This window comes from Protomyctophum parallelum (assembly GCF_964188405.1).
Source record: "Protomyctophum parallelum genome assembly, chromosome: 1".
NCBI classification, from domain to species: domain Eukaryota; kingdom Metazoa; phylum Chordata; class Actinopteri; order Myctophiformes; family Myctophidae; genus Protomyctophum; species Protomyctophum parallelum.
Window position 1 is genome coordinate 30,914,290 of NC_139697.1, and position 144,179 is coordinate 31,058,468.

General features: G+C 42.6%; 3 protein-coding genes across 6 annotated transcripts; 1 reads left to right on the forward strand and 2 right to left on the reverse strand.

The window, feature by feature from the left end:
* The first annotated feature begins 6,618 nt into the window (after nt 1-6,618).
* On the forward strand, nt 6,619-16,895 carry LOC310863645 (homocysteine-responsive endoplasmic reticulum-resident ubiquitin-like domain member 2 protein). The gene is made up of 9 exons (XM_083772129.1): nt 6,619-6,737; nt 9,932-10,300; nt 12,166-12,243; nt 13,205-13,321; nt 13,483-13,616; nt 14,092-14,217; nt 14,388-14,681; nt 14,892-14,979; nt 15,524-16,895. Exons 2-9 carry the CDS (start codon nt 10,154-10,156, stop codon nt 15,689-15,691), a joined length of 1,152 nt encoding a protein of 383 aa, XP_083628255.1. The 5' UTR covers nt 6,619-6,737; nt 9,932-10,153; the 3' UTR covers nt 15,692-16,895.
* Nucleotides 16,896-24,930: 8,035 nt separating this feature from the next.
* Nucleotides 24,931-99,453, reverse strand: LOC310865681 (sodium bicarbonate cotransporter 3-like). 4 transcript variants are annotated; one of them, XM_083774892.1, is made up of 26 exons: nt 99,336-99,453; nt 75,890-75,971; nt 68,393-68,542; nt 63,580-63,718; nt 62,525-62,685; nt 60,538-60,687; nt 58,792-59,154; nt 54,101-54,213; nt 52,101-52,258; nt 50,628-50,715; nt 49,868-50,014; nt 46,131-46,237; nt 42,632-42,806; nt 38,819-38,952; nt 37,623-37,868; nt 37,262-37,367; nt 36,255-36,416; nt 34,506-34,619; nt 34,200-34,361; nt 33,162-33,413; nt 32,793-32,861; nt 30,552-30,725; nt 29,351-29,494; nt 28,572-28,675; nt 27,522-27,579; nt 24,931-26,418 (listed from the first exon to the last, which is right to left on the reverse strand). In XM_083774892.1, the coding sequence occupies exons 1-26, from the start codon at nt 99,384-99,386 to the stop codon at nt 26,395-26,397; spliced, it is 3,633 nt and encodes a 1,210-aa protein (XP_083631018.1). In that variant the 5' UTR covers nt 99,387-99,453; the 3' UTR covers nt 24,931-26,394. The 4 variants fall into 4 exon arrangements, with proteins under 4 accessions (XP_083631018.1, XP_083631017.1, XP_083631016.1 ...); XM_083774891.1 differs by having other exon boundaries at nt 60,499-60,687; XM_083774890.1 differs by lacking the exon at nt 27,522-27,579 and adding an exon at nt 60,134-60,157 and having other exon boundaries at nt 29,357-29,494; nt 60,499-60,687.
* Nucleotides 99,454-123,226: 23,773 nt separating this feature from the next.
* eomesa (eomesodermin homolog a) lies at nt 123,227-128,290 on the reverse strand (the record flags this gene model as incomplete). The annotated part of the gene is made up of 6 exons (XM_083773339.1): nt 123,227-123,995; nt 124,996-125,057; nt 125,416-125,574; nt 126,225-126,346; nt 126,933-127,087; nt 127,545-128,290. The coding sequence occupies 6 exons, from the start codon at nt 128,288-128,290 to the stop codon at nt 123,227-123,229; spliced, it is 2,013 nt and encodes a 670-aa protein (XP_083629465.1).
* Between the last annotated feature and the right edge of the window lie 15,889 nt (nt 128,291-144,179).

The window sequence follows — 144,179 nt, forward strand, 5'->3', positions numbered from 1 at the left end:
GAATAGAGTGTCAGGCTAAAGGAGGAGGGTTTAATTGCATATCTGTCCTCTTGACATTGACTGACAATGACTTGTCTTCCTTTTGATCAACCGGTCGGTGACTCACTCATGTCATACACCTTTGAGTTTTGATATGTGGCTTAAAGCCCGGCTTAAATTGTAGCATAGTCATAAGAATAATGCTGCATTCACATGGAATCAGGCAAGCGATAGATGGCAAACCGGAAGTAATTTTAGTGGACGGGAGCAGGACAGTAAACTGAACAGGACGGCACGGCAGCCAGAACCGGCGACGGTAGCGGCAGACAGCATCAATGTTAAAATATTTAATCTTTTTACCGTTCCGTGCCGTCCAGCAGGTTTTGCTGTTTGCCGTCGTCTACTGCTTGCCTAATTCCATGTGAATGCAGCATTACAGACATTTTTACGAGTGACAAATGTAATTAGTAAGGTGGCTATGAAAGTCTACTATAATGCTACTGGAGGGTTGGAACATCATTCTAACAAAAAACACTTGATAAATGATTATATACATCATCTGACCATAATTATCAGTTTTTTCTACACCTGTGTTTTTTTTATATCACTGAACTCTTAAATACAGTAGGATTCGGTTTGACCGGTGTCCCCCAGGATAAAACTAAAGGAAAAAACTGTGCCCTCTGCTGTTTGTCGCAGCTTGAATCTGTTCTTGAGAGATTACTATGTGCCGGGCCCTATACCTTTCCCCCTCTATGTATACCAAATAATCACAGAAAAATGGTAGATCTACAAGCTGCAATGTGGACATTAGGGATCATGTGATTAAATGGGCATTTGTCTTTGTAAGAAGATTTTATGCACTGCAACCTTTCTATAACGTCCCTCTCTATTTGTTGATCTTTGTTGCCGACAATCTGATCTCAGTCATCCTGTATTGACATTCTCAGTCACCGGATGAAGACTATCCCTTGTAATTCATGAGCACCACCATCATCTTTGCACCTTTGACTACAATTTCCAACAATATTTAGTATTTACAGATCCTCACCCCCCAGCTTTAGTCACTGTTCCTATTGAAACACTAGCAGCTGTTGAAGTATTCTTAATGACTGGAGTTCCTTCTCTAATAATTAACTTTGATCATTCTTTTTTCATTCTGCAACTGCCTGTTCAGTGGAGAGGATCCCCAAACAATAAAAAAACAAATAGGACTGAGCTATAAAATAATATACAAACATAGAATAGGAGACTACTATCAAACTTATATGCATTATTTATAATTAAGCATATAATAAAGCATATTTTTTTATTTTATTTTTGTGTTAGCGATGCGTCAACGACCACGAAGTGTGTGTCTCTTCTCTTCCCTTGTTTACAATGGCTGTACCCACACTGGAGGCGTCAAGTGGGCGAGTCAAAAGATGTTGGCGTGTCTTTCATACTGTAGCTCGGTTCTATTTTAGAGTGTCAACATTCAGCACAGACCATCCACTTTATTGCAGTAGGCCTCCTGTATGTCTGTTAACTTGGTTGACCATTCCAGATTGTTTTTACAAGTCAAGGCAGAATTTCAGAATATGTGCTTATTTAAAGTGCTGAAGGCAAATCGTGTTAATTTATGGGATACATGTTTTCTAGGGGTATTAAGGTCTGCTGAATCCAAATCTGCTGTATGCCAAGCTCAAAAATGGCCGCTAAGCCCTCAAAATGGACCATTTAAAGATGGCGGCCACCACTATGCTGAAACATAATACAATGCTTATATTTTTGTCTAAACAAGGTAACAAATATAAGACTGAAGTGTCATTTTTATGTTTTCATATATGGGGAATCCAATTCAATATTCTGATTTGAAATCATGTTTGAGGAAAATGCTTAAAATTCATACATAGTGAAAATTGTCATATATTGGCGAATATTTTTCCGACCAACTTCATGCAATAGTTTATATATATTCTTGATAATTATGTACATAATGTGTCATTGTATAAAGGTAACCAACTCCAGAAACTGCTTAAAAATAATATTAATACTTGTGGTATAAACTGATGACCTAACTAAAATATCAGCCACAAACGGCTTGCTGCTTCTCTATGAATAGTCCAGGCCCTAAGGGATCAGTCTAATCACCAAAGTTTCCCCAGATGTAGCCCAGGGCATGCTCTAATGATTTAGCTAGGGCACCCAAGTCAGCGACCTTCGGGGTCGCCACAGCAGCCAAATCCAATATCGCCACCACATATAAACGGTGGATGTAATGTTTGAACCAGATGATCAACATATGCAAACTTGTTGTGTATTTCACATGTATTATTAGATATAATAATTAGATATATGTTGAAATGCTTATCTTTATGATTGGGTGGAAGTATAATTTGTATATTTCCAAGATGGCAGTTATAGGAAGATTTGTTATACCCAAATCTTCCTATAACACTCTTGGTAAACCTGGTGTATTATGATGATTAAATATATCTAGACTAGAGCACTTTAATTTGCTTATTACCAATATGGTCACTATTCACCAAAATCTATTGTACATTTTCGCCCAGATTGAGTTAAACTCAAAACAAACAACCTATGCAATTTAGAGATTTTGAAACAATAAAATAAGTAACTAATAAGTAGTTTTGATACAGCTATTGCTAACATATGAAACAGTACAAGTACAATTTTATTGTTTAGAAATTGTTTAGAAAGTACAATTTTAAAGTTTAGAATTTGTTTAGATCAGACCAGCAATCATTGATATTTCACCACACGCACGCATGAACACACGCACACGATTGATGACAACGTGTACACCTAATGTCTCGTACTTTCTTCTTCAAGTAACTGGAGAAGCGATTTTTTGGGGGGCTTATCAGTGATGAGCTCACGAATGATGACATGTAGGGTTAACTGCTGCTTTGTAACAAGAAAAATGTGCTCTCAAACTAACCTGGATTCGATTTATCTGCACTACAGCCTTGAAACCATCCTGAAAAGGACACAATAATAGTTCTGTACCTGGCCCATGCTGGGGCCAATGGCCATAAAGGCATTTGTCTATCAATTATAGTTCTTGCAATCCACTTATTTGAGGCATCACAGAGCTCTAGATTGGCTTTGGCTGCAGAAATAACTACTTGGACGTTCCTGTTCATGATATCTGCAATGCTCCTGGTCTCCAAAAGTCACTGGCTTTGCCTCTCTTCCATGTGCTAACAGGCTGTGAATATAGGCAGTTTTGGAGGCAACACTGGATCTGACAGGTTGCCCTCACCTTGGAGCCTGTGCAGATCAACTCTGATGTCCAGTGACTTCTTTATCTGCATCTTCAGCTATCTCGATTCCCCATACATCTAGCGATTCTAGCCAGTTGTGCTTTCCACATCAGCATCTTTCTTTAGCACATCCATGTGGTTGCAGTGGCTAGTCCCATCCCCCTGCTATTGTGTCTGCATGGTTGTCATATTCATGATTTCAGTATATGGGACTCCATAACAGTAAGTAGTACAAGTAAGAAGGTCAGAGTGCCTTCTTATCAGCCCAAGATCAAAGCCATGGCATAGTCATAGAGGGTACACGTGACATCATCATCATCATACCCGGAAGTTATGCCTACTGAGTGGAAAAAACACTTTCTGGCCTTTGCAGCTCATACCTCCATTAAACAACGTTAAACTCACTTTGACACTCAATTTGCCACTCACTTTATGCATGCACAATTTGCACATACTCTATTGTGGTTGAAAGGTGAGTGCTCTATACTGAGCAACCAGGCCACCCTCATGTGAGGGTGCCTGCACCAATAATGAGGGTCCAGACGACAACATACAGTATAAGAACATTCCAATGTTTCTAAGGCTAAAAGTGTCAAAAGTAACACCTCATTCAGTGCCACATGACGCCTTTGGACGCCTATCCCGTGACGCCCTCGTTGCCATGGGCGCCTTTATCCAGATTTGGAAAATTCCTCTAATCTGGTGTTCAGGTGGTGATATTCACATTACATGCACAATATAATTATAAATTCTCTCTTTTATTTATAATGGACTTCGGTGGCAACGAGGGCCAAAACTGGTATCCACCTGTGGCACTGGATGAGTTTCTTGGACATATGCAAATTAGGTGTCCAAACACACCCAATCATAAAGATAAGTATTCCAAAATGTTTCTTATTGTCAAACATCCTGAAATGGACACCAAGTTTGCATGTGTAGCTCATCTGGTTCAGAAGATATAGCCAAAACCGTTTTCAGGTGGCAGCCATATTGGATTTAGCCACTATGGCGACTGTGAAGGTCACCAGCTCAGGCCCCCTAGCTAAATCATTAGAACATGCCCTGGACTACATCTGGGCCAAATATGGTGCTTTTAGACTGATAGCACGAAATATCCCTAAGGGCCTGGACTAAAGAGGCCAATTGTCACTATAAATTATATAAAAGTGGTTTCTTCACAATTGATCTTAAATCAGAATATTGTTTTTGTATTCCCCATATATGAAAACATAAAAGAGGACTTTTCAGTCTATTTTCTGCCTTGTTTAGTCAAACAAAATGTGTTTTATTATGTTTCAGCATAGTGGTGGCCGCCATCTTTAAATGCTCCATTTGAGGGCTTAGCGGCCATTTTTGAGCTTGGCATACAGCAGATTTGGATTCAGCAGACCTTAATACCCCTAAAAAACATGTATGCCATAAATTAACACGATTTTCCTTCGGGGTTCATATATTTGGGAAAATCTCTCTCTCTCTCTCTCTCTCTCTCTCATCTGAATTTATTTGACAATATTAGCACTTGAAAGGTAGTTACTAGTTATCTATACATCCATAGGAGGTAATCCTAAAAGCTCGAAATACATCGGATTTCTCCCCCAATATAATAGCTACTGCAAGAATAGCTATAATTTGAATAAAATCAATATTTTACAATTAAAGCACGTGTGCTCATTATAGAATAGGCCATTTATGAGTAATAGCACAGTTAAATTGTCCCATTGCCTCACAATATAATCTATTGCCAACACTCCTGATTTTAGCAGGAGACCCCTGAGGTCTACTTCTTGTCTCCTGAATTGAAATATATCCTCAATTTAAATGTGCGTGTGCAAATTTTAGCAGGTGTGATGGGCCCGGTAACACTTTAAAATAACTATCTGTTATAAGATCAGATCATTCATAAACTGTTTTAATAACAAGTTATTAATGACTTGTTATGCGTTAAAACCAGTATCTTGTAACTTAAATCATGTAAGTAGTGCATTCAGTATAGTATGGAACCCTCAGGCCAAAATGTCAAATTGTGTAGGCCTATATATACATCTTGAAAGTCCATGGGGTCAAAATCATGGGGTCAAATATGGCACTAATGGCCTTTTCTCTAACGCTAGCAGGCCTTTTAGAATATGATGTTGCGTTTGCACGGGCAGATATGTAAAAGCTACAATGAAAAAAAGTACGTACTGTAGCTTCTGCAAATCATCTCACGTGTCTTTACATTGTTTCATCTGCCTGTGTGAACGCACCATTAATGCCTTGACGCACTGAAAGCGTCTTTGCACTGACATCGACCAATAATAAACCTACAATGACTGCCAATTGTCACTACAGTAGAGATAGATTTTTTTCTGTTAAACAGGTGAATCACTCACTCAGTCAATACCCATTTCAATAGTCTGACGGCAGTAACATACATTTTTCACAGAATGGGTCACACATTTGTTTTAGTAAGTTGTCGGGTGATGACGAGTGGCTATGAAAGTCTGTGCAATGCTACCGGAGGGTTGAACTATTATTCTAAGTAAAGACATTCCCTCATAATCCCTGGCGTTCTTGTGATTAATTGTTCTAATTTGTCTTTGTAATGAAGATTTTATGCACTGCAATCTTTCTATAACATCCCTCTCTACAGTATGTAGTTGTTCTGACAATCTGATCTCAGTCATCCTGCATTGATATTCTTAGTCACCTGATGAAGACTATTCCTTGTAATGCATGAGCACTACTTTGATCTGAGAGAGAGAGAGAGAGAGAGAGAGAGAGAGAGAGAGAGAGAGAGAGAGAGAGAGAGAGAGAGAGAGAGAGAGAGAGAGAGAGAGAGAGAGAGAGAGAGAGAGAGAGAATCCACATAAGCCTGAGAGGGAACATATAGTCTGAGTTGAGGGAACATATAGGAAACTTGAGGACGCTCCCTCCTGTTTTCGTATAATTATCATGTGTAGTCTGTTAAATCTTCCATACACATGATGTAGCCCTGAAAACACGTCTTGTGAACCATGCATGGCTACTACACATGCAGATGTGTCAGATTTATGTTCATAAAAACTAAAAAGAAAACCAAAAAATAAATAACGAAATCCAATCCATACATCTAAGGGTAGTGTTGGCGTCAACCACCAACACTAGATGGAGCCAAATATCATTAGAGAGTTGCATTTGCGCTGTTTAAAATGGTATTCTTTAAAACCACAGGCTTCACAGCATTAATTATTGTTATAAAGAATGTCAAGTGTGAAACGGATACCATGTATCTAATTAATAATCATTATACAATCTCTAGAAGTATTGCGCATTATACATTACAATATTTAATTACAGTACACAGCATCATGAATGGACTGATCTGATCAGCTGTTCGTCTCCCTTGTGACGTCACTTCCGCAATGGATTGCTCCATCTTCTTGTTCTGTTGCGAATAACACGATAGTAAACCACGATAAAGCTTGTTTTGTACATTTCAAGAGATTTGGGGATTCATTGCTATCGAAGGTATGTAAACTCACCTCCCTGTCGTTTGTGTGTTTCGAGACGAAATGCCCTAATAAGTGTTTTCAGCCAGATAAGTTCGCCTTTACAACTTCTGCATTTATTGCCGTCTCCCTGCCTGCTAACCTGGGAAGCTATAGTGGTCCTGTTTGGATTGGAAGCCCATGGTTGTTTAATGTTGTCAACTGGAGTCTGGACCGTGCTTCTTATCTGATCTACCCTAAAATGTGTCGTGTCTAGTCTAGTGGACCTTTGTTGTCGTCAAAGGCCCAATCCGACCCAGGCGACCCTGTTAAATGTTAGCCTATACATTCTCACAGATTTGTTTAGCCCTGGTTCTTGACTCTCGTATTCATACGAGAGTCAAGGCGTAACTGCACCCTGTTTGTTGCGCTCGCTACATTTACAACGTTTACGTATATATAAACATTCGGAATTCAAATATAAAGTACTCACAATTTGTCCCACGGGTGTTAGTTAGTTGCTGCTCCAGCGATTAGAATTGCTGCATCCCGCGTTGTTTAATAAAAAAGCATTTTTATCCGAGCTGTTATTTTGCCATTGGCTTTCAACTACGCGCCCCTATCGGTCGGGAGGAGGGTGGCACTCGGTGTGTTCGATATAGGTACGCTGACCGCCCTGCCAATACAGACTAATAGGCGAGTGCGCTCCCGGTGTGCAACTGTGGATTTCCCAAACGAACCCCTTTTGAAAAAAGTAGCCGGGGCGCTCAGATAAAAATGCTTTTTATTAAACAACGCGGGACGCAGAAATTCTAATCGCTGGAGCAGCAACTAACTAACACCCGTGGGACAAATTGTGAGTACTTTATATTTGAAATCCGAATGTTTATATATACGTTTTATACTGCAAAAAACAGGGTGCAGTTACGTCATGACTGTCATGATAATCATCATGGCAGTCATGTTTCAGGGCTAAGATTTGTTGTACATGGACTTTTCCTGTATGTATTGTAGTTTTACCCCAATGTTTATAACGTTACATTACTATATTAGTGCTATAATTTCCTTCTATCAACACCTCGAGTCTATCACTAGAATAAAACATCTCTCCACTGCCTATTTATACTCATTTGCTTCTTGTATCATTATCGCCATCTTTGTCACAAATCTGTCATGCAATGACAACATATTTCCCTTCAGTCAACACTATTGATTTCAGTGCCAAATATTTGCTTGTATAATGATTATTGATTCTACATAGACAATGAAATAAATGTATCATATAAACAAACTACCCAGCTATAGCAATATAGCATATTTGGCTATAACATTGGATAAATTAGTTCAGGCTGCAGTAAAGGTGTAGTGTAATTCTATAAATTGATTAGACAAGCTGAGTTAAATGACGTTTTCCATGTTTGGGTTTAACATTATGATGAATTGAACAAGGTAAACAAGTGTAGTGCTTTATTGGGTTGTCCACTCACAGTTAACAGTTTTTTGTATTGAGTTGTGCTTGAAATGTACTGTAATTCTGCAAACTGTTAATAAATACTTAAATCGAAATTCACATTACTAATGATTTCTCAAACAAATACCATATCACACACACACACACAGCTCCACCTCACTGAATTAGAATATTTTGTAAAAGTTCATTTTCTTCTGTAATATAATTCAAAAAGTGAAACTTTCATATATTCTCCATTCATTGTGCATAAAGTTAAGTATTTCTTGATGATTATGGCGTACAGTTCATAAAAATCTAAAAATCTCAATGAATTAGAATATTTTACGAGTTTAAGTAGTCATCTCAGTCATCCTGCATTCAGTGCATTGATATTCTTAGTCACCTGATAAACTATTCCTTGTAATAAAAATTGTTTTTTTTAAATGAGAAATGTCGACCATCTGAAAAGTATATTAATGTATGCAGTTAATACTTGGTCAGGGCTACTTTTGAAGAAATTATTTCATCAATGGGGCGTGGCATGGAGGTGATCAACCTGTGGCATTGTTGAGGTGTTATGGAAGCCCAGGTTTGCTTTGATAACAGCCGTAAATTAATTTGTACTGTTCAGTCTTATGTCTCACACCTTCCTCTTGACAATGCAACCTAGATTCTCTGTGGGGTTCAGGTCAGGCCAGTTGGCTGGTCAGTTATGCACAGTAATACCATGGTCAGTACACCAGTTACTAGTAGTTTTGGCTCTGTGGGCAGGTGCCAAATCGAGCTGGAAAGGAAAATTAGCATCTCCATGAAGCTTGTCAACATACTGAAGCACAATGTACTCTAAAAAGATGGCAGTGTTGAAACCATTGGCCTAAATCATCACTGTGTATTTTTGGCTCTGTGGGCAGGTGCCAAGTGCTGCTGGAAAAGGAAAATCAGCATCAACATAAAGCTTGTCAATGTACGGAGGCACACAGTGCTGTAAAATATCATAGACGGTTGTGTTGAGATTCTGGAAAACAGTGCTGATTTATGCCATGTTATCTGCATGGTGTTGGTCCACTGACAGTGAAAACAGCCATCTTTTTAGAGTACATTGTGCTTCAGTATGTTGACAAGCTTCATGGAGATGCTAATTTTCCTTTCCAGCTCGATTTGGCACCTGCCCACAGAGCCAAAACTACTAGTAACTGGTATTACTGTGCTTAACTGACCAGCCAACTGGCCTGACCTGAACCCCACAGAGAATCTAGGTTGTATTGCCAAGAGGAAGGTGTGAGACATGAGACTGAACAATACAAATTAATTTACGGCTGTTATCAAAGCAAACCTGGGCTTCCATAACACCTCAACAGTGCCACAGACTGATCACATCCATGCCACGCCCCATTGATGAAATAATGTCTTCAAAAGTAGCCCAGACCAAGTATTAACTGCATACATTAATATACTTTTCAGATGGTCGACATTTCTCGTTTAACAAAATATTTCTTTTGTGGTCTCGTAAAATATTCTAATTCATTGACATAGGATTTTTTGATTTTCATGAGCTGTACGCCATAATCATCAAGATTAAAACAAAAAGATTTTAAATACTTGAATTGTATTACAGAAGAAAATTTACTTTTACAAAATATTCTAATTCAGTGAGATCTATCTATCTATCTCTATCTATGTGTGTGTGAGATTTGATTTAATCAATATTGTCCATCCATCCCCATTGAATTTTCATGCTTGGAAGATCAACTTTATCATTATCTCCATCTTTATTTGTCCCACAGGGCCATGTGTGTGCCATCTGATCCATCTTGCAGCTGAGGCTTGAATCAGTTTTCCAACAGTACATTCCAGCTATTCTCTGACCAGCCTGAGGTCTGAAAACATTGTTCTTCCAAGGAGTTATGTGGACCGGACGGTGTATAGAAGAGCATCACTAACAACTTAGCGCTAGTATCGAGCGATTCAGATCTGACTTTAGGGTTGAAGACAGATGGTTTTGAAACATGGAACAAGGTGTTGTGGACAGCCCTGTAATCCTGGTCATCAAAGCTCCCAACCAGAAGTACAATGACCAAACCATCAACTGCTTCCAGAACTGGACAGTGGAGAAACTTAAGGCCCATTTGTCAGACGTGTATCCCAGTAAACCAGTGAGTATACAGTTCATAATGTATGATCATTAGGCTTTTAATCACTCATTACCATTCATCTGGATAAAAAACTGCTGGATTAAATTAACTTTGAAATATAATTATATGAATTATATTTCCATCATTATTTCCACCTTGTCCATGTTCTTATCCACTTTCAATCTGGCATTCTTATTTAATAATAATAATAATCCAATAATGATGGATTTGATTTACAATGCACTTTACATTTAAGCATTGATATTCTGCCATCTAAACCATGCAATATCGTTAGGGACGTGCAGAGAGTGTTAGAGGCAGGGGCTGAAATCCTGTAACAAAAACTACAAGCTCACAAATAGCCTATAGAGGACACAACAGTGTGCTTAGTTATAGAATAACTCTTCCTACTTCCAGGCCGCTTCCCTACTTCCTTCCTTCACGGGTGATACCGATACTAATTAAGGCTCTGTTCCACTTAGTGTGCAGTGGTTCTCAAACGTTTTAATTTCAAAGACCCCCATAACTCTTGAGCGTACAAATGTGGTACACTACACACTCAGAGTTACACACCCGTACAGGGCCATTTGGAACCCACTCAAGGACACTTTGAGACCCACTGGTGTAGCAGAGTGTTTCCTGAGTGAGCCAACATGCAAAAGTATTTATTTAAAGACGTTTACACTGCGGACAAAGCCAACTCGGATCGTGACAAATCATGACAATAAACACAATGTTTTGGGCAGATCAAATAATTAGAAAGAAGAAAAGGCAGGGTACAACACTTTTGTTTTGCTTCTTACTAATTATTTGATCGGCCCAAAACATTGTGTTTGTTGTCATGATTTGTCACAATCCGAGTTGGCATTGTCTGCAGTGTAAACGTCTTTAAATAAATATTTTATGAAAAGCCAATGGGGCATTATTTCCTGGGCCACTCGTCGTTCTGAAAGGGGGTGGGACTGCAACGCTCTATAGCAGCAGCATCCTTACTGTTTGACCAGAATGGAACTGAGTCTTCATTAGTATCAGCGGTAACATCTGTGAAGTAGGGAAGGGGCCCAAGTTCTTTCCAAAATGGCGGTTGCATCGTGCATGTAGCCCATTTGAGTAGTGAATGAAAACCAGCTAACATGTCTCTAAATAAAATGATTGTGTGTGTGCTCGGCTCACTGTGCTGAGATGAACAAGGGCTTATAATTAAGTAAAAATAGCCATTTGGCTAAGCGTGATAGACCACTGTAAAATAATATTTGTAATATTCTTAGAAATTAGAATCTTTGTTTGAGCTGAATGCTGAATGGAGGGTACTAGTCAGGTGAAATTCCTTTATGCTGCCAATGTGATTTTTAAACATTTCTGCTCTGTCGGCACTTATTGTAAACACAGTTGGGATTGTGTCCCCCTAATCCCAGTGTTGGGGAAATTGTACTGTGAAAGGGCACCAGCCAGGTTTACCATATTTATTTTCTATGCATTTTATTTTAGCATGGGACCGTCACCGGATTAGAGAAAGTTGAACTTCTGACCCTAACACAGTCCCTTTTGAATACAGCAGCATATAGCCTGAGGGGAACCTTGCTATAACCTTGCTGGAACCTTGCTGTAGGCCTACATTGTGTCTAATCCACTTAAGACTCATCTATCCTGTAAACTCCACTGCTCTATTCTCACGCGGTCAAACCCACCATCTTGCGTCATCAATTCCCACGACGGAGGGTCTAAATGCACAAGTCAGCATGTCTGGGTTTTTCCAGAGGAAACACACACACACACACACACAAAACTATTCTTACATACTGTAGCTTTATGGCGAACAATATTCCAGACTTGAGACCATCCACACATCTTCTCTGCTAACCCACTTCTCACTGTTGTATTTTTAGAGTTCCAAAGACCAGAGGTTGGTGTATTCTGGGAAGCTGCTTTTGGACCACTTCACCCTGAAAGACGTGCTAAGAAAGGTAAATGTTGCTGCCTTGTATCAAATGGAGAAAAACGTCTCTCTCCCTCTCTCAGATATAACTCTAAACTTATTTTTTAAACTTTTGCCTATGATATGCCAAAAATAGAGTTGCCAGGTTGAAGGAATTGATGGTGAGGTTGGCATTATAAGGTTCTTTGAAATATAAAGCTTGATGGTCCATAATACATAAGGCCCAAGATGAAAGTCAAATGGCTCATAGGCAAAAAATAATACCGATCATTTTCCAAATGATACTGTCAGAAAAACATACACCGTAGGAGAATTCCGGATTAGAATGTTATTATAACTAGTCCTTACCAGTTATGAGATATTTGCCCCCTCTTGTGGCCGTGAAGGGTACTGCGCCTGGGTGCGCCTGGGTGTAATTGACTAATAAATTAATTAATAATCATTAATGTGTCAAATCGAACAATCGTTACGCCCTCCACATGCATATGGTCAATGCCTGTGTGAAAAGTGGGAGTGATTGGTGCAGGCAGTAAGTAGTTACGGCACTGTTTCTGACAGACAGACAGACAGACACTCAGACATTCGGTTAATTATAGTATGATATATAACGAGTGGTACAGGTGAAAAACCTCCAGAGCGCAGCGCAACTTTGACCGTGCACGCTGGGTCTTAGGCTAAATCTCATATTTCGATCGCTTCTACACATTGTCTTTCAAAATGACCAAAGACAGTGTTTTGTCCCAAAGGGGCTTCTGTAAAAAGGCGAACGAGCATATGACCCAGCATGCATGCTCTGAGCTGCGGTCCGCTTTGAATGTTGTTTTTATTTATTTTTTCGCCTCTACCAAAAGAGCAGATTTACGGTAAGAAAAGCACTGGTCCGGTATTCTCCTTTAATTAGCTCTCACTAATGGACATTTCATTTCACGCCGTTGGCTGTGCAATAGTTTGCCTAATGTTTGCTAATGATCTATGGTGCTTTCTTACAGCACGATGAATACCACATGCTTCATCTGGTGTGTGCGTCGCGGACACCTCCTGGGTCCCCAAAGCCCCACGGCAGCAGCGTTAACAAGTCCCCCGAAGGCCCCTCCGTTGGCCCTGCGGTACCATAACCACACCATCACACCTATGCTGTTAATTTCATCATGTTTCATCATCAGTTACACCTACAGTAGATATCTATAGCTCCTGCTGAATAGATGTTTCCAATATGACCATACTACATACCAATATCACTCTAGCTCTTTTGTTTTTCATGTTTCAGACCAGTCAGAATCCTGGCAGTGCCTCAGCTAGTCAGAACATCCATTCGTCTTCTCCCGGGGAGAGTGGTGATGGGCTGAGACATCGAGCGGGTCCATATCCTTACTACCCCATGCATCATGCGTTCATGCATGGGTAAGAGTGTACCGTTGTATGCATCGATCTTTAAATTCTACAACTCCTGCGTACGTCTGTCATTTGCATCTCTCGAGAACCATCCAAGCAATAGCCCACACATTTGTATTGCTGATGCCCCAAGGGTGGTTGAACCAGCCATTCTAAAACAGTCTTTGGCACGCTTGCATGCAAAGTCAATGATGAATGGTAGTTAATGAAATTACGCAAACGATGGCCATTGCCCGTGAGCCGCAAAATGACAGGAATGACGGACTTCACCTGTGAATGTTTAAATGAAATTATCCAAACTTATACTGAGCCAATCTGACGGCAGTGTATGAAGTCTGATCAAGACATTCTAAGAATAGTGGACGCCATCCTACTACTGCAGTGTGTGTGTGCAGTGAGTGTGCACAAAGAAATCGTTGAACATTTTCACACGGCTCACAATAGTTTCCAGTTTTCCACTAACTGGATCTTTTCTCTCTTCCAGATACTCGTGGAACCAACACGCCCCACAGCCAGCCTCGCTCACCAATGTGACCGCTGCAGCCACGTACCCCCCCATGACACTGATGTGGTGGCAGCAGCTCTATGCTCAGCAGTACTACATGCATTAGTATGTCTCATCACTGTGAAATAGTTGTCCAAGTGAAATCAAATACGAAAAAGTTAAAAGTTCAGATCGTCTCTGTATCGCAGTCCTAAATAATACATAATCATCAACGAATAGCAAAATAGCCGATCTACAAGCTATAAAAAAAAATCACAATCCCCATCTCTCCTCAGTCAAGCATGGGCTGCCTCTACTCAGCATCTCAGGCCAGAGCAGGCCTCGGCTCAGTCTCATCGGTCGTCCAGTCTGCCCAACCAGCCTCTGGCGGAAGAACGCCGTGGCAACGCGCAGCAGGTCCAGATGAATGCCCAGGGAGGGGAGGTCCTGAACGAGGACGAGCAAAACGGTGATTGGCTGGACTGGGCGTACACCGTGGCGCGCGCCGCCATCCTGCTCAGCATCGTCTACTTTTACTCCACCTTCAGCCGTTTCCTCTTGGTGTTTGTCGCCCTGTTGGGTTTCTACCTGTGAGTTCCCTCCCTTTCCGTTCTTAAATCTTGTTCCAAATGGAAAATTGTGGTGTCTTGTCAACTACAATTCACATCAGGGCAGCATGTTTGATATTGGAGTGAATAGATTATTCGAATAAACTAAAACTGTAATTGCCTTCCTTCCTTCTCTCTCCTTCCTCCCCTCGCCTCCCCTTCATCCTCCCGTGTCTTGTGTGTGTTCCCTAGGGGACAAGCAGGCTGGTTTCAGAATGAAGTCCGGCTTCCCGGAGACGACGTGGAGGGAGAGCTCCATAACCCTGATTTGCAAGAGATGGTAGTAATCTCATTCATCCTTGTAACCTTTTATCAAGAATACTTCCCCAGGCTGAGAGGCATTTGAGTAAACCATGATTACCCAGAATTGATGTACCGGTAGTCACTTTCAGAGATTCCAGTCTACAACACATACATTTGCATAGACATGGATCAGTATTTGAAACTGACAGCACTATATCTCTAGACTAGAGTTTTATTTCAACTTATATACAGTATATTTACAGCATATCACTACAGCTACTGTAGCATTATTATTATTTCTAGGTCTAGACCTAGAGCACTAAGTAACATATGAGATCTGGTCGATATGGACAAAATCAATATTTTTTAAATATATATACTGTACCTTGATCAATATTGTGACAATAGTATGGTAAATAGCACAAATCTATATATCAGCTAGAGTTTTGCTATTTTTGAAAAATAAAATCACATCCCAGCTCTACTTTTTAGCTCTATATTTCTAGAGTCTATACTAGAGCTGAACATATTGCGGCCGGCACTACATTGGCCTGTTTGATACAATCAGTCCTCTCATTCAGGAACGGGTGATGGATGAAGGCCTGGATGATGACGGAGAGAGCGGAGAGGAAGGGGCAGAAGATCCTAACGGTGTCCCACAGGTGGGCTTCCTGTCCTCCACCTGGTCATTCATCATAACTTTCTTCATGTCTCTCATTCCAGAGGGGCCGCCTAATGCTGCAAACTGAGTTGTAGGGTGAAGTTGCCTTTAGGGAGTGACTTGGAAGTTTGAGGCGTGTCAACCTGACCGTCTGTGCAAGCACTGCCCTTGAGTACAATCAGTCAGTGCACTGAAGATAATGCTCCTTGTGAGTTGTTTTTAATTTATATATTCAAATACGGTGGTTTTACCACAATTGCATGACTTTTTACAGGCCTGTCTTTTTTTCTTTTTTTTAAGATTTCTTTTTAACCAGACGATTATTTTTCCCCCTCCCAATTTAGTCGTTATACCAATTGATTCTCCCCATACATTTCTGTGTTGCCACTGCTATTTTACCCTACTGGCTCACCTGCCAGTGAGGAACCTCCATCCTACTCCTATTTGACTCTCTAGCCTGTACGGGTCACTAATACAGAGACACCTTTCCCCTCCCCCTGGAATTGAACAGGTGATCATGCAGGCTGATCAGCCTCCAAGTCGACATAAAAAAAGGCACCTTCACTAAGTAGCGCAAACTGAACACACACAGGGCCCAGGGCAATGACAGTTACCCATACTAACACTTTCCTCAGTAAGAGAGGAGTCACTTTGCTGACCTGCTACCCAGAGGAACTGTTTCAATTGCAAGGGGACTCTCTCTTGGAGTCCACATGCGACCGGCGGGTGTCATTGACTTTAACTCAAACTACACTGGAAAGTTACATCCCTACCACGTTGCGAATCAATATGGAACCACTGCTCATCAGAGGACAGTTTTTCTCTGAAGCAAAGACAATGGATGCAAGTGTGCAGTGGCTGTCTGAATCCTTGGAAACCTGGATTAGTGAAACAATGCTTTATTATGGTAGAAATAATAAGTATACAGTAGTATTGGTTACTATAATTTGTTATATACTTGTAGATGGTGGTGAGCATCTTTGTAATGTTGTACCAGGAAAACACTAATTCTGTTTCACAACCTTAACAAGTGTTGTCTTTATACTGTAGTTGCAATATTTGTCTAATTTGGATATATTGTATTGTTCACCAGCTTGTAGTGGCTGTATGCAAGACTGTTTAAAAGGGCTACTTTACTTTAATCGAATACGACCAGTTTTAAGTATGTCCTGACAGTTTTCTTAGAACGTAATTGAATGCTATTTGGTCCCAAAAGTACACATTAATCACTGTCCTAAATGGGTTGTCAGTTTACACATTGCATTAAATGACGTTAAACAACATCAAAGTCACTTTGCCCCACTCACTTTATGCATGTCCATATACCCTCTATACTACTCTAGGTCAATGAGTAGATCAAGATTCAAGATTCAATATTTATTTGAAATCACCCGTCTGTAACACTTGTCTCAATAGCCAAGTCTCCAAATCAATATGGTTTGCACAAACCCCAGCACCAATTCACCCTCGACTTGAGTTTGGAAAGAAAGAAAGGAAGAAATAAATACACACAAGTATAGATTTGTTTTAGGTATCCTGGACTTGAGTAATTAATGGTTTGGAAGGCTGACATGCATACTTTTGGATTGACCTTGGGATTGCTACCCATATTATTTGCCTGTATCAAATGTTATACTGTATACCACAAGAGTGGTGTTTTAGAGGACTTAATGGAACAAGAGAAATGTTTTCCATTGTACTAAAACCAACAAATTAACAATATTGAACACTGAAGGCCAAACTCTGAATCTTCATATTTCAATGCAGTGCAACAAAGAACCAGCTGCCTACATCCAGTGATGGAAGCAGGGACGTGCACACATAGACATCAAAGGGGGCTTCAGCCCCTGCCCTTTTACCCGTCTGTAAAGCAACTGCCGTTTCCAGAGCACTAATGCAGCATTTACTACACGGTGAAAGAAATGCAAATGCCACTCCTTTCCTTTCCATGTCATATATTTATACCGGAAGTCTCCCCGTAGTCTCCTGAACTTCAACACAGCATTTTGCGTTTAACTAATCGCTAGTTTTGTCCAAAAGTGCCCTCTTACGAGCTTTCAGCCCCTGCCTCTCTAACACTGCACATCCCTGGATGGTGTACTCAAAATTCAAGTAAATACATTGAAACAAAATCAGTAGAGGTCGGAAGGGTTCAAAACTAGCCTAAATCAGCCTTTAAAATGCATACTGAACAATGTACAATACAATAAAGTTCACTATCCAACAGCCAGTTTAGCGCACATACAGCAGAGCACACTGCAAGACACCTATAACTGCCTGTGCAAAAAGTATTGGCATGGCCTACCTTCAAGATGGTATATCTTTTTCATTTCAGCTTTCAGCACCAACACCAGATATTAACCTGAGGGAGAAGGGGGGTTTCACACTTTACATTTACCCGGCCTAGAAACAAAAACATTTTGCCAAGATAATGCAGTTCACAAATTGATTACTGAAAGAGGCGTTAATTTGGCACAATTAACTTAACCAGTATAAGTTGGTCATGCAAAAAAGCTCATGTTCCCATTCTATTAGAACAAACCTTTAGTTTCTCTGTAGCAGCCCATTTCCCAAATAAAGCCATATGTGGTACAACAATCATATAAATATGCTCAACTTAGTGGAAAGTTAAACCCAGTTGCTCATCTTAGAAAGAAAAAGAAAAACGAACCAGTTAATCGACAGAGATGATGATAAAAAGGTGCTCACACAGATCAAACGGGATCAAGGCATGAAGAAAAAAAGAGATGATCCGGGCACTCAGTTAAAAAGAGGAGGAAAGCCTTTATTAAATTAAAAACATGTTTCGACCTAACCGGTCTTCATCAGAGCAAGAATTCAAGACCGGTTAGGTCGAAACATGTTGGCAGTGCCCGGATCGTCTCTTTATTTTTCTTTATACCAGTTGCTCATCTTATTCATTTCCATAAAGGTACATCAGCTGCAGCACAAACCAAACAGATCTGCATGCATATTGCTGCATTTCTTTCTCTTTTTTTGTGTGATTGATTTCCATCTTACCCCAATAGTTTGCCATCATTCATGTTCTGCAAAGCAGCCAGAGCCTCTCTGATGTCATGTTTTATAAGGTAAATCAACATTATGATGGGTGGATGAAGTCAGCAGGTAGACCATGCATTGGGAGGTCACGGGTGGAACTTCACTACTACAGTAGGCCTACAAGTTGAAGACAACAGTATTCTACGACTGTCTCAAAACCTCACCAGTCTTTTGGCACGTGACGTGGCTAGATAAGTCCATAGGTTTTCTGAAATTAAAAAACGTAACGTCTGTGCGTTATTCTCGGGTTTATGGGCTCTTCTGCTTCCAAATGCTGAGCCATTGTTCCAGGAGTTTGCAGCCCATTAATTGTTGTGTTGATCACTTAACATTATCAGTCACTCTCGCACCTGTTGCAGCTGATAGGAGATTGCATTTTGGTTGAAATGTACTGGATGATATCTTTGACTTTTACCATAGATTTTAACAAATACCCGGCCTACATGTCACAAACACCTATGGGGCAAAAAGAATGACCTGAGGAAATGTGCAACAAAACTATCAGGAGTGTGAGAGCTGGCAAAGTGCCATAGAGTTAGGCTACTTATAATCGACATGCACGCCCAGTCGCCCACACAGGACGTAGGCTAATTGGCCTGAATAACTGAAAAGTTGAAAACACCTGTAGGCGGAGACGAGTGTTCCAGTCCAGGGCCCCGCCCGCCGTGACATAGCGAGTTTTAATTAGACCCACTGTCTGCACCTGGTAACACATCCAAGCAAGCAGCCACTCATTGTAAAAAACAATCTTTGGAACACTTCACTTTGCTCAGTTATTGTATGAGGGTTCGAGTCACACCCACATGCACCTGCAGGCTGCAGTCATGTTTCAGATGCTTTTCAAAATCGTTGCTTTCTCTGAATTTGTTAGAAACGTTAACAGCAATTACAGCAGTCCCTTGCCGGTGTTGTATCAGTCGGAAAATGATACCACACATCAGTGGGAAAATAATACCACACATCAGTGGGGAAATGATACAACACCAACGATAAAAGCAGAGGCAGAGACAGAGATCGGGCTTCATTGTAGCAGCGACGATTATGATGATCATTGTAGCAGCGACGATTATGTTGATTATTATGATTCTACAGCCATCGTGGAAGGGGATATATTGTTGGATTCATATAAGAACGCAGTGCACCACATATGGGACCGACAAGTGATCGAAGGAGTGGACGGAAGCACCAGCATCTCGGTACCAATAGCATATGTAATCACGGACAAGTTAAAAAAGACCCACAGAACTGCCATTGCTAAAGCGATGAAGATGATATCCGACGTCACATGTGTCACGTTCCATGAGAGGAAAGAGGGAGACGAAGACGACCACAACTACCTGGTGTTCACTTATCACAAGCGTGGCTGTGCTTCCTACGTCGGTTGCATCGGTGGACCGCAGGTGTTGTACGTCGGGCCTTACTGCGTCAAAGGTAACGTTTGTCACGAGATCATGCATGCTCTGGGTCTCAACCACGAACATACACGGCCGGACCACAAGGAATACATCGAGATTATTTATAAGAACATCATCCCGAAGATGAAGAGGAACTTTCGCGCGATACACGGTAACATGTTAAAGTGTGAATATGACACTTGTTCCATCATGCACTACGGAAGTAAATATTTCTCTAAGAACGGCGATCCCACCATCAAAAAGACTGATACGTCTGGTGATTGTGGGTTGAAAATGGGACAGAGAACTAACGTGACGAAACTTGACATTAAAAAGCTCCGCACGTTGTACAATTGTGATGGCAACGTCGAGGAGTGAACAGTGTCCCCGCCCGATAACCTCATTCATGTTTCAAAGCATCTGTTGGCCTCTTGTCACTGGACTGTATGTAGCCTACTGAACAGTCTGACACAAATCTGGTGTGATCTGTGACTGGTTTCCTCCTCATTGTCAACGCACGTTTGCCAGTTCAGTTGATCTTCTACAACAATAAAGCTCTGTTGAAAATGTCATGCTTATAGTGTATTTACTTTACCACACTGACTTACAATGACGATTCATATTACCGTTTATTATTATTATTTTATTTTACAAAATGCTTCCTTATATTCAGTGACAGGTGGTTAACGAGCAACCTGTTTAGAGCAGAGATATGCCTGCTGACAGTTATGTCAGCTGATGGCTGCTCAGAGCGGGGACTGAAGTTAATTATATTGGGTTTAAAATTTATAATGGAACTTTTCTAATTTTCTGCAAATACATTCTCTAATATTTCCCTTCTCTATATTTGTAAGGTTAAGTCAATAGAATATAACTTTGTTTTACTCAAAATTCATGCCTATGTAGGCCTACATAGTGGGCCGTGGCCCTTAATATTAATATATTATATGATAGCTGGTATTTGTCTATTTCAGGAATGATGCTTGAGATAAATTAACTATTTGTATAGCACTTCTCAAAAGCAAGTTCACCAAGTGCTTCACAAAAACAAAACAGTGATGCAAGATCCCAAATACATGTTTATATTACATGCCTTTACCAGATTTTACCTTTACCTGCTCGTTTATGGGGCAAGCATAACATTCTTGCTTTTCATCTACACTACATGTACTTCTCAAGAAATTAGAATATCGTGGAAAAGTTCATGTTTTTCCGTAATATAATTCAAAAAGTGAAACTTTAATATATTCTAGATTAATTGCGCATAAAGTGAACATCTTTTAACGTTTTTGATCTTGATTATGGCATACAGTTCATGAAAATTATATCTCAAAATATTAGAATATTTTATGAGAACACTAAAACTTTTTTATAATACATCAATGGGCGGTGCATGGAGGTGATAACCCTGTGGCACTGTTGAGGTGTTATGGAAGCCCAGATTTAGTTTGATACTGTAGCTTTAAACTAATTTGTATTGTTGAATAGTGTTTCACACCTTGACAATACAACCTAGAATATCTGTGGGGTTCAGGTCAGGCCAGTTGGCTGGTCATTTAAGCACACCAATTAGTATGTAAACCTTTATGTAAAATATCCTAATACGGTAGAATGGGTAGATGGCTGTGTTGACTCTGGAATTGATAAAACTGATTATTTTGGGGCCATGTTATCTGCATGGTGTTGATCCACTGACAGTGAAAACTTCACACTGGAGTCAACACAGCCATCTGCCAGGATATTTTAGAGCACTTTGTGCTTCTGTATGTTGACAGGCTTTATGGAGATGCTGATTTTCCTTCCCAGCTCGATTTGGCACCTGCCCACAATAACAAAACTACTAGTAATTGGTAATTGGTGTACTGACCATGGTATTACTGTGCTTAACTGACAAGCCAACTGGCCTGAATCCCACAGAGAATCTAGGTTCTATTGCCAAGAGGAAGGCAATACAAATGAGCTAGCTTAAAGCTGCTATCAAAGTACATTTGGGCTTCCAGGACCACAGGCTTATCACCTCCATGCCACGCCCATTGATTAAATAATTTGTTTAAAAGTAGCCCAGACCACGTATTGAGTGCATAATGTAACATACCTTTCAGATGGATGACATTTCTGTAGTATAAATCTTTTTTAGTGGTCTCATAAAAGCACCTGTAGTTTTGGCATGTTGTTTGATAGTGGAAAATAATGCTGAGTGACTTGAATGAATAAAGGAACGACAAACCTTTATGTAATTCTATGCTTTTATTGCTTTCTGTCATCCATTACAAAAAATAGCTTTCATCCTTTCTCAGGAGTTCAACAGCAGGAGGATCGATGTTCTGTGCGTTACTCATGTCAGGTGTGTGAAACATCACAATGTAAATGTCCATTGACAATATTTGTCATTTTAAGGACCACAGGTTTATATGCATTAGGCAATGGACCCTCATTTGATACAATATTTATCTCTGACTCAAATCTGCACTGTATAATTAACCTCATGCACATGTCCATTTGGTTCCTAACTGTCAATCATTTAACAGGGGACCTCCTGTGGGTCCCTGGACCCCACATTCAGAACCAGTGATGTAAGCAACATGTCAATGGCATGTAGGTTATTAGGGATGTATTTGTAAACACATCATCAGACAGTGAAACAGAATTCACCCACCGTTTTTAAACTGATAGACATCTATAAATTCATAGTAAACATTACAGTCAATAGCATTAGACTGACAGGAGATACACAAAAATAGTATTTAAGAAAATAAACAAATTAATACTATTCTGAAAAATAGAATTGCTTTTCTTTTGTTGTCGATAGTGTTGGCTTTTTTTTTCGAAGGATCACCCGATAGATAAATACATCACTCTGTCTCTTTAATCTAGTACTACGTCACTGGTCTCTGTGCAGATGATAAATACAGATGACATTATGCACAATGAAAGTGAAAATGACCACTGGAATAACGCATAATATTGTCAGCTATTATGCCATCTGAAAATGCTTTTATGAAAAATGCTTTCGTAATAAATGATTGTTTCAGAGCGGAACTTTCTATTGATATCGGTGGTATAAGATCATTTTGATTCACACTACTAAACATTTAAAAAATGAGAACCTCAATATGGATTACAGAGTTTTCCAATAGTGTACAAATGCTACAGCAAAAACATATTTATACAGTATATTCTATAAACAGGGGGAACCAAACTTGGACATGCATCATTTCACGTTAGAGCAACATACTGTATGATTTAAGTATGGAAGTCCATCTGCCACTGGATAAAATGGATTGTGATGAAAACTGTGCTTTGTCTTGGAATTGTTACTTAAATGCTTTAATTTCCTTGCAATTGCCTAGTATTTGTATTAAAAATAATCACTGTTTTCAACAGACAGTATAAAGTCAAAACGTTAAAACAAGCAGTTGTGGGGGTGGGGGAACATATTTTTTAGATAGAAGTGTGTGTGTGTGTGTGTGTGTGTGTGGGGGGGGGGGGGGGGGGGGGAATTAAATTCAAATTAGGATTGTATTCAGTGGTGTAAATGGGTTTCCATATTTAAAACTCTCATAGGGTGGCAGTCTGTTTTTGGCTTTTAAGTGTGCCACATGTGGATCTGCACATCTTTAGATACAATAAGTATGACCACATTAACAATACAAGACTCACACACAAGGAGCTTTTACAAGGCACATAAGCTATTGTCTGTATAGTTAATTAGTTAGCTACTGTACACACCAATACACCCATTGAAGCAGACACACAGACAGACAGACATCTCCCTCGGATGATCGTTACCTACATTTGCCAATCCATACATTGCATGGTACTTCATTTATTGCTAAGACGGGACCGCACTTACATGAGCCAAACCAATAGAATACATCTACATATTTTACAAGAACAGTAGAAATAGTTTGCATAAAATGGCATCTGTAATACTGAAACTTTCCACATGAATCTTTACACCATATACAGTATTACAGACAAAGATACAGACAGTATAAAAACAGGTGCAGCGGACTGAGTGTAAGAACCGTTTTTTTAGTTTTTTTTGCACCCTATCATTTAAGTTTATCATAATTTATTTTGTGACGCCAGCAATGACACAAAACCGTTTAACACTGCCACCTTGTGACAAAGACAACCACAGTCAGAATGAATATAAAGTGCTTACTGTACAGTACAACAACGTCATATGGCCTCTGAAAGGGGTTTCCTGATAAACATTTTTTAAGGATTAACTATTTCTACCATATAACAGCACATTTGAATAGCCAGCCCAATCCAAAATCCTAAAATCTGTTTCCAATCCTGTTTCATGTTCATTATTTGTTGTGGCTACTGATGTGGTTACCGGTATGCTGCTGTCATGATTGGGTCTTTAACCTAGAAATAATCTGACCACCCTGTGAGCACCAATATTACCCACATCTGTAGTGCCAGTGATACTATGGAGTAATAGTCGAGTAGTGCTATCTGCATTAACACTTACATTTTACAGTGGAATTATTGTAGTGAATTATTTTCTATGAATCTATGGAAAATACAAAGTACACTGTAATACTGTATTAGTACTATTACAGTAGTTACCAAGCCATTAATACAACTTTTACAGAATCAGTATTTCATTATATCACATTTAATAAATTATGTACATGTGTTACCAGCCTTTTTTCCGACACCCAAATAGCCGGCGGGGCAATGGTCCGACACTGACCATTGTCCGGCGACCCGGATTTCTTTTTTTTTGCGACTTTTCGCGATCGCAGCAGGGTCTCTCCCCCCCTCTCTCTCGCTCCCTCCCCCCCTCTCTCTCTCTTCCTCCCCCCCTCTCACCTTCCCTCCCCCCCTCTCACACCGCGTGCCCACGCACGCACACTCACTTGCGTTGCCGCCGCACCCACACACGCACACTCACTTGCGTTGCCGTTGCGCGTCTAAACTACGGTTTTCGGACTATTGCGGGAACTTCTGTCTGTCTAATGTCATGTCGAACTGTTGGAGTAAAAAGACGGTATTTGTATGTCGGAAAAAAGACCATGTACTGTAATTCAGTAAACCTGCCATCTACAGGTTAATACACTGCATAAGGCCACTGTAATGGAAAAAACAAGGAAAATAAAAGCAAGTAGAAAACAACAAAGTTCTACCTTTTACTTACATTCTTCTTTGTTGTTTCTGTTTTTAAAGTTCTGTGAGTTGTACATTACTAATTAAGTAAATCAGTTGGCAGACGGATCACAAAACAACCTGAATGGCTGAAGTGTAAAGTGTGTGAAGCTGGTGTAGTTTAGTTGATGGTATATTGTGCACTAGTACAGTGGCTCTCAAACATTGTAATGTCAAGGACCCCCAACCTGATATGTATTTGGCCGTGGACACGCCCACGTTGCCCATCTGAAAGGATTTTGTGCCGGGAGTCGTGAGAAAAGATTTATGTTGTTAAAAATGTTCCAGATTATTCCAAATCTTCCAACATTTTTTAAGATGATCAAAAATAGCTGATCTAGAAGCTCACAACGCTTCACAATGTGAAACGTTGTGAACTTTTAGAGCAGATATTCGAGAATAGCTGCTCTAAAAGTTCACAACGTTTCACATATATATCTCGAATATCTGAAGTATAAAATACGGTTAAAGTAGTTTAAAACGGATTTCGATGGCATATTAACCAATTTTGCTGGAGACTCAAGGACCCTTGGCCCCACTGTGAGAAGCATTGCACTAGAAGTGAAAGAAAGCTCACAGAATCTGAGCATAACATAAAAACAACAAGCTAAAACCAAGATGTACAGTACTAGGAATCAGCTAAAAACCATAACAGAAATACAACAGAAGTGAAAACCTACAGTAACCCTGGTTTGGAAATTAAAACTCAGCTCAAGCATACAAGCAACAGCATGGCAGAGATCAGAGCTCTGTGCCTGTAAGCCCCCCCCCCTTCCTTTGGCATCTGTGGATGTGTTGAGATTGTGAGAACTCACTACATAAGGTCTTCTTTCTGCGCCAGAGGGCAGCATCCATTCACCCATTCGCCCTCCACTCCTGCGTGACGTGCCGTGCAGTCATACCGGAGTGTACCGGAGACAAACGGCTTGCGTTCCAGGGGTGAATAAAAAAAAACTCATCCGTTGGCCTCTAGAAAGAACTAGTCCAGGCAGGCTGCGCTGCCTCAACAACATGCCCCTCCATCCCCACTGCCAGGACAGCCCCTCTCATTGGGAGGGCTCTATCAGTGTATGGTGGAACATTGTTTCAGAAACGAAGGCCACCTCCTCTTCCTCATCACAAGAATGTCTCGGCAGTGGAGCTCTCCCCGGTGGACTCTGGGTTGACGTTGACTCTAACACAGGCCACCTTCTCCTGGCTGTTGCAGATGAGAGAGGGCAGAGAGACACAGAGAGAGAGGGGGGGGGGGGGGCAGAGAAGAAAAATAAAATAAAGATGGTGTTTGGATTACTGATTACTGGATGGCACTTACAGATGTGAAATTCTGTTAGTTGTGCACCTTTACAAAAATATGAAGAACAATTAAGTACCACTGAACGACACACACACAGTTCACTGTAAAATGCACACTGTACGAGTACGTCTGATGCAGTATACATACGAGTCTAATGTATGTTGCCTAATAGTCCACTGTATCATGCATACAGTAGTCACAATGCAAACAGTGACTGTATTCACTCATTCACTGTGAATTAATCAATCAATCAAGACTGGCAAGCATGAGCACACTGTAGCTACGCTACATGAGCCAACAGCCAAAGGACCCGAGTGCACGGCTTTCCATGCACACACGCACACACACAGTCACACACTGAGGATCAGTTCAGAACACTGGCATGCACAGACATGCTTACAGTTAAGGAAAAATTGTTTATTTACATAAAAATATATAATACAACAGATTTATCGCTCATGAGGCACTGATTTTCATCATTTAATTCTGAACCAAGAACATAGTGCTAGTGTAACTTCTCAAGCGAAGTAGGGTTTCACATTGGCCATTTCTGTCTGCAGTAAGTATATTTGTTCCACAGTTAGTTACTGTACGATTACTGTACCGGTAGTTTGATTTGAAGACGGTTGTTAAGAAGAAAAATAAATTAAATTGCTTTCACACTTTGCACTGACCATTATGGAAATACTTTACAATAGACATATTCCAGTTCAACATTCTCTCTGTGTATTTCTAAGTATGCAAGGGATTACTGCTTCCACAGCATTATTGTGTACACATACACACCACACGTCAATAAACAGGCTCAGACATTATAATGAGCGTTGCCACCATTATACCACAATAATTAGCACCAAACACAACACACAGAGCGCTTGTGGTTCTTTGAGCCAAACGGTCCGTTCTTAATAAGGCGAGAGGTGAGGGTTTGGGCCATGCGTTCACCGCTACCTCAGTTCAATGTCACTAATTGGGGGTTAAAGTTCAAACGCGTGGGACACACCCACCCCTACCGCCTCCTCTTCCATGGGCCCGTTGTGAGTCACTAGTCCTATTCTGTATGATCTGTTCAGGATAAACATAATGACACACAGCTGATGAATTGAAAATGGAGGACCCCAATGTACACAACTCTCCGTGCTTTTCTGGGTATATCAATCCTCTTAGCAGACCTTGTATCGAAGTGTGCTTTCCTTGAACTGTGGAATTTTCAATCAATCAGCTGTCCACTGATGTAATGCTAACATATAGCTATTAAAGTATGATGTGTACGCATGTTGTGTTTTAATTTCAAACGGTACGGCAAGAGTCTCAAATATGTACCGTATTTGTTTCTTTTAAGAAAGAAAAGAAAAAGGCCGTTAATGCATCAAGAGTAATCTATACAATAAAAGTAAACTATACAATAAAAACTGGTCAAATATTGTCCAAATTGTCAAATAATAATAAGAAAGAGCCAAACATTGTGAGCTTGTAGAGTACAACACTAAAACGTTCTGTGACAACTGCAGAGCTAATCATATAAGATTCATATGTGTATTATATTGTGATAAGAACAATGACGCAGTATAAACGGTGCATTAGGGTATATATCCCTTACACATATGTAGCCTAATGATTAGGCTACATATCTGTAAGGGATATAATACAGTCAGGCATCCTGTCTCACTGTAAGGATTTATTTTCCAATAATGAGATTCATATGTGTATATTACTGCATATTATCCCACTTATTACACAGCTTCTTAGACGCTAAATGGATTTTACACTAAATATGGATTACACAACAGTACTTTATGCTTCCAACAACATAAACAGAGCAGGGCAACAGGTTACATGCTATCCTAGCCCGGTGACGCAAGGTTACCGTTACCCAGAAACAGCAGAATGCTGTGATTGACCAACCCAGAATACAGTGTTATTCAATAATAATGTGTAATAAATCACTGGTAATTGTCAATGCACTTCAGGTGGAAGTGTTACCATGTGTCAATGCACTTCGGGTGGAAGTGTTACCATGGGAGTTTGTGTGTACACCAGTGAGGACAAGCGCTCACCTTCCCGACAGTGATTTAACTGGGATGGTGAGTCTGTTTGTGTCAGCGTAGCAAACGTTCACCACAGCAGTATGGTCCTCCTCCAGCAGTCTGCAGTCTGCCTCCTGGGACAGCAGGGATAGTAACACAATGAGCTCAGTTGGTAAAGAAACTAAAACCGGCCTATTTACTTGAGGTAAACAATGAAGCAAACGTTATGACAGGGCCTGAGTTTGTCACATGAAACCCCCATCCATTCAATTTAGTCTCAGAGACATAAGTTGAAAACATGAAGTTAATTCCAGAAAGGAGGTTGCCATTTCTCTACGAATTGAATACAAAGGACCCACAATGGAAACAAAGCCTTCAGGGCTTATTGTGTTATCCTTTTAGCACCACTGTATAATCATACCACTGTACCTTTTGCTAACTGTTAATTAAGCAATATTACATGAGAGGGTATGCTTTACGGCAGCGCAGAAGTGCATTAATGACGTAAAGCACGACCCTCGAGTGTAATATTGCGATTATACAACAGTTACCCTTAAAAATAAAACATGTTCACTGAATTTCATTAAAAGATATTCGCTAAAAATGTCCCAAGAAAGTCGCTAGCCTAGCAACCCAGTCGGCTGCACTCTGGAAGAACAGAGCAGCTGATCGTTATGTTTTGATTAGGCATTCCGTCATTCACGTTTGAAGCACGGCTAGAAGGCTGTTTCAACCAATCAGATTGCTTCCTCGAAACGACCTGTTGTATAATAAAGTATTCGATCAATCAATCAATGTTTGTCTTTCACCGTTACCAGCTTCTCCCGCTCCTTCTTTTTCTTGTCCTCCAGCTTCTTCTTCTTGCTCTCAGGCATCGGGTCGTCCAGCCAGCTCAGCTCTCTCTTGGTGAAGAAGAAGTCCAGAAATTTCCGTATGAACACCAACGCTAGAACCTACAGTAAACGAGACTGCTGTTAACAAGATTCCAGATATAGTGGAGTATCAATCGACTTTATTTGTTCAGGGTCCAATTAAAAACAGATAACATAAAATACTACATACAAACACCCCTATCCCAAACAAACATCAGTTTTACAATACACAGTGCTTCCAAAAAGCAGAGCGATACCCAGTGGTGCCCTTACATAGGTTTAAATCGTTTCAATTGAAACAGGCCTTGAGCTTCCAGGGGCCTCCCAAAAAAAAAGTATTTTTTTGTAATTATTATTATTATTATTATTTAGTAGCCTTCCAATCAGCCTTGTCAATTATTCAGCCTCATCCTGTACGTCCACTTACCACTAGTTGGCAGCAGCTATTAATCACTGCAGGTACTTGACACGTTTCACGTTGACCTGTGTTTGTAACTTGTAATTGTTACCACTTCCTGGTGTGTGCAGTGTGTGCACTAGCAGCACTGAGAGTTATGATTGCATAATTTTATAGCCTATGCTTGACAAACTGACATGTTGAGCCATGCAACACAGTATGGCATCCCCCTATAGTACCCCCTTCACATTCAGTAGATCCTGTGATCTTTTGTGGCTAGATGTAATTTCCTGGGGTCTAGTAGGACTATAGTAAATAATAAAATAATAAATCGCTATAAAATTGTAAACAAATAAATAAATACAGATTATCAGTCTGTTGGTCAATTATCACATGTCCCAGATACTTGGCTTTACTGCAAATAGATAACACTTGATCTGACAAGTAAAAAGAAGGAAAGGAGAGGTCTTTATCCCCTCTCGTCCTGAAGATCATAACTACACTCTTGTTTACATTATATTTGATGTAAAATGCTACACCATATTCAGGTAACAGCTGTTGAAAGCCAGCACTACTGGGAGAAAGTATTGCCAAATCGTCCGCATAGAAGTAAAAGTACTGGAAATTGCAAATACTCAAGTAAAGTACAAAAACCTCAAAACCTTGTACGTAAGTACAGTACTTAAGTAAATGTACTTAAGTTACTTTACACCACTGCATTTATTCTGTGTGTTCACTTACCATCATAGGGAACACCACGGCTGCGCTGGAGGCCTTGATGACCCACAGCAGAATCAGACAGGTCAGCTGGACCAACGTGAAGACGTGGACCTTCCACAGAGGAACGTAGCGCAGGTAGATCAGATCGGACTGGTGCTTCGCAGGCATTCCGAACAGCTTGATACGGTCAAAGAACTGTCAAAAAACAGAGGTGGATTTAGTCTTTTTTGTCATCAAAGTTTTTTAATGATTTTACAATAAAGCATACAAAATTCACATGACTTACAATAAATATTATCTTTAGTAATTCCGAATTATAGGATGACTGACTGACTGCCCACAGTGTTATGTGCAAGTGATCAGATTGGATTAGTTTATTCAGACCAGTACGAGTCAGACTTGAGTGTCCGGACTGAGACAAATCTGAATGAATTGCAATTCAAGCCACCTAGGAATGCGCTTCAAATCTAACTTGCAAAGATATTTTTAAACGTGTTTTCTAACTTTTCTTGCTAATCAGAAATCTGATGCCAATTTCAGTTAGTATGCAGCATACTCCAAGTGAAGTTGAATTTTGTTTGGCTTTAGCAGGTCCATAATACAATTACGGTGAAACTAAACTAAACTAAATTTTGGCAGTTCTTGCACCTCCAAAATCTTCCAACTAGCTGAATATCACTACTGAGAAAGAAGAAATGTCTGAGGTGTTACACAACCTGATGGCAGTAAATTAACGGAGAGAGATGGCACACATTTTGTGTTGTTGCCAGAAATGGCTAAATCCTGTACAATAATTATGTCAAAGCATGTCGGTTGATGTTAAAGGACAACTTTAGTTTTTTTCAACCAAGATTCATGTTTTAGGTTGTCATTAGAGAAAGTAAAAGGTGAGTGTAATTTTTTTTTCATTTGCTGCTTTCTTTCGTTTTAGGGATTTTAGCTGTTTTTGACAGGGGGGCGGGGGCATTCGAGCATGGGGCTAAATATGTATTTCTTTACAAAATGTCATAGCGATTTCTTTTTTTATTATTTACTATAGTCTACTAGACCCCAATAAATTACATCTGGCCACAAAAGATCACAGGATCTACTGAATGTGTCAAACTGACATATTGAGACTATGACACACAGTGTGGCTTCCCCCCAGTAGGCTACCTTCACATTCAGTAGATCCTGTGATCTTTTGTGGCCAGATGTAATTTCTTGCGGTCTAGTAGGACTATAGTAAATAATAAAAAAATAAATCGCTATAAAGTTTTGTAAAATAATACATATTTAGCCCCATGCTCGAATGCCCCCGCCCCCCTGTCAAAAACGGCTAAAATCCCTAAAACTAAAGAAAGCAGCAAACGAAAATGTTTTAACACTCATCTTTTACTTTCTCTAATAACAACCTAAAACATGAACCTTGGTTGAAAAAAACTAAAGTTGTCCTTTAATAGCGGAGATACAGTACGTGTTAAAATCACCTTTCTAGAATTTGGCGGGGTCTAATGCTCAAACTCAGTTCAGTGAATATAAAATACAGCTTTGTCCTCAGAGCACCTTGTTCATTTCGGCAAGACCTGCCAAGAAAGGTTTGGCGTACGCAGCAGGGTGTTACCGTCTGAGACATGAAAGTAGTAAGGCTCAGAGCCTTATGATTTATTACTGGTGCAAAGCAATACTGCTAATAGCAGAAAGGACAAGCACATTTAGTAGTATGGTTTTAGGCTTCTTGACTACTGCTGGGCACTTATAATAATCATTAAAGAAGCTACAAGTCTGCACGAATCAGATTAGACTGCATGCATTTGGCATTCCAGTTTGTTCTATATTCAGCTTCAATTTCAGCCAAAAAAGAATATCAGAAAGATCAAACAAACTGCAAAAGTGCAGAGAAAATGAACGAGTTACTCAGTATAATTTGTAGTTGGCGGTCAAAGGGGCTGTATGTCAAGATGGTGTAAGGCAACAGGTGCATTGTGTGACCACTGAATAAACCCACTGCAACTCAAATCAAGAGAATCAATATTGAAAGGAAAGGAAAGGGTTACAGAATGGGAGGAAGAGGGACTTTAATGACACATTCAAGTCAGGAAACACTTTTAGGAAACGGTCCGAATAGTTCTTAGTTGGAAACCCTCAGGAGATTTTGAATTACGAGGGGAAAGCTTATCGTTACTACCAATACACAACCGTGCTTTCCTTTCAACCATAGACTCTTATCTCTTACCAAGTAAATGATGTTAGCTTCAAAAGGTCCACAGAATACAATCTTACTTGAATGCCTTTGAGTGATGAGACGCCCATGTAGAGAAACACTCCATACAAAACTGGCATAGGAATGAACTGGAGAGAAAAAAAGAGGAAAGAACCAATGACCACATTGTGTACTTTCTTCTCAAATTTTTTTCATGTCAAGGACCCCCAAATTGACACTTATTAGCCCTGCGGACCCCCATTTGAAAAGATATAAATATTTTCCGGGCCTGTCGTCATCACGGGGACTGCGACGCTCTATAATACAACACAAGGTTGCACTGGGTAACTTGCAAGGTTGCTAACATTTTTTACCCTGAGGTACTACTGCACTTCAACGGCAGAATAAATAATCTCATCTCTCATCTCATCCTTTTTCACATGTCTCACCTTGAGCGCTGAGGTCATGAAAACAGAGCAGCCCATGAGGACAAAGATCATGAAGCCGGTCACCCTCTGCTCCCGGATTCCCAGGAACTTGGGCTGCTCTCCGGGGGCTGCACAGTCCGACTCCACCTTCAGGCTGTTGACGTGGGAGATGGAGAGGACTGTGGCGGCCACGAACCAGGGCAGGCCCATGATGGAGCACACGCCCAACATGACAGCCACTATGAGCAGGTCCAGGTGGTAACCGCAGCCTTTCTGTGACATTAAGGGACAACAGACACAATGGAAGAAGTGAATTCAGAGTGTGTGTGTGTGTGGTACGTACGTGCTGCTAGCTGACCAGATAATTGACGTCCTCCCCAGTTTGATTCTGTCTGGGGCCTGTTCCCTCTCTTTGCTCTCGTTTTCCTGTTTCTCTACTATCTAAACATCAGTTTCATCCTTCTTTTTGTTTTGTTTTTAGATTTGTTTTGGGCTTTTCTGCCTTTATTGATAGTATCAAGTGAAGACTGACAGCAAAGAGGGATGCAGCAAAGGTTGTCATGAACGGGACTCGAACACGCAGCGTGCCGTCAGGCCAAAGCCTATGTGTGTCATGTGCCTGGACCACTTGGCCAGCGGGCGCCCCCCTTCTAATCTTTCTCAACTTGTTTATTTCATTAGTATATATTTTTTGCATTTGCTTTACTATGCTCTAGTGAAAGTGTATCTCCAGCCAGAGTGTGTCCTTTATTCTTTATTATTATTATTTTTCCTACATTTTTATCCCACGATTTTTGTAACCCATTGTTTTCACTCAGTGTCAATTGCTTAATCTAATTCTGGGTCCCTCTGACAATCTTGGGAGAGCAATGGACTGACCTCAGGCTTCCTTCAATGCATGAGGACGACTTTTCACCTGACAGGGGGGAGTTTCCCCGGCGGTTGGACACGTTATTCCAATCAGTTCCTTTCCCCTCCATCTGGCCACAGGGAGGCAGTTTAGAGACCAGGATTACTGCACGTTTTCTGTGAGGGCAGCCAGGCAGAGTATGTCCTGACCTTGAGTTTGTGCTCCTTTCGGTTGATGATGACAGCAGTGATCTGTTGGTCCATGAAGATGAGGATAGTGCAGAGCAGAGCAGGAAGCGCCGCCACCAGCAGAGTCCACCAGGGGTTTCCTCCTAGTGGGTCCATCAACCAACCTCGGTTCTTAGAAGTAGGCTGGAAGGAAAGATATAAACATTATAAACATTATACGGCATTTTGACGCCTCTGTGTCATTTTAGTTGTTATATGGTATATACTGTATACAGAGACAGACGTATATTCTTTAATGCATGACATATGGCAAAGCGGTCCTCGTACCTCAAAACGGTCTGGGACGTTGAGTTTTGGACTAGGTATTCCCATCAGGTAGTCGATCAGCACCATGACCATTATGGTGATGAACACAGCAAAGTCACTGATGGTAGATCGCACCTACACAAAACAGCAAAAGAAAACATATTATTATTTGAATTATTTTGCAGTTAGGGACCAGGGACCTTATAACCAACATAACAGTTATAAGGGAACATTGGGGGACTACGGATGGAAACTAGCATTCTTTCTAAATCCGGTGTACATGTATTACTATTTACACAGCATTGTATGTGTGCGTGTTGTTCATTAATATGCGCTGACCCTGACCCTCCCAAATAAACATATTAATACATTAAATGGGCCTTGAAGTTGATTCAGATTCTTTGTGCGCACATACAACTTTACAATGGACTCAACAAACACAGTTTTATAAATGAGAACGCTGGTGTTGGCCTCCCAGCCAGGGACGGATTCACCACTGGGCTAGGGGTGGGCTTTTTTTGGTAAAGTATTGCAATCCAATTCAAGTGAGATTTGTTTTTAGTTATTGTATATTCATGGTTCAAGGTTCAAGGTTCTTTATTATTTGTCTCCCGAGGAAGAAATTTGTCTTAGACAAAGGGCCCGCATGCAAGCGTATTATGTCCATGTCGCCGCAGTGCAGCGCCAAATGCGACCGCCCTATTATTCCATTTTATTAGGGTGATTTTGACGCTCCCCCCAAAACAATTCGGCAAAAACGAACGCCCGTGTGGCAAAGGGATGAAAGGGCCTCTAAAAGTACTCTATCCCAGGGGCATCGACTATAAATCTATAAAGCGCTCAGCAGATTCAGACAGTAATTGCAGTGCATTTTTTCCAACAGTGCTCACATTATATGAGACAACACCTGCAGGCAGACTGACACAGGAAGACTGAAATTGTGTGGAATTACGTGTGAAGAACATTTATTTACAGCCGATTGCTCATGCATACTAATGATGGATGCATTTATATGACAAGGAGGAGAGTGAGATATAATATTATGTTTTGTTAGCTTGTGGATCTGCTAGTTTTGACGAAGTTTGCAAGTTGATTGATTGATTGAACACTTTAAACAGTTTGCAAAAAAGAGGGAAGGTAGTACAAATTTGGAGTAATAAAATAAGACAGAACATCCAGTCATTTCCCAACTTTTATTTTGTCTGCGCAGTCACGTAAATAACTCTTCTGAAGTCTGCAAATTACAGAAAGAAAGCTGTCATCTTCCACCAAAATATGAAATATTGCTTGACCTGACGAAGATGTAACTTAGACATCGAAACGTTGTCACTTTTTATTTGCACCCTGTTATATTAAACCAAGGGCCTAAATCGTCTGAGCTGCTCCAGTGCCTTCTTTTTCGCATGAAATATTGCTCTTCTAAATGTATGCTGTGTGGAATTACAGACCATCTGGAGCAGTGGTTCTTAAACCCCAGGGGGGTCCAGGAGGGAAAATCTAAAATATCGGAGTTGGAACCTGAGACCTTGACCAGCCCCATTTACCCGCTGAGAGCTGTTCATGATGTGGACAGCCGCTGCTCCCGCCGGCAGGGGATTGGGGCTTAAGCAAGACTCTGAACCCCTAATTGCTCCCGATGTGCAGGTTGGTGCCATGCATGGTTTCACACACACACACACACACACACACACACACACACACACACACACACACACACACACACACACACACACACACACACACACACACACACACACACACACTTCTCACCTTGGTGGGGAAGTACCTATCTGTCTTGAACTGCTTGAGGAAGGAGGACAAGAAGAAGGTGGTGAAGAAGAGGATGATGGACCAGAAGAGAACATCGGGGATGTAAGGGCCGTGGTCACCACAAGCCGAACCCACAAACTCCCCGTGGAGATCCGTACACGCCTGCCAACGATAAGGGAACACCACAGAACAGTCACTGAACGGCCAGTAGGAGGTGCTGTGAGGTGATGGAAGTGACATCAGTTAGTTGGTAGGAAATGCCTTCCCTTGAGATAGAGACGCCTCAGAGACCTTTATATGTCTGTGGTTACCATAGGCGGGATCGTGAGGCTAGTGCCAGTGAAATGCACGACATAAGCAAAGAAGAAGCGCCACATCCGCCAGACCCGTAAGTGATAGCTTCCATATCTGTAGTCTAGCCTCACTCTAGTCTGTGTACCAACTCGCGGTGGATTAATTTTCTCAGCACGAGCACCGATTCATATTTTATAATGTCCCAAACATGGTACTTTGTCCCAATTTGAGCAGAAAAAACACTAATAAGGCCATCTTTTTTTTTTTTTTTGTATTGTCTTGGTGTTATGTGCTCTGTGTTGTTTTTGTTGTGGGTGTTGAACAGATTGTGAAGACAAATATCCTTCGGACAATAAAGATTATTATTATTATTAATAACCCCGTGCACGTGCACCGCGGATTAAATACAATATGACAGAACATGTTTGTGATTCCCGTCGTACAGGAAATTGGTTGCACGCTGGCAAGTCTCTCGAGCCAGACTGTTGGTTCACAAAAAATTCAAATGCTTCCACCAAAATGCGAAGAGTAAAGTGCATATCCTTTCTCCCACAACCTCTGCTAGAAATGAAAATAAATTATACATAGTTATATACTTTAAAGATATATTTTGAAATACATAATCGTGAACAAAAAATGACAAACCGATGACAGCTTCAATTGGCAGCTTTCTATGTAGCATTCAGAGATTGTTGGAATGAAAGACTACTCACCGACACACCGAGGCTGTCCCAGGGTATGGAGTCTGGCGTGTAACCCGAATTGTTCCAGGTCTGGATTAACTTGTCTGAGATGTTGGCTGGCGGCGAACACTGACACCTGAGGTTCACAGGTCACAGAAAGAACATTAGTATACAACACTAACTGAACACTGACACCTGAGGTTCACAGGTCACAGAAAGAACATTAGTATACAACACTAACTGAACACTGACACCTGAGGTTCACAGGTCACAGAAAGAACATTAGTATACAACACCATGACCTGACCGGGTCATACCCGACCTCCCAGTCCCAGGGCGGACACTCTAACCACAAGGCCACTGAGATGGTGAAAATGTTTTACGGACGTACGAGTAGAAGGTGAGGTTCTCCAGACTGTTGTGCGTGTTGACGGGGTAGTGTTCGCCCAGGTGGAACAGCTTCTCCAGGGCCTCGTAGATGAATATGATGCAGATGAGGGCGGCGAAGGCCTCCTCTGTGAAGCGCGTGATGTAGCACACCAGAGAGCTGGCGTCCGTGGCCACCAGGACCAGACACATGAAGGCCGTCCACAGTCCAATGCTGGTCCGCAGGGAAAGGTAGGACAGGTGGTAGTCACTGGAGGGGGAGGGGGGGATTGAGTCATTAAAATAATATTCAAAATCATGTCATTCATGTACTTCATCCGCATGATTACATGCGACGGCTAACGGACGCTCCACTACCAGGCCATGGACATAACCTATATTTAACCAGTAAAAACATTGAGACCCGACTGTCTTTTACAAGAAACTGACCAAGAGGCAGACAAGTTACATGATTAAGTGCACACACACACACGCACACACACGCACACACACACACACACACACACACACACACACACACACACACACACACACACACCTACTGATATTACTCACCAAATTTAAAATAATACAAAAAGACCTGCACTCAAGTCAAAATCAAAGCATAAAATAAGGTATTTCAAGTAGCAAAAGCAAAAGCACTCACATTGCACAATGAAACTCATTATGCATGGAGAAATAGCTGAAGAAGACTATAATATGCATATTATCTATTGTAATTCAAATGTTTACAGGTATTTATTTTGGTACAACAAAATATAACTCTACTAGTACAATGCAGCACAGTCGACAAAATAAAATAAAAGTAAAAGCACAGCTTAGGAATCCCAGTAAAAGACCAAATATTGATTATACAGAAGTCCTCATAATTTGTCTGAGGTTCAGAACAAATTAGACCCTCGTTCTGTCAAGGTCACATGTTCGTTTGTTCATTTAAGGTTAATCTGTCCCATATCTCTTTCATTTTATTCTGCCCAACATTATATTCATATGATATCCTCATTCCATTGTTTTATTGTAAATAGTTATTAATAATGTAAATGTTTCTACTATATTGTTTCACCAACCTAACCTAAGACAAATTCCTGTACAAGCATAAATGTCCAAAATAATTCTGATTCAGTTTCAGAACTACTGTGTAATTGCAGAAGTCTGCCACCAGGGGGCCACAGAGTTAAGGCAGGGGAGTTGACTACTCACACGCAGAACTTGAAGAGGATCTTCTCAAAGACCAGGACCGGCCCTGTGCTCCCCAGGATGGTGAGAGGCTGACCTGAGAACAGCGAGTAGGCCACTCCTGTCAGGGACGCTCCGAACAGAGACTCTATAGCGCTCTGCAGACCAGGGAGGGAAGGGGGGAGAGAGAGAGGGAGGAGGAGAACCCAAACAGAGGAATAGAGATCAGGAGAGGCTGAGGGAGAAAGGAGAGGAAGAATGCTCATTCAGGGTTTAAGCCAACTGAAAGAATGACTCAGTCATACGTGCCAGGTGCAGAAAGCTCTTGTAGCTACAGTATAAATCAGTGTGTGTGCCACAGCCTCTGCCTCACGTTGCGTTCAGAGTGTGGCTTTTATGCCGTTCAGACTATGGGCTATATTTTGCGCCACCCCTTGGCTTAACCCTTATCCCTAAACTTATTTACCATTTTTTACTATTATTAAAAAACATTTTAAAATAGTTCAAATAGCCGATCTACAAGCTCACAACGTCTCGATGTAGATCGCTAGTTGAACTATTTTAAAAGGTTTTACAAAATAGTAAAAAATGGCAAATAAGTTTAGGAAGGGATAAGGGTGGCGCAAGATGGAGCCCTATGGGTTTGAGGGGTAAGTCTCCCATTGTCTTAGAGGCAGCCTAGAGACGAGGCAGCCAGTCCACTATGGTCACTACTAGAGGCAGTGCTTTCGTTTGAAATGTACCCATTCTACAATAAGGCTGTGAATAAAAATTTCAATCAATCAATCCGTAGCAAATGTAGTCCAGGCACTTTGAAAGCACCTGGCATAAAATAATAGACATGTTCCAAATCATACAAATAGTAGTAAAAAACATTTGAGTTATTATAGACGGTGGAAATATTATTTCCAGATTATTATGTTTAGATATTGACGCTTTCTCAAAAATGTATTTTCTCCCCATATATTTTAAATCACAAGATGTTTATTCTATGTGAGGTATAGGACATTTTCTGCCCCGTCAGCTCATCAGTGAGTTTACTCAGACGCATCATACACCCCAACGCCCCAACGCTGGCTGTACAAACAGTCCCGGGCCTAATAAAGACATCTCGGGTACAGTGTGTGTGTGTGTGTGTGTGTGTGTGTGTGTGTGTGTGTGCGTGTATGTGTGTGTGAGAGAGAGAAAATGCCTTTGCGCCAGTGTGTATAGATAGTTTGTGAGTATCAGAATGAGTGAGTGAGTGAGTATATAAATGTTTTTGTTTTAATGTGCATTTGTGTGAAGTGTGTGTGTGTGTGTGTGTGAGCAATAAAGGCAGTGAGGATCAGAGCAAACAGACGTGTAGAGACTTCTAGAAACCAGTTGAAAGGAGGATTTTCAAACCTCTATAAATCGGAATCCAGGAGCTGTCCTTGGTGGATTTTCTGCCATCCACATTTCTGATTTAATTTGTGCCTTCGTACCGCAGCCTTTGGCTGCCGCCATATAAAAGCTTCTGACGAAAGGTAAACAGTGTGTGCTTGTTCCAATGCTGCTAGAGTGTGTGTGTGTGTGTGTGTGTGGGGGGGGGGGGGGGGGGTGAGGGGGGGAATTCCGTCTTTTAAAGTGAACAGCACTGGGAACTGGGGTTTATGCTAACAGCTAGCGGTAGAGATAGAGTTAATCGATGAATTCCCATCCCTACCGGCTACCGTGCATACTGTGCTGGAACAGTGATTTTTACCACGGATCACCACTGTTTGTTTACAATCAGATGTGCTTTGACATAATTGGATTTTTCCATTTCTGGCCACAGACACAGTATACAAAGTGTGTGCCATTTCTCTCCATTAAGTCATTGCCATCTGGTTGTGTTTGCAGTCCCCCAGGGAGGAATTATAACCCAACATCCTTAGCCGTCTTCTAAAGTCTAAACGGTCCATAGTATGTTACTGGCAGAATGACTTGATGACAAATCACACACACAACGTGTGCATTGGTTTTTGCAGTGATGTTCAGCTAGTTAGAAATTATTGGATGTGTAAAAACTGCAGTGCGGAAACAGACTTCAGCACGGCATTGCGCTTTGTTCGCACTGCAAGTATGTCATATTATGTTTAACCAGGTCCATTCCAGTTTGCACAATGCACAAGCTCTCTCCATTAAACTAAATGTATGTTTGGCCTAGAGTGTCACTAGCTAAGCTCACAACACGTTGCTTGTAGATAGGCGATTTTCACCGGAGGGATGCAAAACTTCATGTGTTTAATATGGGATTCACACTGAGACGGCCATGTTTCTCATTGCCCGAGATTCAACAGCGCACACGGGTACACTTGCATGACACACTTTGATCGTCCAGGTGGCGGTGTGCTTGATGGCTGGCGCGCACGGACAATGACCATCAACTCTGCGACATTGTCTCCAATAAATCCAGACACACTGCATTGCATTGCCTCTTTGCCGTTTTCACTGTCAGCCTGCCTGCTATTCACTGTGTCAGTCAGTTCTGTGCTCCAGTGTCGTGTTTGATTAGTTTGCTATGGATTCTACTTCAGCATTATTATTATTTTGTTTTACTTTGGAGACTATGCCAAGCAAAGCCCAAGAGCCACATGTAGTCCGAAGAATAAGATCAGCACGTACTGCACGTATACGCAGATTCAACAGGAGACGGGAGGCGTTGAGAAATGCGCTAGTGTTATGCGTCGTGCAGCGTCTGTGTGTTTTTATTTTGTTGACGCTTGGCTTGTCGACTAGAGATTATGTCACGTTCTAAAAAAAAAAGCACACCAGTGTGAACCAAGTTGTGCAACTCCCGTCGTCCAGCAGGTGGCAGCCATGTCACATACTTATCTCGTTCCAATTTCACGCATGCGCACACCACTCGTGCTAACACACACAGGTCACAGGTACACACATCACAAACACGTACACAGCTACACGGACATTGCAAGCTGGATGTAGAAGTGGTTGCACCACTTAAAAAACAGTCCACTTTCTTCTTTAGGTACGCATGCATTCACATTGGAACGATCCATATCCGAATACACTTCAACGGCCCATGCGGTCCCGGGGACGGTTGGGCGATCCGCTCCCGGGAACGGGTACGCATTATTCACACTACCACAACATCTGAGACGGGACCATAGTGTGAATCGCCCCTATAACAGTGTTTGCCATTTGTATTAGAGCCCTTGCGAGCACCTTCCCACTCATCATGTGAAACATCTTTCTACAAATGTTATATTTAATTACAAGCTCCTCAAAATGACGCACCAGATATAATATCTCCTATAAAGCAAGGTGCTGAAATTTAGTCTAATAGACTTAAGCAGAAGAATAAAACCAATTCACTTAAATTAAAGTGGATTATAGAAACGCTTGTCTGTCAGGTCACACACAGTCTCGGATAGTAAAGCAAGGTTGATATTGCTGTCTCTGAGAATGTAACCTCTACTAAGAGTAACAGTTAACATTGCAGAGAGCGCACACTGGCCTGCTATTGGCAAATGATCATAAGATAAACACATATTTTAAGAGACGGTATAGTGCTTGGTTTACTGTAGCTTAGCTGCGCAGGATACCTAATTAATCACTTTTAACAGGGCCTCCCTATTTTAGGCATGTCATTATAGGCAATAAAACAATAACAAAATGTCATACATTAAAAAAAAGTTGATAAAAAGTGCGATACGTTGTCACACAAAAACACTCAAAGTTCTGAGATTCAAATACAAACGGGTATTTTTTGATAATTATTCATGACTTTATGCGCGCACACGCACACGCACACACACACACACACACACACACACACACACACACACACACACACACACACTCCTGACTCACAATGTTCCCCTTGGTGGCCTCCCCCAGCAGGCCTCCGAAGGTGATGACTGGTGACATGCAGGCACAGTAGAGGAACAGGACGGATGCCAGACACTGCAGGCTGAAGGAGTCTCTGACGTCACTCCAGTAGAACGGAAGCTTCCTCTTCACGTCCAGGACCAAGCCTCCAAATATCCTGAGGACACCACAAACATCATCGTTGCACTTCCATGAGTCAGTGACAAATAAACCCCTCTGGGTTCTTCATGCATTTTGTGGGACGAGCAGCACAGCTGGTTATGTTGAGGGATCCCAGGTGAAATGTACCACATGGGCTCTATGCAGTAAGCACACAGAATAACTCTAGAACCACGTCACCACTTTTCATCTTCATATAATAGGTCCTTTCTAATAATCATGATAAAATGGCACCATTTTTTTCCTACTCGGTCTGTGTCTCAAAGGAGACACAGACGTTTTTACAAAAATATTTAGATTTTTATTATCGCGAGAACGATGGCTTCCATTTTCGCATTGAAACTTTTCAGGATTAGAAAGCCTGCAGTTGCTTGGATTCCCCATCGATGATGTCACTGGTGAACGGGTTTCTGAACTGCCCACAGCCCTCCTATGAGACAGAATTGTGCAGTTCTATCATGATAATTAGTGAGGACCTATTATATGAAGGTAGGTTGAAAAGTGGTGAAGTGGTCCTTTAAGGCTCTGTTCCATTTAGTGTACAGTGGTTTTCAAACTTTTTAATTGCAAGGACCCCCATAACTCTGAGTGTACAAATGGAATCCAATTGAGTTCCATTTGTACACTCTCAGAGTTAGTTTTTTATTATTTCCACACAGCTCTATAGTATATTAATGACATAGTATAATGTTGAAAATGAGTGGAATGCCCCTTTAAGTGCAGTACTCAACTGCATGTACTTCACATTACTGTACACTACAGTCACCACTGGCACTGACACATGATACAGATAACTCAATTCACACCCTGCATGCAGCATCACCCTATCTCACACAAAGGACTGTGTGTTTCAATTTTTTTCCCTCTAAATCCACTTTGCGCCTCATGATGTCTTCCCTACAGTGAGGTTCTATTAAACTTTCACTCCTTTCACCTCCCTCCTTTCCCTTCCTTCCTTTCTTTCCTTCAATATCTCTGTTCCCCACCAGCTCCCTGCAAGCATGTGGCTTTTTATAGCCACGGAGGGGAGAGAGCTTCTTTAAATAATGCAGTGTGTGTGTGTGTGTGTGTGTGTGTGTGTGTGTGTGTGTGTGTGTGTGTGTGTGTGTGTGTGTGTGTGGTCTCTTAATAAACTCTACCAGCAGGGTGGTCAGGGCTCTCCGGAGGAATTCCTTCCAATAAATGTCGAGAGACCCAGAAAATAAATCCCTGTTAATTTTCCTCATAGACTTTTCAGAAAGTATTTAATTAAAGACGTTTACGCCGCGGACAAAGCCAACTCTTGTCGTGACAAATTATGACAAACAAAAAAAATCGGGCCAAACAAAGAATTAGAAAGTAGAAAAAAACGGCAGGTTACAACACTTTTTTTGTTGTTTTTCTTCTTTATAATTATTTGTTTGGTCCAAAATATTGTGTGTTGTCATGATTTGTCACGACAAGAGTCACGACAAGAGTTGGCATCGTACGACGCTTCCTCTCGTACGAGGTCTTGAAATAAATATGTTTTGAAATGTCTATGGGAAAAATGCATTGGGATTCATTTCCTGGGCCTGGCGTCGTCAGGAAAGGGGGCAGGACTGCGACGCTTTATAGGGCATACAGTAGCAGTGGGCGTGGTTTCAAAGGTGTTATGGTGTTATGGTCACCGTCCTAGTCCACTTTCACCACTGCTCATCTTGTCATCATGTTTATCTTAGTTCATCTAATCTTGTCACCATATATTACAGTATGTCATCTGTTCTTGCCATCATAATGATCTTATTTCACCTCATCTTGTCATCATATTAACTTATGTCACCGTGACCTCATCCTATTTATGATCTCTGCCTGGAGATCATGTATCCACCCATGTGTGCGTGTGCATGTGTGTGTGTGCGTGCGCACGTGTGCATGCACGCATCAGTGCCTGCTGCTAATCCCGCCTACTACTCGGCCGATCAGTCACATTTCTTGTGCACGCTGACAGCAGGCCAAGGTCAAGGTCAAGGCCAAAATATCACTGCGCGATATTTGCTCAGATTATGCTGTCGGAGAGCATTTTTGGCGCTCGCCGACAAAACTCCCGATCTGACGCAAGATCGGGCTTTGATCGCCAAGGTTTTGCTCGCTGTGTGTGAAAGTCTCTGCGAGAAGATGAAAGCGCTCACAGACGCCTTCCCGACCGTTCCTGAATATCTAGCAGGCTTGGTATTTGACTCTGTCGCCGACTGGACATCATACAGTATGAATGGGGTTACGACCGTGTCCCGAGAAATCCTTTATTACAGCCAATGAGAGCACAACTTCACAAGACAGCTGCATGTGCTCACTGCTCACAGCCACTATCTGTCTGTCTCTGTCAGTCTGTCTGTCTGTCGACTGTATCGATGATGATCAGACGATACTATAACCTTAATTCCTTGGGTAAATCATGTCGTACATAATACATATTGGTACTAGCTAGCCTATATAGCCCAACATTGCTGTTACACACTTGAATATGTTGATAAACCGCATCGTTCAACGCTGCAAACTGTGTGTGTGTGTGTGTGTGTGTGTGTGTGTGCGCGCGCACACATACGGAGAGAGAGAATTATTTAATGAAAATCAAGATTTAACGTCCTGCCTCGCTATAGCGCATGTAGTCTACGCTATCACAAACATTTCGCCCTGTGTGTGTGTGCTGAGAGAGAGAGGCGTCCTGTGTCGGTCTCGGGTCTCTCGAGCTTGTATGGCACCCTGCAAAAAGACTCCTGTAGTGTGATGATCCGATGACTCGCCGACAACTTTAAAACTCCTACAGTGTCATTAGTAAACTCTAAATGCAACTCTGTCAACAACGTACTGTTATGAATTTCTAATCGTAGAACAATGGTCCTCCCAGGTTATGTGATAAGCAGGCTAGCCAATTCCAATGCTCCTGTCACTCTAGTTCGCAGGATTGGAACGTGTATGTATCTTGTCATCTCAACCTCATGTTATGTTATTTTATGTTATTACACGACTTGGTTGAACGCTCTGCTCTATAACAGACTGCTGCCTAATCAAAGGCTAAGACCTAAGTGCTTGATTTACTGCTGTATCGAACATGACAGCCATGTACAGTAAATACACACACAATGGCATTTACAGCTAAACATTGCTCTCAAAAAAGTTTTTGAAAAGGGTCTCTCTTAACTTATTTACAACCAAATAAGGGATTTTCAGATATGTATACAGTAGCTAGTTTCACAAAACGGTGCAACCGTAGGGTCTTTACATACAGGTATATAAGGTGTACCGTGTGTGAGCATACAGTAGCACATCATTGTATGTTCTGTGGTGTCCAAGTGTTCCTCACCTTCCTGTCCTCTGCAGTTCAGGTCCTGAATGGGGGTCTTCGTCTTTGTCCATGTCCCCAGTAGGAGACAGTGAGCCGTTAGGCTGAGCCGGCCTTTTCCTCTTCATCTGAAGAACACAGCAGGAGGGATTTCAAACTGTGCAAATCGACCATTTTGGTGCCTTGCTCTATTGTATATACTGTATAGGCCAGCATTGTGTGAAGGAAACTGGGGTGGGCACGCGGACTAGGGCTTTCACTTCTACTAGTTGACTAGTTGCCTAGTTTACTAGTAGACTAGTTGTTTAACTACCTATTATGTTTTAAAAACAACTCTAGCTGATCTTGAGGCCTACAAAAAAAGAAAACTCCTTTTTCTTATCAACTAGTACCAACAAGGTCCACTAGTGGATTTACTAGTCAACTAGTTGCTTAAAGCCCTAACGTGGACGTTAGTCCGACATATGTGGCCGGTTAAGACTAGAGTTGTCCTGATAAAAAAAAAAATCAGACAGAGTACGAGTACTTCATTTTTAGTATTCGCCGATACCGAGTAACGATATGAGTACTTTTTTTTTGTAACCACTTATTTTACCCCGTTTTTCTCATAGATGCAAATGGATCTCCCATCTAATTGTCACTTGTCTTGTAGTGTTACGCCCCGACCAACGAGAGCGATGAAGATATCAAGGAGGAGTTCTACCACAGACTGCTGTCCATCATACAGGCCCGCCCAAGCCGAAACATCACCATCACTATGGGCGACTTCAATGCAAAAATCGGCAGCAACAACCAAGGTTACGAAGAGATCATGGGTCAGCAAGGCCTGGGGGAAATGAACGAAAATGGAGAGAGATTCAGCAATTTGTGCGCCACAAGCAACCTAGTTATCGGCGGGAGTTTCTTTCACCACAGAAGGATACACAAGGCAACTTGGGTATCACCTGACATGGTGACTGAAAACCAAATTGATCATGTGTGCATTGGGAAAAAGTTCAGAAGATCCCTCCAAGATGTGCGCGTCAGAAGAGGAGCAGATGCCGCTTCAGACCACCATCTCCTGGTCGCCTGCATAAAACTAAAGCTGAAGAGAAATTGGACAGGAGAAACCAATAAACGCCAGAGGTACAACACCATACCTCTCAAAGAAACAGCCGGGCTAGAAAGGTTTAAGATCACACTCGCAAACAAGTTCCAGGTCCTACAAGAGCTGAGAGAGGAAGAGACCATTGAAGAGAAGTGGCAGAGTATTAAAACAGCAGTGACAGAAACATGTCAGGAAGTACTGGGCAACAAGAAGCATAGCCACAAGGAATGGATGACAGCAGAGACCTTGGAAAAGATAGAGGAGAGGAAAAAGAAGAAGGCAGCTAGAAACAGCAGTCGCACACGGGCAGGGAAAGCTAAAGCCCAAGAAGAGTACTCTGAAGCCAATAGGACAGTTAGGAGAAGCATAAGAGCAGACAAGAAGGGCTATATAGAGTCACTGGCTGCAGAGGCAGAGGAGGCGGCACACCATGGCAACATGAAGACTCTGTATGACACCATCAAAAAGCTTTCAGGAAAGTTCAGCAAACCTGAGAGGCCAGTGAAGGACAAGGAAGGGAATAAAATTTCAGATGCAGAAGGGCAGAAACGTAGATGGGCGGAGTATTTCGAGGAGCTGTTGAACAGACCAGCTCCACTTAATCCAGTGGATATACAGCCAGCGGAAAGTGACCTGCCGATTGACTGTGATGTCCCTTCCAAGGAAGAGATCCACAAGGCCATAAAGCAACTGCGGAATGGGAAGGCTGCAGGGCCAGACAACATTCCAGCAGAAGCACTGAAAGCTGATGTTGAGACCAGCGTCGAAATGCTCTACCCTCTATTTCGGGACATTTGGGAGAAGGAAGAAGTACCAGCAGAGTGGAAGGAGGGTTACCTCATCAAGCTCCCGAAAAAAGGCGATCTAGCTTCATGTTCCAACTACAGGGGAATAACACTGCTGTCTATACCAGGGAAGACCTTCAACAGAGTGCTCCTAAACAGGATGAAAGAGGCTGTAGACCCACACCTCCGAGACCATCAAGCGGGTTTCCGTAAGAATAGATCCTGCACGGACCAGATTGCAACATTGCGGATCATTCTGGAACAATCCTTGGAGTGGAACTCGCCGCTCTACGTCAATTTTATTGACTACGAGAAGGCGTTTGACAGTGTGGATAGACAGACCATCTGGAGACTGCTGAGACACTATGGGGTACCGGAGAAGATCACCAGCATCATCAGGAACTCCTACGAAGGGCTGAACTGCAGGGTGATACACGGGCAGCAACTCACCCATGCCTTCCAAGTGAAGACAGGAGTGAGGCAAGGCTGTTTATTGTCCCCTTTTCTGTTCCTGTTGGCCATTGACTGGGTCATGAAGACATCCACAGCACAGAAAATAAATGGCATCCAGTGGACACCTTGGTCACAGTTAGATGACCTTGATTTTGCTGATGACCTGGCCCTTCTTTCCCACACTCACCATCAGATGCAAGAGAAAACCAATATAGTTTCATCAAACTCAACACGCCTTGGCCTCACCATCCACAGAGGAAAGAGCAAGGTCCTCAAAATAAATACAGTCAGTGTTACCCCCGTTACCCCCATCAAACTGGAAGGTGAAGCACTAGAGGAGGTGGAGAGCTTCACCTATCTAGGCAGTGTTGTCGACAAACAGGGCGGAACAGATGCCGACGTAAAAGTCAGGATTGGCAAGGCAAGAGCAGCTTTCCATCAGCTGAAGAATGTCTGGGGAGCCTCAGATCTTCCCATGAACACAAAGATCAGGATCTTTAATTCTATGGTGAAGCCGGTCCTGCTGTATGGAGCAGAAACCTGGAGAACAACTCAAAACACCATCACAAGAATCCAGACGTTCATAAACACCTGCCTCAGAAGAATCCTCCGAATACGCTGGCCAAACAAAATCAGTAACCGGGAACTGTGGCAGCGAACAAATCAACACCCGGTGGAGGAAGAAATCATCCAAAGGCGCTGGCGATGGATCGGCCACACTCTTCGCAAGCCTGCATCTAGCATCACACGATATGCCCTGTTCTGGAACCCACAAGGGAAAAGGAAGAGAGGCAGACCACGAAACACCTGGCGCCGAGACCTGGATGCAGATGTGAAGAGATCTGGCCACACATGGGGACAGCTGGAGAAGATGGCCCAGGACCGTGATGTCTGGAGAGCTCTTGTTCGTGGCCTATGCCCAAAGTTGGGCTATAGGCGTAAGTAAAGTAAGTAAGTTGTAGATCGGCTGTTTTTGGCGATTTGTTGGGTTGGGTTGCATTCGTTCAGCGTAGTATCGGGGCCGAGTACGGGTGGTATCGGCCGATACCAGTATCGATATCGGAAACAACTCTAGTTAAGGGGGAGTCGTCATTAGGCGTCCTGTGGCACTGAGTGAGTTAGGACTCACCCGTGGCTTCTGTGTGCGTTTAGGTTAGGAGGTGTAGGATTAGTAAAGTCGGATTAACGCTACGCACCCAATGAAACCATTGACTTGCTTAAAGTAGGTAGCCTAAGTGATTTTCTCTGGTTGAAGTAAGTGTTAAATAGCTCTACATTCCGGTTCCGTACTCATTGCTATAGTAAGAGGAGTCTCCATTTCTCTCCAGCTCTTTTATTAAACAGAGAATGCATTTTCAGGTTGGGATACCAACATTAAATGGCGTGTATAATTAAATTATCTGTGACAGAGAGAGAGAGAGAGAGATCCTGACCTGAGATGGGACATTCTTGGGCGGTTCGATGCGTATTGTGGGGTCCCACTCTCCAGGGGGCAGCACAGTCACCTGGTCAAGAAACTCGTCTATGCCAGACAGTAGATCTTGTCTGTCTTTGGCCTTGTATGCCACGTCATGGAAAATCTACACATGAGGAAAGTGAGGTGTGTGACCAGTGGTGGAAAAAGTATTGCATGTTTTACTTAAGTAAAAGTATGAATATAGAACTACTCTTTTACAAGTAAAAGACTGGAATTCAAAATGTACTTGAGTAAAAGTAGGCCTACAAAAGTATCGGTATCAGTATGGCAGCCCCCTATAGTACCTCCCTTCACATTCAGTAGATCGATCCTGTGATCTTTTGTGGCCAGATGTCATTTTGTGGGGTCTAGTAGGACTATAGTAAATAATACAAAATAAATCGCTATTTGTAAAACAATACATATTTATTTAGCCCCATGTTTGAATGCCCCCGCCCCCTGTAAAACGAAAGAAAGCAGCAAATGAAAAAGAAACAACACTCATCTTTTACTTTCTCTAACAACAACCTAAAACATGAACCTTGGTTGGAAAAAAACTACATTTACTTAAAGTTGTCCTTTAAGTAAATGTACTTAGTTACTTTCCACCACTAGCAAGCAACCGATGCGCTGGGTGAGGGTCATTTCACACTCAAATTAGAAATAACAAAAAGACGCTGGCTACTGGTTTGTTTGTGTGTTGGTGGAACTCCTATCTGAATGAAATCTCTACTCACCTCATCGGTCATGAGCGTAGCCATAGACCTGCCAATTTCATGGTACTGGGGGCCTTTACCATGAGGCCCCAGCAGCAAGAATAGAAACCTGCATATGACAAAGGACACGGGAATTCATTAGGCCAAGATCTCTGAGCTTTCACTGCAGGACATGGAGGGTCTGGACAACTCAAAACATCTACTAGACTAGATGTTAGGCTTCGAATGATTTTGAATCTAGCCTTCCCAAAAATATAAATACATAAATAAACAAACAAATGCGACAGTAGATTACTATGAAAACTGCCATCATTCCGTCAGATCTCCATATATGGAGCTGACCTGTTCTCACATTCCATATGTTGATCATTCCCCACCCGTCCTTCCTCTTTGATGTCTCCCTTTTGACCGATACCTGCCCATTCAAACTCTAGACACAGCCACACCCAGCAGCCGGCGAAAACGAGAGTTCAACAGGCCTGAAAATGAAGGCCCAGGCCCGAAAATGAAGGCCCGGACCTACCTGGGCCCTCATCAAACCATGTACACTCAAGACACTGCCCCCGCTGCCACCCTTAGATCTCCATATATGGAGCTGACCTGTTCTGACATTCCATGTTAATCTGACTTCATTAAACCCTGTACACTCAAGACACTGCCCCCGCTGCCACCCTTAGATCTCCATATATGGAGCTGACCTGTTCTGACATTCCATATGTTGATCTGACCTCATCAAACCCTGTACACTCAAGACACGCTCCACTCGAGCCCACACTGTTCAAGAACAGTATTTTGTAGTTTCCTTTGTTTATCACATTATTAGATCGTAGCAACTGAGGGCAGAAAGGGGGAAGGAAATGCCTGTACCTGGTGGGTACAGGGACCTCGGTAAGGAGCTGAATGAGCCCTGGGTGTGTGTGTGTGTGTGTGTGTGTGTGTGTGTGTGTGTGTGTGTGTGTGTGTGTCGTACCTGGTGGGTACAGGGACCTCGGTAAGGAGCTGAATGAGCCCTGGGTGTGTGTGTGTGTGTGTGTGTGTGTGTGTGTGTGTGTGTCGTACCTGGTGGGTACAGGGACCTCGGTAAGGAGCTGAATGAGCCCTGGGTGTGTGTGTGTGTGTGTGTGTGTGTGTGTGTGTGTGTGTGTCGTACCTGGTGGGTACAGGGACCTCGGTAAGGATCTGAATGAGCCCTGGGTGTGTGTGTGTGTGTGTGTGTGTGTGTGTGTGTGTGTGTCGTACCTGGTGGGTACAGGGACCTCGGTAAGGAGCTGAATGAGCCCTGGGTGTGTGTGTGTGTGTGTGTGTGTGTGTGTGTGTGTGTGTGTGTGTGTCGTACCTGGTGGGTACAGGGACCTCGGTAAGGATCTGAATGAGCCCTGGGTGTGTGTGTGTGTGTGTGTGTGTGTGTGTGTGTCGTACCTGGTGGGTACAGGGACCTCGGTAAGGAGCTGAATGAGCCCTGGGTGTGTGTGTGTGTGTGTGTGTGTGTCGTACCTGGTGGGTACAGGGACCTCGGTAAGCCCGGTGATGAGCACAGCTGGGGACAGACGTACAAACGCGATGATGGGCTTCTCCAGGAAGTCCACCTCACCCACCAGGACGTTGGACGCTTCGGCACCCGGCGGGATTTTCTTCATGAAGTTCATATCCACCTGAAAACACGGCCCAGAAGGACATAAACAATGCATAAAGCAGTGGTAACGTAGCTGCCCACCGCCAGCCTCCGACTGGGCCGGGAATTCCAAAGAACAGAGAGAGAGAGAGAGAGAGAGAGAGAGAGAGAGAGAGAATTCCACAGGCAAAGGGACTTCTGAGATAAACAATATAAAGGGCTGAGACTGAACAATAAGAGAGCATGAAAGAGAAACAGAGTGCATGGAAAGAGGGAGTGACGGCGCTACTGCAGACTGATGTATGAGAGCTAGGGGCGATGCTGGGGGAGGAGAGGCCAAGCAACACTAGGGAGGTTAGATAGTAGCTACATACACAACTACCATGTACTGAGCAAAGAATAGACATCTTCCTGTCAGGTCCACTGAACCCAAAAAGAAATTACAACTGTTGATATGCATCTATTTTTACGTTACCTTACTTTATTTGTTTATATGGACAGGACAATGGACGTCACATGGACGTAAATACACCGGATATAGCACAGTTGCTAATTTTCATCCGCAGTCCTCACAGGAAACACAAAACAGAAAAACAGACAGTCAAACAGCCGGTCCACTAAATGTACGACGCTAAATGCAGAGCCTTATATCCTTCTCTTTTATCCTCCAGCTCATCATACATTTCGGAGCGCTTCAGAGAGTTTGTTGGCACGCATGGAAGCTGCTTGTAGGTTGATAACCCGCTGCATTATGCCTACAGGCACTTTTATGTCAGGGAGGAGGTTATCGTGAAATGATAAGACGGTTCTCTGCCCTGTGGAGGCGTTACAGAATGCAATAGAATCCATTCTCAGCCCTTCCCACCATCTGCAGTAATTACTAATGCTGTGATCACGTAATCACTTGAACACTATACTTACTACACTTACACTATACTTTGTTGTACGGAAACAATCGATCTACGATCTACAAATTCATAGAGTGCTTTGAAGCTCTGTGAGCTTGCTTCTGCTAAATGTTCTCCAAACTGTTCGCCTATTCATCATAATCACATGGTGGCCATTTTGCTATTAAGTTAATGAACCCTGCAAATATGATGCAAGAGCAAAATGGCCGCTGTGTGAATAGTGTCTGTTATGACGCAGCCAGAATAGGGACTTCAGCAGACTATATATCAATCAATCAATCAATCTGACTGATGTCCTGAGGTTTGGGGGGTTTAGTCATTGGTACTGGTTTACCAACTTGGACCACTGACCGTTGGATCCATTCCATCTGTACACACAGATAACTAGCCATCAGTCCAGGTAGTGGGGCAGATTAATGGCGTATATCATGATAATCGTTCAGTTTGTGATGCAAGCATGACATTTGGCACACATACTCTGTCAGGTAACCTGCCTCCGCCAAATGGCGGCAGCAGTGAGTACCTCCTCCTGCTCCCATCTGATCTCTCTCGGGCAGAGACGCCGTACTCCGATCAAATGCTGATCGGAGTGATATGCGGCCGCTAGAGGCGGGATCAACATGAGACTGATGACGTATTGAAGCGCTGCCACAGCACAAATGTAAACACAACCTAACAAGACTACAACTCAAAATTATTATGGAGATATCAGATGTTTGTCCCGCTGCTTCCGGGTTCATCGTTTCTGCTTGAGAGAGACCAGATCAAGGTAGGCGGAGGGAACTCAATACTGGCGCAATCTGGCGGAGTCAGGTTATCTCTAAGGGTCACTCTTATGGAAAATGGCACTGGCCACTCAAAATTCCAAGATGGCGACCATTTCTTTCAACATGGCAGATAGTGATATAATATTTCAGGTTGTGATACAAGGATGAAATTTCATACCAGGGTACCCAGTACCAGGGTTAGGTTACCTTGCTCAAGTGGACTTTCTCTACGCTGCTTTCTCTACGGACGCCTGCTTCAGAAGGCCTCCCCTCCGACGACGACAGGTTGTTGGGGAGAGAGTTAGGGGTCACCAGAGGCCCTGATATTGATGTGACCGAGAGAGGGGGGGGGGGGGGGGGTTGTGAGGAGGATAGAGTAAGAGGAGAGAGAAAAAAATAGTCAGTCGCGTTTCTTCTGGAAAATGGAGGGAGACACAAGCACCTGCTGAAGATGGCTTTGAGCTTCAACAGGAGATTTTACAACGTGATTTTGATGTAATGGGGCAGTAACATAACCATATCTCTTTAGATTTGGAGAAATGCAGAAAAACAATCACTTCCAGTTTTCAAAATCTCTTAAAACTGGGAATACTATTAAAACGTTCCACTGCTGATGTCAAAGCAGCTTGGCTTGTATCATCATCATCATCATCCCAGAGATGAAGGTGAAGGAAGGTGTGGAAAATATGCCCAAACACCTTCAATACAAGCCTCCAGCGGAGACGAGCATTGAAGCGGCTTTACCGATTTCCCACTTCAACACGGAGGAAACGCTAGCACTTCAGGTACAGAGGAAAAGGAGATGAAATGAGATGATGTTTGAGGCAACCTCTTTCTCCGCTCTGCAAAAAGTATGTTCCTTCCAACTGTTATTTTTCCCAAATAACTTTGTAGCAATAAAAATGAAACTGTTGTCTTCCTAATTCAGCGGAACCGTACATGTACCTTCCTGTGTGTGTGACAGACTCCTCAAGACAAACATTCTGCAGACACTACAGTGCTATTAAAACAGCTTTCCTACTGTATGTCAACCTTGTTCACATGTGCGAACATCACTATCATGTGTGTTCCCTTAGCTGCTTAGCACAATTAACCCTTAACTCTGCAGTTCGACCCCGCCTGCCATGTTAGTAGGTTTTAAAATTAACACAGATCAACATCACATTTGTAATACAAGTTAAAGTCAGAAACCCAAAATCAAAACGGATTCAATACAGATCATACTTCCATTTACTTTCCCCTCATTCCAAGACCAGGCCATCTTCCCCAGTCTCCACCAGCGTGTCAGTAGGTCAGTCACAATATTAATTGTAATTATTATTACAGAATCGCAATACTATTACTTCATTTGAATAAATTCATCTGTTGAAATGTCTTTGCTAAAACAAAATTTGCATGGCATGTTTTAGCCATAGGAGATTACTTATGTCCTATGTGGCCTAAAAGATAAATGGTCCGATGTTCAACGCCTAAACCACAATAAAATCGTTAATCGCAATCATTTGTTACGACAATCAAAATGTCGTGGTCGTCGCGTCAGTTGACATGTAGAGCCGACACTTGGTGATCTAAGCGTGCTCACTGCATGGTGCCCTGGTGTAACCGCTTCCACACCGCCACGGAGGACAGCAGGGAAGCGGTGACCGCTGACCACCAACAGCATTGCTCACATTCCTCCCTAAGCCTGCGAGAATAAGGGAGGGATTATCGCAGGTTGTATCCTGCCACCGAACATCATTCAGCGAGATTAAACCGTGGAATGTTGGACCAACGGCGGCCTTATTAAAAGGAGGTGGTGGAGTGGAGTGCGTCCTTAGACCTTCCGTATTCTAATATCCCCTTTACTCAATGTCATCGTGAAAAAAAAAGAAAAGTAGGTGTCTAGGCTTATCTGGTCAGCACCACATTTCTAGTGCAAATTGACACGTGCACGCGCGCACACACACTCCCTATTTTTCCATTGTCCTCCTATTTGTTGCAGATCATTTTCTTCTGAATTGTTAAAATGTGATGTGGAAAAAAGGCCACCGACTCCTGTCATGAACAGACAGCAGAAGGAGGCTACTCTGGGGGCTTTAAGATCTATTTCCCTTTAAAGTCCCTAGATCATCTATGGCAGTAGGGTACAGTTGTTGTACTGTTCCAGTGTGTGTGGAGTAACTAGGGACTGTCAGGTTTAAACTTTATATTCAATCAATTTGAACATTGATACTCTGAGATGGACAAATGCTTGTAACTACATGTATAGGGCATAGCAGTGGGATAGAATCAAGCCATACAGGATCCTGGTGAATCATGGTCATAAAACCTTTGATTATGTGAAAAGAAAACCCATTATTGAATATTTATTTATATTATTATATATGACTACATTTAATAAATACTTGTTTAGCGGTTTTCTTTTACTTTTTCTTCCCCACAGAATCAAAAGTGTTATGGTCATGATTCACCAGCATCCTGGATGGCTTGGATTCTATAGGCTTAACCCATTTAGAGCTGAGGACGATTCTACAAATGCCTTCTAAATCCTGACAGTTTTCTGAAAAACCTATATTTCTATGTCAGTGGTGCTCAACCTTTTTCATGTCAAGGACCCCCAAAATGATATGCAATTGGCCACCGACCCCCATTTGAAAATACAGTATGTTGTTCCACGGACCTCCACAGAAGCAAATATTTGAGTTAAAAAATAGTAGCAAATCTACAAGCTTGTTCACTCGGTGCCGCACTATGAGCTTGTAGATCTGCTATGTTTCAATAGCTAAAGTATAACATAATGCTTAAAACACCAAAAGGGGTTCCCGCCTTGAATGGGTTAAAATATAAATACGTTTGTAAATCTCTATGGGAAAAATGTATGGCCGATATTTCAGTGGAACCAGAAAAACACGGCCACTGCTATGCCCTATAGTATGTACTCTCTATCAGTCCTATTTTGATAATGACCTAACAGATAAAAAAGAAGTTACCCTCCAGCTCTGCTGCACGTTAACGCCAAGGCACTATGTCATGGGATATTGTTTGTGTGTGCGTGCGTGTGTGCGTGCATGCTTCTAGAATAACAGAGGCTCCCATCTATTATAAGACCACCCCAACCTTTAGCTTTCTCCTCCAACTCAACAGTCTCTGGTTCTCATGACCCAACATTCAATCACACACTCTCACACACACACACACACACACACACACACACACACACACACACACACACACACACACACACACACACACACACACACACACACACACACACACACACACACACACACACACACACACACACACACACACACACACACACACACACACACCTCTATATCTATAAATAACAAACAGGGGCCTGGCATTGGAAAGGAACACAAAGTGCCTCTATGTTATGGTGATAGTACATGCCAACACGACCTCCCGTCCTACAGGACTTATATTTAGCCAGGCTGCCTGTCTGGCACACACGTTACCCTCGCTAGACCCTTAACGGAAGGAGGAGGAGTCCGGTGTGTGTGTGTCTGTGTGTGTGTGTGTGTGTGTGTGTGTGTGTGACTATACTTAGGAATTGAGAAGGAGGAAGGAACATGGACATAAAAAAATTAAATACCCCAAAAAGATGCGAGAGTAAAAGAACAAAAAGGATGGCGTAGTGTTCTACGTCAGCATGCATTCAACACGGTGCACAGAGCCGAGTCTTTTATAGAATACAGGACCTCCAGCTATTGGCACAGCGGCTGTTTTCTATAATTGGCTCTCTGAACCAAAACAAAAAGGAAGCATACACGTATATATATACAAGTATAGTATATACACACATATATACTGGAGGGACAATTAGATGGTACAACGTACAGGAGAACACCTTCTCCGCACAACGAGGAGCGGGTGAGAGTACGGGACAATCACAGGACATTGTTGGACATACTGTATAAGTGTATATGCTAGAATGAGGGAACGAGAGATGGATGCATCCACACAGACAGCTCAATATGGAGAGACAGATCCAAGCAAGGCATTTAGGGGTTGAGCAGAGAACCGAGGATAGCGAGAGACAGGAAGATGAAAGATTATGATGCCCAAGAGACGTTGAGTGCGAGAGAGAGAGAGAGAGAGAGAGAGAGAGAAAGGTAAGGAGTCAAGGACAGAGGCAATTAAAGTTATGACACAAGGACATTTAGGACAGATTGGACGGAGAGACAGAGAGAGAGGCGAGGTGAAGAATGAGGTGTGACAGAGAGAGAGAGAGAGAGAGAGAGACAGAGAGAGAGAGAGAGAGAGATAGTAGTCTCTCCTCTGGTGACATCTTTCAATGTGGGGGCTAAACGTGCATGGATGGAAACCATTTGACATTTACACATCAAGTGCAATGCAGAAATGAGAAGACTTGAGTCTCTAGCCCCGACATTGAATTTAGATTTCGGCAGGCTGAGATCTCTGATCGTCTGGCCACGTGTCAGACTACAGAGAGAGGAGAGCTGGTATAGAGTCAGTGAGTGAACCTTGCGGTGTCATTAAAGGGCAACTTTGATGATTTACAAATTGAATCCTATGATTCTCCCAATACGCAGACCGTATTGGGAAGTATCATAAAGTGTATGAGTTAGATTTCCTTCTCACAGCAATCTGAGAACCCATCGTCAACAAATAAAGGAAAAACAGCTCCCTCTTTTCCTTTGAATTTGACGGAGTCAACAGTCTGTCCCGAGAGACTATTCTCACAGTGGAGCGCTAGGGTTCAGGAGGTGACGTCACCCTTTAATGACTCGATGGGCGCTGGGTGGGGGTTGTGGGTGGGCCGCGGTGCTTGACGTAGCAGCGGGAGGAGGGTGGGGGGCACAGCCAGCATGCTACAGTGCTAGTGTTCTCCGGTCAAGCCGTGACTCACACTGCCGGGCTACACAGATATTTGCCTTCTAACGGCAGCAGCTGGTGGCCGTGGGAATCCGTGGACACTTGTCTATCCAGCCGAAATGTGCCGGCAGCGGCCGCCGCCTCCTCGCCCACCGTACCGTCATCGCCGTCGTCATCAGGGGGAGACACCACCACCTGCGGAATGGCCTGCCGCGGCGGGGGCTTCGAAGAGCGCCGGGAGGAAGGGGGAGTATTTTGGGGGGTGCTGAGGGGGGAAGGGCCGTGGCCAGCCCCCGCCCCCGCGGAGGAGGGCAGGAGGTGGCCGAGGAAGACAGAGACCCGGGACTCTTGCCTCTCGAGCGGGTTGGAGGAGACCGGCCCCGGCTTGTGGAGAGACAGACGAGAAGAGGACAGGCCCTCTCCTAATAGAGGAGACAATGGCAAAGACGAGAGAGAGGGAGGAGCGAGGGGGGAGAGGGGAATGGATGGAGAAGAAGAAACATAATGAGGTAGAAGCATATCTGGGAGATGGTTTCAGGTGGAGAGAGAAGAAGGGGCAGAGGACAGTGGACGAGAAGAGTGCAGTTAGAGAGAGAGAGAGAGATAGAGAGAAGTGAGGGGGTGATGGGTTGTGTGCAAAACTGACACTCTGACAGGACGAGAGACTAGTGTGATTCAGTGGGGAGAGAGATGTGTGTGAGGGGGGGGGGGGGGGGGGGTTGAGAAGGCCCACGGGGCCAATCAGCTTGTCCGGTTCAACCAGCACACCAGCCAATCACACACTGTGACTGGGACTTGAGAGAGCCTTGCATGCAGGGTTAGAATAGACTCAGTTCATTGAATGCAAACAAACAAATGAGTCAGAAGTAATACTGTGGACACACAGTCAAGCCTAAAAACAGTACTATCATTCATTGTAAGGCCAAGACAACATGGATAAACTGGATGATTTACCTTTCCACATTTACATTTCACGGTTAAAACGGTGCAACACATTCAAACCCTGCACCTGCACAGAGAAAGACCACGGACACAGCAATGGTCAAAAAGCCATGTCCATTAATTCACATAATATAATCCCAGGCATGGGCACGCAGAGAATTCAAAAAGCTCAACGTACTGTACAATATATCGACAAGACAAGAATGTAACCATGCCCCTGATGGAAGAGATACACACATACACGCACACACATCTACAAGCTCACAACACTTTGCCATGCAACACATTGTGAGCTTGTCCATTTGCTACTACTGGTAAAAATTGAGTTTGAACACAATTTATACCAGTTTCCAGAATGCAAAAGCTTTGCGCACCACACTCGCCCAGTCTAAAGGTTGGAGGTATAAGCAGTCAGCAAGGCCAGATATAGAGGGTATGGGCGTGGCATCATCATCATACCCGGAAGTTGTGCGGGAACGCCTACTGAGTGACAAAATAATTCTTTCTGTAATTTTTCCCATACATCCAAACAGAAACGACGTTAAACTCACTTTGCCACTCGATTTATGCATGCGCACGCCGAATACCCTCTATACTTTACACTGTAATTACATTCCATGCTCGTGCACTTAACGAGCACCCGGATTTCTTCTGCTCTATTAATAATAGTTTTTTGGTTTGGTTTTCTTTTACCTTAAAACTTCTACGCTGGCATTGGTGGGAGATTCACTTTGATGACCACCGGTCTCCCTCCCCAGGGGTCAAAGGAGGGGGGAGAGAGGGGAAGAAAAAGAAATGCGAGTGCATCGCGTTGGGGGTCTCACCGTTTCTGTCAAGCAACAGGGGGTCAGAGTGTTTCTTGCCTATGTCAGCGAGGGAGCGCACCAGCGGGATGCGGTTGCTGAGCTTCCTCTCGTTCTGGTGGTGGTGTCGTTTCAGCATGGCCTCCCGCACCTTGTTCCTCAGCTCCTCCAGCAGCTGGCCCGACGCCACCATGCTGTCGATCAGCATGTCTGAGAGTCACGCACATACAAAGGACATGTGCAGGCATGCGGACACATTCATACATGCATGTACGATTGCACGCAACACACACACCACAAACACACAAACACACACACACACACACACACACACAGTAAAAGAGACAATTAGTTATGTATTAGTTTCAAATAAAACTGGATTATAAAACAATATATAGCTGCAAGCAGCGATAACACGAGGCCAAGCTATAAGAACATTCACACCCGTGTGAACTGAGCAGTGCAGGCTGTGTGAACTGAGCAGTGCAGGCTGCTCAAATAGTCTTGTTCTTATTGCTGCATTCCTTGGCCCATCCTATCGCTTTTTATCCCCTCTTTTGTCACATTTCTTTATGTACAAAGTGACAGATGTGTTCCACATGAGTCAAGGCACATGTGTAAACAAGTTGAGTTATGCCTCGTTATCGCTGTATATATTTTACGAATTTTCACATACAAACTTCTCTTCATCTGGGATTTCAGTTAATGGTCGAGACTCGATAGATTGATCAAATTGATCAAAAGTCCTGGCAGAAAACTGCTCAAAATGGTGGAAAACCTGAGGGTGGAGCTTATTGGTCAAAGTGACTGTGGAAAAAGTGCCACGGCTTTTGGCCAAACCAGGCATGAGTTATATGCCTGTTCAAAGGTTTCATTTTCAAACGATTGCTTTCAAGCGAATTGCATTTTCAATTGAGTGCTATATCATTCATCACCCTTTTGCCAATAGTCGTGGGTTTTCCTCACCGTTTGGCATAGCCATTTACCATATAATTGCCAAGTTTCACAATAAACGACTACACAGTTAAACCAGAACTGCTATAAAAACAGACAAATACAATAAGGAACCAATGTCCCTTCGACCTTGGCCCCTTAACAAGACTAAATGACTAAATTAACAAAAAAAAACACCAGGTGCATCCATGCGATGTTTTTTTGTTTGTTAATGCCTTGCTAGCTAGACTCTAGAGGCCATACTACTTTCTTACACCCAAATGGACATTTGGGATAATGGCAAGTAACACATTCATTAGGGTTCATCCTGCCTGTCAGATCACAAAGTAACACATTCATTAGGGTTCATCCTGCCTGTCAGATCACTAAAGGATGTGTGTTGTTATTATGGCCTGAGTGTCATGGTAGAGGAAAGGTCATGGCGTCACTCAAATGGTCAGGGTTCATCCTCAAGTGTCTTTGGCATTCTGCCTGTTAAGATTTTGGAATAGCTTGTGTGGACACTTGCAACCGGACACTTTAGAGCAAGGCAGGGTATAACAATAAATGAATAGGGTTCATGAATTTCCACTGCACATTCCATGGCAATCCAGCCATCAGTTTTGCGAGATATCTTCGGACAAAAGTGGTGACAAATGAAATAACACAAAAAAAGTATAATAGAACACTAAAGAAGTAGAAAACTATTTGTATTCTATATGCTCAACACCTTGGATTCGGTCCATCATCCCCAAGCCAAACCTATGTCGCTTCCTGTGGTGGAAAGTAACTAAGTACATTTACTTAAGTACAATTTTGAGGTATTTGTATTTTACTTGAGAGTATTTCCAATTTCCAATACTTCTACTCCACTACATCTCAGAGGCAAATTTTGTACATTTACTCCACTACAATTATTTAAAAACATTAGTTACTTTGTAGATTTTGATTATTATTACAAAACATACATTAACCACTTCAGCCCTATATACATTTGAAAATAGCCGATCTACATACAAGCTCACAATGCGTTGCATCGGCTTGTAGATCTGTTATTTTCAACAGTAATGTAATGTTTTGACTGCAATGGCAGCGGTGTAACTCCAGTGTATACCTGCGATGTCCTCGATGCAGTTGGCCCTCATGTCCAGCATGACGGTGCCGTTGAGGATGCAGCTCCGCAGCTCAAACAGGCTGTGCAGTGACAGCGTGGCCACGTAGGGTTTGCTCCAGCGCTCTCCTCCGTCCTCCACGTCCTCCTCGAACTTCAACCACCTTGGAGAGACAAAAATAAACGGTTAATAATACACCTATAAACGATAAACGTTTGCTCCAGAGTTCTCCTCCACCTCCTCCTCAACTCTAGGCACAAATACAGGTGTCGGCAAAATAGATAACGGGTGACGCTGGACCAAAATACCATTAAGGGACCGGAGCAAGCTCCTATACTCGTAATTTTCGTGCAGCGGCTGACTTGCGGGTAATGGCGGCGACAAATATTGAGCCCTATGGCTCTGGTCTCAGCCACCGCAGTGTACTTTTTGACAAACCGTTTCTCTCCAAAGTTGAATGTTGCCACTACTGTTGGAGCAGCCATAAACTACACAGGTTCATCCCGATGTTCTGCATCTTTGTAAAGTTAGTGTTAAGGGCAGTCCATACTCTCTCCGACCACCGAACTTTTCGTCGGAAAGATCAGACTTAATTTTTTTCTCCGAAGTAGAGTTCGGAGAGTCACAACATCTGGGAGTACAGCTTTCAGAACAAAAATTCGGAGGAATGCGTTTCAGAAGTTGCAAGTGACGTCATGTTGTAGTTGTACCGGAGCTTTCCGACGAAAAGTTCGGTGGTCGGAGAGAGTATGGACTGCCCTTTAGTAAAAAGCAGGTAAAAGAGTAACGTTTGAGCAGACTAACATCAGTCACTTTCCCATTCAATGTAGTAGAAGAGCAGACTGTTTACACCACAGATATGTCGTCTCCGACTACAGGAAATACGTTGCCTGCGACCCGTTTCTGAAATCAGTCTATAGGAGTGGTTGAACCACTCAAAAATAAGCTCTAAAGATAATTTTAAATATAACGGAAATGACAGATTACACAGATGTAGTTCCAGACTCTATATAGCATTCGGAGATTGTGGCATAGTTATGTGGTGCTATCGTCTGACCTGGCAGTCTCCTTCCATTCGGTGGCGCTGCCGTCTCTGAAGCACAGCTCGTCCAGTTCGGTGAAGAGGTCATGGGGCACATGCTCAAGGTCATCGTCCTCCGTACCCAGGATGAACTGAACCCGCTGAGATGGCGTGTCTGGGGGAGGGGGACAAAGGATCATCATAAGAGCGCAACCAAAGCAAACTACACCAGTTAACACCTAGAACGCCCAGGGGTATTAAGGACTATTAAATAAGAGCATTTAGCGACGCACCAGGCGCTATCCCGGATGTAGCTGAAGTAGCCAAAACACTCCCGAGGCGATCGACAACAACGGGAGGTATGATTAATTCTAACGCGACTAGCGACGGGACCACGATGGGCCAACTAACACATAATCTTTGCTTATAATTGGACAGAATTATTTAGATAAAGAGTTATTCACGTTTTAAGATTTTTGGTCTCATCGGCTAAAATAAATACATGTGGAGTAAAAATACTTGCAGCTAACACTGCAAGTAGGCTATAATTTATTCCATGAAGTTACTTGCAGTCTTAGACCCATGCTTTTAATTGCTACATTTAAAAATGCTGTATGTTTACATTACATTATTATTAATATGTAATGGGTACCTTTTTACCCCTAAATGCATGGCTTGAATCAGCCGTGCACTGATGTGAAAGAGTTAAAACCTTACCAACAGAAAGTCAGGGGAAAAATACCTTAGACGTTTGTTATGATCCTTCCACTTTTTTTTCCACTAAGAAGATCACACCAGGATTCGTACTACACTAGGTCTTCACATTCAATATTTGAGCTATTCTTCTAACAACAACAATGTCATGGATTGATCAAATTATATAAAGACGGATTTCACCATCACGCGCGGTTATTCATTCATGTATTGATCATCAGGCAGCAGCATCCAATGGTAATAAAGTTACAAAGATTAAAACACAGTGCTAAACCACATGCACATAGCTACATGTGTGCACTGAAATAAAGGGCAGAAGAATGGATTTACAACTAAGACAATCTCGTCAGAACGCACAGCTGTGTGTGGTGTGGAGACCAGAAACAAACATAAAACTGGCAGCGACTGACTTCAGTGGACGACGACGGGTAATCAGTTAATTTATACTTTTATTACAATATCCAACAGCATCATATCAAGTTAACAATAATGCTGATGTTGTGTTTACTATTGTCACAGAAACACACTGCACGGCTACTGTAACTGGAGAACAAAGATAGCTACGGCCAATCGAAACGACTCTATGTAAATACGTGTAGGAATGTTCACACCCCTAAAATGCGCAAATAAAACTGTAAATACAGAGACATTTTTGCAATGTAATTACAACGACTTAATGACACTAAAACGACTTTCTGATGGAATAAAAACATTCTTTAACATTCCAACAGTGTTAATGTGGCGAAAAACGAAAAAAATCTAAAAATTATTTTGGTCTATTGTGCAGTTTCATTAGAGCCGACTTGTGGTTGAAAATACTGGAAGGGGTCACAAATGGGGGGGAAAATAATTGTTAATAGTACTAGCCCTAATCATCATCATTATAACACCTACTTGGACAACCCCCTAAAGACATTCCCTTTTCAACAAGGTCTTCTGAGGTCTGAGGCAAAACAACAGAAACATCTACTTTTCATGTCTGATTGAATTAGGAGGGAGAGATGTTATCAGGACATCTGATTCCTAACAGAACAACCACTAGAGGCCAGAGGAATGGCAAATGAGACGCATTACTAAAGACAGAGAGACATTTTATCCTAGCCACTTCATATCTCCCTGTTACAAGAACATGGTGTACTTTTGTTGCATGCAACAGATGGCCTGAACTGGAGTATCACGGCGTGATGTGAACTAGAGTATCAGGGCGTGATTGTGCATACTGATTTTTCCCCCCCAATGCAAGCTGTGGGCTGTAGATCCTGGTCACTCAGTCACAGACGGAAAGGAGGACAGCAGAGCACCGAATTCTGACGTCAATATCGGTAGAGGGCGCAAATCCACGGGTTCGTGTACTTTTTATTTGCATTGTAATCCCCATAGGAGGATTTTAAATCGCCTCATAAGAACCGTTTGAAAAATGTACAAGTCATCCCGGCACTCATATGGATAAAAAGAATCAACTGACTGAGAGAAAACGCTAATGTTACTGCTACTGAATTAGTTACATTTTCGCAAGAAACAGACTGTATCAAATATAAGTGACTGACTGTCGCAAACGATACCTGACAATATCGCACCTCCCTGACAATATCGCAGAGACAGCTTGTTTATTTTTGGACCACAATGCTTATATGAGACGATTTCAAGATGACCCCATGTTATTCTCCATAGAGAAATGACTTCTGTGAACCAGGGGATGAGCGAGTGACGTCAGGCCTTTGGCACTCTATTGTCGATGTATCGTGTAACAGCAAAAAGCACGGAATTGACACCAACCAATAACAGATCCAGCCTCTGCATTATGTAGTTTGTATTGCTTTGTACCAAATCGGCACACTTGTTTTTAAGCTCCAGAAACGTTTCGATCTCTCAGGTCTTCATGAGGCAAATATCCTCTTTTTATTCTGTGATTCAAGACATTGGTCTTTTGAACGAACCACTTTCAACACACGATGGGCAAGTTGTGAAAAATAGCAGATCTACAAGCTCACAGAGCATCGCAACACAACCCAGGCTTTTGAATCCGCTATTGGTATGACACCATGGTATGACACCATGGTATGATAAATTGTAAAATAACGTGGTTACATACCTGTGTGCAGGTGGATAATGACTAACCTATATTTGGTTTATTTGCAGGTTTACAGGTATAGCAAAATGCTTTTTTTTTTGTACAGTTTGTTCATTTTATTTTTGTTTTGTACAGTGTACAGTATGTGGCCCATGGAATCGATCAATTCTGGATTAAAAACGTCTAATATATTATTTATGGCCCAAGATCTATAAATCTCACATACAATTAAGGCAACCGGCGGTTCCACATGCAGCACAAGGTGCACTTTTCTTCATTTGAGCACCTGCCCCTCTAAATGTCTTTTCTTATATATCCAGCCTAGCCCTAGAGGCTAGACTATGTGTGTGCAGTGCAGGTCTCTCCAATGTTCAGTAAACATCCCCACTGCTGGAAAAGCTTCAGAGTTTTAACCGACTCCCTGCAGTCTCTCTGCTTTGTGTTGTTAAGCCAACGGTGGGACGTTTGGAACACTGAAATATCAAAGGTTTAATCTGTATTTAGAGCTGGCTGGCTCCCATGTGTCGTGATTGGCCTTTCAGAGCAGGCTGGTGGATTTCAGACCTCATATTTTCTCCCAGGCAGAGGGAGGAGTTTGAGCGGAGCGATGCCTTTCACCCAACATATTACACTGCGACACCCCCGTCACACTTCACTGTGGCGCGGGCGGCCATGTCGTTTATGAACGGCTAATGAGGCTAATTGAGGAAGGAAGAAACGACTTCTGCACGTACGTTTAGTACCATGTCTGAGGCAGTGATACACGATACAGATTGGATATTGTTGCTGTCAGGAGGAAACCACCTAACGCACCTAACTCTTTAGATTATTATGTATTTCTTTTTCATAAATCTGTGCTATTGATTGAACACCCTTTACGTCTGTGTGTTGGTTACAAAAATATTGAACCAATGGAAAAGTATTAACTCCATTGGACCCTCAGGACCACTTCCTCAATCCACACAGGCCCAGCCTGTGTGGATTCTGGTCTAGCGGGGCGAGTGCCGGTCAAAACAGGTGATGGATCCTATTGGATCACCGATCCGGGAACCCGCCCCGCTCCCCGGTAGAAAACAGCAGAGAGCACTGCCGTCATCAAATTTGATGCCCCTTCTGCACTGTTATTAGTTAGCGAAATACAAGTTGACTCATACTTCCTATGCCATATTTTACAATGTGTTTCCCCAGGCTTTTCTTTTTTGTTTTGCCGAACGCAAACAAAAATAAAAGCCTGTGTACCGAAACTACAGGAACTGGGTTTTTTTTTACAGGGCAGTGAGCCAAGACAGCTGTCCTAGCATATCCCTGGGTCTGTAAAGAATATACAATTAACACTTATTATTTCTATTTTTTTTACCTATGCTGCTATACCAGCCACTACAGTAGTGTACATATTACATAATGATAGTTTCTTCTCAGATGTTTGTATCATATCATCATACTATAATCATATCATCATACTATAATTCAGCCAATGTCTGTGTGTGTGTGTCTGTCACTGTGACTGCCGTAGCTCCTCACTGCCTGCACCAATCACTCCCACTTTTCACACAAGCATTGACCATAATAATATGGAACCAAACCAAATGAACCCATTTACACTCTCAGAGTTCAATTAACATTTAGCATTTATACAAATACTTTCATGTTATATTACTGTTTTTATTCATAAAAAAAACACTATATATATTAGACAAGTTAAAATGACTGTTAATTAATATTTCTGGGGGGCAATATCTCACAACGGGTAAGGACTAGTCTTTGTAAAACATAGCTGGCAAAACAATAGAAAGGAATCTAGTTGATAAATTAATCTAATCCAATTTTAATTATATGATAAATTCACGATGAATTTCATATTGCCTAATAATCAACTGAGACCATAAAAGGATGGAATAATAAGGTAATAAAAAGGTACACAATGGTAAATGTTATCTCACCCCAAACAGACGTCTTGAAATTGCTTAATATACTCAATCAAAAACATAAGTATTACTTTTTTTTAACCATTGTAAAAGCATTACTTTTACAAATGTTATGGACAATGGTTTACGAGTTACTGACCATAAGTGGGAGAGTCCCTGCCGTCGTCCTTGCCCTCCTCAGAGTCTCGCTCCCTCTTCTTACGGTGATGTCTGTGGCCTCGGTGGCGATGCCGACGTTTGTTTTCCCGTCCGAGAGGCACATGGACCCCAACGTACACGGCCCTGTGACCTGGGGGTGAGGGGAAGAGATAAAGAAACTCTCATTTGTACTTTGAAAACCATTTCAGTCAGACAACTCAGAGTTAATTCAGAATATTTATTGAGCATAGTTGAGCATAGATATATGAATAGAAGCATAGTTCTCTGGGCCTAAGCACACTTTAGATTCCATGCGCGGACAGAAGAAGCTGTGTTTTACGTCATTTCCGAGTTTTTAGACAGCTGGTGGATGGAAAAGCAGCTCCAGTGCCGCGGAGGAGAGCGTTTCCGGGAACCTGTCCGTCGCGGCAATCAGCCGCGGGGGTGGAGCTTCTTTTCCATCCACCAGCTGTCTAAAACTCTGGAAAGACGTCGTCAGTCAGCTTCCTTTGGCCGCGCCTGTCGGCTCAAATCGCTGCCCACGGTGTCTGTCTGTGTGCAAGACAGAGGAGAACGCATGCTATGCAGCTCATATTACTCTGGCGGGGCGGGGGAGGAGCAGCCCAGGCTAGAGTGCCACATTATTTCGGATTTTCATATTAGTGGATTTGGTGACGGCCGATCGAGTCATTATAGGAGCTAGAATCGGCCGATTAAAAAATCGGCCACCGATCGACTGAAGCATCTCTAATGACAAGCCTGCATGTTGGTGACCCCTGTGCGTAACTAATGAAATTATTCAGAAAAGTATTTGTCATTAGGTTATTTGTGATGCTATGTATATATGCAATTCATGGATAGTGGCGCATTTTCTTTGAACTGATTTGGTGGGAGTTATTATGTCAATAGTTGGTACAGTTAGTGCTGTTTGAGGAGGCCACAGCTTATTTAAGAGTCATAATTCATAGGATATGGATTTATATATAATTTTTATTCCCCACCTAGGGGGCCCTAAGAAGGTTCCCAGCCTAGGGTCACAACATCCAGCACTGGATGCATTATATTTACAGATTATTATCAGAGATTTAAAAACAGTGCAAAAGTAGTACAAGCTTCATGTCAAATAAAATAACACGACCTACAGTGTTGGGTATACAGTGTACAGCGTTTGGTGAAATCTGTCTGGTTTTAAGATTATACAAATACATGTTGCACAAGAGTACATGTTTCTTTTTGTCAAGGGAAAGACTGAGAAAAGAAGATTTAATTATGAGAAAGAGGTATGGTGAGGTTATACACAATAAACACATGATATGCTTGTTCAGTGTTTCCAAAGAGCAACTACTCGACAAAAGCATAAAACTCCCACCTAAAATAGAAAATGGGAAAGAGAACAGGAGAAACTGCATGTTCCATTACTCATTGTGTATCGCTAAGACATGAAGTCATTCAAGGACAATGGTGCTTTCAGGAGAAAATAAAATAAAATGCACCCGTGCGAACTGAGCATTGCAGTGTGTATGTGTGTGTGTCAAGCCCTCCTCCCTGGCCTGTGTATGTGTGTGTGTGTGTGTGTGTGTGTGTGTGAGTGAATGAATGAATGAATGTCATTTGGACCGCTCAATTATTCTCCCCACTTTGTCTTCATTATGTCTTCAACCAGATGTTTATGGCCGTTTGAGGGTCCTGCCTTTTACAATACACGTACAGTACAGCATTCATACATGTGATCTATTACCAACAATCAGAGAGGTTAAGCCTGTGACGGCTACAATCACCTCCATAACAATGAACACATTAAGAGCTTGAATATAGCACGGGAAGCGGATTCATCTCCATTTCCTGGATGGATGTAACCTCTGTGACCCATTTGAAGCACTGTGAAAGAGGACTGTTAACACCCATTTAGACCTGAGGACAATTCAAATGCCTTCTAAATCCTGACAGTTTTCTGAAAAACATGTTTCTATGTCAGTGGTTCTCAAACTATATATGTCAAGGAGCCCCAGAATTATCTGTATTTGGCCGCTGACCCCCATCTGAAAATATGTTGTTCCAGAAGCAAAGATTTGAGATCAAAACATTCGCTCTGAAAGAATATATTCAAAGATATCCACCACATTTTCACTATTTTTTTAAAATGGCAGACCTACAAGCTCGTAGCGCGGCACTCGGTGCCGTGCTATGAGCTTGTAGATCTGCTATTTTCCAATAGCGAAAGTATAACATAATGCGTAAAACACCAAAAGGGGTTCCCGCCCAGAATGGGTTAACTTTTTCACTGTCTGATTTCCTTCCAATATGCATTTTGTCTCATACTCGTCATACTGAACACGTTTGAAGCTCTGAGATGTAGACAGCCTACTTTCTCGGCCAGAAACTTTTTCCCCCGGTGGCGACTGTGGCTCAGGAGGTAGAGCAGGTCGTCCAATGATCCATGGGTCGGCGGTTCGAATCCCGGCTCCTCCTGTCTACATGTCGAAGTGTCCTTGGGCAAGACACTGAACCCCAAATTGCTCCCGATGTGCTGGTTGGTACCTTGCATGGCTTCCGCCGCAATCGGTGTATGAATGGGTGAATGTAATGCACAATATATGTAAAGTGCCTTGGATAAAGGCGCTATATAAATGCACCATTTACCATTACCCCCCATAGATGAGTTATTCTGCTTTGATTTCAGAAGGGACCTCATGATGAGCACAGAAAACAACAGCACATCGCTCCAAGGATAAAAGGATCGGACACACACACACACACACACACACACACACACACACACACACACACACACACACACACACACACACACACACACACACACACACACACACACACACACACACACACACACACACACAGGCTATAGAGCACCGAAGTCTGACGTCAATATCGGTAGAGGGCGCAAATCCACGTGCCTCCCCAGTGTCCCCCCAGTGCCTCCCCAGTGTCCCCCCAGTGTCTCCCCAGTGCCTCCCCAGTGTCCCCCCAGTGCCTCCCCAGTGTCCCCCCAGTGCCTCCCCGTGTCTCCAAGAGCAATAATCCAAATTAATCTTAATTTATTAATCAAATCAATTCATTAATTAATTAAAAAATCGACGCGCGCCAGAAGCCCCCCCGCGCCCAGCACTATGCCAAGGCCTTTTCCTGCAGGAAACACTGCACGGGTTCATGTACTTTTTATTTGCATTGTAATCCCCATAGGAGGATTTTAGATCACCTCATATAAGAACTGTGTTTGAAAAATAAACATGTCATCGAGGCCGTTTCACTCATATGGATACAGAGACACCTCCCTGACAATAACACAGAGACAGCTGGTTTATTTTTGGACCACAATGCTTATATGAAACGATTTTAAGTTGACCCCATGTTATTCTCCATAGAGAAATGACTTCCGTGAACCAGGCAGAACCAGGGGATGAGCGAGTGACGTCAGGACTTCGGCGCTCTATTAACTTTCTTTGGGTGCACATCTTTGCTCCGACATCCGACAGGCAATAGTCTGACACCCTACCCCAAACCGCACGTGAAAGCCATGGGTGAGTCTTACTCTTAACCGCCCACGTGTGTTTCTTAAAAGGTTAACTGCGGAACATTTACAGCCGCCTTTTAGGCTAGACTGCCTAAGTTGATAATGACCTTTGGACAGCCACTGCACTGACCGCTGAGTTGCTTGTCATGACAATACACTTGTACGGTGTAATCGCTTGTGGTAGTGTTGAAAAGTATTCCAAAGTGCCGACCACCACAACAGAACGGAGCAGGAAGCACTCCGCGCCATTCCACCCCCTCCATTGTAATGAATAGGGACTCAATTTTCCTTAACCGGCAACGCATGGCGGGGCCACGGGTGAGTCCTAACATATGTGTGTGTGTCCCCTTTTTGGGGCTATATGTCGGACTAACGTAAGTCGTCGTCCCCATCTGGCAAACTAGCATCGATATTTGGGGCATAACATTATAGAAGACCATTTTAAAAGGTTTTCAAGGAAATAAAAATGCTCGATCTACAATGTCGTGAGGTTATTATATATACACTCATACTGTAACACGTACTGAACTGTGAACAAGCATATTTTTGTATATAAGTTAAATCTCAAATAGAGACATTAATCATGTCTGTCTACATTCTTCAGATTGATTAGCTCTATGAGCAAAGAAAACAAGAAGCATCGCTCTGAGGATTAGAGAGAACACACACACACACACACACACACACACACACACACACACACACACACACACACACACACACACACACACACAAGGGGGAGACAGGGGGAGGTAGAGAGTAGAGAAAGAGAGAGATGGGGAGAGAGAACGAACATCAGGTCAGGGGATATTAATAAAATCTCTGAATACATTTCTTACCAAGAATCTTCTTCACCAATGTGGTGTCTGCTAACATATCCCACAATGGTTTCTATTCAACGACCCTAGGGGAACTGCTGAAAGTTGGGGTAGCATCAACAACCAATATATGACAAAATGTTCTAAATTTCATTATACTTTAAGTAGTATGTGACGTGTCAAACTAGGGGTTTTTCATGATTCAGAACCCATTCCAGCATTAGTTTTGCATGGCAAACACTCCTTGGGCAAAATGTGTCCATAGCCACTGTTTTTTAGCCCAAGGAGTGTTTTTCGTGCGAAATTAATGCTTGGAATGGATTCAGAATAATGAAAACCCCCTAGTTTGACACGTTACATGCTATTTAAAGGTGTAGGGAAACAGAAATGGTGGGTATTTTATTTTGAAGTTTCAGACGGTTTCAGCTGGAAACACCGCTCTGAAGTTTCTGAACCAATCAGAGCGTCGCATCCCTTCAGGCGATGGGACGGTAGCTAGGGAGTAGGGACGCATGGACTGACTTTGTTTACAAGTCAGATAGTCGGCCAGCTGTACCAGTTTACTGTTATGTGGCTTATTTCTACCCTATAATGTTTTCAGATACATATTTTAGCGTGACGATTAGGTTGAAACCGAGTAATACACTGTCTGGATGCTATCTTGAATGGGAATAAAAACGGAGGATTTCTGTAATCAGTAGCAGCTGTTGGACGGATGCGCAGATATGGGGAATTATACTGGTGAACTTCATTTTTATTGGCTTTTATCGATGTGTATCTCTACACGTCATCACGCAGCACGTTTTCATTTTCAGGAACTAATAAAACAAATATTTGTATGGACTTTTGATATAAAAACACACAGAAATGAGAATTTGCCCATTTTTTAGCATCCATTGTTAGGTATGCCCATATGATGACCACGGATATGGTCTAAAAGTGTGAAAACCGTATTTTTCATTTCACTACGCCTTTAAAGCATAATGAAATTTAAACATTTTGCTGTCAAAAATTATTCCCCTAGTGTGGTTGAATAGAAACCAATGTGGGATATGTTAGTAGACACCTTTACAAACACATTGGTGAAGAAAATTCTTGTATTCCCAGATTTGACATTATTCTGATAATATTCCTTGACTAATGGAGGAGTAAACAGAAAGAAAGTGGAGGTGGTGTTGAGACAGAGTTGGAGAAGCAGCCGAGCAGGTGAAGGCAGGACAAAGAGATAACTGGCTGGGGAGAGAGAGGGGAGAGAGGAGGGGGTGAGATCCAATGGGGAATTGAGGATTATGAAAGGAGAGAAAGATAAGAGACAATTCAAAGGCAGAGATGAGAGAGCAGGATGGCCCCACGTAGAGACAGACAGGATGCACGGTGGGGGTGGAGGGGGGTTGCTGGCAGAGGGAACAGTTAGAGAGACGTTGCCATTTGTAACGTTGTTGTTGCTGCTGACGTCTTCTCCGGACGTGCATGCGCAGCGCCGACACGCCACGGTACGGCAAAGACCTGGTTAGCTCCGCCTCCCAGTTCTTCTGCGTGTGTGTGTAGTGTCAACACACGCAGAGATTCGCAGAGATGACAGATCAGAATCACACACACACACTCGCGCGCACGCAACACAGTTTTGGTATGGAATGAACATAATATAATAATTAGGCCTGCATCGCTTTGCCTAAAACACTGAATTATAAAAAAGGACCGCAATTGTAAAAAGCCTGCCGCTGGATCCCATTTGTTGAAGAGAGATCTATAGGCTACATTTTCAAATTATATTGTTATGCTTAAATTATCGCTTTGGCTAAAACGTTGAATCCCACAGATAAAGCAGGCTTATCCAGAGTAACACCCTGGATAAATGAGCATACATGTTCACTGAAGAAAGAATGTCGTAGTGCTGAGCGAGTTTGGAGAAAAACCAAACTCACCATCCACCTAGAGATTCTTTAAAAAGTCAACAGTCGTCTATAACAAAGCCTTGCGTCTGGCAAGGCAGGCATATTTCTCTGGCATTATTAATGAGAAGAAGAAAAAGTCCTACCCTCTAACATTGAACGACTTTTAAACCCTCCCAGTCCTACAAGCAGTTTTGCATGCTTTTTTGATAACAAAATTTGTAACATTAGAGCTGATATTATGAATGGTGCTGCTAGCACAAACCCTCAAACAGCAGCTAATGGTGCCGGGGTAGATCTCTTCAGGGGGAGCCTATTGTCATTCTGCGCAATTGATGAAGACGAACTCCGCAAAACCATATCACAGATGACATCATCATCCTGTTATCCCACGATTTTGCAACGCATTGTTTTTCACCCAGTGTCAATTATCTAATGTAATCCTGGGCGCTACACTTCCTCTGCCAACCGGGGGGGCAGCGGACTGACCTCATGCTTCCTTATATACATGAGGAGTCAACACTGCTTCTTTTCACCTGAGGGGGGAATTTCCCCGGCGTGGAAGGAACACGTTATTCCGACGAGTTCCTTTCCCCTCCATCAGGCGCCCCGGCTGGCCAGGGGGAGGTAGTTTTAGAGACCAGGATTACTGCATGTTTTTTGTGAGGGTAGCTACCCTAGGGGACACGGGAAGAACATGCAAACTCCACACAGAAAGGCCCTTTCTCCAACCCTGCCAGGCCTACTCTTGGCAATATTACAACTTGTAATGAATGCCAGAGCTAAAATAGAATTGGCCCATAAACAATACCCTCAATGACGTCAAGGGAACCGATATTAAATCCTTAGAAGGTCTCGACTACATTCTATGTCTTTCTTCTTCATCTGTGTTGTGTGGATAAATCAGGTTAGGGAACTTGGGGTTCTAATCAGTCACGTATCATGAATGTTAACACTGGTATGGCTAGTGTGTTTGTTTACATATCTTGAATGCTAAGCAGGCGATTAACCTGGAAAATCTCTAGCTATGTGGGCAGCTGATCAGTCGAAAGCCTTGCTGCACTAATTGCAATCAGATGAATGGGGGAAGATTGCCGTCTGTTTTGAGGTCACACTCTCTCCATGGAAGAAACGGAGGTCTCCTCTGTGTTTCTGTAGGAAATCACTTTGCTTACCCAGAAAAGCAAACAGTAAAAAGTAAAAGAAAAGAAAAGAAAAGGAATACAACAATCAACCCTAAAAGAAGGTTCACTCACTCTCTAGTTCATCCGTCTCATAGTTTGTATGGGTTGTGGAGCTGGTTTTTCCAAGATCCAAGATGGCTTCCTCATCAAGGCTCTGAGAAGCGAGAGATAATAAAAAATAAAAATAAACATTCAACCAAACTTTTTAGCATATATATATATATACGGTATGTGCATAATAATTGGCATTTGCACAACAATATTGGCAATTGGCATACATGTGCAATTGTGCATGATATTTTGCAGGTGCATAATAACTGCATTATATCATAATAATTAGCATTTTATGTGAAAGCAAATGAACATCAGATCAGTCACAAGTTAAAGTAAGTAAGCATCAACACAGACCTAACATAATGAAGTGTACTTATGGCCTCGTTAATACACCCACAACAGGCAGCAATGTCTTTATTACAAATCACTCGACGAGTGGTGTAATAATCATGACGGAGCTTATCTAGCAGATAATCCGCAACTCATTTTTATTAATGAGCTGGCAAGCCTGGCATATGTGCATCTCTTACAAACTAATTAGGCTGTGTTGGGGAAAAAAATGATCTGTGCGAGGTAGGGTTTCATAGCAACGCCGCCAAGAGTCACCCTATGACGTTACTCATAATATAAAAAGATAAAGCCTGCCCTAAATCACTGAATAAAAGTCATGAGAGCACATGCATGCACATATTACTCCACAAAATGACCAAACACTACAGATACCGAACAAATATAATGAAATACAGTTTCTGTGTGTGTATGTGTGTGACGCTTCGGATGAGCCGAGATGTAAACCCCCCCCCCCCCCCCCCCCCCAAACCAACTGGGTGTTGGTTGGGGTGGGTGGCATCTTGCATCTTGGCCTAAGGGTGGCACATAGTAAGGGACATAGGGTCACCACAATGAGTATAGGGATCATCCTCTGGGATAGCATGAATGCGCGCCGATTTAATGTCAATCTGCCCATTTGGATCTTGAGATTTCTATGGCTAACAAACAGTTGACATGGTTCCGGAGACATTTGTTGGGGCCCGATGTTGGCTCATGGTCATGATGACAGGTCAGCATGCCCACTGTGACATGGAGGGATATGTGATCTGTGAGGCCGCGACATGGAGCTTTCATTAGAGCTGTCTCTGGTTCAGTGAAGCATGGCCACCGCTTTCTACTGAGCTACTGGACCTTTCATTCCGGGGTCGAGCACGTATTGTAGCCGCCTGCACTGGCCTTTCTGCATCAATGCACAGCACAATATTACTCACACGTCCAGTATACATTACACACACACACACACACACACACACACACACACACACACACACACACACACACACACACACACACACACACACACACACACACACACACACACACACACACACACACACACACACACACACACACACACACACACACACACACACACACACACACACACACACACACACACACACACACACACACACACACACACACACACACACACACACAATAAAAGCTCTCTGTAATGCAGTGCAGTGAGGGTAGTTTATCTGCATACACTCATACAGCATGTGTAGGTGGTGTGTTCCCATACATTCCAAAAGAAAATCGTATGTTTTCAAGTGTTACTTTCTGCCAGTGACAAGCCCGCCTCTCTCTTCCACAATTTTGTTTCATCTCTTCAGACTCGAAGGTATTCAACCAATTTACGATACAGCATTCACCAAAAACAAAAAAAAAACGTTTTAACCAATTGACTGCAGGGTACCCCCAAAAAAGGCAAAGTAGTTTAGGGATAAGGGGTTTAGCAGGAGAGAGAGAGAGAGAGAGAGAGAGAGAGAGAGAGAGAGAGAGAGAGAGAGAGAGAGAGAGAGAGAGAGAGAGAGAACACAGCATTTACAGAAGGCATCGTGGCTTCACTGATGGTGATGCCGACAATTCTGGTATGGAAACTGCACCGTGGAAGGGAAGAATCCGAGGTACGTGAGCTCGCTTGCCTCCCTCCAGTACAGAAAATATCCAAATCAAGAGACATTAAGGCACAAACACACAGTATATCCAGCTAACACTTTTCACTGTCTTTTAATGTTTTTTAGCTTCTAGTGATTATTTCTAATAAAGTTGTTTTTAATTGTGTTGTTATCTCTGTAAAGACCCCCCATGTAAAGCGTCTTTGGGTACTCAGAAAGTAAGCACTGTCAATCAGCCATTACATTTTCATCAACAACTGGGGGGGAGAGAACACAGTATAGAGCGCTGAATTCATGTGACTGACTTCAATGACATTCAGATTTCCATCCATATATTACCATAATGAACTGCTCTCCGCACCTTGGAAGAATGAAGAATGTGTGTGTGTGTGTGTGTGTGTGTGTGTGTGTGTGTGTGTGTGTGTGTGTGTGTGTGTGTGTGTGTGTGTGTGTGTGTGTGTGTGCGTGCATGCCTGCATGTGTCACGCACGCCTGCGTGACACATGTATGTTGGATTTGCATTATAATAGTGTTGAGGAGAAAAGGTTACGACTATATGAGAAAAAGAAATAATCAGGGTTCTTTCTTGCAGCATGACAGCAGGTAGTATGTTTCCTCAACTGATGGTAGATTTGCTATTTTGATCAAATGTTTCACTATTTTATTATGACATCATGCCCAGAATAATAATAGTGAATATATATACAAAGTTAAGCTTCTGAACGTACCGCAATCACATAAATCTGTTTGTTGTATTAGTGAGTGTGTGCCATTTCACAAATTATGATATGAGGTGTGTGTGCAACTGTGCATGTGCACAGCTCAGTGGCCTTGTGGGTCCGGGTTTGATCCCCGGCTGGGTCATACCAGACTCTAAAAATGGGACCCAGTGCCTCCCTGCCTAGCACTCAGCATCAAGGGTTGGGGGTAAGTCCCTGTGGAATACTAGAATCATGTCCAGGGGGTGTACAGGAGAATGGCTCCTGTCCTATGGGCCTGATGGCTCTGCAAGGCATATACACTTACTTATTACTTACGAGTGCAATGCATCAGGTGTTTTAACATGCCCCACCTCCCCACTGCCATGAACAACTTCAACACACATGATGCAACCTGTCAAACAGCCTCAGTCCAAAATAAACCCTGCAAATCACTGCTAATCCCCCGGGCCATGGGAGCAGGTTGCCCATTGTGCCCAGAGAGCACAGCTGTGTCGGGGGGCTGGAGAGGCCATGCCAGTAGGGGTGGAAGGATGGGGGCTCTTGGGAAGGAGTGTAGCACCAGACAAAGACAACTGAGATGTGTGGGGGAGGTGGGTCAGCAGGAAACAAAAGGTCATTATTTATCTGTCTAGCTTGGATGACACAGTAAATAAAGTAAGACGATCATTATGAATGCAAATTCTCTGCATCACTACTCGGAAAACGTATCTTTGTGACATAAACTCAAAATACTAGCCTACACTTTTGAGGGTGAGGGAGGCGCCGTCAGCCAGTGCACATGTGCAACTTGTTTTGATGACGTCGTGCCATTGTAAACGGACACCTGGCACGTGCAGAAAGTGTTAGAGCGGCAGGGGCTGAAATTTGCGGCCATTTTCAGGGTGCAACCCAGCACTCTTTAGCTAGTGGATGCGGTGTGACATGGATTTCGAAACAAATTAGTTAAACGCAAAATGCTGCGTTCAAGTTCAGGAGAAAAAAGCAATTCTGCTGAATGCTGCCTTCCGGTATGGCATGGAAAGGAGTGGCATTTGTATTTCTTTCACCATGTAGTAAATGCTGCATCCGTGGTCTGGAGAGGGCAGTTGTTTTACAGACGGTTAAAAGGACAGGGGCTGAAGCCCCCTTTGACGTCTATGTGTGCACGTCCCTGACGGACGCAGTCTTACACAAACCCATTGGCTGCCGCTGTGTATTTATATCGGGGACCCTTCTGTGGTTGCGACTAGCGTCTGGTTTACAGGTTAGTAACATTACCAGCTAATAGCGTCACAGTAGTGGAAAATTTGGCTTGGCTAAGCTCCTCCTCAGTAGATAATATGTATGATGCACCGTTCTGTTATTCCACCTCTGAACGACCTCTGAGTCTGCCATGCACCTACTCCACCATATACTACCAGACTATCCATTGAAGTGTCAATCGCTTCAATGTTGAAAAATGTCCATACATTGTCAAACAATTTTCAAAAATAGCAGAAATAGTAAATCTACAAGCATACAATATCAACTATTTTGTAAATTTCCAAATTATTAAAAAATATATTAAATGTGTCAGTTATTTGTCATTTCTGCCATTTCTGTCATTGTGATTACGAAGCCCTAAAGGCAACCGGAAATACATTGTAACGTTCCAATATTCAATGTAAAAAAAACACAATTAAATCGTTAATTGCAATTACTTGTCTGACACTTCTACTCAACTAAAATGTGTAATGGTGACAGCCCTACTGCTACCGACGAGCTTCATAACTCAGACATTGAAGTGGCACAGGCACTCGCTCGCCTAGCAACTCAATGGTCAGGTGCCTAGATTGTAATCTAGTTATTTAAAAAGCCATGCATTTTTTTGCACATACACATGACAGGGCGTCGTTGAATGAACCAGAATGAGCGATCCCGGGGTCAACTGTGATGGGAATCACTCAGATTTTACTCTGAAAAGCCCTGCCTTCCGTTACCCCCAAAAACCGTGTTGATTTCGTCGATTTTTTAGACGAAAAATGTTCGTTGACTACCTTTTTTCACTGACGAAAACTAAATGGAAACTGAATGAAAACTAAGCTATGATGAGTAAAACTAAGACTAAATATACTGACAATTTCGTCAACAAATAAAAACTAGACTAAAATGTTAGGAAGGGACTAGGGGACAAGAGATCCAGTATACTTCATTATAGACTTGGTTGCATGCTGAAAATAGCTCACAACACGTCGCAACGCATTGTGAGCTTGTAGATCTGCTATTTTCAGGAAGTGCAAAATCAGCCATTACGACGGCATAAAGGCCAGCCAAAATACATTTTAGTTGACTAAACCAGCTGTAGATTTAGTCGACTAAACACTAGACTAACACTAAAACATTCCAGGTGACTAAAACTAAGTGAAAACTATTCAAGAGACTATGACTAAAACTAAAATAGAAATTTGCTGCCAAAAACACTACACTACCTCGTCTTATGTCTCTTTGGAAGCGTTAATAGAGGTGAATAGAGGTGCTTGCTGAAGTCAGAAATGGCCACAGAACATCGGCGTTACGATGAGCAACTTATGTCGGCCCGTAAACAAGGAAGTGAACGGCAGTGCGCATGCGCGAAACCAGCCTAGGATCGCTGAAGAAGGAAAGGCCAAAAAAACAATAACAATAATAAAAATATATGAAATGGTTTAATATCAATAATAAAGGACCTAAAAGATGCCTATACACGTCCAAGGCACCACATGGTTGTAAAGGTGTGTATGTATACGGCATTAGCATAATTAGTCGTCTTAAAGCGCAAATAACTTGCATTTTAAAACTGCTTTTAATATTTAATATCATATTGTCCATGTCCCTCAAACTTATTTCCAATGGTTTGAGCCTCAATCACCACTCTGATATAACCAGGGGCCTGTTTCACGAAACTTGGATTAACTAATCCAGGATTTAGGCCAAAACCAGGCTTTTTAAATCCTGATCTTTACAGCCTGGTTTATTCCGTTCCACTAAAGCCAAGCGAGGCTCAGAATTGGTGGATTTGGCGAGCCGGGATCAGCAAGCCTGGCTTAATAGACAGTCTGGCTTTTTGTCTCTAGACCCATTCTGTAGAACACAGATTTACTGATCCTTCTTCTTCATGGGGTATTAAGGCAGTTTGCATCCTTAATAGTTGCATTACAGCCCCCTTCTGTATATCTCATTATCTTTACTAATCTATTCAAGACTTACTGATACAACTCAGTTGACTTAAGCTTCTAAAATAAATACTGCTGCTGTAATTAAAGAGAGAACATACTCTCAATAGTGGATAGACTGAATGATTAACTACCCCAAAAATATAGTTTACATTTTACCACTACTATTAACTTAAAACAGAATTCTTAATATTGTAAGCATAATGATATTGTCGCATTGTGATATTTGGCCATAACTCCCTCCTCTGAGGGAGCTACCTTTGGGGAAGGGGGTTGTTGTCCAGACAGGGGCCAGACTGGTGAGGGTCATGGGAGCATGCCAAAGTTTGTGCTATTGCCATTGAGAATGCATTGGGCGTTTAAGTTAAATAACTCAGAAACTACAAAACATTTCAAAGTAAAAAGTTCCAGCATGTGTCTCCACAGTAAGCTGAATTTTACAAAGTGTGAATGGAGTTTCTAGGTGAAAGTGATTTTTTGAAGTGCCACTATCTGCCTATAAATGTCTCAAATTTGAAAGCACTATATTTCTAAAACTATGAAACATTTCAAAGATTCCTTTTCAAGCACACATGTCCACCGTAGGATGAACCTAAATGGGTTTGAATGGGGTTTCTAGGTGTAAGTATGTAGGACTAGTAGTGGGTGAAATGTTACAATGGTAATATGTTGTAAAACAATGAGTAATGGTAATATTTAGTGGTTTTCACTTTTACAAATAATAATAATAATATAATATAATAATTCTTCTTAACCGTGCACTGCACTTGCACGACAGCAAACCTATTCATGGGGAACATTCACCAAAAGCATCTGATCTACAAGCTCACAAGCTGTCATGATGTTGTGCAGCCTATATATTTTGGTTATTTGATTTTATATAGTGCTTAAATTAGTCCTTTAATGCAGACCGATACAAATAAGGCAACATAAACCCATAATAATTTAATAAATCTGGGAAACATCATTGGTTTGTGATCAGTTTGACTGCTTAATGAACAGTAAAGACATCAGGATTAGGTTAAACCTGGCTGTTAGCCTGGTCCGGAGCAGGCTAAGTCCAAAGCATTAGTTTCCATGGTAACTTATGTAGCATCACTTTCATGAAACCGAATCAAGCCTCAACATATCCAGGTTAACTGGTTAAGTTAATCTGGCAAGATCAACCAGCTTTCATGAAACCGGTTAAGCACTGATCCAGGATATATTAAGCCAGGATATGTGTTAAAGCCCGGCTTAATCTCTAATCCAAGTTTCGTGAAATAGGCCCCAGGCCTTGTCATTTCTTTCTAGACTTTGAAAGCAGTTTTAGCTGCAGTACCACAATGTCCTGAGGTGGTGGGGTGCTGATATGCAGATTATTTAATATTTGAGACATTATAATACTGATGCTAGATAAACCCAGGCTTGTTTCCATTCCATGCCAGCTTGGAATATCAACAATGGTGGACATTGTAAACAAAGTGGACATGCAAATTTGGAACTGAAGACTGAAAAAGAGAGGAATTATATAAGTAGGGTGACATTGATGACATCACGATGAGGCCAAAATCAGTTGAGCTGTTCCTGAGAGCAATTTCCATTAAAACACCCATATGATATGAAAGCCTGATTGTTCAAAATTGGTTATTTGTGGGGATAGAAAACACATATGGGAGCCCTAAAAACACAAAAGAAATTGAAAAAGTATAATTTTATGTTATAGGTCCTTTAACACACGAACCGACAAAAGCAGTAATAAACTCAGCGGTCACTTGATCCTGTAGGTAGTAGACACTATATACTATAACATTCAAAGGATCAGACCCTTCCTCACCCAGGACTCAGCCCAGCTTTTTCATGTTGTTCATTATCTTGGACTGAACTGGGAGAGATTATTCCCTCATGCAGACCACTGCAGAGGACAGTCCGTGGAAAAAGACAAATCATCATCATATATCATATATAATATGTCTGTCCGTCAGAAACACTGTCGTATATCCTCACTGCCTGCACCAATCACTCCCACTTTTCACACAGGCATTGACCATAATAATATGGAGTTCTTAACGGGGGGGGGGGGGGGGGCAATATCTCACAACAGGTAAGGGCTAGTAGAAACAAACAAGTGGAAACATTGGTCAGAGGACGTGTCCTGGGCGGCAGTTCCCAGCCAGCCAGAGATGAAGGGAATGCTAAACAGAAGCTCAACACTCAGGTCAGGAGATGGGAATGCTATAAAACAGAAGCTCTCCCGTCAAGTCAGGGAACAGAATATCACCTGGAGTGAGAGAACGGAATGGATTGATTCTACGTTCAGGACAAGCCAATCCAAGCATTGGTGGCCACACTTTTGAAGGGGAAAACTCCATCCAATTCACAGCCACAAAGCATGATGAGTCACAGATGCCAGGCATCGATTTCTCTGTCTGTATTCTGTCCATTAATCAGTCTGAAGGGATTAATCCTACGACTGTGGACTTTTTTAAACCAAGCATCCGCACCACAACTCAGAAGGCACCTGTCCCTCTGTTTTCTATATAATGTCTTAACCCAACAGACAGTGTAAATTGAACAGATTATTTCTGAGTCTGATTTAATCCCTTGAACCTTAGAAACCCTATTCTGGGTCTTAACAAGCGAAATGTCACACAAAGTATGTAGCAAAGTGTTACTGTGAGCTTGTAAATTGGCTATTTTCATCAAAGATATTAATGTATAGAGCAACAATGGAGTGGGTATAGTAGAGCCCTTGGGAAGACGTTCAACCAAGTACGGGGTACATGGTTTAAGTGGTTATAGAGGCACAGTCACACTACTATGAAAACATTATCCCATCCCATCACATTTCTTGTCTCATAGAATTACAATATATGTGGCCAGGCCTACAATGACAAAATAAAAACGTCCGGAAGTGAGAATAATCATTTACTTACAAGTCTTCATGCAGAGCAATGGGAGCTATAAATATTCATATATGCGTACATAATAGACATGCAAGCCGTGACTCACGCGTAATGACGCGTTTTCTCTAGTGCCTGTCACACAATTATATAAAAACCGAATCTGCTAGACGTGAATGTGAAAAAGAACAGTTATCAACCACATGAGGCACACACCCTTAACCCAACTCGCCTCTATTTGAATAGAATTATGAGGAAAGGGATGCAGCAGGACACAGTCCCTTTTCAGATGGCTTACCCATAGGGGGAGAGCTCCATGGGGGGGGGGGGGGGGGGGGGGTGCTAGCCAGTGTTTGAGTTGTGTGAGCCGCTGCAGAATTTATTTTTATTCTCTGAAAAAAGTGTGTCACAAAAAGTGCTTATACCGTGCGACATAATTAAGCTACTCACTGAACTCAGCTGTCACTGCAGGGTAGAATGGCAACTGAATCAGTGAGTCGAGTTGTAAGGTAATGACCAACATCATCATGTGACAATTTATTTGTGATCAGTTTTACAATCTTCATGGACAGCAGTGGTTCTCAACCTGTGGATCAGGATCCCCAAAATATATTTTTGGGGGTCCCCAGATCTTCTTAATAGCCTACCTAAAAGACAGAAAATGAGTGAAAATAGCTGATCAACTCAAATTATTATTTTTTGGGGGGGGGTCCCCCCAGTTAAAATATGATAATTTGGGGAAGGACGCCTCGACAGGGGGGTACCCAGTTTTGAGGGATCACGGCCTGAAAAGTTTGAGAACCATTGATGTACAGCACATAATCCTGTGATGGTACATTGTAAACTCCAAGCACCTCTCAACAGCCCCCGGGCCTCTGCTGTACTGTATTTATCAGCACCACAACAACCACACACAAAGATACACTGCTGCAGTTGTGACAGAGGGCTGTCTGTCACAGTGATGCACGCCAGGCATCGTTATGGGCCCACAGTGCTTAAGTGCCCTATTGTATGAGCATTCATAACACTGAGTCCTGACTAAATTATTCATAATTGACTGACAAGGCATATGAAGTAAGAGGTGATGGAAAAGTGGGCAGAAATAACGAATGACTACATCTAAGAATACATCCGCAACAGCATTGTGTTTGGAGCTTGACAAACTGTCTGGGGGATTGATAGCAATTACCGTAGTCTAATTAACTTTAATAGGCCACGTTTACACGTCGATGGTCTGTAGACAAAACGGAGGCACAACAGTGATTAAAAAACGCTGTAGTGTGCATGCCAGGTGGCTAGGTGGCGGTGACACACACAGATAAACCAGTGTTACGTGTGCTCTTTAGAGAGCATGCAGCACTGCTTTCTGTGTTTTCTCCCTCTCTACATATTCTCCTGGACTGCGTCCAAATTCATTCCCTATGCCCCATATAGTGCACTACTTTAATTTGTACTTTTTAAACATTTGTTTTCCCCTGTCTTTTCTTCCCTGGCGGATCTCGAAGTTACAGATCTCGAGTGATCTGTGCATTTATTTGCAATTGTTTTATTGATTTTATTTGATTTATAAATAAAACAAGTACTGGCTCGGCCAGCGCCTGACGTTAGGAGAGGAATCAGTTGCTGTAGAATATGTTTCTTCTAGTCAGTTGATTCTTCAGATCCATATGAGGCGATCTGAAAAAAAAAAACCCTATGGGGATTACAATGCAAATAAAAAGTACCCACGGACCTATAGCACCCTCTACCGATATTGACGTCAGACTCTGTGCTCCCTATATAGGGAGTACTGAAATCACTAATCATCACTATTAGAGTCCACTAAGTCTGGATCCCCATATGGGGAGTAGGGAGTAGGGAACAACCCTATGGATTCGAACGCAGCCTTGCTGTCCTAAATCCCAGGTCCAGCTCAGTTACAGCGTTTCCAGACCTGAGCCGACAGCTGCGGCCGTGTTCTGCGGTCGGCCAGCAGTCTTTTCCAGGTTTTTAGACAGCTGGTGGATGGAAAAGTATCTCCACCCATGCGGCTGAATGCCGCGATGGCCAGATTCCCGGAAACGCTTGCCCCCGTGGCAGTCAGCCACGTGGGTGGAGCTTAAGTTCCATCCACCAGCTGTCTAAAAACCCGGAAAAGAAAAAAAACCAGAAAACGGCCGCGCCTGTTTAGTAGGTCTGGCAACAGCTAGTATAATCACTGGTCGGCTCCGCCTCTCTATGTCATTGCTCCGCCAATAATCAGTTTACCAATCATCTCCATTTCCCTTCCAATAAAAGCACCTGCGTAGCCCCTCTCCCTTCCACCATGTCAGACAGAGACAGCTCTGGTTGTGTGCTGACTTACAGGCTTTGTGTCAGATTCAGGCCTGCTTTATGTATCTCAGCCTGTTGTTTCTTTCAGGGAAACTAGATAAGAGCTGGGGTACCCTGTACATTTCCATCACATAGTTTTTTTCTGTTAAACACATTAGGTTAGGTGTGAGTGCCACCCTCTGTATTTTTGTCCGATTTGTTAGTGTATTTAGGTTTTGTTTTAATTGTCTATAGAGAAGTAATTTACATACATTATTAAAGATAGTAGAGTTTTGGTTTTATGGTTTATGGTTTATCACACGTTTTGCGGATTCTCCATATTGCAGGTTTACATGGAGATGGGACACGGAGCGTTTCCAAAGACTTCCACCCTGGAAGGTGGTTTCACTTTTCAATGGCCTATCAGGTTATGATAGGTTAAGGCTTGAATTGTCGCTAAGATATGGTTAGGGCAATGGTTAAGGTTAGGAAACTAGAGGTGCAGAAATCAGTTCAAAGTACAACGATGTATGCTTGTGTTTTCTGTGGTTCAGCAGTGGAATGGAACACTGTGGTTTGTGTTAAGATAAGTTCAAAGCTTTAAACGGTAAACAAAATGCTATGATCATTGAACTTATATTCAGGTGCCCCGACGGAGCAATATTACTCACTTCAACAAGCAAAATATATGCACCACATTATTTCACCTCTCAAATTACTTGAGGTCCCTTCAGACAGGCCCAGCTGTGCGAGTTTTTGTTCCAATCCCAAAGTGCACCTGATAAATTCAATAATGAGTTCTTGAGCCTCTGCATACTATACCTAATCAGTGGAACAACTTACTACCAAACACGCTAGGGCAAAAACCAACAATGCTGCCTGTAATCCAAACAATACCTATCAATCAATTGACTGTATTTGCCAAGAATTAGGGAGTTAAACAGTTAATTTCAGATTTCCGTGGACAACAAATGAAATCTACAATCAAATCACTTACAGAGAGGTGGTAAGATTTATACGGACAAAATGGTTTTCCAATTAAGTAGGACTAAAAAATGAGGTAGTCAGGGGACATTTACAAATGTTTTTATCATTCCGCTTGTTGTTTCATGACTCTATAGAGGATTTATGAGCCTATAGAGGATAGTCACACTCCTTGAACACACACACCCACACACACACACACACACACACACACACACCCACCCCACCCCTCGGCTCCACAAATATATCTTCCTCCCTCTTGCTGACTTTCACAGGACTAGTAAGCATTCATTCACATTTCTGCCCCCTGACTAATCTGGGCTGCTGCCCAAAATGAGTACCTGAGTGTTCTAAATCCATTCTCTCTTAAAACAACAAAACATCTCCCTGAAGCTTCCAGATGCTTGTTTTGTTATTAAATGATCATCACGGCAGTCCCCATTTTCTTCCCTCCTCCCTCCTCCTCCTCACACTCTCTCTCAGCATCCATGTCATCTAAAAAAACAGAAAGGATGTTTTCCATTTCAAGCGACAAAGTAGTCAAGGCAAGGGGGCTTCTTCTTACCACTCTTTCAAATCTCTCCCTCTACGCTTCCATCCCTCTCTCTTTCTCTCCATACCACCCCAGGCACCCTTTCAGATCTGCCAACCACCTGCGCTCCTCCATATAGTACACCCAGCGCTGAGCTGCTGTGCAGCGGAAGAGCCTAAGAAAGGACGCACTTTGACACACAAATGCACACACACACACACACACACACACACAGAACTCATTCTTTACGACTGGATAAGAGTCAGACACAGTTACAGATATTAAAATGGGTTTGCGTATGTCGTGCACACACAGAAAACCCCTTGCACAGTGCACACACACAGCTCGGACAATAGTGAAGACACACATTTACAATATCTCACGTGTGTGAATAATATGCATCCACACACTCACATACCGTAAGCACGTGTTCTCCTTCAGCCTTTCCCTCCATTTGGGACTGGAACCTCAGCAGCAGACGTTAGCCAGTTCCTTACCCTGACCAGCTGTCCTCCCTAGGTACATGTGAGCCTGTGTCTGAGCGTGTGCGTATGTGTGAGAGAGACTGTGTGTGTGTGTGTGTGTGTGTGTGTGTGTGTGTGTGTGTGTGAGTGAGACAATGTACGTCTGCGTCTGAGCTGGGTTCTAACAAGAGATACTAGAGTGGTCGTCTGTCTGTCTGTCTGTCTGTCCGTCGCCTCTGCCTCAGCTCATCTGTTCATACAGAGAGATACAGTACTAGTGGTCGTCTGTCTGTCCGTCGCCTCGTCTCTGTTCATACAGAGAGAGGGAGAAAGACTGAGACAGAGCAGCACAGAGATAAAAAGGGGGAACAGAAAGGGGGAGAGAGAGCTGCTTTAAAACAGACCAGCTTAGCTCTACCCTGCCAGTCCGCTCTTTACTCAACAGCCAATCCCTGCTACCATGAATATTTTATTCAACCAGTGAAGAGCGCTCTCTCTCTCTCTCCCCTCTCTCTCTCTCTCTCCCTCAGAGGACGTCCACACTTGGAGGACGCACAAATACTCACCCACTGAGGTATTCAGGTCATACATACAACAAGGGCTCGGCCCCCCAATACACGCATACAGATAAACAGAAACACGTGTCTTAATGTAGATAGTCATTCTACACAGGCGGGTGCAGTGCACTGTGAAGGACGGACGGCAAGTCATATTCATTAGGAGCCTGCATGTCCGTCTTTCATTCTCTTGACATGTCATGATCCCTCAAGGTCAGCCACGTCTTTCGGCGTCCAGTAATCCCTCACTTAGTGATGACTCATCGCCCCCTCCTCCCCATGACTTTTTTTCTTTGACCTTTATTTTTCCAGGTGCTCCACGACAAAGTGTCCTCCTCAATTCTGCACACACTTCTCTTTTATTGATGTTACCTGTCTTTGTACGGTTTATTGTGCAAATAAACTAAACTAAACTGGTGTGGGTAAAATTGCAGCATCAAGTCAACATAAAAGACAAAGACAATATAGAGCAACATATTCTAATAAAGTGGTCAGCGAAACCAAAGAAGATGGTTATTTGATTACTCAAGGACACGCTGTGGAAGTGTGGAATCCATGCCTTGGATACCCACCATGCACAGGACGATCCGTCAATGTCTATGACTCTATGTACGTCAACAGCATCTCATCAACTATCCTACCACCGCACATCATTACATTAACCACCACCGAAACGGTTATTGCTGTAATAAAGCTGAGCCATAAATCATTGCCTCAACAACTCATCTGGGATATATTATCCCAGATGAAATTAAATGAGAAGGGTGCCATCTAATGGATGAAGCTATATTTAGCACAAACACCTGGCAAAGTAACCATACTATAGATCCAAGTCCAGGGGCCAACCACACTGGACACGTCAGCCTCCGTGAAGGGTGGCTTTTTGCAATGGTTATAATCAATTTGACTGAATTATTTAATTGTGTTTGCACGTCAACTTGTGTACACACGCTCAAGTTTTTCACATCTTTGTGCGTTTGTATATTAGCACGGAATGTGTGTTTGTGTGTGTGTATGCCTGTATGGGCACAGAATGTGCTCAGCTGATTGGCAGAGCACGGAATGTGATGTATGATGATGTATGATGAATGATGATAAGAGCGCCCCTCACTTCACATGGGTGTGATTTCTTTATCTAGCAGATAAGCACTCCTCCGGATCATTGCAGATCATCGCATGGGTTGATTCGTCTGGCTTCCAGGCTAGGGTTAAGAGGTGAACAGACAGGATTGTTTTTCTCATCTCTAGACCAGGAGTAGGCAACAATCACTGGCACACTGGTGTAAGTGTGAGAAGGAGGATGTTTGGTTAAAAATAAACTATTTAAAAAAATGTGAGAAGTCCCTCACATTTGTATATGTAAATTACATCCTGCACATAATTCTACATTAATTAAAACTCTGAAATCTGACTTGTGTGACAGGGACAGGGAGGGACCTGACCTACTGTAAAAGACAAGTTGTTATTATGCTGCAAACACCACCCCTTTCTAAATTGGGAAATCCTTATAGAGTTGATAACCACATTTGTGTGACCGTTTCATAAGGCCTCAGGTTGAGAACACTGTTTATGTTGGCTTAAAACGGGACTAATCAACATTTCTTCAATTAAGAGAGAGAGAGAGAGATTAAATGGAAACTGAGCTACACTTCCTAAGCGCCTGCTCACTAACTGAACCAAGACATCAGAGACACATACTTCTCACAGATTGCAATCACCCAAAGAGCATTTGAAAACATGACCAACAAAAAACTATCTGCTGGGCGAAGTGCAACAACAATGTGCACAACGTACAACACAGCAGCAAGATTCGTGAGCTGCTGTGACAGGACAATGATGTCGAATGGAACACAATTGTGTGTATTCCTGGCATTTCCTGTACCGTCTTCATCGAGTAATCTCGGTACAAAGAAAGAAACACTGTACGGACACAAACACAAAGAATAAGAGGTTTGATCCTATAGAACACACACACACACACACACCCCTCCCTCCCTGTTCCTTCAGTAATCACAGTGCGTGGTTGAACCACTCGATACAAAAAATCTAATCAATTCCTCCCTCCGTGTGGTAACATAACTATTGTTTGAAGTTGATTGGGGTCAGAAAACAGCAAACTAATAAATATCTGAGGGGTGAACGACGTCAGGACAGAAATCAGGGTCGCCTGATTGAAGTGAGTTTTTCTTGCTCACAAGAATGTACAATTACAATGTAGGCATTTAGCAGACACTCTTAACCCGGAGTGACTGACAGTAAGGCCTCATTCACTTCACACGTATCAAACACCAATCAAGCATATTTTTGGTCGTTGTTTTGGGCCACCACAATGCTTTTCCAATGGGAGTCACATGGTTTGACCAAAACATTTTGTTTGATGGTGGGGAGGGGCAGAACACCACCAGCAATCAGCAATCAAACACAAATGTTTGGTCGTCAAACCATGTGACTCCCATTGGAAAAGCATTGTGGTGGCCTAAACAAAACTAATATATGACCAAACATTTCTTTGATTGCGTTTGATACGTGTGAATGAGGCCTAAGCAAGAACAACACATGGTAATACATCAATGTATTTGATTTGATTTTTTAAGTAGCGAAGACAATAATCAGTTTATTTCTGAAGGAATACACTGTCTTGTGTGTATTCGTTCATGTGTGAGTGTGAGTATCATACGCACGTGCGCGCGTGTGGTGTGTGTGTGTCGGCGACTCGACGTCGTGCACACGCACATGTGTGGACACGTGCATGTATGTGTGCATGCGTGACACAAGTTGTTTACGCCCCTAGTTAGTTTGATCATCTCATTATGATGATCATTTCTGCCATATTATAATCATGCATCTCTAGCTCAAGGCCTCAAGCCAAAAACTAGATGGAAGTTGATCTTGAAAAAGCCTTATTTGGTCAAACAAAGGAGCAAAAAACTGAGAAGAAGTTCAAGAGAATCCATGTTCTTACTGTATAGGTTCAATAAATACTTTGTGTTTCCACAGTAATTCTAGCCAGTTAGCCAAAGAGAATGCATGGGACACGACACAGCCTATAACCAGTTTAGCAGTGAGAGATAGCTTACAGCTATGAGCAAACACTGACTATATCATAGAAACATCACAGCGGAATAAAAATAACTCACAAGGTCATTTTGGTTTGTTTTTGTTGAAACGATGTCAGATAAGTGCATGGTGAACGCTCTCTCCACATCCTTCCCCTAACCATACCACATCCATGGATACTTCCTCCATTTTCAACCTTATCTTCATATAGCTGGTCCTCACGAATGATGCTCATTTATGGCATGGCACAATGTATGTCTACTGTCACAGTACGCTCCTCTGCCCTTGGACTTTGTCAGTGATTTGGGACCTTTACTAGTATTTGTGTTCTGTACCTTATTTTGTAGTAGAGTTATGTGATTTTCTGTCTGCCTTGTTTGCTGTCACACCTTGTCTTACCTCCCTGTATTAGTCTAACCATAGAGTATTAAAAGGATAGAGACTGAACCAGAGCGTTTTGCCAATTTCTGAAAAATAAATAAAAATAAAGTGGTCATTAAAAATTTGACATAATATTGCTTATAGCAGCTTTAAGATGAAGACGTCAAACCAGTCAGAAACTGCGCTTTACAGAGATTGTGCATCAATTCACCCATTCACACACATTCATACACGGATGGCGGAGGAAACCATACAAGGCACCAACCAGCACATCAGGAGCAATTTGGGGTTCAGTGTCTTGCTCAAGGACACTTCGAGACCAACTCTGGGGGAGCCCAGGTTCGAACAGGAAACCTTCCACGGAAAGGGGGAGAGAGATGGGGAATGACACGCGGCAAAGGACGTCGGGTTCGGGAGTCGAACCCGCAGCTTTAACAAAAGTCTGAGCCTGTTGACTGCCGGACTACTAGTTCTCTTTTCTCAAAATACGAAGATGGCAGTGTTACCAATAGAAAATAGACCTACTTCCATACATGTTTCTGTGAAGGACCGACAAAGGAACTCCAGGGCAGGGTGGTACACAATGGCTAACATTTATCATACTCTCAATAGTGGCCCCTTAGAAGCTTATGGTCTGAAACTTCACGTCACTCTGCATAATATTAAGTTAATTTTGTAGGAAAACCTCTGCCCTACAGAGGCTGGATTGTATGGTACGTTAACAAACAAGCTCTCCTTTGTGCAGGCATTAGCCTATAGGCTGCTGTAGCGATGAAGCCTCCATTGTGAAAGGTTGAACGCTATGCCATTAGTTCTACAAAAGGGCCTCAATCGATTTAACGAACCATTCAAAGAAAATGTCATAACGCTGGTGAAGGTTTTAAGACGATGTTTGTTTTTTTACTCTACGGCCGCTAAAGAAACACTATTGGAAAATGGGAGAGACAATTTTATTATCAACTATTTGAATCATCCTTTTCCCTCCCCAATTCCTGTCACTACCAACCCCCTACTATTTGTCTGATGAGGATGTGGAGTAGACAACCAAACCAACTTTGATAAACATTCTTTTGACCCGACAGTGAGAACTTTCACCGGGAGGGTGTATGCCGAGGAGCACACTATCCCAGGGGTTGACACTAAGGTCTCAGAGGCACTTGCCCTTTGGGCAACACAAGTACAGGTCATGTTCTACTTGCCCAAAGCTCATGCCCACTTGTTCAAAAAGTTAATCGTCCATTATAAAATTAATAAATGATGGTTAAAGAATTTAATTACCGGTCACTTCATTGTTTTTCCTTCTAGGGCTGTGAGATAAAAAATGTCACACCTCAATTTTTATGCCCAATACCTACTATGAATAGGACTATGGGACGGGTTCACAATTGTTATTCTATGTGTGTGGCTATTTTACATTCCACAGACCAGAAGACAGAGCGCTCTGGCCACGTTCAGATGTTTTTTTAGACACATATCTCATGTTGTGTTTATAGATTGACGTGTCTACTCTCCTCTCAAACGAGCACTTGCCCGGTCGGGAAACCTGAAAACAAACCCCACCTGCCCGAAGGTTTTTATTTTACCTGGCAGGGGCAGGTGGGAAATCCTGTTCATACTCCAGTTTTAGGTGATAAGGTGGCCACCGAAACGGTGGTTAGTAGAGAGATGTGTTTGGGTGAGCGGTGAAGGACTATTCAGGGGCAGGGGCATTACGGATTCTGGACTCAAACAATGTTATCAATAATTGCTTTTCAGTTTTCACCACTTCAATTAAGTATTTGACTGAATTCCCCTCAGGTGAAGAATGAACTATTGCTATAAAAGAACATCAGTAAATTGTTCAGTCAAGTCATTTAAACTAAAAACCACTGAACCCAGCCAACTCACGCAGACTATTCCCTGGCATATCAGTACCTGGTGGGATCTATAGGCAACAGTCATTCTCACTAAAAGATGCATATTCTTTTTGCTGATAATTAAATAGCAAATGGCAAAGCATGTAATGTCACCCATTTTTTAACACAAACAATAAAAACCATATATGAACAACATCCCCCCCCCCCCCCCCCCAACAGCGCAATAGAGAAGAACAGAGAAGAAAATAATAATAATAAATACAACAAACAAGGTCAAGGGTCACATCATGGGTCTCAGTCTTGTGATTGTGTCATACACCAGTGGGAGAAACACTGTCCGCTACACTTGAAACACTCACAGAGCATTCTTCTGGATAGATATGGTTATTAAAATATTCTATGAAAGGTCTCCATGCCTCAAAAAAAGCAGTCAGTAATTCTTTCTAAGCTTTACAAGTAGCAGATCGCATCATTAAGCCAGATTGAGTGAGATGGTGGTAAATATTAGTACAAACAAGAGAATGATATAGCTGCCTGGCGCCAGACATAATAACGTCAGTCAGAACACGCACATTAACAAGGTGAATGGAGATCAGACCAAATGGACTGTCATTTAGTGATAAATATAAACTCTGCAAGCATAATGGGTGCCTCAGGCAAAGCCATACTATAATAGTGGACTCATTCCTTTCCTTCAACCCCTTTATCTCTCTCTCTCCGTCACTCTCCGGAACATCCATTAGCTCCTGGCAGGCTAGGAAACAAAGATGCATAAGTGCAATTACGGTTGAACTTAATACCTATATTTTTTTTACTATTCCTCTTTAATCTAATCATGTATTTTGCCATAATCAGTTAGGTAGCTTTAAGGTATGGCCATGACAGCAATAGTACTAAAACTGTTTAAAAAAAGATACAGGTATATATAATATTAATCATATTCGGATATTTGGTATTCGGTTTTCGGCCAACTGTTTCCTATATTCGGTATCCGGTTTCCCTTTCGGTCCATCCCTAGCGTGAACCCATAGTCATATTCATAGGTATTTGGCATACAAATAAATTGGTATGACTTTTTTTTTTTATCACACAGCCCCATGAAGTAAAGAAGTGTTAAATTGAACAGTAATTCAAATTTTACCTATCATTTTATAATGGATGATTTTTACTTTTCGGGCAAGTGCCTCTGAGACCTTAGTGTCAACCCTGTCCTTGGAGAATTAATATGAAATGAAATTGGTTAAGGCAGCAGCGGCTAAGTGGAGCCGGGTTTCAAGCATCCACGCTCAGCTGACATCAGAACAATGGAGTACTTTTTCGTCAAGATGAGCTTGAAGGTTAAACCCATTTAGACCAGAGGCTGATTCTAAAAAATATGTCTTCTAAATCCTGACAGTTTTCTGAAAAACCTATGTTTCTATGTCAGTGGTGCTCAACATTTTTCATGTCAAGGACCCGCATAATTATCTGTATTTGGCTGCAGAGCAGACCTCCATCTGAAAATATGTTGTTCCAGGGACCCCCAAGAAACAAAGATTTGAGTTAAAAACCGACACATTTTCACGATTTTTCAATAATAGCAGATCTACAAGCTTGTGAGATTGTAGATCTTCTATTTTTCAATAGCTAAAGTATAACATAATGCTTAAAACACAAAAAGGGGTTCCCTTCCAGAATGGGTTAGAGGCCAGAGACTTAATTAGGACTTCGGCACTCGGCAGTCCATTTGACTGAAGGGCCCCGTTACAGCCAGAAGCATTGACATCTATTTCAGCCAAAATACAACTCGATTCCCAACCCAAACTAAAAAACTAACCAAAAATTATTCCTGTCTTTAAAATACGTGAACATAGTTTAACTCGCCCCCACCCCTCCTTTCTGTATATTTAATTATGATTCTGCTGAGCTTTATTCCAATATATGTTTTGTATTGCATTTGTAATACATGTACGTATGTACGTATATGTACGTATGTACGTATATGTACTGATGAATTGACTACAATGTACGACAATGGAAACAAGCCCCTGGGGCTTTTTGTGTTATCCTTTTAGCTGCAGCATGTCTTTTGAGTCGTTTTGACTGTGTAACACATGTACATGTTAAAGTAATCAATCAAACATACTGTAGGTCCAAATTGCAAGCTAACAACAACGGTAGCACTTGCTATGCATGCATGTCTATAGGGCAAACAACAATGGAACAGGAGCGCACACCAGCAGTGAGAAGGTGCTGCTGACCACAGAAGATATATAGAAAAAAGAGATATAGTGTAAAAGAGAGAAGGTCGCACAGCTCGTAGCCACGATGCAAGAGAGATGGGGAGTGACATGGAGCAAATGTCCTAGGGATCCCGATCCGAACCCGCGACACGCCTAGGTGCCCGGACCGCTATGCCAGCTGTTCCTTCCCCCTCAGCAACCCCAATAAAAAACATGTGCTGGCTCTGACACTATAGCTGCATTTAGATGAACACCTTTCTTCCACTCTGATTAAAATAAACCCGATTGAAGGTTTTGGATCAAGTGTTTACATGTGGCGAGATCAATCCGATCTGATTTACAATTTACAATTTAGGCATTTAGCAGACGCTCTTAATCCAGAGTGACTTACATTAAGCAAGAACAAAAAAGCATGGGAATACATCACATAAAAAGCATCATGAAACATGCGTAAGCTAAGAAAGTAACAGTGGAATATCTATATAATGAAACTATACATATACTATGCTATACATATGTACTATGACGTGCTGTGACTACATACAATGCAATTATAGTGCTGTCTACATAACATGCTATAAGTCTGTGTCAAATGCTATCTAAGTCTACAGAAATGCTATCTAAGGGGGTGGGGTAAGTGCTATGGGCCATGATGGAGTCTGAAAAGGTGGGTTTTCAGACTACGGCGGAAGATTGGAAGTGATGCTGCAGTTCTGACTGCAATGGGAAGTGCATTCCACAGTTTTGGAGCCAGAAGGGCTGATGTTTGTTTACATGTGTCCACTTTTAATCGGGTTAGCCGTGTATAACAACAATATTATTACTATAAAATGGGCCACCACATCATGTGTTTTCCCGCTTTAGGTAGAACACTCCTCTGCACCTGATTAGAATTTAAATCATGTTGGACTTGATCGGGTCACGGGTGTATTTAGGTGTATAGACTGTATACATCAGGTTTATTTTTAATCTTGTTTTAACCCGATTAAAAGTGTCCGTGTAAACACAGCTAGACCGTGAGGTGAATGTCATTTAACCTCTGGAAGCCCCTTAGCTTCATAGCATACAAGCCCACAATGACTCACACTGTAACATGCTTGTATAGACCGGCTATTTTCTGCAAATGAGTATAGAGCCCTGGGAGATACCGGTCAACTAGGATATAAGTGGTTAAACGTATAGCTCCGTGAAACAAGTTGTGTTTCCGGGGACTCAGTAGCTCTCAGTGCGAGTTATTCCATCACCTACATTTCTATATCTGTAAAGCTCAAATCAAACAACAAACAGGATGGGGGCAACACACACACAAGTCAGACCGGGGCAAGAGGTCAGCATTAAGTAGGGCTTGTGTAACCCACAAACTATGTAGGTAGGTCACAACAAAAAATATGTTGCACAAAATAAGATCTGTATTTTCCAAGCACCCGTTTTATAGTTATTTGTTGACGTCACAGCAGAACGACATTCAAAGGGGCATTTAAGTCCTGTAATGTGAACTACACTGTTAGTTAATCTTCGGAATGAAACACATACTGTCTGAAGGCTTGCAAATTCCTTACTTCAAAGCACCGTGAAGAACATGTTCTTAACTTAGCCCAATACCAACATTTTCCATGTGTTTCAAGATAGTTCAAAATATATTTTGGCCAAACATAAATTAAGCAGCTGAGCAGCAGTGAGTCTGGCCGGGCATTTTGAGGAAGAAAATGTAAAAAATGCTGATGCATTTATTGATGCAATATAAATTACGGTAGTGGCACCATGGACGACTGATTTGTTGTGGAATTTCACATTTTTAGACATTTGCTGTGGCGCCACCATCAGGATCATTAGCCCGGCGTTGAACTGAGGACCCATGATGAAGTTGTTTATTCCATGCATGTGAATAAGAAGATTGGTAAATATAATATGATGTTCATTATGGCATTACAGTGCATTAGTGTTTAACTAGATAATTCTGTCCTGTTAAACAATGACTGATATAATTGTAATATGCTCCTGACTGAGTGAGTCCTGAACACTGTGAACAAGGGGTTGAGACTTTGCCTGCTCGACTCGTGTGACCGTGTCTGACTATAGTTAGTAGCACCTAATTTGCTTTCTGTGACGAACCCACATGAGACAAACACCAACCAATCAAGGCGACAACCTTGTACAAACAACAAATGTGATTTGATGCTCCCACTGCCTTCCATATGAAGGCGTTTTAATCACAAGACGCTCCTTCGCCACGTGTCCTGAGTCCTGACTACTGGAAAGCCGGGTGCTAACAATAGCAGCTGACTCCAGTTCCAAAGCCAGCATCCCCCATTATTTCTCTTGCAGCAGACATCTGGGGTGAGAAAAGCATGCATTTTTTCCAGCAGAGTGTAATGTGTTTTGTCGGATCTTACCGTCCTCAAAAGGGGTCTCATTTGCTCAGCAAATACAGCAGGCTGCGCCATTATTTCACCTGTCGCCTTCTTCAAGTTGTTTTTTACCGTCCCGGGTGCGGTGCTGGAGGGGTCCTGCAGTCACTTTACTGTGAACTAGTATGTATGATGATTTGGGTTGGGGTACTGAATCATGCCACACAGCCACAGACAGAGACGCCTTACGGGTGATTGACAGGTTTCTCCGCCAATAGCCTTTCGGTAATCGGAACTCGAAGCCAGAGAGAAGGCTGTTGGGGGCGGGGCAGAGGCAGAGCAAACTCGCTGACCCCGCCTACAACAAAAGTCCCCAAGTGCGCTTTTGTGACACAGTCTAGACGTTGACTTTTGGAGAAACCAAACCTCTAAATAAATCTGGAAATCTATGAAATGTTAATTTAGTCGTTTGTATGGACGTCCATGCCATGGACGTTTATGATGAATTGAAAACGGTGCATGGACCCTCTTGTAAACAAGTGTAATAATGCTTTTATAATAATGTAATCTTTGTAATAATGCTTTATGGTGTCGTCCACTCACAGTTAAGTTTTTGTATTGAGTTGTGCTTGAGCCTTGAAATGTACTGTAATTCTGCAAACTGTTAATAAATAAATCAATCAATCAAATCAATCTGCCAGTCGGTATAGTAAACATAGTAGTCTGTTTGGTGGAGTTGGTAGTAATCACAGTATTTTGCTTTAGTGGAGAGCTATTTTAAAGCACCAAGAGAGGTGTACCACTTTCTTTCAAAGTGAAATATGTCCCTTTAATTATGATTAAATACAATTAAAAAAACAAGTGCAATAAATGCCAATCAACGTTTCTTGTCCTCCATCATTCGGGGTCAGAGTTGACAGCGCATATCCCCTTAATGTTGCCCACTGGTCCCTGATGCTCGCTTGTCCCCTGAAGATCCAAAACAAAGAGTAAACGCATTTAGATCACTCTAATGTTACCGAGATGATGTTGATATTTCACATTCTTAAAACCGTGTTGTTCTTGATACTCACAGGTGCTTGGTCCGATGGTGAGGGCGAGGATTGATGGTTACAGATCTGGATCGACTCTAGCAGATGTGAATGGAGAAGGAATAGGAGTAAGCAGACGGTTAGGTAATCACAGCAGACCTTCTAAACAACTAGCCTACATACTGTATATACAGTGTACTTCAAACCAACTTCAAACTCGCCACCGTATTGTCGCCACCGTTAGATTTATTAATTTTTATATATAACTTTTTAACACAGTTCTTATGTTACGTGATTAAAAAGTCTATAGGAAAACATGAAAAACTACTGGGGGGGGGCATGGTATTCTATGGCTTCACCAATCACCAGGCATCTACTGTATATATGCATACTACAACATTTAATGTAGATAAAGTGTCCTCACTGTCCTCAACTTTGAAAGTGTTACTTATACTGAAGGTTTGGTCTGATAGCCTGGCTGCTGGTCTCCGTGTTCAGGGGATATGCACAGGAGAAGGGTTAGTGTTACTTACTGAAGGTCTGGTCTGATAGCCTGGCTGCTGGTCTGAGGGATGTTCAGGGGATATGCACAGGAGAAGGGATAACTCACTGGGGGTGAGAAATCATTTGCATGGTAGACAAACAAAGTGTTGGAGTAGATGGCATGGGTGCTGTTAGTCTGAAAGACAGAGGGTTACTGGGTGGTCATGGTCAGGTGGTGAATCATCTAGCCAGCTGGAAACAAAGAACCAGTATCCACTACATCTACCAAATCAGGAATATTGCAAAAATATTATAATATATATAGTTATAGCCGTTAATCCGACTAATGGATTTTGTTTATTATAAAAATGTAAGTCTATTATGTCAGGTAATTGATCAAATAATCAGTTTACTATTAAAACCGTCCGTCACGCCTGGTTACCGTCCGTCACGCCTGGTGAATGTCGTGATACGCTCCATATATGGCCAATACAGAATTCATTCCATATGTTGATCTGACCTCATCAAACCCTGTACACTCAAGACACTGCCTCTCATATAAATTCTCAGCGATGCACAAACCCTCATTCACGCCTTTGTCACAAATCACTTGGACTACTGTGATTCTCTTTTTTCCGGACTCCCCAAAAAGTCAATCAATCGCCTTAAACTCGTTCAAAATACAGCAGCTATATTTCTTACAAAGTCCAGGAGATATGACCACATTACCCCAGTTCTTGCCTCACTGCACTGATTACCAGTTGTGTTCAGTTACTTGTTTGTTTTTAAAGCACTAAACAGCCTGGCACCTGTGTATATCTCTGACATCTTGTCTCCTCACATACCTTCCGTAATCTTAGATCAGCAGAAAACACAAAGCTGCTGACAGGGCCTTCGCTGCTAGGTCTCCACTGCTGTGGAACCAACTCCCATTGGAAATTAGACAGACCACTTCAGTGTCCACTTTTAAAAGACTTTTAAAAACTCATTATAGAAAGGCTTTTAATTAGTTTTTATGAACATTTAGTTTCTGCTTTCTCTTACTTTTTCATTATTTTTGTATTGCTCTTTTGCTTTTGTTAATTTCCATTGTTGATTTGTATTGCCTACTTGCCTAAGTTATTATTATTAGTATTATTAGTATTATTATTATATCAGAAGGTAACTGAACAAGTTATCGTGCATGACTTAATGTGGCCAGTCTATGAAGTCAGTCTGAATAACCTAGTCTGAGCTTGCAGATTGGCTTTGTGCCGTTATATTTGTGCAACACCGTAGTTGGTGTAGCACAACGAAGTTATAGCCGTTAATCCGACTAATCGATTTTGTGTATTATAAAATTATGTCTATATCTATTATGTCAGGTAATTGATCAAATAATCAGTTTACTATTAAAACCGTCTGTCACGCCTCGTGACCGTCCGTCACGCCTCGTGAATGTCGTGATACGCTCCATATATGGCCAATACAGAATTCATTCCATAATGTTGATCTGACCTCATCAAACCCTGTACACTCAAGACACTGCCCCCGCTGCCACCCTTAGCTATCCATATATGGAGCTGACCTGTTCTGACATTACGTATGTTGATCTGACCTCATCAAACCCTATGTACACTCAAGACACGCTCCATATATGGCCAGTACAGAATCCATTCCATATGTTGATCTGACCCATGCCAGCAGTCTGCCGGCCGTCACCCAGGCGAATACCCTCAGGGCGTCTTACTGGTGGTATAAGAAAATAATCGATAAGTGCAGCCCTGAACAATACTCACCGTCAATAAGTTCCCACAGGTGTCAGCCTGACGTTCCACTTGGTACCACACTGTCCTGTTCTGCTCTGTGAGAGACGAGCACCGCGGGTCAGCCAGGTGGCCAGAGGAACCATTCAGTCCATAGAATTCCATGTTAATCAGTCGCAGGCCAATCTGTATGTGGCTCCGACCACATATGAGCTCAGAAGCTGGAGCTTAAAGAGGAAAACGATAGGAAGATAATGAGGCAAAGAGGAAAAAAGGGAACATATGCAAAAGGAAAACGAATTCATTAACAATATTTAGTTGTCTATTTTCAAATGTATTTTTAAACTTTGGTTGTTTGGTAGAGGTTTGGATTGTGTAGTTACCTTGCCTTGATGTAACTCCAAAGGTGAGCAAGGAATCTAAAACAATTCTTTTTTATTCCTTGCCCACCTTTACATCATGGCAAAATAACTGCACATCCAAAACCTCTACCAGTGGTCTAGTTATCTAGTACACTCAGGATTTGATGAAATCATAAAATATAAGTTTTTACTGCATTTTAAGATATAAATATACTGGGTTGACTTTTAAGTGTTTTTTTCTTTCACTATAGGCCATAGGAACATAGTGTTTCATAATGCAGTATGTATTCATATTTACCTTCATCACAGAAAATGCCCTCAGTTCTATTTGTGATACAGCTTGAGATTGAGTCATAAACTTCATAGCACTGTGAAAACCTTGTTTCATCTCCTCTACAGTCATATATAGCTGGATCAATTTGGATGGGACCAACCCATTGTAAATGTTCCACTCGCAGCACGCTTCCACACCCTAAGTCTCTGCACACTACCTTGGCATTCCCACGGCTTAAGTGACACACCGCCCACCACTTTTGTCTTTTATAGACTTCCACATTGCCGGAGCAGATTTTGTTCCCCACTTGATTTACAAGGCGAATGTCACCCTCTGATGGCTTTTGCATCCCAGCGGCCAATGGAAGCATGGCAGCAGCCTCTGCTGAATGAGAAAAAATAGACTCATTAAAGGACCACTTCACCACTTTTCAACCTATCTTCATGTACTGTCCTCAATATAAGTGGCTAGATATCTTGACAGTCAGATAAACTCCTCCTTGACATTAAGACTCTGAAGACAGTTGTTTCCAAATCCACAGGTTTACTAACATCAAAGAAGTGTGAAACTGAAACATACAAATAAAGCATAATCAATATCCACAATATATCAAAAATAATCATGTACAATCATCAATGAACATCTAAGCATTAGTTACATACCCATGATGCTATCAAAAGGCGTATATGCAGATAGATGTTGCTGGATTATCATAGACAAAAACACACAGCTTCTCTGTGCTCAGCCATGTACTAAACTGAATTTACTTCCTGGTTACAGGTGATCACATGACATTCTGCTGGTCACATGACTACTGATACACTCTGCTCTTAAAGTGACCACACACAATTACAGAACATACAGCATTACTTTAAACAAAACACATTTGTGTTGAAACGTTGTAACTAAACACTCCCCGTCTGGCGTGGTTACACGTCACTCAATAAAGCTAAGACACATATCAAAACTTCTAAACATTTGGGGGGATAAGAAGCACAATTTCTGTAACAGGCCTTCGGAAGAGTGAAGTTCCTCCTGGTTTAATGACCTTCACATCGACCTGGCGCACCCTGCCGTCTTTGCTAGGGAAGGTCTGAGTTATGAGTCCAAGAGGCCATTCATTTCTTGAGACTTGACTGTTCTTGAGGAGAACAACACTTCCAGGCTCAATGTTCGGTTGAATGGACTGCCACTTTCTGCGTGGCTGTAGTGTTGGGAGGAATTGCTTCCGCCATCGGTCCCAGAAGGTGTTGGACAGGTGCTGAACCTGCCGCCACTGACTCTTGTAGAGGTCCGAAGCTCCAAAGACTTCAGACCATCATCTACATAGAAGTCACGCATTACACAGTTCTTGACATCAGGGTCGACGTGGAACTCGCTGTTCTGAACAGATTGGTGTAGGCCATGAATAGCCACTGCAGGTGAGGGGCTATTACCGAAGACATGGACTGTCATTCGGTAATCGACAATCTCTTTGGAGGGGTCGTTCTCTTGGAACCAGAGGAACCGTAGGAAGTTCCTGTCTTCTTCTCTGACTAGGAAACTATAGAACATCTGTTCTATGTCTGCTGTAAAGGCGATTGCTTCTTTCCTGAAGCGGATCAGTACACCAAGCAGTGTGTTGTTCAAATCAGGCCCAGTTAACAGCACATCGTTGAGCGATACACCATTGTATTGGGCACTAGAATCGAACACCACTCGGAATTTCTTGGGTTTCTTTTGATGGTACACGCCGAATGTGGGCAAGTACCACCGCTCCTCCTCTTCACTGATAGGAGGGGCTAACTCAGCGTGGCCATTTTCAAACATCTTGTCCATGAAGCTGAGGAAGTGTTCTCTCATTTCAGGCTTCTTCTCAAAGTTGCGCCTGAGAGACATGAGACGTTTCAGTGCTTGAGGCCTGTTGTTAGGGAGCCTTTGTCGTGGGCACTTGAAAGGTAATGGGGCAATCCAACTGTTGCTTGAATCTCTCCTTAGTCCTTCATCCATAATTTCCATGAAGGAGATATCCTGAATTGAGTGAGCCACTTGATTGTCATCTTTGGTTCGCTTAAAGACACTTGCATCCCAAGTGATCAGGATCACAGGTGGTTTTCTCCTCAGATGTTGGGGGGTGGTTGGTGACTTGCACATCACTGTACGTTTCCTTTACATGGAACACGTTAGGGCATGGTTCAAAGAGAGTAGGGCGTTTTGGCTCTGAGGTGTTCGTGAAGAAGGTGTTGACCGATGGTGGTTTGTGGACGCTACCTAAACAAACATTGCCTACAATGACCCAACCCAAATCCAACTTCTGAGCATAGGGTAGGTTGTGAGGGCCGTTCACTTGTTTGCGGACTTTATGTACCCTGATAAGGTCCAGACCCAAGAGAAGCAAGATTGGGGCATGTGGGTCGATGTCCGGGATGAGGTGTGCAACTGACTTTAGGTGTGCATGATGAAGAGCGACATTGGGGGTTGGAATATCATCTCTATTATTGGGAATGTCGTTGCATTCTATAAGACTTGGTAATGAGATGCGAACAGTTCCATCCAGAGATTCCACTTCATAGCCACTGGCCTTTCTTCCTGTGGACTGTTTTACTCCAGCACACGTTCTCAGCGTGTAAGGAGCGCTTGGACTTTGGTCACTGAACACGTCGAAGAACTGTGAATGAACTAGCGACCTGTTGCTCTGTTCGTCCAAAATCGCATACAGTTTCACTGCTTTGTCTCTTTGGCCAGAAGGATATACTTTGACAAGACTGATTTTGCAGCACGATCGGTCTGTCAGGTCTCTGCCACAGACTTTAGTGCATCTGGTGGTAACCTCAGATTGGGAGGATGTTTCCTAACTTTCCTCATCCTCCCCGCCGTGCTCAGATGCAGGAGGCTCTACTGTCCAGGGTGCGCGTGCGGGATGAAGCGCTGTGTGGTGTCTCTCACTTTTACATTCGGAGCATTGCACTTTAGCTTTACAGTCCTTAGCAAAATGTGTAGACGATGGAACAGCATTTAAAGCACACGTTATTCTCTTTTAAGAATGTCTTGCGTACTTCGATGGGCATTTCCCGAAAGGCACGACACTTGCGTAGAGGGTGCGGTTTCCTGTGAATGGGGCATAGCTTATTGCAGTCATCAGATTTCGTTTGGGGCTCGCCAGCATTTGAGGTGGCTTTAGGAGAAACCTCGGTTTTGTGGACATAGACTTCCTGTGGTCTGACTCTGTTTGACTTCCAAACTGTTTTCTCAGTCTTGGGAGCCGTGTCTGATTGAGACAAGAAGTTGAAGCTTGGATCGCTTACAATGTTAGCCTCTTGGTTAATGAATTGCACAAAGAAGGAAAAGGGGGGATAATGAACATGATTTCGATACTTATAGGATGCGCCGGCTGATGCCCACTTTTCCTGTAGACGAAATGGGAGCTTCTGCACTATTGGGTTGACTCCTCTTGCTGTGTCGAGGAGAGAATAATCTCTGCCTGTTATTTTTGGAAAGGTTTCAAGTCGCTTGAACAGACAATCTTCAATCACTTCTGGTGGGCCATACGTTTGATCAAGTCTGTCCCATATCATTTCCAATCCATCCTCTGGGTGATTGATGTGTATTGCTCTTAACTGTTCGACTTGTTCTGCTGAGTTTTTACCAAGCCATTTAAGCAGAAGATCCATCTCCTCACTTGGTGTCAGATTCAATCCAGTGGTTGCAGACTCAAAAGAGCGTCTCCAGGCTCTGTAGTTCTGAGGCTTGTCATTGAATTGAAGTAAGCCTGTAGCCACAAGCTCACGACGGGCTAGGTATCTTACAAAGTCACTAATGTTCGAGCTGTCATTTTTGGGGTTTGGAGAGGGAGAACGGCTGTTGTCACTTTGCAATCTGGAATGCCGAACATAAGTAGCATGTTGCATTTTGGAATTAACTTTACGTGGCTCATCAGCAGGATTTGGTGTGATAGGATAATGTGGTTGGGAAGCAGTATTAGCTTGATCTGGATAGAAAGGTTTGGCTTCAGATTTGAGAAGTGAAAGGCGTGGTTCTGTTTTTAATGGGGGACTATTATCACGTGCCTGGCGTTCTGCTTGGACTTGTTGTGACTGTTGCATTTTAGCGTGGTCAATGACATATTGTTCGGTGCAGAATCTAGGGAGCAGAATCTAGGTTTAACTCACAACTGAGTTTCTCACTAGTTGCATCAGCAGCAGCTTCAAGTATTTCCGCTTCCACTTCTGCTGCAGCTGCCTCTTTTTTTATAGTTGAGCATGTCAATGGATGCTTCCACTTGAGCTTTTTCTAGCTTTAGATTAATTTCCTCTTGAGCAAAGGCAAGACGGGTTTTAGCTGCCTCCGCTTTTGCTCTCGCCTTGGCTGCCAAACAGTCTTAAAATGCCCTCCACTGGACAGAGAGGAAACGGGTCAAAAAATTAATGCCGTCATAGGTGAGTGAGTCTAATCATTAGACTCATGACGGCATTCATTTTTTAAGGGGGTTACTTTGCATTAGACTCTAATGCCCCCTTATGTAAGCATGACTGGCAATGCAGAACAAGAGAGTGACTTTTCAGACTGAGAGGTAATGTACCCACTCAGATGTAAAATAAATATTGATTACATCTGGGTTTTTTTTATTGTGAGTTTGAATGAGTTTATAAATCAGTACATAATGTATATGCAAAAGACTTTTAGCATATACATATACATTATTTCCTATTTTTCCCAATTTAGTCCCTTCCCTTTAATTTACTGTAGTCCCTTCTTGTCACATGCTGAACCAGCCCTACTGTTTCTTTATGGAGGGTGCGGATGAGCACATACATGTGATGCGACTAGTCTGCTTCTTTACACCTGACAGTGAGACGTTTCACCAGGACGTCATCATAACACACAGGAATACACAATTACACACTATTGCTCTTGGTTCGGCACCCTGCTGATGATCTTTATCTGTTTTGCATTCTGGATGTGTTTCTATATGAACATAATGTCCTTGAGAAATATGGACCCTGCTGCTACAGCCAGAGATTGTCGACTACAAATACACCAGTTGTTTAATACTTGTTACTGCATGAGGCACATCCTGCCAGCTATCATGGTTGTCTTGGTGTCAAGTAGTCACAATGACACTGTCTCATAGGAGGGCTGTGGGCAGTTTATAAACCGTCTTCCAGTGACATCATCATTAGGCAGATTATTTTTTAAACAAGATTTTTTTACGAAAATGTTTAGATTTTCATTATCGTGAGAACGATGGCTTCCATTTTCGCATTGCAACTTTTCAGGACTAGAAAGCCTGTAGTTTCTATTAGCTTGGATTCCCCATCGATGATGTCACTGGAAGACGGTTTCTGAACTGCCCCCTATGAGACACAGGCAGAGTAGAAAAAAATTGCACAATTTTTTCATGATTATTAGTGAGGACCTATTATATGAAGATAGGTTGAAAAGTGGTGAAGTGGTCCTTTAACAATATAATATTGTCAAACCATAGAACTGTACATTACTTTCTAAGTATACAATAGGCTACTGTATGTAATACCAAAATATTAAAGAAAGAAGGGTAGTCACTGTATAATATATTAAAAGATAAGCAAGGAGATAATACATGACAGGTTATAAGGCAGCGTGGAACCCATAACCTTTAGCATGAATTTTAAGCATCATTTATAATAATTAGCGGAAATTAGAGGCCGTTTACCTGGGCTCAGGCTGTTCCCAGTAACAGTCTGTATGAACAGGATTAATTGAACAGCCAACACTCTCACCATGGACCACATCCTGGTGATCAGACACGTGCACAAATCTGCCCAAAAAGTATAAAAGAATAAATAAAAATAAAATAGAAATGTGCGCTCGTCTGAGTGCGGATTACAGGCAAACGTACAGTATGGAGTATCAAGACCCTGTTTGATGGACAATGTCACATGTCACTCATAACCCCATTTCTGCTTAGGGGTGTCACGAGTCACAACATATTGTGCCGCGATATAGTGCAATATAAAAACGTGACGATATGTATCGTTGTGACGTCATACTATATCACACTATATTTTAGATATTCTTTCCAAAAACAAACAATATGACTATGAGGTTTGTGGAAATTATATTTACGCATGCAATAGTTATTACCGACTGTCTCAGTCCTGCAAAACAATGTGGTTTACAGTTATTGAGAACTTATTTCACTTATTCGTATGATTTTATTTATTTTTGTGTGTAAAGCACTGTCCTGTAAAAGTGCTTCATAGATGATGGCCAATGTTGATAAGTAGTTGATAATTGGTAATGTTGATAGTTGATAATTGGGGGGAAAAAACATTGTATCGATATCGTGAGCCCAATATTGTGTATTGTATCATGAAATGAGTGTATCGTGACACCCGATCATGACAGTTCAACATAATATGTTGAACTGGAAAATAAATCTTAACAGTATATTATACAGAAGGTTTTTGCCATACTATGCAGCTTCCCCAATGAACAAGAAGACAAAAGGAGCATGCTTGTACACTAACATAACAAAAGGAATGTTCACTTGGGGACTCATTAGGATCCCCCAATGAACACATGCCTTCTGTAGTCAAGTTCTTAGTAATTAAGCAACTCACCTTGGAAGCCTCTGAATGCAGAACAGTTTTCCGTATTCAAAGAAGACAGTATTCAAAGAAGACAGTATTGAAAGAAGACAGAAAGAATCAGGTCCACACTAACAGCCGGTTCCCTATGTTTACCAAACATGTAGGTCAAACTTCAACATTGAGCTGATGTCAATCTTGTTCAAACTGAACTCGAACCATCCTGGGATTAGACCAGCAAAGCTGCGGAGAGCCAGACAGAGTGGCAGAGGCCCCTTTTCCACCAAAATAACTGGTTCCGTTCTAGATTCTTGGAACCTAGGACACAGACAAAGAGAAAACACACACACACACACACACACACACACACACACACACACACACACACACACACACACACACACACACACATACTACACATTATAAGCATTCCTTCCTCTCAAACAGTGGGAAAGCAGTCAGTTAAAACCATCAAACCATCAAAACTGTGCAGGACACATTAGGAGCTTAAATAGAAAACACATTGAATACATGCCGTAATATGTATTGGCACAATTGAATGGACTATCATAAGTGAAGTAGCAATGAAATCCTTTAGTTATATTTTGTCAATGTATTGATTTCTTTATTAAATAGCTATATGATATGTGATAATGAACAGTCAACCTGCCATCATTATTCAGAAAGAGAATGTGACTTCACACACCATAGTAGTTGGTATGTGATAAACAATTTGTTTAGATATTTTTATTATATTATATTTGCATGAGCAGATGGGGATAATCAAATACTTAAATATTTTATTATAAATTGTTGGTACAGTTAAACAACTTGGGAATAATCACAGAGGTACATGAGTTCATTAGGAACACATACTGTAGGTGAGCACTGGCGCTTTTCTGGGCGAGTGCATGGGGGGGTCAGATCAACATATGGAATGAATTCTGTATTGGCCACATATGGAGCGTGTCTTGAGTGTACAGGATTTGATGAGTTCAGATCAACATATGGAATGTCAACAGGAAGGACGGGTGGGGTAGGATCAACATATGGAATGTCAGAACATTCGGCTCCATATATGGAGATCTAAGGGTTTGAGGTCTGATGTAGAGTTGCTGCATGGCCGGCTCCATATATGCAGATCTAGGTGATGATCCAGTCTTCTCCATGTACTGTTAGATGAGGTCAGTGTCATGATCTTCATATATGGAGATGGTCATATATGGTGGCGTGACGTGTCACGAGGCGTGACCATATATGGAGGCGTGATGTCACAAGACGTGACCATATGAAGGCATGATGTCATGAGACGTGACCATATATGGAGGTGTGATGTCACGAGTCGTGACCATATATGGAGGCATGACTAACGGGAGATGCAAGTTTTCATAGTAAATGCGACCTAAGGTCGCAATATAGGCAGGGCCTATCATACTGTTATGTTAAATGTCAAAGTAGTAAAATAATCCATGAATATAAGGTGCTAGAGTGAAAATTATGTTATTATGTTAACGATGAAGTTTGAGAACCACTGCCCTAAAAGCCTTTGGCTTGAATTAGACAGTGGTGTAAAGTAACTATAGCCTACATTTAGGCCTACTCAATGTTCTTATGTACATTTTTGAGGTATTTGTTTACTTTCCAATTTTTTGTAGGCTACTTTTACACTACATCTCAGAGGCAAATATTGTACTTACTCCACTACAATTATTTGAAAACATAGTTACTTTGAAGATTATTGAATATAGTGGGTATGCGCATGCATAAAGTGAATGGAAAATCGAGTGGCAAAGTGATTTTAACAATGTTTAACGTTTCAGTTTGGATCAGGGGGGCAGTCAGACAGATATTTTGTGAAGCCACTATGGAAATCAGGATTTCCTGAAAGTTCATATAATGGCCTGTTGTGGCGCTGTCATTGGGCCAAAAAAAACCCATAGCCCCATAGAAGTCCATGTATTTTGGCCCAACTTCACCTAGACTGTATTACCTTAATAAACATGGTCATGAATACTTTCTGCTTCCAGTCACTAGTTTAAAGTCTCATTTCTAATGTCATAATATTCTTTTTGGAAAATTATGGTCCCATTTATTAAAGAAATGACCATAAAGTCGCGTATGTTCTGAGGGGCGTGGCTACCGTTACAGTCTATGATCGGGATTCCCCACCCACTTGAGTCAAAATATAAACCAACAAAGAAGAAGGGGGGAAGTCCCGCCTCGTTGTCTGGGCCAGCCAATGGGCCAGCTGGGCCCAAACGGATCTAGAAAGATGGCGACTTACAATACAAGGACTGACAGGCTTCATTTTACGTTCATGTTAGACCCGGGGAACGCTTTGTCCATATTTTTTACAGTCTATGGTTTGGATGCATGGGCTGTCAAGGCCAGAAAGAAATTTTTTGCCACTCAGTAGGCATTCCTTAAGTTCCGGGTTTGATGATGATGTCACATGCATACCCTCTATTATTACAAAACCCTATATATTGGGTGCATTTACAAGCTTACAAAGCTCACTGCAAAACGACGCGAGCCAAAGGGACATGTTATGAGCTTGTACATTTTCAAAGATGTTTATAGGCCAGTGGTTCCCAAACTTTTTCATGTCAAGGACCCCCATTTGAAGACATATGCCAGGGACCCCCATAAGAGAAGATTTGTACGGCTCTAGCAGTGATTCTCAACCCGTTTAATTTCAAGGGCCCCCAGTTTGACATGCATTAGTCTACGGACCCCCATTTAATGGCATTTCTATCTCTGGGACCCCCAATTTAGATTGTAAAATCAATGTAAATTCAACTCTCAGAGTTACAGACCCATAAGGCTCCATTTGGTTCCAAACTATCATTTAGCTGGGGACCCCCTGGAACTCCCTCAAGGACCCCTGTGGGTCCCCGGACCCCACTTTGGGAACCACTTATAGACTACTTTTGGTACTTTAAGTAGCCTATATATTTGTTATGCCTTTGTATCTACTTTTATTGAAGTGAATGTTTAATACTGGACTTTTACTTACAATGTATTTTTTACATTTTCCACAACTGGAATTAGTGAACATGAGACGGTGTCCATATATTGTCGCATCAGTAGGCTATAGGGGAAAAAAATAAAAGTATGAGAGCCGGACTCAAAACTACATCATGACATAAAGTTGTGATCACTGGAAGAGGAGTTTGTTTCATATTTATCAATTTATTTATTTTATTTTTTAAATAAACAAGGTAGTCCAATGACTGATTATCACCAGCAGATGGCACCCCTGTATAAATCAAGTTTCGTCTGGCCAAGCGACATACATACTGCCGTGTGCTGTGTGGCCCACAGTGGAGTGCAGTGCAGCTAGCGATATGCAGAGAGTGTTAGAGAGGCAGGGGCTGAAATCCCGTAAGAGGACACTTTTGGACAAAAATTGTGAAAATAGCAGATCCTTTGAGATTGTAGATCTGCTATTTTCGGGGCTCAACCCAGCACTTTTAGCTATAGAGATGCGGTGTACGACATGGATTTCTAAACACAATTTGTTCAATGCAAAATGCTGTGTTCAAGTTCAGGAGACTAAGGGGAAAAAGCAAATCTCCTTAATGCTGCCTTCCGGTATGGCATGGAAAGGTTTTGCATTTGCATTTCTTTCACCATAGTAAATGCTGCGTTCGTGGTCTGGAAAGGGCAGTTGTTTTACAGACGGGTAAAGGGGCAGGGGTTGAAGCCCCCTTTCATGTCTATGTGTGCACTTCCCTGGCTCTATATATAGCTACTGATTATTGTTGCATGAATGTTTGTTCAGTCGAAAGTGAGGAAACAAATAAATAAGAATACAAAATTGGAATTGGAACACTACATTGAAGACTCTGATAAATGGGTTCTATTGGATTTGATAAAATTGTGACTCCCCTCCACCTTCATTTAAATTGCATTAGAGAGAGTCAGAGAGAGAGAGAGAGAGTTCAGATGAAGTAGGAATGCTACATTTTAAACAGGCCTACAGAAACAATGTAATTCATTAGTAAACAATATCCTGAAATGATAGGACTACTATCATTGGTATTCACATAGGCCTACTCAACCTTTTATCATTATCATAGCTGACCATTTAATTGCACAAAATAATTTGATCACTTTGGAAATGAACATGTGGGTTTGACATACTACAGTGTAGTAGGTTATGTCAAACCCACAGATGTCTTCATAGCTATATGAAGACAGCATGTTAGCATAACTATGAAGACATTGATGAAGAATTTTCGCTCCGGCGAGTTGGAAAACTGGCGAGTTCTCCGGATACCGGTGGTGAACCTGAACTGAAGCCACAGCTGTTGTTGTATGATAAAGGGGGAGTGTTTTAGGGGAGGGGATGATATTGTGATTTCACTATATCACTGTTTTTTCATTGGCACGTTTTGACTGTCAAGGTTTCAGCCTCCAGGAAGAAACCCTAAATACAAAAGGAAGACATCATTGTACATAACAACCACACCAAGGGGTCTAATTGTATTTGTACTGTCACCAAAGACATGAAAAACTGGAAAAAATACCAAAATCACGGCACACTTTAAAGAGCTGGAGAGGCAGGGAGACTTTCTGAACAAGAGCTGTAGCACTGGTTAGTATTGTAACACAGAGCTTTACATTTTAACAAAATACTTTTTGTTGGAACCAAATATATAACTTACAGTGCCTTAATTGTCATGGAAAGTGCAGTATTCAGTTTTATCTTGAGCCCCTGATTATTTAGCCCATTCATTCAGAAAACGTTGCACTCTATAGAACCTTTTGCAAAATGTAAAATTAATATATTACCGGTATGTAATCTACAAAACCCATGTTTAACTATATTGTCACTTGTCAGTGTCTTTGATATAAATTCTAATTAATAAACACCACTGGAGAAACACCTAAAATAGTTAAATAGAGGGTATGCCGTGACATCATCATCATACCCAGATGCCTACTGAGTGGCAAAAACTACTTTCTGGCCTTGACAATACATCCAAACAGAATAGTCCTATCTGATTGCATTTAGTCTCTCAAGACAGATTGTTGACTCACTTCTGTTTTTCTTGTTGGGTTCTCAGATTGGATTAACGTTAAACTCACTTTGCCACTCGATTTGCCACTCACTTTATGCATGTACATACCCTCTATAAGAAATAACCAGAAATGAACTTATAATAACTCTAGTTCAGTCAGACAACTCATGAATAGATTCAACCAATATTTATTATAGAATGAGAATACAAGTGTGCATATAATATTTTATCTTGGCGTTCGGCTCTGCTAAATCTTTCTCCCTGCTCGGCACAATCAAACACCATCATTAAACATTAAGAGCAGGGAGATACAATAAAACCCCCATGGGGAACATAAATAACAGAGCCCACCGGTGGTGGTGGGAGCAAACATCACATAACAACCAGGAACAATATGCAGAGGAAGGCAGGAAGAGCATGCAGTCTAGTGAGCTTAAGTAGCCCGCCCAATTGGTCAGCTGACTGCCACATCAGCGAATGACGTGTGGGACGTGCACACACTTATACTCCCACATAATAATGCAGCATATTAACCCCTTGAGTATATATATGCGCCCTTGAGCACGGCATGAAACCCCTCGAGTATATCTGACTGAATTAACTCTGCAAGTTACGTATCATTTTACTTTAAACTAACTCTGTCGTGCAACAGACATTGCCAAAGTAGGCCTACACAAAGCTAACAAATAATGAGGTAGACAGTTTGTACAATATATACATTCATATATATATACATTAATTATGGATTGATTGATTGATTGATTGAGCAACAAACAACAAGAAGCTAAAACTAATAAACCTTATGCCAAATTCACACTAACAGCAATAGGCAACGAGAGACTCTTCGAAGTCAGTATGACCTTGTTCCGGTCACTATGTGTTTTGCTCGCTCCGCTCAATGTGACGACAGTTGTAAACAAGGAAGCACTGTGCAAATAATATGATAAAGGCAAGCCACCACCCCTCGAGTGTAATATTGCGATTATATTACAGTTAAGCTGCCATCAAAATAAAACATATCAAAATGTAGGCTATTTACGGGCTCTCAAAGTAACAATTTTCTGCAAGTGTTATCTGTCCTGCGCGCTCAAACTGACAGAGAGACAGAGTCCCTGCCACGCTAGGCAACTTTTCTCAGACTGGACACAGAGAAATACAACTTAAGTGTTAGCTCAATCTCATTGTATTTAGATATTCATTATTATTATTTTTTTTGTTTTGTTTTTATTATTCAATGTCAGATTTAACTACTACTGCCGAAAACGTGCAGTGTCAGTAACCACTAGTCACTTAGCAAGGGCTCTACTCTGATATATTTTGATTGTGTGCCGTATAATGCTCGTTTGAGCACAGAGAGCCGACATGTATGTGTTTGGGAATGTTGGTGAAGGTTTGTTATTTTGTCTTACAGCTGTCATGGTTTGATTTCAGCGTTAAACCTCAGGATTATTGACGAGTCTGAAAACACTAATAGGCCTGTCTACCGTCACTCACCTAATGTATGCACTAAACACCCAATGTCACATTTTTCACTGTAAAACTATTTTGCGGTGATCGCAGAACGAGCCTCCCTGCAGATGTGATGAATAATGGAGCGCAATGCATTAAAATAGCAAAACCCGTTTCAACAGAGTTTGCAGGAGTCATTCTTTAAATAGACCACCACTCCCCAACCCCCCAGAAATGTATAATCACATGGCAGCTAGGTCTGAAATAGAACGGCAAGGTGGGAGATCAAACTATCACCTCCTAATTGTACCCCGAGTCTCAGAGACGCTGCGAGCCCATTAGCGCACAAAGAGAAGTGTGCCGGTACCGCCTCTTTAACGCAGCTGAGAGACATGAGTCAGAACTTAGACAAGTGGAAGAAAGCAAAGCACCACATGGGCCTCCACTGCTAGGGCACAGTTCAAAAGATGCAACTTGGTTGCAAGGATTGATAGAGATAGTAATGATACAAGTTCTCTCCTTATTTCACAAAAGCGAGGTCATATGAAGGAGCCTGCAGTTGCAATTACTATATTTCATTTTCCTTCGAAGTGAAATACATTTTAATTAGTAATTACACACTTAACATTTCAACATTTTCAGGTAGCCTAAAGGTCCAGTTTTCGGTGGTCACCTCATCACCTAAAACTGGAGTATGAATAGGCCTTAAATCCTGAGTCTTAATTTAACTTAGAAAGAGAGAGTGTGTAATATTAGTGTATATGTAGTAAGTACAATTTAACAGACTACAATACACACTGGTTAACATTATATTCATAAAACAATGCTCTGGATTGCAGCTTTAAATGAACAACAAGGATTTTGCTGTGTTCATTTATCATCATCTTTTGACATACAGTAGATCTCTCACTGGGCTGCACGCAGGCAGTGAGAGGTAACAGATTTGGGTGTGTAACATGGCAGTCACAAACCACTAGATGAATATTGACTGTGTCATGTTTAGAGCCCAGAGGCTGCAGAAATGAAGAGTCCTTTGCTCCCCAGAGGTTTGGAGGATGATGTTTGTTCTCGCGTGGTGAGGCCAGCCGAGGGCAGCAGGGGGCCACGAGGCCCATGTGAAATTCCCAAATCTGTTGAGGCGCTCCTCCAAAGTGCCAATGCATTGATTTTGACCGCAAATCTTTTCCGTGTGGCCGCCGCCGACCCCTGCCCGGCTCCCGAGCAAACTATACACACCGTCTTATGAGAGCCCCTGCATGGTGCTGTGAATCCTGTCCATCTCCCCTGGGAGGCGGGTTGGAGTCTGGCTAGCATATACAGAGACCACTGCGGTGTACCAAAATGGACCAAGGGATGGGTAGGGGGCTGTAAGGAGAGCAGGTGGGGTGGAACGTGTCCCACCACCCCACACTCTCTCCAGGGGGAACACACTGCTCTGGAATCAATGCTCTGTTAAGTGCAGCTTAGCTACGGGACACTCGGGCTACAACATTACTCATGCACCGTCGAATGGGGCCCCAGTCTACAGACGGCACAACACGATCTGAGGGCACCTAAAGAGCCGATGGAACCCCCTCCATTCCCTATCGCCTCTGTGTGATCCCATATGCCATTGTACACAGTGTCCTGTGATTTCTTTATAAGTCAATCAGTTTTTAACACATCTCTAACAAATGCAGGAATAAAACTAAAAAGGATGATGCACTAATGGGGCCAGTAATTGGACAGCAATTTCAGAGTAGGTTTGCAAGAGGTCATAGAGAAGTGTGTGTTTGTTTATCATTTTCAGCTATTTCCCTTTTTTGTGTGTGGAAAAGTCACCTTACAGTATTCAGGCAACCAATCAGAAGCTTGCTGCAATGCTCAAGTGTTGTTAATGTACAGTATGTGTTGGGTACTCATTTGTATTGTGGCGCAGTGTGTGTTTATGTGTAAGGTTTAAGTGTTAATACCACACCAGTCTGTGAGGGTGCCGGTAACATTGGAGTGAATTGTCTATATGCGTTATTTCAAGTCAACCATGCAGTCAGTGCGATGATCGCAAGTATATAGTGTTTGGGCGGCAGTGGCTCAGGAGGTAAATCGTCTGCTTGACTCGGTCCCCAGCTCCTCCTGTCCTTGAGCAAGACACTGAGCACCCAATCGCTCTCGATGAGCAGGTTGGTGCCTTGCATGGTTGCCTCCACCATCAGTGTGTGAATGGGTGAATGCAATGTACATTGTAAAGCACTTTGGAGAAAGGTGCGACATACAGTAAATGCACCATTTTGTTTCCCACTGACAACAGCTTAGAAAGACACTTCAGCCAAGAACATGAGGAAGAGGAAACATCGTTTCAACCACCATCTCAGTCTTGGCTGTCTTGTTTACTTTTAGTGGGGTGAAGTCGGGGGCTTTCAGGAAAAAACACTAATCTGACCCAGAAACATGTCTGCCAGTGGCTAAATTTAGACAGTGAGAGTAATGATAGTCTGAGTGGAGGTGAGGAAGTGGCCTTAAACCCTCATCTGTAGTGATAGTCTGAGTGGAGGTGAGGAAGTGGCCTTAAACCCTCATCTGTTTGGAATCTGGATGTCAGCCCTTCTTGAGTACAATGTCTCTTGTGCGTTCTTGGCCTTCCGTACACAAACTCTCACCGGAGTCACCGGCGATGGAACATCTTAGGTAAGGACGGACATACACATTGATTGATTGATTGATTGATTGATTGATTGATTGGATTTGATTGGATTTCAGTGATATTACAAGAGCCCAGAGCTGCTTTCCGAAATAGAATTAAGTCAGCCATCACTGAGGATCATAAACACAAGAAAGCCTTTCGGCTTATTTCCATTGCGGTCCTAAAAAAAATAAGAAGAAAAAGAAAAAACACAAAAACAACATGACAAAACCAAAAAGCAATAAGCAGCAGCAGGGCAGTGGGAATGTATGTACGGTAAATGTAATAGTAAATTGCCCAAAGGAAAGAAAAATATTTAAAAGATAACTGTAAAATAATGCTCAATTCAGCAGCCACTTTTTAAGAGCTGTTTTTAAGGTGCTTAGAGAGGCACTTGTTTTTATTTATTTGGGAAAATCATTCCATTGCACTGTTGCACTATACCTGAATCTGTTTCTCCCTATGAGGTTTTTACATTTACATGGAACAAAGTCTGTTTCACTGCCCCGGTGGAGTAGGCTACCTGTGAGTTTCACACGCACACACGCACGCACGCACATGCACACACACACACACACACACACACACACACACACACACACACACACACACACACACACACACACACACACACACACACACACACACACACACACACACACACACACACACACACACACACACACACACACACACACACACACACACACACACAGCACAGAACAGCACATATAGCACTGTCCATACAGTGACAGGAGAATGCTGATACAACCCTCGCCCAAAAAAACTAAACAAACGGTCTCTGAGGTTGTAGACAGAGATTGTTAACATCTGCAGGAGAGTATGAGTCAATTCCTCACTTTGTGCAGGTCTCATCCCAGTGCGCCTGCTCACCTATAAGCCAACATGCTCTGAGTTTGTGGAAGCATGCTGTAGAGGTGTCTATTGATTGCTGCGCTTCTTGCACGAATGGCTGAATTTATCGACTTGTTGTACAGTAGGAGTTTGGAGTTGTCACAGCCTCCCAGGAATCACCGGTTGTTATAAGTCAAGGTACTGCAGATCTATAAAGCAAATGATCACAGAGCGATCAGGGACGATTAGCGTATAATACCAGGAGGAGCCAGCTTATTATGCTGGCTCCTCCTGGTGATCGTAGCTCATTTGAACACAAAATGGTATCGTCATGTTGGCAACTAACCTCTACTCTCTGACATTTTAACGTTCTCTTTTATTCTCAAAGGTCTACTCTACAAGGCTACAGTACAAAATCAAGTACTTTGGGTCTGTATGCTTGTGGTATATAAAATAAAACGGCCTACAAGGTACATTATTTTGTAAAAGGCCCATATGACACTGGGTGACCTCTGGTTGGAGGCCTTCAGTATGTAGACAGTTGGATATAGAGCACCTTACTATTTAACTGAATCGTGGATATAATTCCCCCCTTTTTTTTTACAATGTTCATTAGTACTCTCAATACTAGTTTACCAATTACTTTTACTGTCTTGTACTGTTTGTCTTTGTTTGTTCTATTTGTTTTGTTCTGACCTTGATGGGGGGGGGGGGGTATTTACATGCTGGATACAGACAAACGTACATGTACAGTGTGTATGGTTTGAAAGGTTCAGTAAAGTAGTAGCAGACACAGGCTGCTGTAGGTTCTTGTGCCTTCTTGACCTCATAAAGGTCTTGTGCCTTCTCCTTGCACTGAATGTGAGGTGCTATTGGCTCAGTATCAAGATAATGGCAGTTGATTATTATTCTGCCCTCTCACCTCTCTGGAGAAGTAAAGTATCAAGGGGGAGCAATGTGTGTCCAGGCCCAGGGTATAAGCAGAGAGACCGTAACCGTATGTAAACAAGCCAGTGTTCTGTGCGTATCCCCTCACAGTCTTGACAAGTCACAGTTTTCCATGTTTGCCCTTTTATCATACAAGACCTATCATTGGCAGCCAGCAGTTGCAATTATTGCCAGGGAGGGGTGAGAGAGAGAAAGAGTCAAGAAAGATGCATTACACAAAGATGAGTCGTTCATTGAAAAGAAAGGAGAACAAACGGGGTGCAGCGCGCACACGCGCACACGCACACGCACACACGCACGCACACACGCACACACGCACACACACACACACACACACACACACACACACACACACACACACACACACACACACACACACACACACACACACACACACACACACACACACACACACATATACACACACACACACACACACGCACATTTCCAGCTCTCCTGAGAGACCGGGGCAATCATGAACTCTACCTTGTTAGAAGGTGTTAATTGGAGTTAGTCAGACTCTTCACTTGCTGTCAAGGAGTCTGACAACAGAATTAATTAGAATTCCAGAGTATGTAAATCGATTCAAATGGGTAATGCTTAAATGAGAGGATTTGGGCCGTTTCTCCACTAATGAGGAAAGTGGTCTTGATGTGAATGTTGTGACCTATCGCTTTGTGCATGTCGTCTCTAATGCTTTAATGGCTCCTTTAAGAGAGGCCATGTGTAAATAAAGATAGTGAGATTTCCCTCGCTTGACTGCACAACGCACCATCGTACATACAACAGAACGTCTTGAGTTGTGAGCTGGTGGGTGAATTGTTCTCCCTTCCACTTGTTTTTTACAGTGGACGTAAAATAGTCGTCGACGTGTGAAAATCTCAATGTTAAAATACAGAGGCCCTATTTAGACCATTGTGAGTCATGTGTTAACGTAAGCTATTTCAAGATAAATTAATAATACATTTTATTCCTAACGCACTTTACATTTGAAACAAATCTCAAAGTGCTACACCAAGAGAAGAATAAAATAAAATAATGCATAAGTATATAAAAGGACTAAAATAAGGACAATTCATGCATTTCGTGGTCAAGTATACTGCTAAAAGGTTAAAAGCACACCGGGCATCTAAAAGTCCAAATGCCTTGTTAATTGCAAGTTTATAATTGTTATCTTGGATTCGATTGTAGCCTTAATTTCTGGACTTGCTTAATTTTTGAGACATGGCATTGGGGGTTGGGCCTCAATGTACTGTATAGACAAATCAAAAATATTACATGTTGGTTACCCTAAAATGTTGGATCCGCTTTATGAACCCTCTGGATTTTACTGTGTAGTGTAGGGGCATCATTGAAAGTCAGTCAGTATTAATTTGTAAAGTGAGGCAATTCGTATCCCGACTCCCAATCAATTGCTCGACAGAATTTCACCTGGACTATTTATTAAATTAGGTAAATTAATAATGAAGTGTTTTTGCCAAATTGATCCCGATCCAACAGTGCTATCTTTCAAGCTTTCCTTTTATGTGTAGCATACTTATTTTAAGTCATTTATTTTAGGCTTTCGCCTTTATTTTATATATTTTATGGAGGGACAGACAGTAGGCTGACAGGAAATGGGGAGAGAGATGGGGGGGAAGACATGCAGTAAAGGCCGTCGGGATCGGGAGTCGAACACACGGCACACTGCCAGACTGGATTACCAGCCAAGGTGCCTGGAGTGGACCACTGTGCCATGGCCCAGGCCATTTTAAGTCAATTTAATGCAGAATTATTCAATGACTTCACACTTCCTGTTGTCTAGCTCAGTAGGCCTGTAACATAACTGACACCCATAACATGCACCTGTAGTATAAAGATATAGGCTGCACATTTGCACAATGCTTTATGAAAAGCCGTTTTATTAGCCATTTCATAACACCTCCATGAAGACAATTTGTACAAGATACACCACATTCTAAAGTGCACAAATACTGTACAACAAAAAAGTTGCCTACTTTTAAATAAGCATGAAATAAATTCAAATAATTCACAGGTCTATAAGAAATACAAAATTTAAATGGAAAAGTAAAGGGGGAAATCTGGACATGTTTAATAGAAAAATTAAAACAATCTATGATTGTGCTTGTGTGTACTCTGTTGGACAGAGAATGTGACAACCTTGCAGATCAGTTTGGAGATGCAGTGATTACTACAACCAGTCATACAGAAGGATCTTTTAAGACGTTCTCATCACTCTGGATGGAGAGCCCTTCCAAACAGTTCAAGTTGACACGACCCCTGAGAGCTTATAGCCTGCAGGTGAAGATGAGTTCTCCAGAACCAGTCAGGACTGTTGCTATTAAACAGGAACCTGAAAACCTGTGCACTAGGGGGGGTCATTAAACAATCTTTTGTGCATCTTGAATGGGGTGCGTGCGGTCAGGGGAGGTGGGGGGGAACCAAGCTTTGGCACCTTTAGGAAACAATAGAAATGGAATTATATGGAATGAAGTGCACTTAAAATAAAATAAAGATTAAAATAAGCTTCATATTCAGTTTCAATAAATACAGTCTTAAGGGCTTGTGTAGAAGGCATAGTAGCCACCCATCCCTTTGGGATTGTCTTTGTTGAACTCCTCTGTGGTCAAGTCCTCACACTTGATGGTGGGCGAGTTCTCCGTACTGGACCCCCCGGGGGATAACCTGCGTCTCTTGCAGCCCATGGAGAACACGCCCGAGTCACTAGAGTCCACTGACTTCAGGGAGTGTGATGTCTCAATCCAGGCAGCTGGCGGTGGCGGGGCACTGTCCTCCGACAGCTTGTCTTTCGCAGTGGTGGTGCCCAGCTGGTCATCCGCGAAGGCCGGGGGGCTGGGACGCGGGGACCAGGGGAGGCCCGTGGCCACCTTACGTTGGTAGGAGCTCCTGGTGCCCCAGCCGGCCGCTGCCATCGAGGCGAAGGCCGAGTCGGGGTAGTAACTGAGTGCGTGGGAGGTCTGCAGGGGCAGGGACTTGATGCCGTAGGACAGCAGGCTGCCTGTGGAGTAGTCGTTGTCGTAGGACAAATCTAGCTTATTGGAGCCCGCCTGCTGTACGGGTGTGACGAACCAGCGCTGCGCAGCTGCGGCCGCGCTGGCATCGTCACCCTGCGGGGAGAGGAGGCTGTTGGTCTGGGGCACCGCCCTCTCGCCTGTATAGAAGCGGTTCTGGGGAAGGTTGTTGACGAACTGGTCTTGGAAGAAGGGCTGCATGGCATAGCGGGCTCCGGGGACGATCTGGTGGGAGCGAGGGGAGTCCGTCGGCGATGGGGTCAGTCGGTCATTCTCTGGGGCTGTGTACATCCTAGAGGTCGATAAGAAAAAAAGTATTACTCACTTGAACCCTATCATATCATCCTATTCTGGGCGCACGGGGGGGGGGGGGGGTGGCTGCTTAATTCAGCAAAAATAGGGTAGGCCTATCTATAATCTTGCAACGTGTTGTGACCTTGTATTTTCAGCAAGGAGTTTTAAATGGAAAAGAGTGGACCAAGTACAGCGTGTCCCACAGGGCTCTATACTTATTTTTGGTTGGTTTCCCGGTTTTGTGGGGAACGCTTTCACTGCAAATAGCCGATCTACAAGCTCACAACGCGATGTGAGCTCGTTGATCTGCCATTTGCAGCGAAAGTATTCCCCACAAGAGGGATAATAATGAATTGCATTTTTATAGCGCTTTTCCGAGTGGTCACAGCGCTTTACAATGGTTCATTCATTCATACATTGGGAGGTGAAGCAGCGAACAGTCGACGCCAGCGTCCTCACTTCCCACATTCACACACAACTGGTGGCAAGCTCACACCGACCAACTCATTGGAGGCAATGTAGGGTGCAGTGTCTTTCCCAAGGACACTTTTCGACATGTGGACAGGAGGAGCCGGGATTCGAACCGCCGACCCAGGGATCATTGGTCGACCTGGCTACCTCCTGAGCCACAGCCGCCCTGGTGGGGTTTAAGTGGTTAAGGAGACAGTTACAAACAACCAGTGATTGCACGTCTTCAAAAAAGGGACAACATCATTCTCATTACACATAAACAGGTGAATGATGGACTTCCTAGCAATTTATTTCCAGAGCATAATGTGTTGGAGTGAAGGTAATCAATCATTCATGATGGTTGCTCGCCAAAAAGAAACATACTTTGTTGGTATGCGGCAACACCGTAGCGTGACAAGAGTTCAAATTGTGCTTTAGTGTTGTGCAAACAGACAAGCTAGCAATACAAAACCTACGCATTTCTTAACCTATATAATACAGGAAGTACAGATGTGGACATACGGTACTCTCACTTAAAATGCACTTACGAGTCATAATTGTCCCGGAAGCCTTTTGCAAATGGGTTATGATCTATCTTCAGCTGTGTGATCTGCAAATGTATTAAAAGAAATGAAATTGAACATTCAAATAATCAAATTTAATTATCCCCTCTGCTAAAGATGAATGATTTGTTTTAAACTATAAAATATCTAGATAATTCAAATGATCACTAACATAATTTCAAAAATACGATTTGCCTTATATATTCTATTATATTCTAAATATATATTTTTTGTCTTTTGTTGTTGTATAATATTTATTTTAGTTTATTAGTTTATTTTAACGGGACAAGCATATTCATGATCATTACAAATAAATGCAACGTAAATACGCCGGAAAAAGTAAATAAATAATTGACAGTTGCATGTGGATCAAATCAGACGTGTTAATTTGTGCAGAGAGCTTACATCTGTGTTCTGATACGCAGTGACGGCAATGAACTGGTTTTCAGGGAAAGTGAAGGTCTGCGTCTTGGCCTCGTTGCTCATGTCCTCCACCCCGTCCTCCGTCACCTCCACTATGTGAAGCCTGGGCTGATACTTATGAAGAGACTGCAACACTATCATCTGGAAATGACACAGACCATGTTATTATGATGCTGTTACTTGACAATCGGTTCTTCAACAGAATGTTGTGTGATGAGAGTATAAAAGAAAAGTTCAAATCTAAACATGCAATGTAAAACCCTTTCATTTAAATTGTGGGTAAAAATAATAAAGAAAATACACAGAGGATTGTGTGTAATATGTTTATCTAAAGAAAATACACTGAGGATTGTGTGTAATATGTTTATCTAAAGAAAATACACTGAGGATTGTGTGTAATATGTTTATCTAAAGACAATACACTGAGGATTGTGTGTAATATGTTTATCTAAAGACAATACACTGAGGATTGTGTGTAATAAGTTTATCTAAATAAAATACACTGAGGATTGTGTGTAATATGTTTATCTAAAGAAAATACACTGAGGATTGTGTGTAATATGTTTATCGCCCCCAATGGAGAATGAATACACGCAACGCCCTGCTGCAGGCAGCAGGCTTGCATGACGTTAATAAAGGACTTTTATGAAATTAAAGAAAAGCATTGATAAATTCAATGATTTATTTTTAAATCATGAGCTATTCAACAGAAATCCATAACCAGTGAAACCCTAGTCAACTTTAATGCTGAATTCAGAACTACTGCATGATCTGAAATGGTAAAATCTCACCTGTGTATTATTGTTGTTGGCTCCTTTATTGTTGGTCAGCTTCAGTTTTCCAAAAGATATTTCTTGCCTCATCCAATGAGCTCCAGTGTTTGGAGACTCAGGATGAACATACATCTTGTTACCTATAGAGGAAACAAATATATATATACAAAAAATGATCAATAAAACTAGGATATACACAGAATCCTTTTTAATTCCATAATTTGTCACTATACACTTCTTAGCCGATGTGACATTTTCAGTGAATAACGGATAAATAAGGAGGGGGTTCGTTTAAATAAAGAATATGCTAAGAAAAATAATGGTTTAATTGAATTCAAATCCATACGTAATCTCTTCATTTGGCCTAGAATATCAACAAGCTTAAAATAAATATATATTTCTTTAAAACATTGTTGATTGTTTAAAAAAAATTTTTTGCCATAAAACAAAGACAAATCTGTAATAGGCTATACGTTTTTCCCCATATGCTGGACTTGTACTTTTATACAATCTCTCAAAAGTAGCATGAAGAATACATACCGACTAAGATTCTCTCTTAGTCTGTATGTTAAAAGTTTTCGGACTTGACCAATGAATTAAAACAAATATTTGGCCCACATGTCAAGTGAAATTGATAACCAGTGATAATTAGGCCTACACCAAGATGTGCGTAATTCTGTAGTTCTCTAAAGTTTGGGTATAATAATTGTAGCCTATATAACTCACCCTGCATATTATTGTCAGCCTTCCCACAAGTGACCCATTTCCCTCCTTGAAAGCGCCAATGGTTCGGATCTGCCAATATTACTTCCACAAAGACGTTGTAATGCGCTGTGAGGTTGAGACCGGTGATATTGAAACTGAGAAATGGAAACATCCGCCTAAAAAGTGGATCAAATGCATCAAATAAAAATCATCAATCTCAGCTGACAAAAAGCATCATTTAATTCTGTTGTTGCAATTAAAATCCCCGGTCTGCTTGACTGAATCAATAGATATCACAATATTATTTCCATTAGCAAATGAAGTAAGCTATAGATAAATCGAATAACGCAGTCATAATTCCAACCAAAACGAAATCCCAAGCATTAACAACATTCAAACTTAATTTCACGCATTGCATGAATTAAACTGTTTATTTAGCCCAATAATTCCACCTGTGGATAAAACAATATATATAGGCTAGGGCCTATATGCAGCGAGGTGCGCGACTGGGAGAGCACGAATCAAAGATAATTAAAAACCATAAATCAAAGCGAAATGGATACAGTGGTACTGTCAGTGGTCCTAATAAATTAGGAAGCCAATAAAAAAAAAGAACACAGGCAATCTCCTTACCGGCCCTGTTTGGTGATGATCATTTCCGTCTGGTGCCGGTGGAACTTGAGCCACAGAGGCCGGTTACACAGATAGACCTGAGCCCTGGCTCCGGCGGCGGAGCCCGGCAGAGACATGGCGCCCAGGCCCGAGCCCGTCCCCGGGTACGACGGGTACAGGCAGCCCGGACCCTGGCCGAACTGGTACCCTCCTCCGCCGAACTGATGGGCCCTGGCGGTGCACACGGAGGACGAGGAGAAGGCGCCGGTGGGAGGAGGCAGGACCGAGCCGTAGTGGAGGGAGGCCGGGTACCTGGAGCCGTTCGGACCGGCGTAGCCGGCTTGTCCCGCCGCGTACGGGAAGAGGGAGCACGGGTTGGACACGTCGGAGCTCGCCGGAGGCGGAGGAGAGATGAAGTACCGGTCGGAGCCGAGCTCGTCCAGGCTGTAGCGACGCACGGCGGCGTGCAGGTCGTCCTCACCGGCGAGGACCGGCGAGCCTTTCCTCCCGCCGTCGGGGTTGGCCTTAGTCCCGGTGGTGGTGAACGTGTCTGCCTCTCCCTCGCCCATCATACCGTTGTTGTTGCCCAGGTATTTTTTTGCCGCGTTGCCACCACCAGGCTCGGGTTCAGTCCGGTCCACCTCTTGGTACTCGAGCTGCGACGGCGGCCCCCCCGGGCTATTGTTGGCGCTGTCCGACGACGAGAGGTTGTAAAACGTCTTGGGTAAATTAATGCCGGCGCTGGGAATGATATTCTCTAGTTGCATTGTGTTTTTAATACGATTATGTATTGGAAATTGTGTTCTATTTTGTAACGCTCAATAAGACTTCTAAAGTCACTCTCAGGCAGCCAAGAGGCGACACCACCACCACCAGGCGTCTTGGATCCTCTCTCTGCGTCCCCTTGTCTGTTAGAGCAGGTTTTCACCTCAGATTATGATGTGCACATGGATTGTTCAAGGCTCTTCTTATAAGACGTGACTTCACCGCACGTCCACGGGGGGAGGGACTATGTGTGGATCCGTGGAATTTGTCCCAGCCCTCTTCTTCCCTGACATGATGTCCAATAAATAATAGACTAATGCTTTTTAATTTAATTGGACAGCGTCTTCTTCATCGACATAAACGCTTAGCCTTTCATATGTTATAACTCGCCTAAAGACATTTTTTAATAGGCCAAAATAAAACCTAATTTAAAGCATGTGGGTTATATTATTCTATAGTCTATTTAGAATGTTAAATTCTGGGCGAATTCCCCTAGCTGTCGTTTTGCGTTTGGATAACTTTGGACTGCAGGTGGACTGAAATACCGGAAGACTTATGTGGACATTAAGCGAAAAATAAACTATAGACTATAACTTAATTTTCAAGCTTCATCAGCAAAATTGTAATTTCCATTTCCCCCGTCTTTAGAAAACAACTCTGTAGCACATGTAGGCCTACATACACATCGACTCGTAAAACAAAAACTTACTCACAAGAGGACGAACAAGAAGAGCTGCACAACACGGAAGTTAATTAGATTTCACGTGTGAAACTTTTAAGGGTCAATTAAGGGACGGACCTCCTCTCTTCTGGTTTCAAACAACAACACATTAATGTAGGCCTATATTTAAGCATCAACAGAACATCCTTTATACACATCGATGGATGAAGTATACTACAGTAACTACACTTATTATCGCTAACGTTTTACCAACAATTTGGACTCAGCAACATGTTTGTTTGTTTAGCCTATTTGTTTATTAGGCTATACGCGTATGTCTAAACAAGCGGGTTTGAGCCGTTAAGGATCGAGCAAATTAAAAAAATCACCAGATGATTTGTGATTTTATTTTGTGTAAAATAAAAATAGTTTCGAATATTGCATATAACGTACACCACACCAAATTAAAGGCTGGCAGTGTATTGGCCAAAATTAGTAAAGCCTATATGCATTGGGGGTCATAGACCTACATTTAATAAAGCAAATGGCCTAATTAATTGTCTATGAGAATTCATGTGGAATCTAATGCAAAATAACCAGCGTCTCGAAATTATGTAGGCCTAACATTAAAGCGTTATTATTTGAAAACCGTTTCAAATTCGAATGAAAGAAAATAAAAGGCCAAATACAATTTGATTTAGAAAAACAGAAGTAAAAATATATCATCCAAGTGAGGTATCGATGTGTTACAGAACGAAATGCTTTCAACGTTTTGACTGCTGCATTTGGACGTGTGTGTGTGTGTGTGTGTGTGTGTGTGTGTGTGTGTGTGTGTTTCATGTGTATAGGCCTACACATGAAACAAGAAAATTAGCAAACAAATAACTGCCTCGAATTTTTATCATAATATTCATTCATTCATATATTCACAAGAAAATAACATTTAGTTAATCCGTTTTGACTTGAGCTGCGCCCTCCATCGCGGATGATCGCGCTCTCATGCTGACAATCAAACTGCCTAAAACAGTCCATCGCCAGATTCTGCAACGCTCAGGCATGAACGCTACAAATGAACGAATACGAATGTGTATTTTCACATTATAGCCTACACATTCGTATTCGTTCATTGAGCATTTTACTATTGAGCGCTAATCGGCATGCATCAACTATTGTGTTTGTGTATATGATGAGAGAGTGAGTGTGAGATATGACAGTGACACTGACACCGTGGTGCACGGTGCAAGCTATATCCACCGTGCTCTCTATTATTTGTCAGTCACTTGTGTGATGTGTGTATCCCACTGCAGTGTGTTGCATCCTGCACGCAGTGATGACGTGTGTGTGTGTGTGTGTGTGTGTGTGTGTGTGTGTGTGTGTGTGTGTGTGTGTGTGTGTGTGTGTGTGTGTGGATGTTGATGTGTGTGTGTGTCTGTGTGAGTGCTTGTGTGGTTTGCAAGTGTGACAGGGAAGGAAGGGTGCGTGTGTGTGCATGCCGTGTGTAGGCCTGGACTGGCCACTTGACTACAGGTGAGTGGTGCAGCCACTCCAAGGAACAGCAATGTGTGCCATGTCTTGTCCCTATATGTCTGTCTGTTTAGACTTAGAGTACCAACAGGTGACAAAGTGGCGCTATTGAGCTTCACACTGTGCACAGGTGCATGATGGGAAGCTGAGTTTATAGTGTAACAGGCCCAGACCAGAGCACAGTGCAGTACAGACTTGCATGCAGAGGTGTATGATGAGAGTATGGGATCCGATGGTAATTTCGACGGAGCATTAGTCCGACATACGGGAACAACGGTTGGACTACCACTCGAACATGCGCTGCTCCCGTGCTTGCGGTTATGGTTAGGTTAGGTTTGAGGTAGGTTGTCGGTCTAATGACTGTCAGACCAGTAGTGTCGGAACTAAAGCCTGTACCCGTACAGTATACAGACTATAGTTTGACAACCATAGTCCGACAACCAATAGTCTGACAACCAATAGTCTGACAGTCAATAGTCCGACAACCAATAGTCCCACAGCCAATAGTCCGACAACCAATAGTCTGACAGCCAATAGTCTGACAACCAATAGTCCGTCAACCAATAGTCTGACAACCAATAGTCCCACAGTCAATAGTCCGACAACCAATAGTCCCACAGCCAATAGTCCGACAACCAATAGTCTGACAGCCAATAGTCTGACAACCAATAGTCCGACTACCAATAGTCCCACAGCCAATAGTCCGACAACCAATAGTCCCACAGCCAATAGTCCGACAACCAATAGTCTGACAACCAATAGTCCCACAGCCAATAGTCCGACAACCAATAGTCTGACAGCCAATAGTCCCACAGCCAATAGTCCGACAACCAATAGTCTGACAGCCAGTCAGACAACTATTAGTCCGACAGCCAATAGTCCCACAGCCAATATAGTCCCACAGCCAATTGTCCGACAATCAATAGTAACCAATAGTCAGACACACAGTGTGTGTGTGCGACTGTGTGTGCGTGTGTGCGTGCGTGTGTGCGTGCGTGCGTGCGTATACGTGTGTGAGAGAGACACACAGAAAAGTGTGTTTGAATATTTTTTTCCTTTGCGTGATATGTGTATAGCCTATATGTGTTGGCAATTATGCAGTGAACTGTGTGTGTGTGTGTGTGTGTGTGTGTGTGTGTGTGTGTGTGTGTGTGTGTGTGTGTGTGTGTGTGTGTGTGTGTGTGTGTGTGTGGGGGGGGGGGGGGGGGGGGGGTGCAGGGGTGAGAAGAATTTAGGGAAAAGGGGGATTGGAACATGTGAAAAGCTGAGGGAGAATCTCAGTCGGAGGCAGATTGGCTTGTGACATAAATGGGGGAATAAGAGCCATGGGCCACCAGGGGACCGCATGCTCATAATCTGGAAATGTCAGTCAAGGCCAAGACCCTTACAGGAAAAAAATAATACAAATAAAAAACACCACCCAGACATGGCAATTAAGTGCTCTTTGCAAGTACTCAGCTCAAATCTCAAGAATCCAATTTCATTTAAAAAACCATGCATGTGATGCCACCATCAATACATGCCATTTTCTGTTCACATCTTTGGTGATATCGTAGCCTACATAAACATTTTTCCTTTAAAGAAATTTATGTTTAGATTTCATATTTGTTTGCAGTGCATTTCTTAGCCACCTGAATCCTATATCATCCCATCTCATATATAGCTAATAGGCGAACATTTGGTGAAAAATGGCAGATCTACAGTGCAATTATTATGATGCATTGTGAGCTTTTAGATCAGCTATTTGCAGGGCACTCAAGGTCGCCGTACAACAAGTTAAAAACAGTTGACACAAAACACAGTTAAAAGCAAAAGCAGACAATAATGTATAGCTTGCAGCAGAAAACACAGATCATCCATAAGCCTGCCTAAACAGGTGGGTTTTGTGGTGGGTTTGAAATGAGGTGATTGAGTCTATGATTCTTATATCAGGGGGGAGGGAGTTCCAGAGGTGAGGGGCAGTGCAGCTGAAAGCTTTTGACCCCAGGGGGGGTTAAGCAGGACAGACAACTGGTAAGGCCATTTAAAGAAATCTAACTGAATTGGAAAACTTGTGTGTGTGTGTGTGTGTGTGTGTGTGTGTGTGTGTGTGTGTGTTTCATGTGTATAGGCCTACACATGAAACAAGAAAATTAGCAAACAAATAACTGCCTCGAATTTTTATCATAATATTCATTCATTCATATATTCACAAGAAAATAACATTTAGTTAATCCGTTTTGACTTGAGCTGCGCCCTCCATCGCGGATGATCGCGCTCTCATGCTGACAATCAAACTGCCTAAAACAGTCCATCGCCAGATTCTGCAACGCTCAGGCATGAACGCTACAAATGAACGAATACGAATGTGTATTTTCACATTATAGCCTACACATTCGTATTCGTTCATTGAGCATTTTACTATTGAGCGCTAATCGGCATGCATCAACTATTGTGTTTGTGTATATGATGAGAGAGTGAGTGTGAGATATGACAGTGACACTGACACCGTGGTGCACGGTGCAAGCTATATCCACCGTGCTCTCTATTATTTGTCAGTCACTTGTGTGATGTGTGTATCCCACTGCAGTGTGTTGCATCCTGCACGCAGTGATGACGTGTGTGTGTGTGTGTGTGTGTGTGTGTGTGTGTGTGTGTGTGTGTGTGTGTGTGTGTGTGTGTGTGTGTGTGGATGTTGATGTGTGTGTGTGTCTGTGTGAGTGCTTGTGTGGTTTGCAAGTGTGACAGGGAAGGAAGGGTGCGTGTGTGTGCATGCCGTGTGTAGGCCTGGACTGGCCACTTGACTACAGGTGAGTGGTGCAGCCACTCCAAGGAACAGCAATGTGTGCCATGTCTTGTCCCTATATGTCTGTCTGTTTAGACTTAGAGTACCAACAGGTGACAAAGTGGCGCTATTGAGCTTCACACTGTGCACAGGTGCATGATGGGAAGCTGAGTTTATAGTGTAACAGGCCCAGACCAGAGCACAGTGCAGTACAGACTTGCATGCAGAGGTGTATGATGAGAGTATGGGATCCGATGGTAATTTCGACGGAGCATTAGTCCGACATACGGGAACAACGGTTGGACTACCACTCGAACATGCGCTGCTCCCGTGCTTGCGGTTATGGTTAGGTTAGGTTTGAGGTAGGTTGTCGGTCTAATGACTGTCAGACCAGTAGTGTCGGAACTAAAGCCTGTACCCGTACAGTATACAGACTATAGTTTGACAACCATAGTCCGACAACCAATAGTCTGACAACCAATAGTCTGACAGTCAATAGTCCGACAACCAATAGTCCCACAGCCAATAGTCCGACAACCAATAGTCTGACAGCCAATAGTCTGACAACCAATAGTCCGTCAACCAATAGTCTGACAACCAATAGTCCCACAGTCAATAGTCCGACAACCAATAGTCCCACAGCCAATAGTCCGACAACCAATAGTCTGACAGCCAATAGTCTGACAACCAATAGTCCGACTACCAATAGTCCCACAGCCAATAGTCCGACAACCAATAGTCCCACAGCCAATAGTCCGACAACCAATAGTCTGACAACCAATAGTCCCACAGCCAATAGTCCGACAACCAATAGTCTGACAGCCAATAGTCCCACAGCCAATAGTCCGACAACCAATAGTCTGACAGCCAGTCAGACAACTATTAGTCCGACAGCCAATAGTCCCACAGCCAATATAGTCCCACAGCCAATTGTCCGACAATCAATAGTAACCAATAGTCAGACACACAGTGTGTGTGTGCGACTGTGTGTGCGTGTGTGCGTGCGTGTGTGCGTGCGTGCGTGCGTATACGTGTGTGAGAGAGACACACAGAAAAGTGTGTTTGAATATTTTTTTCCTTTGCGTGATATGTGTATAGCCTATATGTGTTGGCAATTATGCAGTGAACTGTGTGTGTGTGTGTGTGTGTGTGTGTGTGTGTGTGTGTGTGTGTGTGTGTGTGTGTGTGTGTGTGTGTGTGTGTGTGTGTGTGTGTGTGGGGGGGGGGGGGGGGGGGGTGCAGGGGTGAGAAGAATTTAGGGAAAAGGGGGATTGGAACATGTGAAAAGCTGAGGGAGAATCTCAGTCGGAGGCAGATTGGCTTGTGACATAAATGGGGGAATAAGAGCCATGGGCCACCAGGGGACCGCATGCTCATAATCTGGAAATGTCAGTCAAGGCCAAGACCCTTACAGGAAAAAAATAATACAAATAAAAAACACCACCCAGACATGGCAATTAAGTGCTCTTTGCAAGTACTCAGCTCAAATCTCAAGAATCCAATTTCATTTAAAAAACCATGCATGTGATGCCACCATCAATACATGCCATTTTCTGTTCACATCTTTGGTGATATCGTAGCCTACATAAACATTTTTCCTTTAAAGAAATTTATGTTTAGATTTCATATTTGTTTGCAGTGCATTTCTTAGCCACCTGAATCCTATATCATCCCATCTCATATATAGCTAATAGGCGAACATTTGGTGAAAAATGGCAGATCTACAGTGCAATTATTATGATGCATTGTGAGCTTTTAGATCAGCTATTTGCAGGGCACTCAAGGTCGCCGTACAACAAGTTAAAAACAGTTGACACAAAACACAGTTAAAAGCAAAAGCAGACAATAATGTATAGCTTGCAGCAGAAAACACAGATCATCCATAAGCCTGCCTAAACAGGTGGGTTTTGTGGTGGGTTTGAAATGAGGTGATTGAGTCTATGATTCTTATATCAGGGGGGAGGGAGTTCCAGAGGTGAGGGGCAGTGCAGCTGAAAGCTTTTGACCCCAGGGGGGGTTAAGCAGGACAGACAACTGGTAAGGCCATTTAAAGAAATCTAACTGAATTGGAAAACTTTACCTCCATCATGAATGTTTTATGTTTGCTTTGAGGTACTGAATAAACACCCCATGAAATCACTACTAATCTTACAGGGAAACAAAGATGATGACACTGGACAGTGGGCTACAATGTGAAGAAGAAACTAAATCAATACATTGCTTTTAGGCCAACACAACATCAGGAGGGACCATTTATTCTGAATGGCCATATATTAGAAGTCCCACAGGCCTTTGTGGTAGTGGTGTTGGTGGTGGGGATGGTGGAGATATGGAGCGTGAGTGTGTGTGTGTGTGTGTGTGTGTGTGTGTGTGTGTGTGTGTGTGTGTGTGTGTGTGTGTGTGTGTGTGTGTGTGTGTGTGTGTGTGTGTGTGTGTGTGTGTGTGTGTGTGTGTGTGTGTGTGTGTGTGTGTGTGTGTGCGTTCGTGCGTGCGTGCGTGCGTGTGTAGGGGTTAATGGGGAAGAAGAAGCTTCCCCAATAATCAAAGTATACCAGCAATAGCATGTTAAAGTTTGTACGTCAAGTTAAGGCAAAAGCATGTCAAAAGCAGGCTACAATATATGTAGGTCTGTACAGGTCATTCAGTAGGCCTACATTCTATTGGTAAAAGATCAATGTATTGTTTATTTTATCAAAGCTGCAGTAGACACTAAATCAAGTGGTTTATCTCTGCCATAAACAGTATGCCAATATTAATTGGTTAATTATACAGTATATTGAAGTATAACCTTCCATAATCCAATAGGCTATTGCATTATGGAAGGTTATAATGGTTTATATAGGGATTGGTTGTTGACGTTGGGTTTTGTGTGCTACAGGTTCCCTGAAGAACCAACAATTGCCCGACACGTGTCAAGAAAATATGGAGAGTAATAATGAACTTCCCTCTATGAATTTCTTCTCAACCATTATACTTTACAGCTATGTTTCACAGACGACTGCAGGCCTGCGGGGAAAGAATCTCGATAAAACAAACGGTAAAAAAGAAAAGCACGCACACACATGCAATGCTATACTGTGTTTAACGGCCCCCAGGTTTAAGTGTGTTGGTTTTTCAAAATGGCTCCGAAGCCACATTTGCCCGTTTGAAAGTTAGAGACCAAGATAAACTTGATTTACACTACACCTATAAATAAACTAATTCCAAATGAGGTGGATGCACGGCTCCCACTCATAAAGGAGCTCCCGCCTGTGACCTGTCAGCGTGTTCCTTGACCACCCATAAAAGTCCAAGGGTGTCTGAGATGACCTGCTTTGGCCCCGGGCCAGGGGCCAGCACGACAGGGGAAGGGAAGTCTTACCATATTGTTGTCAGAGCAGATCATCAACAGAGCACATCAAAGGAATACATTCCAGGTTTTATGGGCCAAGGGCAGCTCCTGAAGCCTTTGCCTGTGAGTGAATTCATGTACCCCATTGCAAGGATTAATAACGCAAGTCTCATTAGAGATCCCCCACCAACTAGCCCCCTGGAGGGGTGAGGTAGGCTACTGGGAAACAGGGCCAAGTACAACGCCGTCCCGTCCCAGCCCCGCTTTGCTCCGCAAATCAACATCCACCAGAACGTTTTTATTGTAAAGAATTTATTTAGCAGATTTATCCAGGACGCCGGCAACAGTATATTTTCCAGTGTGTTGGAATTGCAAACATTTAATCAAAGCGGCATTCCTTGTGCGAGTAAAGCTTATGTTACAGACACGCTGCTGTCTTCAAAGATAGGAAGGTGACAGCTTGCATGAATTTCCATTTGGGGACATATTGCTTTCATCAACGTTTTGCTCTTTTTTCCCCCTGTTTTTCCTTTTGCAATTATTTCCACCACTTTGTTGGGTAACTTTCTAGAATTGAGCCTTTTCCTGCTTTTGTGCTCAAATTATGTTATTAGTTTCAAGAAAATTGCTTTATGTAAAACCAAGAATTGGTTACATATTTTCAACCCTTCTGCTGTTTCCAAACTCAAAGAACATTACAATATGTAAAATGTATTCATGTATGGCATCATGTAGTCATTTCAGATGTCATTCCAGCAGAGCAAATTATCATGGAATGGGGTTCTCCCCCATATAGGAACCCTTACCAGTGAGACCCATGGGAGACCTGTGTATGTATGCAGTACAATGAAATTCAACGTTTGAATTCCTGAAACTACATTAAGGAAAATGCATCCAGCAGAATGCATAAAACCGTGGGATGCTATGATACTTTATGTTGTATCAACAGATAAGCCTCCTCAATGTCAGCATGTTACTGTGTGTGTGTGTGTGTGTGTGTGTGTGTGTGTGTGTGTGTGTGTGTGTGTGTGTGTGTGTGTGTGTGTGTGTGTGTGTGTGTGTGTGTGTGTGTGTGTGTGTGCGTGTGTGCGTGCGTGCGTGTGTGTGGTAGACAGTCCATGGATGTATGCATGTGTGTGTCTAGTCCAAGGGAGGGATTATTGCAGCATTGTATCTGGGGATATGTAAGCTCAATACTTTCAATATGAGGAGGTTTTCAGGGGGCAATGATAATCCACTGTGTTAAGATAAATCTTGGAAAAAAATCAGCGGTACTGACTGCATTCCAAGGAGATAGGATTGAGGGTACAGAGACTGTATTTGATCCCCCAAGGCACGCTAACATGATTTTTGGATTACTGCATTATAGAAAGTGTCACCCAGGGCCCATGGGAGAGCAGCATGCAGCACAATGTGGAGCTCCTGGCCAGGATGAGTCTCAAGCATGTGTTCCTCTTATGTGACTTTTCGCCTCCTTCTTACAGTGAAAATATGTCCTGGCCAGCGGTGGTTCCGCTGGTTTTCTCTTCCTTACTTGAAGTCTTCAGGGTTCCGAACAGGGACATCATTTGGAGACCCAGGGAATGGCAAATACCACCCCTAAAATCTAATTCAGTTATTTTTCTCAACTCCTAAATTGGAGTTGAGAAAAATCCTAAATTGCTTCGCGGCACTTTGGGAGCTTGTACATCTGCTATTTTTTTAAATAGGCCTAAGGTTAGTTTTTCTGAAACAATGCCTAAGCCTGGAAATCAAGGAGAAATGGTTGAAATGAAGGAGACTCCTGCAGAATCCAGCAGGGTTGGCAGGTATGCGCCATGCATGGTTCGAAATTTCGTTGAATTAAATGAAAGACCCCTGGTCTATTTGCAATACCTTCTCAATCCAGTAACACCAATACATTTGTCTGTCTTTCTTTCTTTCTTTCTTTCTTTCTTTCTTTCTTTCTTTCTTTAAACATTTCATTCCAAACCTTTATGCTCGAAGGTTACCTTCATTTACAGTGACAATTAGCGAACAATATAAAACAAAGCAGCAGCAGCAAACAATGAAACTGGATGTTTCTAACCAACCACAAGATGTTTCCAACCAATTCTAACCATTCAGTCTCAGTCTAGACATGAGCCGCCAAAGGCAATGATGGGTTGCGTCACGAGGTGACAACTCCCTGAAACGCAGTGGGCAGATCAATGAGGCGATTTTGACACTTGAGCAATATACCCACCCTTTCCCTCTCACGTGTCATCATGTGCATAACATGGGGACCGCGGATGCCAGTCCTTTGGCCCCAGGCTCACCCTCATCTCCACTTTAACATCAACCTTTGTTGACCCACTTCTCTCATCCCATATGCCTCTAAAACACCAGAGGAACCGACACGAGGGGACAGAGAAAAATGGCAGGTGCTAAAAGTTTGATGCTGCCGTAGCCATGGATGTATACGTATGTGTGCTCTGCAGAACGTGAGGTGTAAGGAAGGGAGGGAGGGTGGCAGAGTTGTATCGACTCGGCATTAAGCCTCCAAGATAGTGCACCCCCGTCCCTCTACTCTCTAACGGATTGTACTCTCTCTATGGGGTAGGTTGGAGTGGCGTGCGTTTGAGGGGAGGGGAGGGGCACAGCCTCGCACTTGCAACCAGTCAACCAACCACATGCAGCCGCCAACGCACGGCACACCGAAGAAGCACAGCCCAGCTCACCCCTGGTACCTCTGTCCTTTCCCATAGCACTATTACTGCCGAACAAGCTGGGCTTTTATCACATTCCTAACCCTGACTCAGAAACTGCATTTCGGGAGGACTCACTTTCTTTTTTTTTGGGCGGGGGGGAGGGGGGGGGGGGGGGGGCAGAGAACACAAACAGATTTACACCACAGGAGCATTCGACTGCTGCTCCTGCCTCAATGTGGTTAAATCAGTGAGTCAGAAGTGAGAATGTAGAGTTTTAACACTTCTCTCCCGCTGTATGAAAGCTTTCTATAGTGACACGGAGGAAAGCCCTAGCTGACTGACTGTCTATACCAAACAAGAGAGGCATATGCTGCATGACAAGAGGGAAGCTACAGTATGCAGACATGCTTGGAGCAGAGGGATGCTGCCTATAGGGACTCCATTTAACCCACTGGAGGGCCACCAACAGTGTTTTCAAACAAACATTTTCATGTCAAGGACCCCCTAATTCATATTTTATGCCAGGGCCACAGCCACCTATTAAGGTCTTCTCCCATATCTGATTTCATCCCAAGGCTTTCCAGGAAAGTGCTCTCCGAACCTTCAGATCCTGTTCAGTTGAGTCAGGGGTAATTAAGGCACTGATGAAAAGGAATTTTGGTATTCCAGCAATGAGTAAAACGCTCCCAAAATATATAGTCTCTGTGACACACCTAGGGGCCACAATCTGCATTCAAAGATGTTCCTAGAAGCTTTGTCATTGGTCGAAAAAAACCCGGTCGAAATGACTAACCAATCAGGAAGTAGACAGGCAAATGGACCAATGACAAAGCTTCTAATAAAATCTTTGAATGCAGATTGCGGCCGCTAGATGTGTCACAGAGACTAAATTATTTTGGGAGCGTTTTACCCATTGCTGGCTGTCTGAATACAAAAAAGGGCCTGGGCCTGGTTGTTTTTCTCTCTCACAAATCATGGGAACACTGGCTAGTGAGCCTTGTCTACTCACAGTGGCAGGTGGACCTCAAATGCAGGAAAAAAAAGAAAAAGAAAAAACTACAATATTAGGCCCCTCTATGGCTTCATTTGAATAGATATCTCAGACATTAAGTAAACGTTCTTAGTCCTTTGGATCGTTCTCTGTTTTGAAGGAATGCATCCAGCAGCCATTAGATGCAATTAGAGACCACAGAATGCTATTGTATTAAAACATTCCATGTAACTTGGCAGCTGTATAATTTAGATGTACTGGACTGCACACACCATGCACACGCACGCACACACGCACGCACGCACACGCACACACACACACACACACACATACACACACACACACACACACACACACGGTCATATGTCCACACAACAGAGAGGGTCCTGCGTGCAGTGAACCCTTTCAATATTGAGCCCAGACTCATGTCTGGTCTGTGTATTTACATGCAAATGGTCTACAACAATCTGTGGCCCCGTTCATCTGCTGTGGCGTCTGCAGCCGTCTGGGCCTTGGGACGGGAGCTGTGAGTCAGATGGAGGGGCCACATCAGATGGGCTCCCGCCGATCCGGAGCCAAGCGCTGCACTCCTCGGAGGGGGCGTGGAGAGAAGCTGCCCGCCTGGCAGCCATTGAAACAGCAGGGACTCCCACACAGTGTGGAAGACATGGTTTGGTCTTCATCTACTTGCTGGAGAGCATGGGATGTGATTTAGACCAGTGTGTTCCATCCATTTAGACCTGAGGTCGATACTACAAATGCCTTCTGGATCCTTACAGTTTTCTGATAAACCTATCAGTGGTTCTCAAACTAAGTTTTCTACAAAAACCTAGGTGTTTGTAAAGATGATTTTAAGCTGACAATGGTAACAACTGAGGAGGTACTTAAACAACTGAGTGCCCTTCAACCCCACAAGGCCACTGGCCATGACAATATTCCCTCCAAATTGCTGGAAAATACTGCGGCATGGTCATGCTGGACCTCCAAAAGGCTTTTGACACTGAACCACTCCATACTGGTTAACAAGCTAAAAGCAATTGGTTTTGATATAGCACATCAGTGAGCTGGATGCAATATACCTGGAGGGGAGAGAACAGATGGTATAGAGGTGAACGGAACACTGTCCCCTCCCTCCCTCCCAGTGAGCAGTGGCGTTCCACAAGGAAGCATACTAGGGACTTTACTGTTCCTAATATATGTAAATGACATGACATCAGCGTGTGACTGCAACTTGTTCCTGTTCGCAGATCGGACAGGAACAAACTGCAGATTGAAAAGGCCCTCAGCTCTGAACTCGCTAGATCTGATCTGCACCTGGCTCGCTGATAACAAACTATCTTTACACCTGGGAAAAACTGAATCCATTCTTTTTGGATCAAATAGTAATCTCAGCATGGCAGATGGCTCCTTGGTTAGAGTGTGTGACAATATTATCACACGAGAAGATGAAATTACCTACCTAGGTTCCATCCTGGAGGCAAATCTTTCCGCATTCTTTCTGCATGGGGAGACACCACATCTCTCTTCTTGGTGTCAAGCTGAAAATGTTTGTAACCCCTGATGTAGACACTTGAAGAGAGAGGATTTGCATCCTTGGACTGAAAGATCATCTTCAGGCTGCGAGGAGTTAGCGAGGAGTGTTAATGGCTGTAGAGTGCAGACAGAGATAATGGCTGTAGAGTGCAGACAGAGACTGTCTTGTAAGTATTTCTCTTTTCAGGCCATGACTGACTCCCCCACTTTTCCAAAATCTTGTGCTGTATAATTCAACATATTTGACACACCTTTTACTTGGAGTCTTGGACTTGATTCACCTCTGCCATTTAAACCCTCACCGCTATCAGTACTAACACGTACGTTTTCACATTTCTTTTTTTTCCCTTTCGCCTTTATTTTATATTTTTTATGGAGGGACAGACAGTAGACTGATGGAAATGAGGAGAGAGATGGGGGGGAAGACATGCAGTGAAGGCCCCCGGGATCGGGAGTCGAACCCGCGGAACACTGCCAGACTGGATTACCAGACAAAGGTGCCTGGACCACTGAGCCACGGCCCAGGCCACGTTTTCACATTTCCGAGAGATGCACAAAGAGCGGGGATCCCCAACAAGATCCAACCTTCCAGTCAAAAGTGATTCAGCTGAGGAGGGACAACCGAGCCCTATAGGTGTGAACACTCTCCAACAGCACAAACTAGTGATCACACCTGTACGCTTTGACAGGGAAGCCCCTAGCTGCTGTGGTTTGTGTTTGCATGTGTGTGTGTGTGTGTGTGTGTGTGTGTGTGTGTGTGTGTGTGTGTGCGTGCGTGCGTGCGTGCGTGCGTGCGTGCGTGCGTGTGTGCGTGCGTGCGAGCGAGGGTGTGCAGCGCAGCAAACCAGTGTGGGAGGTGTGACTTGAGGATCTTGTGATTCAAGGTTCAACGTCTTTATTGTCACATGACATACACATACAATACAGTAGCACTATGGGCAAAATAAAACAATAGAAACAAATAAACACACTCTGGATGCATTGGAATGATGTAAATGCAGGCATACTGTACATGTGCTTCATGCTTCAGCTTCCTGTATATTCGATCATCTCCTTTGTTCTGCTGATGTTAAGATGAAGGTTGTTATGCTGATGATATCACAGTCGGTGTTCCTATGTATGCTGATGATGTCACAGTCGGTGTTCCTATGCTGCCTCAGCATTGTCAGTAATCAGGCCGATGACAATGGTGTCATCAGCCAAACATTATGATGGAGGCTGATCAGTGCCGTAGGCATAGGGTAGTATAGTTGCAGGCCCTGACGCAGGCTGTTTCGGACAGGCCCTTGCGGAAGAGAGAGCCTGGAAGAGACAGAGAGAGAGAGAGAGAGAGAGTGAGCCGGACCACCTACGGGCCCTGATGCGACTGCATCCCTTGTATCCCCCACAGCTAGGCCAGTGAGGCTGATCCTGACGGCGAATTAAGTAAGTGTCCCTCTTGCAAGAGAACTGAGGGGGTGAGCCATGTTTCTACCTGTCCCTCAACACCAATATGTTGAGGGACGGTAAATAACAAGGAACAGTTTACTCAGCAGCAGTGATTCGGATTTCTGAGAAGAACACCGATAATATGCACCAAGTCTCGGTGTACATATATGTTTATACGTCTGTAATCCACGTAAGTCAAAACCGCTCGCCACCACCGACACACGCGTTCCACACCCCCACAGGCAGAAAACCGCTCGCCCCCAAACGACACACACGTTCCACACCACCGAAAACCGTTCGCCCCCCAAACGACACATGCGTTCCACACCACCACAGGGAGTGCAGTGCCCGGTGTCGAGTCCGTCGGATAGCCGGTTGTCCAGAGCCAGCACAAAAGCCTCTGCCCGGGCTCTGGACCTGATCACCCCTATCTCCATATACGGCCGCTCTAGTTATAAAATGTATAATCATAATCAGCTTTTTTAACTTTTGTGTATTTTTTAAATATGTTTGGGCCCTAGTTTGGTGTATTTACATTAAACCCACCAGTATAATTTAGGCTGCCAACATATACACGCCAGTGATGACGATTGACAACTATGCTGTTTTACTTGTCCTGTTATGTTGACTACAGTCATCAGAGATTCACACTGATTCCTATTCATCCTGCCAAACTTGCTTGGTAAACCTGAGCTGAAATTCATCCCATTTTCCATCCCCCCTCTTGTCATATTCCTGCCAGTCTTGGCAGGATGGAAATGGTTTGAGGGTCAGTGCAAGGGTAGGTAGGCTGGCATGGTATGGCATGGGAAGCCAAACAAACAGTCCAGTGGTCCATGCCAATCAACAGCATACTGCTATTTGCTCCTTGTTGCTCTCTGAGATTCCTGCTCTGAACAGGGTCACTGATGTATGTCTGTCTGTCTGTACTACTACTACTACTACTACTACTATAATAATAATAATAATAATAATAATAATAATAATAAT

Coding starts and splice junctions, on each gene's coding strand:
- LOC310863645 (XM_083772129.1), top strand. CDS start 10,154: ATGGAACAAGGTGTTGTGGACAGCCCTGTAATCCTGGTCATCAAAGCT. Junction 10,301..12,165: donor ACGTGTATCCCAGTAAACCA/GTGAGTATACAG, acceptor TTGTATTTTTAG/AGTTCCAAAGACCAGAGGTT. Junction 13,322..13,482: donor GCCCCTCCGTTGGCCCTGCG/GTACCATAACCA, acceptor TTCATGTTTCAG/ACCAGTCAGAATCCTGGCAG.
- LOC310865681 (XM_083774890.1), bottom strand. CDS start 99,386: ATGGCGCAGCCTGCTGTATTTGCTGAGCAAATGAGACCCCTTTTGAGG. Junction 54,214..58,791: donor CCAGCTGCTGCCGTTAGAAG/GCAAATATCTGT, acceptor CATCAATATCAG/GGCCTCTGGTGACCCCTAAC. Junction 42,807..46,130: donor GAACTGCAGAGGACAGGAAG/GTGAGGAACACT, acceptor TGGTGTCCTCAG/GATATTTGGAGGCTTGGTCC.